The 128042-nt window shown below is 39.8% G+C and overlaps 3 protein-coding genes across 8 annotated transcripts in view; 2 read left to right on the top strand and 1 right to left on the bottom strand.

The window, feature by feature from the left end:
* The first annotated feature begins 7692 nt into the window (after positions 1–7692).
* Positions 7693–56864, top strand: swt1 (SWT1 RNA endoribonuclease homolog). Of its 4 annotated transcripts, none has more exons than XM_088350276.1 (17): positions 7693–7749; positions 8171–8228; positions 13491–13537; positions 13650–14430; positions 14498–14615; positions 14981–15082; positions 15178–15369; positions 17421–17514; positions 20643–20869; positions 25890–26026; positions 26204–26342; positions 35281–35420; positions 35515–35648; positions 36100–36246; positions 40955–41021; positions 41103–41170; positions 56193–56864. In XM_088350276.1, exons 2-17 carry the CDS (start codon positions 8175–8177, stop codon positions 56290–56292), a joined length of 2547 nt encoding a protein of 848 aa, XP_088206402.1. In that variant the 5' UTR covers positions 7693–7749; positions 8171–8174; the 3' UTR covers positions 56293–56864. The 4 variants fall into 4 exon arrangements, with proteins under 4 accessions (XP_088206402.1, XP_088206404.1, XP_088206403.1 ...); XM_088350278.1 differs by having other exon boundaries at positions 7733–7749; positions 13653–14430; XM_088350277.1 differs by having other exon boundaries at positions 7748–7887; positions 13653–14430.
* Positions 56865–59518: 2654 nt separating this feature from the next.
* ivns1abpa (influenza virus NS1A binding protein a) lies at positions 59519–81073 on the bottom strand. Its single transcript, XM_088349556.1, has 16 exons — positions 80910–81073; positions 80578–80770; positions 74181–74478; positions 73910–74044; positions 72777–72946; positions 72606–72681; positions 72348–72521; positions 68070–68195; positions 66598–66708; positions 64516–64657; positions 64220–64444; positions 63229–63350; positions 62982–63108; positions 62778–62909; positions 62529–62702; positions 59519–61043 (listed from the first exon to the last, which is right to left on the bottom strand). Exons 4-16 carry the CDS (start codon positions 74018–74020, stop codon positions 60781–60783), a joined length of 1953 nt encoding a protein of 650 aa, XP_088205682.1. The 5' UTR covers positions 74021–74044; positions 74181–74478; positions 80578–80770; positions 80910–81073; the 3' UTR covers positions 59519–60780.
* Positions 81074–114580: 33507 nt separating this feature from the next.
* The window catches only part of hmcn1 (hemicentin 1), a 151337-nt gene continuing 137875 nt past the window's right edge, over positions 114581–128042 (top strand). For 2 of the 3 annotated variants that reach the window (XM_088349495.1, XM_088349494.1), the window contains exon 1: positions 114581–114710. In XM_088349495.1, coding sequence (XP_088205621.1) covers positions 114596–114710 — 115 coding nt within the window. In that variant the 5' untranslated portion in view covers positions 114581–114595. The remainder of the gene's footprint in view (positions 114711–128042) is intronic. The other variant, XM_088349493.1, reaches the window with a different exon arrangement.

The following is a 128042-nucleotide window of genomic DNA, read 5'->3' as shown; positions in this document are numbered from 1 at the left end:
TCATATTTTGCTTAAACTCAGATGTCTGACAAAACCATTAGTGGCACAAAGACCCTTCCCCACACATACTTACAACATTACTTGCACAGACTTATGGGCTTGTGATCTTTCGCATACACGCAACTAAAGCATTTGCTGTCCATCCAAGTTTGGTCTTTTATTGAAGCCAAATGTTGTTGAATTAACTTGAAAGGGGGCAATGTTTCAACAAGAGTGTCAGACAAGGGTAGCCAGACAGTGGGCCAGGGCCAAAGAGATGGCAAGCTGATTAACAAATTTGAAACATTACTTTCTTTCCTCTCACATGTGTCGATTGAAAAACAGTACATCTGTAAACAAAGACGAAAACATTATTCGCACTGTTTGTATTAGACAAAAATGTTAAGTAAATCGAGATATTGTAATGAATTGAATAAAAAAGGAAATAATCAGATATGCAAACATTTAACTGAACACAAAACTAAAACCTCTGTTTAATTGAAGGATTTTATATTCTAGCTCGGGCAGCACGGCGGCGCGGTGGTGAGCGCGTGTGCGGCACAGTTCTGAGGTCGTGGGAACCTCCTGCGTGGGTTCAAATCCAGCTCCCGGCCTTACTGTGCAGAGTTTGTATGTTCTCCCCGTGCTTGCGTGGGTTTCCTCCGGGCACTCCGGTTTCCTCCCACATTCCAAAGACATGCATTTCAGGTGAATTGGCTGGTCTAAATTGTCCCTAGGTGTGACTGAGCGAGTGAGTTCTCTGTCCCCGTGTGCCCTGCGATTGGCTGGCAACCAGTTTAGGGTGTCCCCTGCCCACTGCCCGATGATTGCTGGGATGGGCTCCAGCACCCCCGCAACCCTACTGAGGATAAGCGGTGCAGCTGATGAGATGAGATATTCTAGCTCTGTTGATTTGGCTTGCTCGAAGCTCACCATTGATTCCATTGTAGACGTTTAAATTCATCACTGCAACATTCATTCATTCATTATCTGCACTGCTTATCCTCAGTAGAGCCGCGGGGGTTCTGGAGCCCATCCCAGCCATCTCTGAGCAGTGGGCAGGGGACACCCTTAAGTGGTTGCCAGCCAGTCGCAGGGCACACATAGACAGACAATTCACTCATACACACCTAGGGACAATTTGAACCAGCCAATTAACCTGACATGCATGTTTTTGGAATTTGGGAGGAAACCGGAGTGCCCGGAGGAAACCCACGCAAGCACGGAGAGAACATGCAAACTCCACACAGGAAGGTTCGATCTCATTACCTCAGAACTATGCCGCACATGTGCTAACCACTGAGCCGCCGTGCTGCCCCCAGGCATGAACAATAAACACAAAAATAACTTAAAATATACGAAAAAATACATAAAGACAAATAAGATATGCTGTCAAATAATAGGTTTTTAGGAATTTACATGAATGAATTCAACTTGTGATAAATTCTGTTATTACCTATATTTAATGCTGATGATGTCTGTGTATTGTCAGTTTATGTTAAACATTAGCACACGGTTCACGGATCCCTTACCCGCCTGGGTCATAGGGGCATTACTTCCCATAAGTAAGGAGTGTTCAAACTTTTTAGAAAGCGGTCCAAATTTGGTAAGTTCAAAATGTGTGAGGGTCGACTATTCAGCATAGTATTCTTAGAACAGTCTTTGATAAATTCACCCTCTGTGAAAGGTCTGCGATGCTTGGCAATCAGCTTTGTAACTTAAAAGCTCGCCCTTGTTGCATTTTTTATTTGACTCCCTTTTGACTCTTGTAAAAAAAGCACTACTGCGCTGTTAAAAAGCCTCCAGTTGCTTCACCTTTTCACAGCATTTGTTTCCAGTTAGCATTTTGTAGTGGGCATGTTTAGTCTGGCAGTGCCTCTTAATGTTATAGTCTTTAAAACCTGCCACAGTCTCATGAAAAATTAAGCAGACGCAGTTGTTTCGGTGAAAAAAATACTCCAATTTCCACTTGTCCTATAAGCGGAAGCCCTCACAGTCAACTTTCCTTTTTTTATATACAGCTGCATTGTCGGAAAGGGGTGGGCTTAAATTATCACAGAAAGCCAAGCGCAAGGTGGCCAAAGGGCTGCTGCCATCATCTGGCTAAATGAAGATTTTTATGTGGAGTATAAATTTATTTTATATTGCGGTCATCATTACTGGCGGGCCACATATGACTATTTTTATGATAGAGGCCGCGGGCCATTAAAAATGTGATCACGGGTCGTGACTGGGCCCCGGGCCGGACTTTGGACATCCCTACTGTAGTGTGTCTTGGGCAAGTATCGCCTGGGGGGCGCATATCTCTCTTCAGGCGTTTTGGTTTTTAAACTGAATGTTACTTCTTTCATTTACTGTTCATGTTATTGGGAGTTGTTTATCAAAGAAAGTGTGTCTTTTGTTGAAAAGATTATTGAATTAGCCGTAATTGCTAATCAAACCTTAATTTGTATTGTAGGCAAAAGTAGAAGTGCGACTTTTTTAATTGATGTTTATTTTTAAAATCTATTTTGAGGGCCTTCAAGTACTCAACTGATAGCACTACTCACACTTGAGATAGCTGGTGTGAAACTGTATTTCCTTAGTATGACACTACAGGGTATTGATTACAATGTTTGCAAACAAAGGTAGTATTTTATACAGGTAAAACACGTAAAGGTTAAAAATAATTCCAAGAACCCTGTTATTTTCCATTGTACTCACTCTGCCAAGTTTCTTTTATCTTAGTATATTTGAAAGTATGCACACCTCTTGCCACGGTCGTACATGTGTTGTATTACTGCAGCAGCAGCTGGATTAGCTGTTATACAGGTGCACAGTCTTTCAAATAAACCCCTCCAAACTTCAAAACCCCTACTTGATGTTTGCTCACACTTTGAACGCTGCACCAGGGTTCTTCTCAAGCGTGGACCCTGGCAAAATATTTCACCAGGTGTGGATTAACGAAATACTACCCGATCTGGACCTGATTTTACAACAAATTAAATTGATGTATTGCTCTCCTTTTAAAGGTCTTGTGTCATACATTTTGATGTTTGTACTTTTAAAGGGCCAAGTCAAGGTTTTAAAAGGTAACCTTGGAATTTGTTTCAGATTAATCAGCCTCATAAATGTTTTTTATCATCACTGACAGCATTATTGTGCAAGTGAGGATAAAATTTCAGAACAAAGAGAAAACAGAATGATTTTATACACCACTTTGATTTGCAATTCGTTGACTGAAAAGTACTTTACATATACATTTTTATTGATTGCTTGATTGATTGATTTGAGACATTTCAGTCGTTTGTTCTTAAATGTCCCCTCAAACTCCATTTTGTGTCAATCTTAATTTGTATGGTTTTTCATGAAGCTATATCTTTAACTTTTCATCAAGTACTATTCTAAAGACATTGTGTTCTTTGGCAATTTATTCATGTGCTTGTGAATCTCAGGTGATGCAGGCCATTAGCAACACACAGTTAGCTTGTATCACGTGCAAACAATATCTCCCAGAACTGATGCAAATAACTAATTCAGTGCTATAACGTATAAATAAGTTTTCAGAAGCCTTGTCCCTGAGTCTCAAAATGTAAGAATACACACACACACATATATATATATATATATATATATATATATATATATATATATATATATATATATATTTTTTATGGGGGGGGGTAATAATAATAAAATGAACTATTGGAGTGTTTGGCACAGCTTATCGGTAAGTCTCAAGTCTCTGGTAATTATTTCAGTATGAAAAATAACCATTAGATGGCAGGAATGACCTTGATCAGATCTTTGCCCACACATCGAGGAAGACCCCACTTCCTAGTGTTGCTTCCTGCATTCATCAATTGAGTGTGTAGGCTGCCCCATATGGCAAGCATAGGCGTATCGAAACAGTGTGGTCAGACTAGCGAATATATGGATAAGTACAGACAGTCAACATTCCAAGATTTTTTCTTTCTCGTCAACGTCGGGGTAGAGATGGATGAGGGCACATCAGCAGGAACGCGATTGCCATGGTGAGTGAAATCATGTGATCATTTCACTGGAATCATATATATATATATATATATATATATATATATATATATATATATATATATATATATATATATATATATATATATATATATATATATATATATATATATATATATATATATATATATATATATATATATATATATTTTTTTTTTTTTTTTTTGCAACCAACACGAACATAAGACATTCTTCTTGTAAAAGCTAACGACTTATAAATACCATCATGGTCATGTCATGTTTATTTGTATAGCCCTTAATCAAAAAGAGTCTCAAAGGGCTGCACAGACCACAGATTATTATTACACCACCCCCTGATCTAAAACCAACATGAGGGCAAGGAAAAAAACTCAAAAACCTTAACATGAGGAAAATGAAGAAACTTTGAGAAGGGACCGCACATGAGAATGACCAAGTTGCAATGGATGTTGCCATAATAAATAATACACAGATATTGTCAACATAAAATATAGGTTATCCATATGCTATAAGATAAAAGTGTGTTTTAAGCTTAGATTTAAACATTTCCACTGAGGTTGCAGATCGGATCTCAGTGGAAGAGCATTCCACCCGAATGGAGAACACTCTCGAACCTGCGGGTCTCTTCTTGGCTCTTGGGATCACTAGTAGACCAGCATTTTCAGTGTGAAGGCTCCGGACAGGAACATAGGGGGAAATTAAATCTAAAAGATATGAGGGAGCAAGTCCATGCAAGGTTCTGTATAATACCAGCCAATATATATAGCTATAGTAATAAATAGAAACACTGGTCTATGTTTATTCCCAAGATCAGGAATAAGACCATCAAACATCACTATGTCACTTTAAAAGTTTGCAATGAGGCTCTTGTCGATAGTACCGTAATTTATGTATTGTGGTGCAAACTGAACATTCTGGTGTCGGGGTGTCAAAACCTTTCAGAAAGCAGGCCAAATTTGGTAAGCTGAAAATGTGTGAAGGGTGACTATTCAACTTGGCATTCTTTCAAAAAGTCTTCACCCTCTATAAAATATTTGCAGTGCTTGGTGATCAGTATCGCAACTTTGTAGCTCACATCGTGGCATTTTCATTTGACTCTCAGGACATTGTGAAAAAGCGCTGCCGTGCCGTTAAAACAGCTTCTGTTTCCTTCACGTTTTCACTCTATTCATTTCCAGTTTGCTTTTTGTAGTGAGCAATTTTCGTATGACAGTGTCTTTAGATATTATATTAGTTGAAAACAGCCACAGTGTCTTGGCAAATTAGGCGGACACAGTTGTTTCAGATTTGGGTGAAAAAAATACCCCAATTTTCTTTTGTCCTGGAAGCGGCGGCCCACACAGTCAACTTTCCTTTTTTTATTTATAGTCTCCATGGAAAATGAGTGGGATAGAATTTTCACAAAGAGCCAAGGGCAAGGTGGCCAAAGGGCTATTGTCATCGTCAGGTTAAATGATATTTTTTGGGGGCACAAATGTATTTAATACTTTGGTCAATATTACTGGCAGTTCACATATTATTAATCTAATGGCAGAGACTGCAGGCTAGTAAAAATTTGATCACAGGCCGTAAATGGCCCCCAAACCAGATTAGGGCATGAAAGTTCTGAAGCGATACTGTAAATTTCAACTGAACTACAGCGACACTATGTGGCACATGATAAGCATTGCAAGAAAGCAATTGTCTTTTCTCGTCCCACTCATTAGAACAACATGACATAATAATAACTACAGAGCAAAAAATAAATGTCTATGTTGCTCAAATGACAATATGACTATTTTTTATGACTAGTCAACCATGCAATTACATTTAAGTTTGGTTTTCAGTTCTGACCTCTATATCAGAAAGGATTGGGCTCAAGTTTCCTCAGATTGTGCAAAGGAAGACTGGCCGATATTAACGATTTATACATTGGTTAACGTAATTTTGCGTCATTCCTTGAACCCTTTTCAACCAGTGACTTGTCAATGGCATCCTTATTGCCATGTTAACTTGTTGAGATCAGGGGTCGGGTGCTCGCCCTAGGACCGGGAGGTCACAGGTTCAAACCTCGGCTGAGTCATACCTAAGACTTACAACATTGGGTTGTTCAAATCCTCACTATGTGTTTGCTGGTAATAACATCATATTGGAACATAATATTGTGAATGTGCTTATTGTTTTTTTTTGTTATTAGTGTCAATAAATTTGTTCAAACCAAAAAAACCAATTGCATTCCTGCTTGGCGATCTGCATTAGGGGTTGGAATTGGGAGCTTGGTCACCTAATAATTAAAAATCGTTAGAAATCCAACAAAGAAAATAAATTGTTGACTTGTCGAATTCGATCTAATCAAGTCAAATCAAGTTTATATAGCCCTTAATCACAAGAAGTCTCAAAGGGCTGCACAGACCACAGACTATTGCAAACTACGGACTATTATTACACAATCCCCTGATCTAAAACCTACACGAGGGAAAGAACAAACTAAAAAACCTTTATCAAATAATTTTTTCAAAATAAATTCCATCTATATATCTATCTAACCTGATCATAACCCTCAAGAGGGGTGACCGGCAGCAAGACAAACACATACAAAAACAAAGGGGAAAAAAAGGGAAAAAGTAGCAAAAAACATACACAAAATTGTTTGGAACATGGCCAACCCAAATGCCCAAACAAGTTAAGCACCTCGGCACCCAAGTTGGTCATGCTTTCGTCCCTCCAGATGAAACAGGACACAAGAAAGCGACCATATCACTCGCGTCAGGGGGACACAACACACTCTTCTGTTCAACAGCAGGGTCCGACAGCTTTCACTGGTTTACCCCTGCCGCATCATACAGGTGCCCTGCCCATCCCTTAGAACACGCCCAAACATCCCACGGTCCTCTCCACTCATTCCTATCACCAACAAGAGTTTGAGCTTCCACTAGATTTCCTGCAGTGCACTCATAACACCATCCATCCACGTCAATCGCGGCCTTCCTCTGATCCAACCGAGTACTCTGTTAGATAATTTTAAATGTATTACATTTTAAACAAAATATATTCGTTGCGTATGCTAACATAGTGATGCTTTGGCACCCAAGCTATTTCGCCAATAGTTGCCCGTTGACATGTTTGTGTCTGCCTTAAGGTAACGCATGGAGATATCACGTATTCTAAGTTTCTGTTTTGACAGAAATCGTGTTTTTTTTTGTACAATACTTTTGTTGGTTCGAAGCTTTTTTCAAAATGTGTTATATTCCATCAAAATTAACATTCATGTATGCTCACATGCTAATATTTAGGCAACCAAGCTAAATCACTAAGGCACTGCCAAAATCAACTCTCACCACATTGGCAGAAAATGTGCTCATATCAAGTAAAATATTTAATCTTGTTCCTCAAGTAGAATGAGAAAATTTATACTTAAAATAAGCAAGATTGTCCCATCGAGCAGCTAACTTTGTTTATTGTTTTCTGTAATTTTGGTAGAAAATATTTCCCGATTTTTCTTATTTAAATTTGGGAAAACGATCAAATATCTTAAAATGAGAATCGTCGCAATAACTGCTGGCTTTAATGGCGTCAAGGGCCAACTGAAACAACACCGACATAAATGAGCACGCTGAAATCTGCAGTACTGTACAGGAAAGGGAAACTGGGCGATGCAACTCAGAAGTCAATTTTTTCACTGATACCTTGTTGCCTTTTACTTGCATTTCTCTACCATAACCGAGGGGCAGCAGTAGAGTGCCCCAAATACCCGTAAAAGAAGACAATCCAGTGGATATGGTACGTCAGTCCCGAAGCAATCAAAACAAATCTGTATTTTAAACCATTAAAGCATACTTTTGCACCTTTTCAAACAATATTTACAATAAAAAAGAAGAAAGAAAATGTATTTTGATCTGTGATATTATAATTTCTTTGGTAAGCATGACAAACGCGTTCACTTCTGAATTTGAGTTCCACTTGATAACAAAAAGACTCCTAGTACATTTTCAAATATTGTGTTTTAAGGAAACCAGCGTATTCATGTTTTACTATAACATGTCGCCGATGAAACATACGTTAACTCCTAGTTAAACTTTGGATACAGCATAAGATTTATTCTTATCATACAGTCCTTGCGCGTTTAATACACTAAATAACTAGTCATTTTGAACTAACTATGACAACTGACTAATTTCCCATTTTGAAACTACACTTGCAGAAGTATGGCTAAAGATTCGAAGAAGAAAAAACGCAAGAAGTCCACCAAAGAAAAGGAGGTAAGCTACAACTTCTAGATTTGATGTATTTTTTTGCATTATGTTTGTGTTAAGTGTAGACTGTAGACAGTCCCAGCATTCAGAGCACAAACAAGTCAAGTCATGTTTATTTGTACAGCGTAGCCCTCTATCACAAAGAGTCTTAAAGGGCTGCACAGATCAAAGACTATTGCAAACTACAGACTATTATGACACCATCCCCTCATCTAAAACCTACATGAGGGCAAATAATACACATATTATCAACATATAATATATATAGGTTATTCATATGCTATAGATAACAACTTTCCTATAAAGTAATAAACTGTAAAATCATGAACAATAGAAGCCTACTTTGCTTTGATTTCAGAGCACAATATGATTTTTTTGCCAGAGTTTTATCAATTTACCTTGAATTGTTTTTCTGGTATGCTTGTTTGTGTTTTTTGTATTTAAGAATAGAGTGTGTGTGTGTGTGTGTGGCTTAAAATATCTGAAACAACACAGTTTTACTTAGGCATCGCAAGTGTCTTTAGCTAGGTTTGATGTCAAGACACCCCCAATAAATACCAATAAAATAAAAAAAATTTTGCTTTCGTGTACAAGCAGCTCTGGAGCTGCATGCGGTCATACTGCTTTTTTGCACTCCCTTTTTGTTCCCGAGGCGGGTTTCAACAAACCACAGCCCCAACAACCTTAATCGAGTAGAATGCCCTGCAATGCCAAACCAATGCTGGGCCATTATGCTTGTAATACATAAACATGTGCCCGAAGGAAGTAAGTAAGCAAGCTGAAGCTTTTAATTGCCTACCCTTATTCCAGTTATTCTTTGCAGGTAAGACATATTCAAAATCATAATAAGAAAACCGAACCATTCCGCACAAAAGGGAAAGTTGAGGAAACACACATTTAATTTCAGACCTGCAAATATACCAATAGCAATTCCTATAGCATATAGTACCCAAATAAAGTTTAGATATACAGTGGCTTGCGAAACATTTTGGCCCCCTTGAACTTTGAACATTTCAGACTTCAAACATAAAGATATAAAACTAATTTCTTGTGAAGCATCAACAATAAGTGTGACACAATCAGGAAGTGGAACACACCTTCTTGGATATTTAAAACTTTTTTTAACAAATAAAAAACGAAAAAGTGGGTGTGCAAAATTATTCAGCAGCAAACTCCAGAAGTTCAGTGAGGATCTCTGAATGATTCAATGTTGTTCTAAATGACTAACGATGATGAATGGAATCCACTTTGTGTGTAATCAAGTCTCTGTCTAAATGCACCTGCACTGTGATAGTCTCAGCTGTCTGTTTAAAGCTCAGAGAGCATCATGAAGAATGAGGAACACACCAGGCAGGTCCGAGATACGGTTGTGGGGAGGTTTAAAGCTGAATTTGGCTACAAACAGATTTCCCAAGCTTTAAACATCCTAAGGAGCACTGTGCAAGCAATGATATGGAAATGGAAGGAGTATCAGAACAGTGCAAATCTACCAAGATCAGGCTGTCCCCTTTCAGCTCATACAAGGAGAAAACTGATCAGAGATGCAGCTAAGAGGCCCATGATCACCCTGGATGAACTGCAGAGGTCTACAGCTGAGGTGGGAGAATCTGTCCATCGGACAACAATCAGTCGTATACTGCACAAATCTGGCCTTTATGAAAGAGTGGCAAGAAGGAAACCATTTCTTAAAGCTATCCATAAAAAGTGTCGTTTAAAGTTTGCCACAGGCCACCTTGGGGACACACCAAACATGTAGAAGAAGGTGCTCTGGTCAGATGAGACCAAAATCAAACTTTGCAACAATGCAAGACGTTATGTTTGGTGTAAAAGCAGCACAGATCATCACTCTCAACACACCATCCCCACAGTCAAACATGGTGGTGGCAGCATCATGGTCTGGGCCTGCTTTTCTTGAGCAGGGACAGGGAAGATGGTTAAAATTGATGGGAAGATGGATGGAGCCAAATACAGAAACCTTTTGGAAGAAAACCTGATGGAGTCCACAAAAGACCTGCGACTGGGACGGAGATTTGTCTTCCAACAGGACAATGAGCCGAAACATAAAGCAAAAGCTACAATGGAATGGTTCACCAAAAAAACATATCAAGCTGTTAGAATGGCCAAGTCAAAGTCCAGACCTCAATCTAATTGAGAATCTGGGGAAAGAACGCTTTCCATCCAACCTCACTGAGCTCGAGCTGTTTTGCAAGGAGGAATGGGCAAAAATATCAGTTTCTCGATGGCAAAACTGATACATACCCCAAGCGACTTGCAGCTGTAATAGCAGCAAAAGGTGGCGCTACAAAGTATTACCTCAATGGGGCTGAATAATTTTGCACACCCACTTTTTCGTTTTTTATTTGTTAAAAAACTTTGAAATATCCAATAAAGTTTGTTCCATTTCATGATTGTGTCCCACTTTTTGTTGCTTCTTCTCAAGAAATTACAGTTTTATATATTTGTTTGAAGTCTGAAATGTGGCCAAAGGTCACAAAGTTCAAGGGGGGCCAAAATGTTTTCCAAGCCACTGTACTAATCCTTTTAGTCATTCATTCATTATCTGCACCGCTTATCCTCAGCTATTTTCGGGCAGTGGGCAGGAGACACCCTGAACTGGTTGCCTGCCAGTCGCAGGACACAGAGACAGACAACTCACTCGCTCATTCACAACAATGGACAATTTCGACTGGCCAATTAACCTGACATGCATGTTTTTGGAATTTGGGATGAAACCGGAGTGCCCGGAGGAAACCCATGCAAGCACGGGGAGAACATGCAAACTCCACACAGGAAGGTTGATCTCATGACCTCAGAACTGTGCCGCACACGCGCTAACCACTGCGCTGCCGTGCTGCCCTCCTTTTAGTCAAGTCATTTTTATTTGTATAGCTCTGAATCATAAAAAGTCTCAAAGGGCTGCACAGACCACCATTGTAACGTCCTCTTTTCTAAAACCTACCTGAGGGCAAGGAAAATTTCAAAATCTCAGGATCAGGCAAATGAAAAAACTTTGAGAAGGGGCTGCAGATTAGGTTATCCTCCTTCCAGGATGACAAATCTGTAATAATTGTCGGGCATCAACAGGCAATACACAGGCATCATCAACATTAAATACAGGTAATGGCAGAATGTCTAGTTAACAGCTTCCTGTCCCAAAATCTTAACCATTGCACCAGTTTTTAGATGACGGCATACAACAGGTTTAAGGGCCCGGTCACACAGCCGTTTGCGTCTGAATCACGGCCAGAAATTTCTGCCTGTGAAGCAGACGCTGTTAGGCGCTTTGAGATCGCCATACAGACGAGATACAGCAGTGCTCTACATGCGGTCGGAAATTCACACGCGGTTGGCAGCGCGAAAAAGTTTAACGCTGCTCAAAACTTTAGGGCCCGGTCACCAAGCTTTTCACGGGCGTATAGAGGCTGAATCACGGCCAGAAATTTCTGCCCGTGAAGCAGACGATGTTGAACGCTTTGAGTTCGCCATATAGACGAGATACAACAGTGCTTTACACGCGGTCGGAAATTCACACGAGGTTGGCCGCGCGAAAAAGTTTTGCGCTGCTCAAAACTTTAGACCACGTGTTAACCGCGGGCGGCACACGAGGTAATGACGCGGAAATGACGCGGAACGACGTGCTCTGGCCGCGGCCAGGGCGTGGTTACACATGGGTAGGACGCGAAATTTCAGCGGGTAATCGTGGGTGGAGCACGGTCATAGCATGTTCTGCGCCTGTATCGCGGTGTTATTACGTGAAATTAGCGTGTTACGCGTGTGACGGTCAAACGCCTTTCTCCACGTATATACAGCGCGATTTGCCGAGCACACGTCAGTTGTGCTCGAGACGTCAAGGGGTGGACATGGATCCCCGTCACCGTAGTGACCTCGTCTTAATCCATTTTTATTTTTTGACATTTCTTTTCATTTCATAACAAGATCATAAAATAAAAATGAAAAACTATTACAATAATAACATATTGGCTTCTTCGGTGCCATAGCTTGAAATCTTGATCTTCACGGGACTGTGTCTTGAGCGGTTATGATTTCTACAGCCCGGTGTTATGCCGAGAAATGCATCCCTGCCGAGATTTGCATCCCCTCGCTACTACAACCACTTTTACCTCGTTTTATCTCACTTTTAGGGAATGTAATGGCGAACATATAACCAAATCCACTTCGTCTTGCATTTGTTGGGAATGTAATACAACATAAACCATTCCGTCTTTGTTTTTGTTGTGAACGTAATCGAACGGTAATGCACACCGTATATAAATCACTTTTGAGAACTGTTATGCACTCTACCGTAAAGCTTATTATGCAGAAATAAGCTTTATGGTAGAGTGCATAACAGTTTCAATACAAGCGATTTGAATAGAAAAAGGCAAAATAAACATGTTACCTGCTCAAAAGTGATTTGTATACGGCGTGCATTACCGTTCGATTACATTCACAAAAAAAAAAAAGACGGAATGGTTTAAATTGTATTACATTCCCAACAAATGCAAGACAAAGTGGTTTTGGTTATATGTTCGCCATTAAATTCCCTAAAAGTGATATAAAAGTGAGATAAAACGAGGTAAAAGTGGTTGTAGTAGCGAGGGGATGCAAATCTCGGCAAGGATGCATTTCTCGGCATAACGCCGGCTCGGCAGCTTTTATACCCGTGGTCCACACGAGAAAATGACGCAGAAATGACGCGATGAGGAAGCGGAACAGTCGCCGGCGTCTGTTTTGCGGGCATACCACCGATGAACAGCGGGTTGGCCAATTTTGCGCATTTGCCATCGCGGGCAACCATGGGCTAAAAAAACCCCCACAAAATTTTACCCGCGATACAGACGCAAACGGCTGTGTGACCGGGCCCTAAGTGCCTGTACGATGGCTCAAAATGCATCTACCATGCAAAAACCAGGCTCATCCTTCTCCCTTATGGAAGGGAGAGCATCATAATTATAATCTAATCTATTCCATCTGTTAATACAGTTTTGGGTGGCACCATGGCTAATCAATGTTTTACAACAATATTGGACCTTGGAGGACTACCCTTAGATGATCAGTGTCTATTCTGTAGAGAAACAACTGCTGGATATTTGTTGGAAGTTTATGCTCGCTCGCTTATTATACTTATAATAGAGCTTCAAGTTTAAACATATTTTCAAGTTTTAACATGTTTGATTTTAAAAGCAGTTTGTATATTCTTTAAATTCAGCATTATGCACGATCCTGATAGTTTTCTTCTGCAGTCTTATATGCATTTTCTCATTTCAGACTTCAAAAGAAAAGGATGACGGATGCAATGAAAAGCAACACTATGGGTGAGATGTAATAGTTGTAGTGGAATGAATCTTTAGTGACATCATCAATACAAAATAAAATGTGATTAATGATTTTAAATTTCTCAACATGTCATTGCATTTCTTCTCACAGTAGAAGCCATTCAACACCACGTCACAAAAGTTCTTCTCGTGTGGAGGTGGAGCACCGCCAAATTAAAAAGGCAACATACAGACTCCATACCAAACAAGAAACGGACAAGAAATGGGCAGCTCATCCAGATAGGGATGATTCAAAAACAAAATGGACCTACAATGATCGCCCCAAAAAGGTGGAGCTTGAGATTGCTGGGAAAGATACGTTTAAAGACAGTAGTAGAAGAAAGGAAAAGAGCCCAAACAGATCCCAGAACATCAGACATTCGAACACAGTTGCTCAGAAATACCAAAAAGAATCAATAACTGATGAAAAGCTAACCCGTATGATCCCACCTACATTAATTAGGAAACGGAAGAGTACCACAGATCTTTCAGAGCCTCAAAAGAAACAATGTCAGGATTTTCCAAAACTTGACAAAGACAAAGATGAAAAAAATGACAAAAGGCAACACGGAAGTGAAACTAATGAGACTAAAGAAATAAAACGGACGTTTCTTGACTACAAGGATTCTATGAAACCGAAGCGAAAACAGCTTTTCAATTTCAAGATTCCCAAGAAGCTTAAACCAAACTTTGAAACGGCCCACAAAAGTGAGACAAGAGATGCGACTTTGAGAGGCAGCGCTGCCTCATTCACAACTGAGCAAATTGTTCCTACTTCCGCCACAAAGACCTGGAATGAACGTGATGTATGTGAAAGCAAAGATAAGAGTCAAACACAGGCCAATAGCCCTGCTACCAAAAGCGATGCCACGACTGAAAAGGCAGTTGAGCAGGTGAGGATTGTTTTAAGAGGGTAATGCGATGTCGTCATTTCGGCTGCCGAAATATGTTTGACTCTAGATGCAAGTAGCAGAAGAGCTTCACCTTGCCAGGTTCGAGAGGAGATTAGATGTGGAAGTAACGCAGAGCTACGGGGAGCTCTCCTGTATGGAAATTGACCCCCCAGACCAAACTACATGTAGGTTAAAGTGTAATTTACTTTTTCTTGTGCTGAATGCATAAAAAGTTATGGCTTGGTGTTATCTCATAAAGACATGCGAGATTTATAACCGCATGTCTTTATAATAGATAAACATAAGCTATATATGATCTTGATAGATTTCCTATAAACAAAAAAAGCAATAATAATTAACATACAATGGGTATTTGTATTCTACAATAGTTTGCAAGCTGCTGCCCACACTAGTGTACACTATCAAATAGTCTAGTGTCTCATAGTCTTAGTAATTTTTGCCCTTCATTAACTTCATTACAATTTATTAAGAGTTGGAAAAATATCCCAAATGAGCTTTATCTGTCTAAACTCCTTATTTACCTTTTTAGGCCAAACACCTGTTCAGCAGACCATAATCCTTATTATGGACACCAATATTCTCCTGAGTCATTTGGACTATGTGAAAAAGATGGACCACAGTGGCCTAGGAGGTGATTTTGAAATTTTAATATTGGCCATGCTTTGTTCTTTGACATCTAATGTTGTCTCTTCACATATGGGTTTTTTATGTTTTGTTTGTTTATAGATTTAGGTTTACCAATTGTGCTAATCCCCTGGGTGGTGCTTCAAGAGTTGGATTATCTGAAAAAGGGGAAAGGATTGAAAAACTCTGTATCATTTCTTGCATGTCCTGCCATTGACTACATTTATAAATCGCTGAAAAGACCAGAAAGCCGCCTTTGGGGGCAATCAATGCAGCAGGCGGCTGAAATTAACAGTGAGTTTGTAATAATTATTAATTACTTGTCTTTTTTTGCTATATTCAATGGTATTTCTGTGTCTGGATAGATATTAGCATGTATTTGTACACAAAAGAATGATGGGCAGCACAGTGACAAGGGTTAGCACATCTGATTCTAGGTTGTAATTTTCAGGATTTTCATTAACCAAACCTACTTTTAAAAGGATGTAAATTATAATAGTATGTGAACCTTAAATTGTACCCCCCATGTCCGCTAGGTGGTAATAGTGCTCAACTGTTATTTTTTTACATCATTCTGTGTACAGGTTCCAGAGGTCTAGTGCAGTGTTTTTCAACCTTTTTTGAGCCAGGGCATGTTTTTTACATTGGTAAAATTTCGCGGCACCCTACTCACCAAAAATGTTATAAAATGACACTGAACAGTATGTTTAATTACAATATAATTTATAGTAGCCCCAGTTTTTACAGCACAGACACTAGATAATGAAATCATATTTGCAGAAAATTATTCATAAATGTTTTATAAAATTCAACATTTTAAAAAGTGACATTGGATAATTTCTCACGGCACACCTGACAATCTCTCATGGCACACTAGTGTGCACAGTGGTTGAAGATCACTGGTCTAGGGCATATTTTCACCATGAATATCTCAGAAACTATTAAGGATCTAAAAACGCATAAGGTAAATTCTGAACGCTTGTTATCTCAATTGTTACCTGTGCTGTTCAAAGATTTTCAATGTAGGCACCATTAGTCACACAACACACTTCAAGCCAAGTCAAATTCTTACCAAATGCATCCCAGCTTTGTGTGATCAATGGCTGCAACCACATTGGTTATTTGTGCCTTGATCACGTCCTCGTCTCTTGGAATAGGGGGCACATAGAACAATCCTTTCACGAATCCCCATAAAAATAAATTACACGGTGCAACATCTATAGATCTAGGTGGCTCAGACATGAGATCGTGACAATTCTGCCCAAACCGTTCAATCCTTCTGGCAGTGTTGTGTTCAGAAACTGTCTAACACTGAGGCTCCAATATGGTGGTGCCCCATCATGTTGTAAAATGAAGTCATCAATTTTCCTAGCATGTAGAGGTACATATCACCATTGACTGTTGGTCTTTTAAAGAAGAATGGTGTATGGACAGCTTTCTTTGACATTACAGAAACCATGATCACATTTGTAAACCTGGCTGATGCTCAAAAAGCTCAATTGGGTTCTCAGTACCCTATATGCAAGTCTTATGCTTGTTAACTTCACCATGTACGTGAAACGCCACCTCATTGCTAAAAAGAAGCCAGTCGTCGAATCTCTTATCTTACCTCTTCTGTTGCACTGCAATGCAAAAGTCACAACGAGCTGGTTTATCAGTGTCCTCCAATTGTTGGACCAACTGTAGCTTGTAAGGTCTCATGGGCAGTAGTCTTTTTAAGAACCGCTAAACGGTTGTTGTACGACACTGAAGTTCTCTACTGGCTCTTCTGATCGATTTACCGGGGATAGAACTTGTTCTATCACATCTTCTGAAATTGAAGGGTGTCCCGTTCTTTTAGCTGAGCATAAGCACCCATCTGTTGTAAATGACCATGCCATCTCGCAATAGAGTTCCACTTTGGTGGCGCCATTCTGTATTTTCTGCAAAAAGCTTGTCCATGGCTCACTTTTTGCACATTCTAGCACACAAAACACCTATTCTGTTTGAGTGAGTGCCATTAATGGGTCTGAAAAGAAAAAAAAACAATCAATAGGCATTCAAATCACTTAATAAATTAGGTTTAAAATGGCACAGCTCTGATCTTACTAACATTCACAGTTAAAGAGTTATAGGGACTTCAAATGTGTCCCCAAGACTTTTGTAACACCCTGTAAACGGACAAAAGGGAATTTCCAAAATCGGTAAAACTTTAAATTGTGTTATTTTAATTTGCTTATCCATTTTAGTGCTTATGCTTTGTTTCAATTGACCTTAGCAGTTACCTTTTGTGTGTTGCTTTCTCCACCAAAATGAAAAGTCTCTTGATCTTCCCTGTCATTCTGTGTCTATTCCATTAACCATAGATAATCTGATGGCTGAAAATAATGATGATAAAGTGCTGCAGTGCTGCCTGCAGTATCAGAGTTTGTATCCAGGCTGTGCTCTCATCCTTTGCACGTGAGTCTCAGTCCCTCCAGCTATTCTGGTTCTGCAGCAAATAATTTAAATGCATGTGACGAGGAGTAGTTTCAGCCAGATTATACCAGTTCGGGTGTGAGAAAGGACCGAAAAATGTCATAACACATCACATGAACATTTAAGACCGTTTTGCTTTTTTTAAAAATGTAGATGGACTATTAGTTTGGAATGTCTTGACACCAAATCTCAAATTACATGAAGTTCAAAGCTTGATCAGCAAATACCGTGGAACAAAATCTATTGTGGAATACTAATCAATTGTTTTATATCAGGGGTGGGCAATTTTTTTCAGTCACTGGCTGCAATGGGGTTGAAAATTTGGCCAAGGGTCCACAGACATATCCAATTTTATTCATTTGCATTTATGAATAGATGCTTTGTTTATTTTTAGATTTGTTTTTCAATATATTAGGTTTCATCATATTGGTTTTGAAACACTATTAAAGCAAAATCATTTATTAAACCCCTGTTTAGAGCACTAAATTTTGTATTTAGTTTTGATACATATTGTTTTAGTATTACTTTAGTATTTTTTTAAGTATTAGTCTAGTACTTTTGTAATATTGACTCAGTGTTATTTCTAAAGTATTCCTGTTTTGGCATTTACTTTGTATTTCTCTAGTAGTATATTTGTAGTATTTCTGTAATAGTATTTCTGCAGTATTACTTGCTGAGTTAGTATTTTCGTAGTACAGTATTATTGTACAGGTAGTACTATTCCGTATTATAGTATTACTGTAGCAGAACTCTTAGTGTTTCTGTAGTATATTTTTCTTTGCAAAATTAAAGCAAAACAATACATTACGTCACTGTTATTAAGAACTTAATTTTTAAATGTAGTTTTGTTTTTAGTATTTCTGTAGTAGTATTTTTCTCGCGAATACACAAAGGGGCAGTTAGGACAAAAGTGGCACCCAAAAAGATTTTTTTTTTAAATGTCAGTACTTTATTTACAATCATATGTATCCTCGTGATATTTTTATCATTTTAATTGGGCAGGCCGGAATAAAAAAGCCTGAAAAGCCGCGTGTGCGTTTTGGGCTGTAGGTTTCCCACTCCTGTTTTATATTAAACAATATCCCAAGTTAGGTAAAAATTGAAAGTATAATACAATAATCTGCATGAACAATGTTTAAAGTACTGTTGTTGTTATATACAATTGTTGGAGTTAAATCCCACCATCAGGGTTGGGAGGGTTACTTTAAAAATGTAATGCGATACAGTTACTAACTGGTTGGCTTAATCTCTTAACCATTAAGGTCGTAGGGGCATCATTTCCTGTGGTGCGTCTTGGGCAAGTACAGCCTGGTGGTACCCATCCCTCTCCTCAGACAGACAGACAGACAGACATGGCGAATGTAAACAAAGCTAATGCGGAGAAGGAGAAGAATAAAGAGTTAAAACTATCGCTTTTAATTAGAATCGCAACCTGCAAAGTAATCCATATTTTTACAAAATATACGTGTAATTTGATTCTTTTTTTTTGTAACTGTGACTGAATACTCTTACATTTTTTGTTATCCTGAAAACATAACGTTGTTACATGTTTTCCGTTATTCACAATGAACAATAAATTGTGTTCTCCAACATAATTGACAACAGGTGACAAATACCCTGACAACTGAGATAAGGAAAATGGAGTGTTAAATGGAGTGTTAGTGCACGTCACTTGACATTTTATATCCTATCTTGGATTATTTTGGATTCGGGGTTGACAAAACACTGGCAGGAAAACAGCCTTCGTCCTCAAGCGTTATGCACAGGCCATTTGTTTGACAATCGGGTCAGGGTTTGCCTTTGAAACTAAAAAAAACAAAAAGCTGTTTGGAAATTCAATTTCATATCTTATGCATTTAAGGTTGATGTTTTATTATCAATTTGGAATCACCCAAAAATATTATACACACTTTGGATTTTTAAAACTTTCTAAAACTCCAATCGCCGTAAATATGCTGTCTTTTGAGATAAACTGGACATTTATCTTTCCTATGTCATTTTAAAATAATTAAAACTTAGTAGGGATCATCTGCTCCTTAAACACTGTCAGAATCCTCATTTTCCATTTAGTCATGCATTACTTTTGCATTTGAATCGGTGCTCTTTCAAATATCTGTACCTACAGATCTCTACTGGTGCTTATCATTGACAATTTTTGGTATTTCTTTCATGTTGTGGCAATCAGTTTATTTACTAATTCCAGGTGCATTGATGTTTCCATATAGGCGTGACATGTAGAAGGCTCATTATAAAATCTCATCCCCAACTAATTTTACATTTGATTTATTTTTCAATAGATAAAATTGGACAAAACCTTGGACAACATTACCAATTGAAAGCAAAATAACCTGAGAAGATGGAGTGAAAAATACTATTAAAATACAGAAAAAAATACTGTTATCAATAATGAGAATAAAAAGTTATGTTTGCTTTGTTTTGAGTTCATTTTGGTTTTGAACATGACTTCTCTACTTAGCCCGATTACTTCAAACTCACTTTGAACTGGAAAATCCAAGCTCATCTTGACAATAAAAATAGATAATTGGCAGTACCTTAAACCTTTGTCAATGAACCTAGCAAGGTACAAAATGCTCATTACATTTTGGTAACAAGTTTTCTGATATTTAAGATTAGACCGAGGAGCGTTTATAAGTGCAATGGAAAATTGCCAATTTCTTTACTTATGCAAAGTAACCTTTAGAAAGACGCGCTTCAGAACAGAAACATTTCAAAAGTGATTCATTTTGTGACACAATGCATGTCAGTGTACATTATTTGGACATGAACTAAAAGGTGTGATAACTCGGCCATTAATGAATATGTTTTGACTATCAACCATTCAAAATGTGGCATCAGACTTCTCCATACGCATATAGTTTAGGTATTTATTCTCGCACAACCTTGGGTAAATTTGAGCTCCCATGTGTCTACTTGTAAATGTTCTCTTTGATTAAACATACTTGTACCTGCATGCCACGAAGGTTAAAGTGAATCAATGATCGAAAGCCATATTCCAATTTTGATGATCCTCTTTGCATAATAGAGTAGTGCTAGGACTAGGACTTTGTAAAATTAACACACCGTATTTCTTTGTCACTTTTTCACTGTAGAAATGATAAAAACTTATGCAGTAAAGCTGTCCTTAGTGGTATTAAGGCCTTGAGCAAGAAAGACTTGGAAGCAGAGGTTGAGAAATCCGAGCAAAACCATAACCCACTCCAAAGCACTGTCGTCCATGATCTTCCGCAAATCAACAAACCAATGCCGGAAAGAAATTGCACAACAGTGTCCTCTTATAATACTCAAGAACCTTCGTCTTCATGTTTCCTAGAGGAAGGTGAGTCAAATAAACTTGTGAAAAAATATAGTTTCACGGTGCGGTGGCAGCATCAAATACCAACAGTGCAAATTCCATCGCCTTATTTTTTTTTGTGCAGTTGAATCGAGTTTACCGTATTTGGGGGTGTAGTATCGGCCTGTTTTGTACCACTTTGATCATTCTGGCGTGTTAAATTGAACCCCCCAGCTCATTTAGCAATTGGCTGATAACGAAAACTACATTATAGAGAAGCTAAACACAAGTCTAAAGGGTGGTGCATACGGTAATTTACTTTGATGGATTTGAATGATTATCTACCGCGGGTACAAAGGTATTCAGACCTGTTGACATTTTTCACTCTGTGTCATAATTCCAAATCCAGGTGTGAAAAATCCTTCCCAAAAAGACTCATTGCTGTACTATCTGTAAAGATTCTCCTAAATATTTAGCAGAGGGTCTGGATACTATTGACAAGTCAAGTCAAGTCAAGTCATTTTTATTTGTATAGCCCTAAATCACGAAGAGTCTCAAAGGGCTTCACAGATTGTTACACTATATTACACAAACTATTTTCAACCGACAAGAGGAGTAGGTTATTCGTATGCAATGGAGTAGAAGTGAGTTTTAAGTTTAGATTTAAACATTTCCACTGAGGTTGCAGATCGAATCTCAGGGGGAAGAGCATTCCACAGCACCGGTGCCCGGATGGAGAACGCTCTCGAACCAGCAGAAGACTTCTTTGCTCTCGGGATCATCAGAAGACCAGCACTCTCAGATCGTAGGCTTCGGCCCGGGACATAGTGGCAGATCAGATCTGAAAGATAAGAGGGAGCAAGTCCATGTATGATTTTGTACAATACTAAGAGAACTTTGAAGTCACATCTTTGGCTAACTGGGAGCCAATGCAGGTTAGCCAAAATCGGTGTTATGTGATCGTACTTTTTTGTCCTGGTTAAGAGCCTCGCTGCGGCATTTTGTACTAGCTGAAGAGACTTGATTCTGGACTTCGGGAGACCGGAGAGTAGTGCATTGCAGTAATCGAGACGGGAGGTAACAAATGCATGAATTATTGTTTCCGCATCAGACTGAGACAGTATTGAACGGATTTTAGCAATGTTGCGAAGATGGAAGAAGGCAGTTCTAGTAATTTGTTTTACATGCATCTCAAAGGATAGTTCAGGGTCAAATATGACACCTAAATTTTTAACTGAGTCACTCTGTGTGATGTGACATTTGTCAATGTTCACAGCAGTTTTTGAGAATAAGTCCCGGCATTTAGAAGGACCAATGACTAACATTTCAGTCTTTTCAGAGTTAAGACGCAAGAAGTTGAGTGACATCCACTCTTTTATCTCAGTGAGACAGGCCTCCAAATTTCCACAGTTTAGTGTGGAAGATTCCTCCAACGGAAGATATAGTTGAGTGTCGTCTGCATAGCAATGGAAGCTGATATTGTACTTGCGAATAATATCACCTAACGGAAGCATGTAAATGTTGAAAAGTAGGGGGCCGAGCACTGAACCCTGCGGAACACCGCAGGTAACATTAAAGGGCTCAGATGTCGTTTCACCATATTTAACACAGTGTGTCCTATCTGAGAGGTAGGATTTGAACCACGAGAGGACAGCTCCTGAGAGACCAATCCATTTTTCCAACCGTTCTAGTAGGATATTGTGGCGCACTGTGTCAAAAGCAGCACTAAGATCCAGCAGCAGCAAAAGTGATGAAGCGCCAGAATCCATTGACATTAGGAGATCATTTGTTACCTTGATCAGAGCTGTCTCAGTAGAGTGGTTAGCCCTGAATCCTGATTGCATGGATTCAAAAAGGTTATTCTCCGATATGAAAGCATTCAGCTGCTGTGCCACTACTCTTTCGAGTACTTTAGAGAGGAAAGGTAGGTTTGACACAGGTCTGTAATTACTTAATATTTCTGGATCAAGGTTGGGTCGTTTCAGTGTGGGTTTAATAACGGCGGACTTAAAAGCTGCTGGAACTACACCTGAGGAGAGTGATGTATTTATAATATTTAGAACTGAAGGCCCAAGGACGCTAAAAAGACTTTTAATAAGTGAACCTGGGAGCGGGTCGAACTGGCAAGTTGTCGGTTTGGCCGCATTCACCACTTGTTTGAGATCATCAAGTGACAGTTCACTAAAACCGGCCATTTTCCCAGGGCAGCCACCCTGTCGTGCATCTGTAAATTTCAGTCCTTTAATACGTGTGGTACTAACAATATCTTTTGCAATTTCTTCCTGTATGCATTGAATCTTCTTAGTGAAGAAGACCATTAAGTCCTGAGCAGAGTGTGTCGAACTGTCTGCGATAGGCTGTTGCCTTGTAAGCGATGCTACAGTGTCAAAAAGGGCTTTGGGGTTGTTCTTTTGAGACGCAATCACCTTCGAAAGGTAGGCCGATTTTGCAGAGGCAAGGGCCGCTTTATACTTTAACAAGCTGTCACACCAGGTTTGATGGAAAACCTCAAGCTTGGTAGCGCGCCATTTTCTCTCCCATTTCCTGCATTCTTTTTTAAGGGTTCTAGTTTCATCAGTAAACCAAGGTGTGCGTCTTTTAGGACGTGATTTTAGTTTTATGGGCGCTATTGAATCCAGCACACTAGTCAGGGTGGTATTGAACTCATTCATGAGTGAGTCAATCGAGCCATTGTATTTAGGAAAGGACGCAACTGCTCCAGGAAGGAGTTCAAAGAGCTCAGAAACTGTGCCAGTGCTTATATTGCGTCCGCTAGATCCCTCAGCTTTATTAACTCTACATTTAGTTAGCACCTCAAATGTCACTAAATAATGATCAGAGATAACAGTAGTACACGGTATCACCATAATGTTTGAGGTTAAAACTCCTCGAGTCAGAATCAAGTCTAGCGTGTTCCCATTTTTATGGGTTGGCAAGTCAACCAGTTGAGTAAAACCAAATGCATCAATTAGAGAACTAAACGCAATAGTAAGTGAACTGTGTGGGGAGTTCATATGAATGTTAAAGTCTCCCATAATTATAATTTTGTCTGCATAGGTTACTAGTTCAGACAAAAGTTCAGCAAATTCGTCTAAGAAAGTTGTGTATGGCCCAGGTGCACGATAGATAGTTATTACATCAATTGACAATTGAGGGGACCGCATCACAAGAGCCTCAAACGTTTTGTAATTATTAGAGGTACGTGTATTAAATTTGAGCGATTTTTCAGAGATTAGCGCAACACCACCACCCCTTTTCAGTGTGCGTGCTATATGACTACTCTCGTAGTCTGGGGGAGAGGCATAATTTAGCGCTAAGTGCTCATCCGGGCGTAACCACGTTTCACAAAGACCCATACAGTTAAGTTTATAATCACGAATAATGTTATCAACAAGTAAAGCTTTTGGAGCAAGCGATCTAATATTTAACAGACCAAATTTCAGCTTTGCTGAATCATTTGACTTAGCTGAACTCTTTGTAGTCTTTGTCGAGATCTTCAAAAGCTCCCGGCGTTGTGGCCGCTCGTGAGCGCTGAGTTCAAAGCGTCGGTTGTCCGGCGAGGAATGAATGGTGGAATTAGTTACATCCTCGCGTCCATCTTGCTGCTTGGACTTCACACGCTTCACACATCTACCTGCACGGCAACCACGTTTCTGTTTCTTTTCTTTACGGGGCCGCCGCCGCCGTTTTTTAAGAGGAATAGCTGTCCACAAGGATGCCGGGTCTCTTTGAAGTTCGCTCGGTATATCATGGGCGGTATAAAAAGTGCCCGAATAATCGAAATTTAGACGCCCACCCAACCGAATAAGTTCGTCCCTACTGTAAGTGTTTTTGGCCACACATGTGTCCAAAAGTGAAAGCAAAAAAGACAAGAGAACGGCAATAAATAGAAGATTAGCTGGAGAGCTCGCCGCAAGCATGTATCCATGCGCAGCCGCCATCTTGATTGAGGACGTGCTATTTCAGTTTTCAGTTTTTCTTATTTAATAAATTAGAAAAAAAATATTACTTTTCTTATTTTCTTTACTCATTATGGGGTGTTGAGTATGCAAAATAAGATGACCTTTTTTATTTTGGCAAATGGATGCGGTAAGAGTGACAAATTTCAGGGCATCTGAATACTTTACATACCCACTGTATTTCTCTAGCCAAAAAAACATAAATTGGAATATATAAATACTTTGCAGAAAAAACACAGACTCTATTTGATGTGTTTTAAATTAAACAATCATCTTTTCTCAAAATTATTATTTTCCAACTTTTTGGAAATGCCCTCAAAAAGGCTCTCTTTTTCTCTAACAAGGTCTTCAAGGCAAATTTGATCAGACTTTGGACAAGACATAAACTGTCCTGATAGTAACCACCATTAAACGCAGATTTGTTTCTACCTTACTGTTCTGAACAGAAAATGCTTAAGTACAGACAGTTCGGGACTTTTCATTTTTTTTTTATACGAGAGTTTTTGAGGCCAATATTTGGTGCCTGCAGAATCGCTATTTGGTTGCAAAGTGTGAAGAACACTTCCTAGTCAATCTGCAAAATGCGAAGAGGGTAACATTTTGATATTTCTTTTGGCACAAATATGATTAATCCAGTGTTGACATTCAAAATACATCCACCATATCAGATGTGGCAATCGAAGAGATTAGTGGCTGAAGCTTCTTCTAAAACATTTCTTCCACGTTATTAGTTTCAAGCAGTGTTGGGCACGTTACTTTAGAAACCTAATTGTTGTAGTTACTCACTACTTCTTGGGCACACCTTCTCTTTCGGCTTGGGCTCTGGCCACAGGCCTGTGTGTACTCACTGTGACGTTCTTGATATTAACCACTCTAAGCCGAGACTTTGGTTTGAGTCTGTTTTACAGGAAAGTGCGGAGTGTTATTTACCTTTCAATCATGAAGGTACCTAATATATTCTTCTGTTTCCTGGGGTTTTTCAATGTATTTAACAGTGTTCAGCTGTTTTTATGTAAATGTATGCAGGTGAAAGATCAGTCTCTCTAAATGTGACTTCATGTACGCCTTGTACCTCGACTCATGGAGACACATGTATACAATTCTAGAGAGCAAAAGTCACAGACTGCAAGAGGAGAAGAAAATAAAAGTATGCTTCTCCGAATTTGAAGAATGCCTGAAGGAGGTACTTTCTAACATACTTGAGATGGAGATGAAAGCTGCTTTTAATGAGTTGTGGCAAGAGGTATGATTTTCATTTACGAAGTATCATTATTTATAATAGAAAATGTTGCGTGACAATGAGCCATATGAAAAAGTGATTTAGTGTCTCAACTTTAATTAACAGGAATTAACTGTCTGCAACAGTCATTATTTATGTCAATGTTTCAAAAACAATCTATGTGGACTCCTTTTTCCACAGATCATCTACATAAAGCCACCCTGGACTCTTCTTCAGGTTTTGCTGTGCATGAAAAAGCACTGGATAGCAGTCTTTGGCCTCATTGTCCCAAGATATTTGAAACAAACTTTGTCAAATCTCATTGACTTCTTTAAACTGGGTAAGACATTTATATAGCAGGTGGAAGAAAACATTGTGTATGCTGAATGTTATTTTTACATTGTCATCCTAAAGGGATTTTATTTTTATTTTTCAAAGTGTTAACACTGCAAAATTGCATATGGTGGGCGGCCAAATCTCTGTTTGAATCTCATTCCATTTTTTTCCTTTCACTAAGATTCCCCAAACATCCCTTATAGTTTCACTGATGATTCCACAGTTTTTTTTTCTATAAATTCAACTGGTTATCTGTGTAATAGAGAGCCATTTCTCAAATTAGTTAATAAAATTCTGTATTTTCCGCACTATAAGGCACACCGGATTATAAGGTCCACCCCCCAAAAATAGCCTTTTGTGATATATCTTTCATCTATTAGGGGCAATGGAATATAACACACATGTCCTTGAAATTACAATAAGAGTTAGGATTGCATACAAAAATAAATTAATTAATTAAATTGAACATTTTTAACGTTATAACATTTGATGAAATTAATTTTAGCAACACAAAATTAAAATGTTAACCACAAGAGGGCACTCTAAGAATACTCTGTTTCTCAAAGGCAGAACAGTTACTGAATGCAGTATCATCTAAAAACAATTGAAACAAGAGCACGCAATTTTTTACAAAACATTATCCTTTATCATTGATTTCCGGCTCTTCCGTGTTATATGTCGAAGTGTCCATGGGCAAGACACTGAATCCCAAATGCCCCCAATAAGCAGGTCGGCGCCTTGCATGGCTGCATGGCCGCTATTGGTGTGTGAGTGTGTGTGTGAATGGGTTAGTGTGAAGCACATTGTAAAGCGCTTTGGGAGGTCTTCATTGACTTGAAAAGCGCTATATAAATGCAGACCATTAAAAACCTTTACGTAATCACAATACGTTTGGCACTTACAGACAATTATTGCTCAAAGCCATGACAAAAAAAGGATTTGTAATGAGCGTTCAAAAGTTGGCGTCTTAACTGCAGACCAAGTTCTGGCTTCTCTTTTGTTACCTTTTAGAAACAAAAATTTTGCAGGTTAACCACAAGAGGTCTTTTGAAGAATACTACGTGGTTTTCAAGATCAGAGGATGGTGTGATTGTAACATGTGCAGTCCTTTGAGACATTTTGTGATTAAGGGCTTTACAAATAAATGTGACTTGACATGGCTCAAAGGCAGAACAGTTTCCGTATGTAGTATCATTGAGTAGGAACTATGCATTTCTAATTTTATCCATCATATTTTGCGATATATAAGGCGCACATGATTATAAGGCCCACTTGAAAAAAACATGAACCGTGATATGTATACAGTAATCCCTCGGTTATCGTGGTTAATGGGGACCAAAACCACCCGCGAAAAGTGAAAATCCGCGAAGTAGCGACGCCCCTTCAAAATTGGTTTAAAAAGAGATTTTTAAAAAAAAATTATTTTATTTTATTATTATTGTTTTTTAGACCCGCGAACGTGTAACCGCGAAATAGCGAGGTCTCACTGTGTATATATATATATATATATATATATATATATATATGTAACCGCGTTGTACGTGTCCCACCAAAGATCCACATTCACGCTGGACTGGATGATGAGGTTTTTATTATTACAGTTTCTGCAAATGGATGAGTCACAACATTAGCTTTTTCTGCTGGGTCTGATCTCTTTGATCTCTTTGTAGTACTCTGGTTAAACTAACAACGAACCCCGCCTCCTGGTCACATGTTAGAAGCCAAAACCAAACCCCACCCCATACCAGCAGATGGCACTGTTGGACTCAGCATTGCAGGACATTTACCAAAAACTATACACATATTTTAGCAGGAATTTCAATAAAATAAAAGTTATTATTACACCCGTTACATACACCCCCCTGAAATTCTGCTAAATATGGGAGTGCTACACTAAACAGAAAAAAAAATCACAGCCAAAACGGCAAATACTGATGAAAAAGACACGAAAACTGGTACAGTATCACAAGGAACAAACTGAAGTGCATGTCAGTTCTAAAACTCTCCCAAAAAAGGAGTGTGAAAAGAAAGGAGGCGATCAAACTCCTAACTAAGCACAGACTCAAAGATGCCTGTTACATCTCTGAAATATCAAACATTGTTCCTGTAGTTGTAAGTGCTCACATAGGCACAATTCTTGTTTCTTACTCAAGCTTTGTTACTTAAACTGAAAGTGTATCTCTACTGAACTTAAATTAGGAACTAGCAGATATCGCAGACAGAGGAGTGTCACCTACCAACTGGTCATTCATCTGACAAATTAGACGACTAGGAGGCCTGATGGACTGGCGGACCCTAAGACCATAACGGTCAGGTTGAGCACAATTAACCTGAGCTTGAAGGTCTGGGACAGTCAAGTCTAAACAGTCAGTATTAGGGGAGTCTGCGTCCGGATAGTCAGTGTTAAATGGGGTCTCGTCTGGGAGGCCCATACCCAAAGGGATCATGTTTTCAGAGCACTGTGATGGGCTTTCCGTATTGTCACTTGAAGTATGGTCAACATCTTGTTCGGGGATGTGCTGACTTCCTCGACTGGATGTATCATCTGTGAGAGAGTCGGACTGGGCATCAGATCTGCTGTCTAGTGAGTTATCCTCCACTTCTGGATGAACTTGCTCTTCACCTGCCTGTATCACCCAGTTTACTGTACGGACATCACTGTCTTCAACCGCGTCAGGTAAATCAGGGCATACATCACTTCCGTGCATAGCAGCGTCACACCCTGAGTGTTCAGATTCGCTGGCCAGATCATCCTCACAGGGCAAGAAGCTAACAGAGAGCAGCAAATTCCTGTGAACTACCTTCTCTTTGCCCGTCAGACAATCCTTGACTCTGTAGACATTGAGATCAGGCTTGACTGATATGACTTCATACGGGGTTGACTCCCACTTATCTGCAACTTTGCGTTTCCCCGGGACACCTCTGTTGGCGATCAACACCCGGTCTCCCACGACGAGAGGTGATCCTTTGGCCCTACGGTTGTACAGCTTGGCATGACGAGTCTGTTCTCTGAGAGTATTCCTCTGTACAATTTGAGCAGCTTCATGTAGATCTTTCTTCAGATGGCGTACAAAGTCAGAGTAGCTGACAACAGCATCATTGGTATTAGCATGTTGAAACATGACATCGACAGGGAGACGAGGGGCCGTTGACTGATCTCCCTTCTGCAGAAGATTGAGGTTGGCATCTGTTCCCATCACTTGACCCACGCCACCAGTGGACTGAGCACTGAAGACAGCAGCAACTTCTTCTGATGTCACAGAACCATTGGAGCCTGATGGAATTGCCCTTTTTACTGACTCGTCTGATGTCCCAGCACTCTCGTCTACAACAGCGTGACAATTGTTGGATACTCTGAACACCTCTTGCACAGTACAGTTGTTCACCCCGTTGACTTGGTCCAAGAGCGAAGTATAGGGCTCGGTAACAAGGCGATGACCCACACATGACCGTACAAATGGCTCACGGCTCAGAGCGTCGGCTACGATGTTCTTTGGGCCGGGAATGTACTTCAGGTCAAAATTGTATGCAGCAAGCTTCGCTACCCACCGCTGTTCACACGCATCAAGTCTTGGTTTGGTCAAAATGTATGTCAGTGGGTTATTGTCGGTCCACGTGGTAAAGTGTCTTCCTTTCAACCAATGGCTGAATTTATCACATACCGCCCATTTCAAGGCAAGAAATTCGAGCCTGTGTGCAGGGTAGTTGAGCTGGGAGCGAGAGAGCGTCTTACTTGCAAAGGCGACTGGTCTGGCTACTTTTCCACCAGGTGGCAGCTGTGACAGGACTGCTCCAATCCCATCAAAGGATGCGTCGACAGCCAGAATAAACGGCGCATCAAAATCTGGGTGGGCCAGAGTGACACCTGTCACAAGGTCGTGCTTCAGTGTTTCAAAGGCGTTCTGGCATGCATCGGACCAATCTGCAGGCGTCAGCTTCACTTGACCTTTCTTGCGGGCTCTCTTGCGCTTATGCTTGTCACCAGATTCAGATGTGAGCCTTCGCAGAACATGCTTCAATGAAGCTTTGGAAATACATCACCATGCCTAGAAAAGATCTTATTTTACTAGGGCATGGCGTCTTGCCATCCGACTCCATTAGATCAGCGACTTGTACGTCATTTATCGCTCTCACTTTCTCGGGGTCAGTCCGAATTCCATCCTCACTGATGACATGCCCAAGAAATTTCACAGTCCGTCTGAGGAAAAAACACTTTTTGGGTGCGAGCTTGAGGTTGTGTTCCTTAAGGCGAGTAAACACCATCTGCAGGCGTTGGAGTGCAACTTCCTCTGTGGGGGCAAACACCATCAGATCGTCGAGGTAACATAATAGGCTCATGAAATTCTGATCACCAAATATTGACATCATCATCCTCATAAATGTTGCTGGGCTGTTGCAAAGTCCCTGAGGGAGCCTGTTGTACTCGTGAAGGCCGAATGGTGGGGAGAATGCCGTGTACTTTTTGTCGTCAGGGTGCAAGGGGACATTGTAGTAGCCTGACGTCAGATCCATTGTGGAGAAAAAGGCATTTCCCCCAAGTGCGGCCAAAGCATCAGCTTGATGCGGTAGTGGGTAGGCATCCTTTATGGTTCTTGCATTAAGCCTTCTGAAATCAGTACATACCCTTAGTTCTCCATTCCGCTTCCATATGAGAACAAGCGCAGATGCATAGTCGCTAGTCGACTTCTGAATAATTCCTTTCTCTTCCATCTCGTTCAAAGTCGTCCTCAGTTTTTCATACTGACTTGGTGGTATACGTCTGTAGGGTAGACGGAATGGCTTATCATCAACAAGGTGGATACGATGTACAAACTCTTTGGCCTCTCCACAGTCCATCTTATGGCGAGAGAAGATTGACTCGAATTGTTCGATGATATGGAGGAGCTTGTCTTTACACTGCAGCGAAACCTCACATGACTTCAGGTCAATGTCTTGCAGTCCCAGAGCTTCCAATGTACGCATCATGTCCTCTTCTGACCTGGGTCGGACCTCTTTGCTCTGTACGCTCTGCACGTTGCACTTGACCTCCTCTGCATTGGGCAGGTCTTCCGCTGCGATACAAGGAGACACATCTGCAATTTTACTGTTTCTCCTCAGCACCACAACTCTGTCCGTGGGATTAAAGACTTTAACAGGCACCCATCCATCTCCCCAGAGTGGAGTAACAACTCTTCCGACAAGGACTTGTCTGGGCCCAGCCTTTGATTGGGTTGGCTCAACGACCACTGTGCTGCCCACAGACGTCCCGGCCAACTCAGGTAACTTGCCCCAAATAACGTACTCGGTCCGTGGATTCAGCGTCACGCAACTCTTGATTTTTACTGTCCCTACTTTGTCTGGAATGCAGTCACCTCTCCATCTCTCTGTGTTAGAAAGCATTGACAGGAATTGACTGTGGTTATCGGACAGACCGTTGTCAGGAGTGGAAACTAATCTCCAGTAGCCATCAGTACTTTTCAATTGAGTCAAAATATATTTGATGGCATTGCTGCCAAGGATCATCTGTTCGGTCTGGCCTGGCACAACCATTACTGGTATTATCATTTGGCACCCGTAAACTGTGACGTGAATGTCGTACATATCTCTGGGAGAAACTTGGTGTCCACCGCAGCCTACAATGACATAATCATCGGCCGTGTAACTCATCATATCAGGGAATTGCTGCAGGAGGGACTTAGCCGTGTCCTCACTTACTGTACAAGCCATCGACCCGCTGTCCAACAGCGCTCTGAAAGTGGGGCCTTCTTGCACAAGTACAGGTGTGTAAAACAGTTCGTCAGTCTCCGCTATTCTCTGAAACCCCTGAAAGATCAGCTTCTTCGATGGAGGTATCTTGTTGCCATACAACTCATAAATTAATTTATTGTCTTGCATGTCAGGCTTCACATTAGTGGTGGGAGGTTTACTCAGTTGATCTGCACTGTTCTCCCCTAAGCGCAGATCAGTTAGTTTCCCTGAGGCAGCGGGACAACTTTCGTCACTGGACAATCACGTCGAGAATGCCCTGGGGCATGGCAGTGAAAGCAAAGGTTTTTGTCTCGGCAATGAGAGAGAGCACTGTGTTCGACTTCTTTGCAAATGATACATGGCTTGGCAGTGAAACCATTTATTCTGGCTCCAGGTCGCCTGGTTGGAGCTCCCCCTCTCTCTTGAAACTGGTTCGAAGTAACACGTATCAGAACTTTCTCCAACATACTAATAACGTCCGTTAGAGAGACATACTGTGGGCTCGAAGTCTGAGGTGGCTCGTGCACGAGGGTTGGACCATGGTTCACCTCAGCTTTGTGTACGGCAATTTCCGCTCTATTCGCAGGTTGTTGTAGGGAATCTGCTTTGTAGCTCTTCTCAGCGTGGTATTCATTCAGCACCTCTAGTACCTCACATGCTGACCACTTTTCGATGGTTTTTGATCTGTAAGTGAGTGCCAGTTCCTTGCATGGGCAGTTCCGAATAAACATGCGAGTAACCTCTATTTCAGGGTTGTCAAATGTTTTGCCCTGCTCACTCAAGCACTCAGAGGCAAGGTCAGCTGCTCTGTTTAGTCTCAGCCAGTAGTCATAGGGGTCTTCCTGGTCTTTGGGCAAAGTTGAATAAAAGTCAGCTAAAGGGACAGCAGAGTACTTGGTACAGCTAAAGTATTTCCTGAGAAGACTATAAATCATGTCAGGGCGGGTATAGACGTCTATATTACTGTTTCTAATGCTAAACCTAACTACATCTTTAGCTTTTCCTCTCAAATGTATAAGGATTTCCTCTGCTTGCTCTTCAAGTCTCACATCACTCCTTTTTATAAATGTCCTCATTAGATCTTCCCACTCATGTATTGTTATTGAGTCTGAGCCATCCCCAATAAATGACGGCGGTTCCTTAACCTTTCTCTGTGTAACCACCTGACTCAATCTGTTTGCTACATCTTGTGTGGCAGCAGCGTTAGGAGCTACTATATTACGTGACTGTATATTTGTGAATATGCTATCAGCCAATTTATGTCCTATCTCCTGAATAATATTTGTCATCTGATCAGCTACACCCTCAGAAACGTCACTTGTGCTCTGAGTAAACATGTTTCAAAGATGTAAATAAGTCAAAATCGCCTGCGTAACACGTCACTGTATAGCAGTTTTAAATACTGTGAGCTGATGGCTTAATGAAATGATGTGGCAGGTAGGACAGTCCTCGGTTCGGAGAGCTTGATAGAAGTCACGGGTCACGGCACCAATGTAACCGCGTTGTACGTGTCCCACCAAAGATCCACATTCACGCTGGACTGGATGATGAGGTTTTTATTATTACAGTTTCTGCAAATGGATGAGTCACAACATTAGCTTTTTCTGCTGGGTCTGATCTCTTTGATCTCTTTGTAGTACTCTGGTTAAACTAACAACGAACCCCGCCTCCTGGTCACATGTTAGAAGCCAAAACCAAACCCCACCCCATACCAGCAGATGGCACTGTTGGACTCAGCATTGCAGGACATTTACCAAAAACTATACACATATTTTAGCAGGAATTTCAATAAAATAAAAGTTATTATTACACCCGTTACATATATATATATATGCACTGGATTTCCTAACTGCACATAAGACGAGAATGCTCTAAAAAAAAGTCCACTGGAAAATGAGGTGGATTTCCTGCACTGCACCACTTCCTGGAACTGCAGATTGAATTAAGTCACCTTCTAAAACAGGGTACTATAATGTGTGTCAGTAAACTGCTTCTGAGTCACCTTTTGCTGCACCGCCTCGTCATCTGGCATTCCTTGAGGTGCAGATAATCATTATCGCTGTGCTATAGTCCCCATGCATTATTGTTGACTTCAAGGCCTTTTGGCTATGTGCCATTTACATTTATAGGAGATTGAAAATACAGAGAAGGCTGAGGAAAGGAGCAGCTCCAGTGAGAGTGGCGCAAGTTGACAGATCTGAATTACCAGGGCCTTTTTTAAGTCCCTAAAGGGGGAGTTTGGGCTTGTTCACTTGAGCATTGGGATTACAATCGTTTGATGTACATTTCCAAAAGTGTGTTATTTTTACTTGGGTTTCTTTTTATAATCGCTTTTCTAGTTTTTGAAAAATGTCCATATGTTTCTTCAGAAATCTTACATTTGCTTAATATTGTTATTGAATCGTGTTCTGAAATTGACAACATGAACAGGAAAATCATATTGAAACATACTTTTTGGCAGGTTCTGTTTGGGAATGTCTCTTCCACGTGTTTGTTGGTTCGGATACCGAGATGGCAGGTGTTCAAAAGAGGCTGAAAATAGCATTTTCAAATGTTTTATTACAGGATAAATTCTGATGTTCCAACACGATGGCTGTAGCAATTCACTTGTGCAAAATCTGACATGTTTTGCAATCATTTTAAAAGCACAGGGCATAAGCATACAGTCAGATGGAGCACTATTCTACTGATGACGGAAAGCTTTACTCAAGGAGAACAAACCTTAATAAGAAAATCAATTGTCTTTGTTAAAATGAATGAAAGCTGGACTTTTTTGGTAGCTGTCTATGATGCTAAGTTTGGGAAAAGATCTTCGAAGCAATGTGCTTGTTAAGACATTTCATGAACTGAAATTGATGTTTTCTGTCTTTTATTGTAAATTTCTACTCAAAGAAGTAAGATGATAAAAATTAAATTCAACTGAAGTTACATCATTACGACTTTATAAATTAAGAAGTTCTAATTAAAGAAAGTACATAATCATGACTGAATATGGGCACTGACATATTTCCACACTTCAACAGTTCAAAATGTATTCCACAATTCCACAAAGCCTCTTTTTGTGTTTTGTGTTTTTTTTTTTTTTAGATTTATCTTCAAAACAAGACAATTGTCTCCTTTTCTACACACAGGATTGTGAAAGAACCGATACCGCCCTAAAATGTTGTTCAAAACAAAAACCTCATAGGCATAATTTTGTTTCTTTGTTCTCCCAGGTCAGTCGAGGGACGCAAGTTCTTTTGTGGTAGCTGTCCATGATGCTAAGAAATTTGTTCATGAATTTGGGAAAAGATCAAGCGATATCCCTAAGGAACTAACTGTATTGGACAACATCATCCATAAACTGCAACATCAGGTCAGGATTTATTTTATTATTATATTTTTGGGATTCGTATGCTATATTGTATCATATTTATAACAAGCTCTTGCATTCAAATGTTTTAATTAAGCCTAAATTAGCTGTCTGTGAGATAGTAATGAAGGAGGATGATGATGAAGCCAAAGAACCTCCCTCATCCCATGTGCCTCACCATGAGGTCTGGGCTATGTTTGACAACATTTGGTGTAAAGTCTGCGGAATAAGGTGAGTGCTATTTCATCCATTGTGTTTGCCTTTTAATATTTATTTTCACCTCAGGTTTTTACAATTCTTCTACAAACTATTATATCCAGTTTATTATATACATATATCCATCCATCCATCCATTATCTTCTGCTTATCCGGGGTCGAACAACACGGCAACAAACACGAACCCACCTGGGAGAAAAAACAATGAGCACGGCAAGCTGGCCAGCTAGCTGTTAATCGGGCAAACCTAGACAAAACAAAACTGGATGCCTTCTTGCTTTTAAGGTTACTTCAAAAAACAAAAACCTTGTGAAAGGCTGGGCAAAAATATTGAGAAGAAAAATGGTGCGGTTTCAACACTTGAGTCTCCATAGTTCGTATTTTCCCTTGAGCTTTGCACTCGTTTTCGGTTGCACTTCATGTATTTAGTGGTTTGAGGTCTGTTATTTTTCTCTCGTTATTACAGCCTGGAAGTGTTTAAAGCTCTGGCTTTTGACCCTCACACCAGACAGAGTTCCCTGCCAGCAGGAGGTCCTCCTCCACCGTGGGACGCCGTAGTCTGTCTCAGACAAATGTCCTCCATCGTCTCACAGCTGCTCATAGCGTTCATCAGGTATTTCTGCCTAAATGTCTCATTCTCCTTATCAGCATTTTGCCTCTAATCATCATGGGGTATATTTCTGTGATCACTGTATTTTCTGGACTTTAACTCACAGTTTTTTTTCATAGTTTGGCGCAATTTGTACTCCATGTGCAATTTATACGTAAAATTATTAACACATTATTATATCATTGAGTTTTACTTTTTTATTACCACTGTGTCAGTGGTCGCCAACCCGGTGCCTGCGGGTACCATATCAATTGCCCACGGGCCTTTTCTAAAAATAGACCTAATCACTAACTATCAATGTCTTAAAGGTGGTTAAATTGTGTTGCATTTTTTAAGTTGCATTGATAGGGATTTGAATTAAAAACAGAAAGTAGAAAATATATATGAATTTTTTTTTAAATAAAATTAGCAGAGTTTGATAATCTGACACTGATCTTGAGTGTCGCGAAGGGGTCCAAATCGTATTCTACACGAATGGCGGGAAAAAGAAAAGCCGTATTTTCACACCTATTGGGCGCACGGTTTTAAAGGGCGAACTTTCCTTGGTTTGAATTATTTATTTGTCAGTTCATTAGACGCAATTCTCAAGCGACCGCCTGTGGTTTATTAAGTATCACAAAGTAAAACACCATTATACAGCAAAATTGTAAAAAAAAGAAGAAAACGAAAAGGCCCAAATAGTTTTTACTCAAAGCACCTGACATGAAAAGCCTTATTTTCATAGTCACTTTCCGTGCTGTGTGGTCCTTCGTGAATTATGCCGTCTTTTGAAAACAATCAAACAAGAGTCTGAGCAGAAACGCCAGCTCATGAATGGAGACCGTGGAAACACTTCTGCCACTTGATCATTGCTCAATGATCCAGTGGTCGAGTTTCTCTTCCAATTCGGGCCACCTCGCCTTACATCCGCGGAAGGTAAGTTGCGTTTACTTTACCAATTGAAGCTCGTTTTTCATTTTCGATTCATTTATCTTGAGTTCCCTCACGGCTCCCCGATTTCCGGGTTCCTCAGTCCAGTCAAAGCTGCCATTTTAAACTGGGCTTCATAAGCGTACTGGGAATCAAAAAAACGTAAGAACATTGTGTTCACAGTACATGCGGTTGTTTATGTACTATAGCGGCGACGGCCACGATTTAAATATCTAACGGCGATGCCCACAATTCAAATTTTCGCAGGGAGTCCCTGTCCTCTGTCACGTCCGCTGTAAAAGGCGCGCTGTGTGATAGGGCAAGACTTTTGTTTGCGCATAATAGGCATGAAAATACGGTAAACAGTATAATAATTGTAGTGAATGGGAGGGATATATATATTTTTTTTTATTAAAGTGAAAGAAAACTGGGGCTGCGGTAAAGCGTCACGACATGGCACGCCACTTCAGCACTTGTCACAAAAGCTCCCATGCTAATTCCCTGACCGGCAGTGCATGACAAACAGAAAAGGCATGCAGGGTAAAGGCAACTTTGGGAAAACAAGTCTTTTTTTTTATATAAGGCCAGTGTAAAACTTTCAAAAAGCAACCAAAGACTCTTAGAGCTAAAAATTGTTTTATAGAGAAGAAGGCATTTTCAAATGGGGAGATTCTTAGAGGAGCAATGATAATTATTTCCAACACCCACTGCATATGTAGTAATTTATAGAAATCTGGTAAGATTTATTTTTAAATGTGTTTATTTTTGTTAATAGTGAAATATGCAGCCTAAAACTTCAATGGAGCAGCTGAAAGAAAGTTTGGAGTTAGCAAGAAGCCATGGTTACGATCAGTCTGACGTAGTGGTAGGAGCAAGCAGCTTCTGGTCTACCTCCCGAGTTGGGCGAGTTGTTTTCCAGTAAAAGTTACACTAAGGAAGATAATTTCATTGGGTTTAATGATTTGGAGTGAAACTGATAGTTTGATAAGCATATTATTAATGCTACAGTTATCTAAATAAATATTATAATTATATAATTACTGACAGTATCAGGCATGTCAATCATGTAAGGTTGGTATACTGTATATTTACTCAGCCTGTTGTTCTCTATTTCATTTTATATATCCATTCAAGATTACATGTATTTTTTTAGTGTTGGATTTTATCAAATACATTTCCCCCCAAAATGCGACTTATACTCCAGGTGCGACGACATACAGTATGTCACAAAAGTCAGTAGACCCCTAAAATTTCTGCATATATTTATCCATTATGTTTGATTGAACAACACTAAAGGAACATCACAGGGAGTCTGTATGAAGCTTATATAGCAGTGTAAGTTTATTTTTCCCCTAAAAAAACTCTAAATATAGCCATCAGTAGCTAAACCCTTGGTAACGAAAGTGAGTACACCCTAAAGTAAAAGTCCCTGAAGTTTAATATTTTGTGTGGCCAATATGATTTTCCAGAACCACCTTTATCCCCGTGGTCATGGATTTTAACAGATCCTCACAAACTGTCATGATAATGCTCTTGCACTCCTTCATGACAACATGACAGCTGGGGATATTTGAGATCTTGTGCTTTTCCAACTTCCACTTGAGGTTGCCCCAATGATGTTCTATTAGATTTAGGATTGGAGACATGCTTGAAATGCCTTGAGCCCATTTAGAAAAGATTTGGTCATCTGAGAAGTGTATTTTGAGGCTTTTTCAGGATGGGACATTGCCCTTCAACCCTGTTTCTGGAGGGAAGGAATCATTCTCCGCTCCAGTTTTTCACAGTAAATGCTTGCGCACATGTTTTCCTCAATGAAATGCAACACCCAATCTTCAGCTGCACTGATGCAGCCCCAAACCATGACATTCCCAACACCATGCTTGACTCAAAGCATGCCACAAACATGTTTGTACTCCTCAGCTGGTTGCCGCCACACGTTTCACACCATCTGAGCCAAATAAAATAATATTTGTCTCATTAGACCAGACGATATCTATCCAGTAAGCCATGGCCTTTGCAGACAGGCTTCTTTTTATTGTGTTGAAGTGATGTTTCTTCAGTGATGTCCCATTAAATACTTCAATGAAATCTCTGCAGAAATGTGAGGGGTGTATTGTCCGGAAAACATGGTAACACCTTTTTCTCCCAAGCCATAAGGGCTAGAACAATAAAACTTTCTGTTCTAAGTTGCATTTCATGCCGTTAAGCTATTTTCATCAGATATTGTTAAAAAGGTTTGAGCTGTTTTTAAAAGTGTGACCTGGCTGCCAAAACAAGTGAAATGAGCTACCCACTAGATGAAAATGCCAAATATAACAATAATATAGAAACACCCATTTTCTTAGGCCATATAATTTGCTGTTTTGAGTTGCATTTCACGTCCTGAATTTTCAGCAGGGATTTTTGTTTTGTTATGAGATGTTGTTTTTAAATATATAGATGTATACATTTTTGTAAAGGTTATTTAATTAAGAAAGAGTTGTTAGACCTCAAAATATTTTCTTCCAGCAGGATATACAGTAATCCCTTGTTTTTAGCGAGGGTTGCGTTCCAAAAAAGTCCCGCTATAGTCAACCTGCAAAGTACAAATGTCTATTTATTTATTAGATATCAGTCACATGTAATATATACAACCGTAACAAAATAAAAAATAATTATCTATAAAAAAAACACAGAACACAGAAATACAGTTGAATGAATGCTCTACATTGTCATTGTAAACAAGAAAGCATGGTAGAGTGCAGATGGCTAGCTACACGCTAGCATCGGGGATCCTCGAAATGAGCCAGGTATTTGTTGATGATTTAAATAGAAGAATTGCGAATGTAGCAGTTTCCCACAAGTTGTAGCTCAGTCTTTTCCCGGAACTGATAAAAATCCACAGAGCACAGGGGGTAATCAGCATTTCTTTGCTCTCTTCTGACTTTCCTCAGAGTTTGATTTAATTGATTAATTAATTTCAAGGTAAAGAGCCACTAAATTGCTAGCTTTAGCTATGTTTCGCAATTTTTTGGGGGGGTATTCACATTGACTTGTGCGCCTGCCCTGATTTTTGAATGACACCATACACCAGTCTATCATAGTCGCACACACATTCCAAATTAAATAAGAACAATGGTTTCAATGCAAGAGATGAGATTGGTTAAATTAGGACATTCCAAACTACGGCCCAGGGCACTTGCAGCTCGATTCACATCTTTTAGCGGCCCTCATGTACAAACAATAATCCGGTATGCAACCTTTTTCTGTAAACGTGTTAGAAAAATGCCTGGTCTTAGATAATGCATCAAGCCTGACAACTACGAACAAGAATGAAAATGACTTTCTATATAAGGGGAAAAAATATTTACAAATAAAACAGTAATATTATGAAAATTATTTTAAGCTTATTGGGACATTATTTAGTGCCTCATGTGTGTTCTTAAAAATATATATAGATTAAAATAATAACCCTAAATAAACATAAACTGTTTTATAAACCTGCATTTTATAAATATTTTTAGGCCAAGAAATTTGAGTTTATTTGAAATAACATGAGCCTCACCTAGAGGGAGCCGGCAAAATTGTCTTCCATTTTGCTGCTAAGGGTACCCGAAAACCAAAAACCTCACGAAAGGTCTGCCCCAGAAAACTAGAAGAAAAATGTTGTGGTTGGTCATTTTGAGTCTCCATAGTTTGTATTCGTCCTTGTGGTTTCAAGCACTTGTGTCAGTTGTACTGCACAATGAAGCAACATCTAGGTTGGTTAAATGATTCACACTGTCATTTTATATTCTTTTTTTGTTTTTGTTGCTCTCTGTAGTGTTTTGTCCCCGGCTGCCGGTTTGCCAGAAGTACAGGCGCTACTTGGCACCATCAGATCCAGTAAAGTCAGTAGTTTTTCTGTCCTTCCTTTTTCTAAATTTGCTACGATTTAGGTTTAGTTTTAATACTTGTGCAATGTGTTTCAGATAATTGATGTCGATTCATCATTCGCTGATACTGATGTACTCAACTGTTTTTCACAGAACGATTACAGGTAAGACACAAATGTGTAAATTGCTCAACTCTTTGAAATTGAAGGTTATTGTATGTCAGTGTGGCGGCGCAGTCGTTAGTTAGTGCGTCTACTGCACAGTTCTAAGGTCATGAGATTGAACCTTCCTGTGTGGAGTTTGCATGTTCTCTACGTGCTTGCGTTGGTTTCCTCCGGGCGCTCCGGTTTCCTCCCACATTCCAAAAACATGCATGTCAGGTTAGATTGGCCAGTCCAATTTGTCCCTAAGTGTGAATGAGGGAGTGAGTTGTCTGTCTCTGTGTGCCCTGCGCCTGGCTGGCAACCAGTTCCGGGTGATCCCTGCCAAATGCCCGAAGATAGCTGGGATGGGCTCCAGCACCCCTGCGACCCTACTGAGGATAAGCGGTGCAGATAATGGATGGGTGTTAGTGAACACTTCAATTAGTATTGGTAATGTAGGTATTGTTTATGTTAATTTTTGTGATTTTAACAAATCAATTTTCTTATGCATGTTTATACCAGGGCTGGGCATTCACTTGAAGTAACAGCCCAGATTGGGTTAAAAAAATGTGGCTAAGGGGCCAGTCCTGGAAACCTATTCATTTTTTTCACTTAAAAATAAATGCTGATATTGACATGTTATATTTACTTAAATGTGTTTTTAAATAGATTAGGTTACGGAAATTGGTTTTGGAATGCTCACAATTAAAGCAAAATGATATAGTAGTTTCCTGTTTTAAGCACTAAATGTGATAAAGTATTTGATTGTAGTATAAATGTAGTTTTATTTATTTTAATTTTTTATGGTAATTCTGTAGTCTTTCTGTACAATTTTTGTAGTATTGCTGTAGTTATTTATTCGTATATTTGTATTATTTCTGCAGTAGTGCTTTTGTATTACTTCCATAATAGTATTTTGTAGTATTTCTGTTATATTTCTGGAGTATATCTGTAGTACTTTTGTAGTATATCTGTGGTTGTATCTTGTGGTATTTCTACCGTAATATTTCTGTCGTAGTATTTTTGTATCATAGTTCTACTGTAGTGGTATGTTTTTAATATTCCTGTAGAAGTATTTTGTAGTATTTCCATAGTAATATTTTTGCAGTATTTCTGTAGTATTTTTGTTATATTTCTGTCATATTTTTGTAATATTACTGTAGTTGTGTTTTTGCTGTATTTCTACCGTAATATTTCCGTAGTTGTTTTTTGTATTAATTTATTGCTTTTGTGGTGTCACTGGAGTAATCCTGATAAAGTATGTTTGAAGTATTCCTATAGTAATATTCTTGTAGTATTTCTTTTGTATTTTTCTAATATTACTATTGTTGCATTTTTGTCATATTTCTGTTTTAATGTTTTTGTGGTAGTATTTTTGTATTTTAGTATTACTGTAGTAGTATTTTTGTAGTATTTCTGCAGCCAGATATTTGTTTTATTATTTAGTCTTGCTGTAATTTTTTTGTAGTACATTTCTACTATTTCTGCAGTGGTATGTTTGTAGTATTTCCGTTGTAGCATTTTTGTAGTATTTCTGTAGTAAGTGTTTAGTATTTCAATGGTAGAGTTTTTGTAGTATATCTGTAGAATCTTTGTAGTGTTTCGGTTAGGGTTTGTATTGTATTGTATTTTTTAAATATTTCTGCTGAAATATTTCTGTAGTAGTATTTTTGTGTTGTAGTATTACTGTAGTATTATTTTTGTAGTATTTCTGCAGCCAGATTTTTGTAGTATTTTTGTAGTATTGCTGGAATTTTCTTTGTAATATATTTGTTAGTATTTCTGCAGTGGTATGTTTGTAGCAGTTCCATAGTAGCATTTTCGTAGTATTTTCGTCATATTCTTGTTGCACGTGTGTAGTATCTCAATAGTAGAGTTTTTGTAGTTTATCTGTTGAATATTTGTCGTGTTAGGATTAGTATTGTATTTTTTAAAAGTTTCTGCAATCTTATTTCTGTAGTAGTATTTATGAATTCGTGTTGTAATTGTTCTGTAGTAGTATTTTTTGTATCATTGTATTACTGCGGTGGTATTGTTGTAGTACTTCTGCTGAAGTACTTTTGAAGTATTTCCACAGTATTATTTCCTTAGTAAATAATGCAGCGGATTATCTTCCTGTAGTGTAGACAGGAGCCTGATTTGTCGGTCCACCATTACAACGCCGTTCATGTTTACTCGCCGGATTAGGTTATATTATGTTTGAATTATTTCAAAAGATCACATAGCCACAGGCAACTTTGGAGTAGAGTTAATGAAAAATTCCAAAGGTGTTACACTTTGGCAAACACAAATACAGTATACCACCACCATCATTTCTGTTGGTAATTCTTATTCAGGGCTTTGGAGGCCCACAACTTTTTTAAGCGTTTGCACAGATGTCAAGTTTATCCGGGCCTGAAGGAATGTTAACTACACATGGAAAGTATTTACAGTGCCATACATTGTCACATTTTTTTGTGTGTTCTTTCATTGTAAAATCAACCGAGGCTTATGTCTAGATGTTAATTATTTCATGTCGTTTTCACACGCATTTTACTGTGGGCATTTGAATTGAATCCTCATTTGTGAGTAGACATCCCTGTATACAGATATTCCTCTATTTTGCGGTTAATCGGAACAAGAACCACCTGCCAAAAGTGAAAGCGTCACACCTTCATAAAATTCCCCCAGAGGCACCCATACCTCGAGATGACGTCTTTGCTGACTGAGAGTGTACAACTGAAACACAATAACAACTATATATCTACAAATAATAACACAGAACACACACATAATTGCAGGTGAATGAATGGTTTTATTGTCATTATACAAAATGAAAACTAAATCGGGAGAACATCCGTCAAAAGCACGCACAGCTTCATGTATGAGTTAAGAGCCCCTGCTTATTTTAAAACCTACGCCCATCTACCCTTGTGGTCAAGGCTTTATTACCACCTACCCCAATGCGGAAATCCAATCTATTGGGCCCTTGACACACACGGACGTTGAACTTCCTTCACCTGTTCTGGTTTGGCTCCGAGGGATTGGCTAGTTGCGCATCGGTTGTTAGCCTAGCCGAGCAGTATGCCGGACCTGCAGCCAGGCTATTGCTTTTCCCTCTGACACCCCCTCAGTCGATTCCCGGACGCGATAACAATCCACAGAGCACGCGCTGGTGATCAGCATTTTTTTTTGCACTCTTCTGATTTTCCTTTGAGTCCGATTAAATTGATGAATTTCTCTGCAATGTAACGAGTGGCTTAAAGGTAGTAGCCGCTATCCTTCTCAGTTTGTTTTGATCCGGAGAGGTTGACTGCGCAAGCCCAAACCGGCTGTTTGACTGACAGCATACACCAGCCTATCACAGTCGCGTGCACAAACAGTCACATATACACAGTGCTCCCCCCTAAACTGTCCCCGGTGGCTGCTGTCAATTAGTAACACAGTGCACGATATATTAATATAAATGACAATAAAGACAATTCAATGAAAAATCCACAAGGGAGTGAACCAGCGATAACCGAAGTGCAAAGTAGCAAGGGGTCTCTGTATATACCAATGGTGTGCCGTAGATTTTACACCAAAGCCTTCCTGTCTGAATTAGTGATGTGTCGCTCGTAAAAATACCGGCTCTATAAGCTGGTTCTAGAAGTGAAATTCCCTATTTTATCTGTGAGAAATCCGGTGGGGTAGATCATATTTTGGGTGACCCCAACCCCTGCTATGTGTCTGGTTCTCTGGGTCCGACGAGCTGGATGTTGCCGGGGCCAAGCATGGTCCTCTCAGGGAACCGACAATAAGGACTGTGCAAGAAAAGGATGAGGACACGAAGGGCCCCAGACGTGTGACACGTAAAGCCTGCCTTTTGCAACAAACTTTTAGTTAAACAAGACTGTACAAACAGAAGAACAATGGCGGGTGGATTATAAAAAAAAAAAAATCAGCAAGAGAGAAGCTCAGCCCAACCCGAACGTACCGACCCAGCCCGAAATTCGGGTTGGGTTGAGCTCAGGATTAAAATATTACCTATAGGCTTAAAGTGACAGATAATACATTTTCCCGTTGCGAAAGGCTCGCTTAGTTTTGAGTTGTCTGACCTTTTGCTAATAAATCACCACAATAATCATATTTCCTTGTAATTCTAGGTCATAACAAGTTTAACAGCTGTTGGTTTGGAATCTCTTTGGCTAAACCTACAGCTTTCTCAAAGACTGATATTATAGTACACGGCCTTCAGATTATTTTTGTGAAGGAGTCCGGGTAAATATCTAAGCCTAGCAACAACTAATGCCTGAATTTTGATTGGTTTAATGCTTAAACATGAACGCACACTTCTGGGAATGGCGCAGCCAGGGAGAAGCAATGAACAGAAGCTGACAACAATTTTGAAATATTTGATAAGTATTGATGGACATCACATCATTCAGATATATTTTAGGCCAGCATAGAAGGCTTTGCAGGATCTCAAGGCCCACCACTGTTCTGTACTGTCCAGCAGTTGACTGCACTCATATACCGCCTGCCCTTTTATTCTACATAAATTGTTTTGGCAAGGCAGACCCCAACAAATATCCGGTTGTATGTTCTGGTACACCACAAATGTAAAATCAAATTTCCCTGCCAATTGCAACATACGCCCTTATCCACTCACGTGTCTTTTCATCAAACCACCTGGAGCATTTTTTTCTGTTTTTGTTTTTGCTGCACGTCCTGAAAGTTTGACAGTACAGTTTGTACTGCTTATGTTTGGGATTAGTGATGGCTCAATGCTATTTTGGGGGGATCGATACCAGTGCTGCAGCCCAAGGACTGGTCGATATGATTCTATGTAGATCCACTGCTCCTCCGCATTGAGAGAAGCCGGTTGAGGTGGCTCAGGCATCTGATAAGGATGCCTCCTGGACGCCTCTCTCGGGAGGTGTTCCGGGCATGTCCCACCGGCAGGAGGCCCCAGGAGCGACCCAGGACACGCTACAGAGACAATGTCTCTAGGCTGGTGTGGGAACGCCTCTGGATCCCGTCGGATGACCTGGAGGAAGTACCTGGGGATAGGGACGTCTGGGCTTCTCTGTTAAAGCTGCTGCCCCCGTGACCCGACCCCAGATAAGCGGAAGACAATGGATGGATGTAATGATGGATGGATGTTTCAGACTGATGGTGATGTTTCTGTGATGAGTATATTTTTTAAGTGATCAGCATATCTTGAATCCCAAGAGTTTCCCAATGATATGCGGCATGACATATTTCAGTGACTGGTGACATCGTACAAACACTGTCTGTACGTGTATGAGACACATATTTGCTTCTCAACAGTTAAGGAGTGTTAAGGGGTTAATAAAGTTTGACTGACCAATCTGACTGTTTTGTTGACATATCTACTGTAGCGCGTTATAGTCCGGTGCGCCTTATGTATGGAAAATATATGACAAAATACTTTTTTTGGGGTGTGCCCCTTATAATCCTCTGCGTCTTATAGTGCAGAAAATACGGTAGATACATTTTAAAAATCCTTCTTCCAGTAAAAGACTTGACAATGACAACAATGCTTGTCAGAGAAGGATTAATTTCTTGGAAGGTTTTTGTTGAATAGAGCAACACGACATTGGTGCATTCAAGGCCATTGCACCGTTTAACTACATCCCATAAACAACATGTTGTTAATGTGCTTGTCACCACCCGTCTTTAATAATAACAACACGCCATGTGCTGTTTGTTTTAGAACAAAGAGCGCTAATATGCAAGGCACAAAAGCAAATCATCCATCACACTCATCCCATGCTTGCGCTCGTGTGACTGCAAATTTAACTTAACAGCTCCCATGGAAACAAGACGGTATTCTATTTAATCTCCAGACCAGGCCAATTTAATTTATTAGTATTAGAATTGTCGCTATAGTTATTGACAACACTGTAGTAATGGAGATTATATGTGGCACTCCAGGATAAACATATAATAATGACTTGAAAAAAAAAAGAATCTGCTTTGATCCTGGTGTTTGACTAGGCCAGTTTTTCAGCCAAGTACAGTGCCTAGCGAAAGTTTTGGACTCCTTAAGAACTTTTTGCCGTATTGCCATATTTCAGGCTTCCAACTTTGTCAAGTCATGTTTATTTGTATAGACTTTGATCACAAATAGTCTCAAAGGGCTGTACAGACTACAAATACACTATGTGAAGAATGAACAGACTTTTACATGAAATATAGATAATAACGGAATGATGGCTTCCTGAGGTCAACATCATTCATAGGCTATCAAATATAAGTGTTTTTTAAGGCTATATATAAGCCCTCCCAATGAGGTTACAAATCGAATCTCATAGGGCAGAGCATTCCACAGCACCAGGGCCAGAATGGAGAATGCGGATTTCTTCTTGGCTCTTGGAATCACTAAAAGACCAGCGTTTCCAGAACCAAGGCTCCGAGAAGAAACACAGGGAGAATATTGTAGTGCGTCTGAATCAATCCAACCCTCCAACCATTCCATGGCTACAAAATATTCATTTCAGCTAAAAAACTGAAAATATATATTTTCCCAAATTTAATTCAACTTTTATATTTGCAACGAAAAATTGAAAATTAGGTTCCCTGTTCTCTCAGCTCAGCCAACCAACTCCAGAACTTTTCTGATGACTTCTGAATTCAATGTTGGCCTAAAAGACTAACAATGACAGTCCATGTGTGTGTCATTAGGTCTCACTTTAAATGCATTTGTTCTCTGATGGGGTCAGAGGTCCATGAAAGGAGACACTGGAGAACAGACAGCGTTATGAAGACCAAATCAAACGCCAGGCAGGTTAGATAAAGTTGTGGAAAAGTTCTAAGCATGAATGGGATAAAATAGGATGTCGCAATATTTTCACATCTCCAGGAGCACTGTGTGAGCAATGACATCAAAATGGAGAGAGCATAAAACCATGGCAAACCAAACAATACCTGGCCGTCCCTCTAATCCAGACCTGGGCACTCCGGTCCTGCATGATTTGGGAGGTTTGTCTGCTTCAGCTCAGGTGATACAATTTACCAGCTCTGCCTGGAGCTTGTTAACTATCCTGGTTATTGGAATTATCTGTATTGGAGCAGAAAAACATCAAAAAGGCTCTCGAGGACGGGCGTGTCCAGGTCTGCTCTAAACTTTCAGCCCAAACAACGAAAAAAACGAATCAAAGAAGCTCCTAAGAGGCCCATTATAACATCGTATGACTATTAGTTGGACTCGGCATAAGTTTTGCTTTCGTAATGGTCGCCTTGGAGATGTTCATTGTGCCTTGTGTGGGGGAAATGGAAGACTAGATCATCTTGTGTCAAATCAGGCCCCCTGTTTTGCTCAATTATGAACAGGCCCTTAGATGGTTTACCCTGCACTCGTTTGTTGTGTAACACGACGCCATGATGCACTTCAGCACGTTCCTATAGACCCTTTTCCATCCATCCATCCATCCATTATCTGCACCGCTTATCCTCGGTAGGGTCGCGGAAGGACTGGAGCCCATCCCAGCCATCCTCGGGCAGCGGGCAGGGGACACCCCGAATTGGTTGCCAGCCAGTCGCGTGGCACACAGGGATCTATCTCTATCCATCTATCTATCTATCTATCTATCTATCTATCTATCTATCTATCTATCTATCTATCTATCTATCTATCTATCTATCTATCTATCTATCTATCTATCTATCTCTCTGTCTCTCTCTCTCTATCTATCTATCTATCTATCTAAATGACGGCCACATCAGCTCCACAAAGAAGACACAATGGTGAACCGGCAACGTATATTCCGCCTCTCCTCAGTTTTGAAAGGCTCCGTTTTCAGAATGAACTTTTTGCTCGGCCTTTGTGAGGGTTTAGCATTCGCGTAATCCACAGCAAAAGAAACGTCGCCCTGCTTTCCTCCCTTTAGCTTTCCGTTACATCGTGATGGATAGAAGTTCTTCCTTGGGCGTTACGTTTTTGCTTCCTGACACTAAAGACTCACTATTAACACACTTGTCGGTCTTGTTTTTCAACCGGCCGACGTGTTGTTTTTCAGTAGATAGTTTCCAAGTGGCTGCGCTCGTCAGGCTACAGCTAACTCGATTGGTGCGGAAACGTTTCTGAGAAGTCTTGCAGCGGCAAGGCAACGGAAGTGCTGCATTATTTGACTTGTAGTTTTAGAGTTAGCTGCTAGATGTTTATAATGTGATTTCACGGGCCGGATATAATTATACGCCGGGCCAGATGTGGCCCGCGGCTCATGAGTTTGACATCTATGATATAGATAGAAAACAACAAAGGATTTATTATTTCGTTATTGTAATTTGCTAATATTTTTCATTCATATTTGTAATTCCCCCTCGATGTCACACCATATAGTGATACCTAGCACCATGACATTCAGGTTCTGTTGCGATGAAGGTGATAGCCCAGTCTTGAGGTCTTCGATGGTAGAGCGATGAGGAATGCCGAGGGCTGGAGATCTGGTCGAAAAAAGGAACAGTGACAGTGTGTTCAAGCCGAGGGTGAGCTGTTAGTGGCTGGAGGCTTCCTTTAAGGGCGCCGGCTCCGCAAGGCTCTCTGGTTGCTCGTTGAGCCAGGACTGGGTCAGAACCTTTTTGGTTGCAAGCGGACCAGGAATTGGTCCTGCTTATTTGGCACGGCCTCTTACCTGCCTCGAAAAGAACTCTCTTGTCTGCTTTTAAGCTCGCTGGCTTTTTAAAGCTGAATTGCAATTTCTTCGGCGTTCCAGATCACGGCTCCGATCTGGCTGGCCCTCTGGGGAAGAGTTGACATGGCGAACTTTGATGTGCACATGTGAGATAATGAATGCCCCACCAACCCACATTCATCCGGGATCTGTTAGATAATTAAATCAATTAAAACACAGTATTCGACTCACATGTTTCAACATTGTTTGATCATTTTCGGACATTGCAACAGGTATATCTGTATAAGTTCTGCTCGTGTGTGGAGTCAGCTAAAATGGAGAAGAAGGGGAAGGGGAGAGTCGAAAGGAAGGGGGGCAGCTCTTGTCCGGCTGAAAGAGCAAGATTGTCCCAAAGTTCAGTCCTTTACAGCATTAATGCGAAAAGATTGGACCGAGGCACTCATCCTAAATGCTCAGGTTTGCAGCGCACGCTTCATATCAGGTGAGAAAAGTTAAACGTTTATGATTGTTGCTATTGAGTCCATATATCTCATTATATCTCATCTGATCTCATCTCATTAGCTGTACCGCTTATCCTCATTAGGGTCGCGGGGGGGCTGGAGCCCATCCCAGCCATCTCCAGGCAGTGGGCAGGGGACACCCTCAACTGGTTGCCAGCCAATCGCAGGATCTCATTATATCAGTAAAATGTATTGTTATTTTCATAGCTTCAGCTAACTGTTAGCTTGTAGCCTAAATTTTTTTTTTTTTTTTTTTGAGTGATTGACTTCCGGGGTGAGAGGACGCTGGCGTGTATGTCGCCGCTTCTCACTCCAAAAACTTTTCCAAACTTTTTCGAAGCTCAGATACTTTTTCTGATTTTTCTTTTGCCCTTCTGTTTTGGACTGTGGGTACTTTGGTTGATGTAACCTGAACCAACATTTCACTTTATCAATCAAACCCTCGTAACTTAGCCCTCGGGCTAACTTAAACATACCAGCTGTCACAGCACCGGCCTCTCTCCCTCGTCATGGCGTGCCAAAACCTCGCCGCTTTTGGATTATTCCTGATACTCCTGACGTTCTGCCACCATCCAGCGACAGGATTGCTCCAGTATTCTATCGCGGATCTTCTCCGGATCCGGTGGATTGCGCGGGGGCCTCCGCCACCGGAGCTGCTCCACCATCCTGACATAACTCGCCTGCCTCGACGCCGCTACATTCACCGCGGATCGCGCAGGCACGTCGAGTATAAAAACCCTGGTTCAATCACCTCGACCTGGTCCACATCTCGACGCCCTCCCATAAACTGCGGCCGTAGGGCTAACTGCCATACATTAGCCCGCCTAGCTAGGTCGGCTAACAGCACTGCCGCCGTCAAACAAGACACCTCCGCCGTCAACTTTGGATTGCTGAACGTCCGCTCACTCAGGAACAAGGGCCACCTCATCCAAGACGTCCTCGCTGAACGAAAACTCGACTTCCTCGTTTTAACAGAAACTTGGCAACAAACAAACGACTTCGCTGCTCTGAATGACTCCACTCCTCCCGGCTTTGTTTACATCTGCCGTCCCCGTGGCAACGGCCGTGGAGGAGGTCTCGCGGTAATTCACCGCGAGAAGTGGAAAGTCTTGCCTGTCTCCGTCACTTCATCGACTTCCTTTGAATGTCTGGTGTTTAAGCTCCCCGGACCCACGCCAACCATTATTGCTTCAATTTATCGCCCCCCAAAGCCACATAGTGATTTTATCAATGAATTCTCCAGCTTAATTACACATTTATCCACTCTCTCGCCAAATTTAATTTTATTAGGAGATTTCAATATTCACATGGACAACCCCAACCTGCCACTCACCAGAGACTTCACATCCTGCCTGGAGAGTCTCGGGATACACAGCCTTATTGACTTCCCCACCCACATTAAAGGCCACACATTGGACTTGGTTTGCTGCTCTGGCCTCTCTACTTCCAAGCCCACTTCCAACGTTTTTCCTGAATCTGATCATGTCCTCCTCACTTTTAACACCGTACTCTGTCTCTCTACTGTCAAAACCTCCCGTCTCATTTCTTTTCGTAATACCAAAAATATCAACATTGACACCCTCTGCTCCATTATTGACCGTTCCCCACCCCCAGAAGCTCTTTCAAGCCCGGATGAGCTTACCACTCACTACAATACCTGCCTCACAAATATTCTAAATTCTCTTGCCCCCCTGAAAACCAGGACTGCCTCATTCTCCACATCTGCCCCCTGGTTTACACCCGCTCTTCGGTCAATGAAATCAAAGAACCGCCAACTTGAGCGACTCTATAAGAAAACCGGCCTCACCATCCATAAGGACATGTACACTACCCATACTGCTAAATACAAGGACCAAATTGCACAAACCAAATCCAACTACTACTCCGGCCACATCCTTTCCAACGAAGGAAATTCAAGAACTCTCTTCTCTGTCATGAACAAAATCCTCCAGCCACCAAATTCTCTCCCCCTCCACCTGTACTCCACAGCAACCTGCAACTCCATAATGGAGTACTTCAATCACAAAATCCTTAAGATTCATCACCAACTCCATCAAAACCTGTCTGCTCCCTCCCCATCCGAATTTCCTTCTCCTTGTCACTTCTTCTCCAGTTTTGCTCCACCCACGACTGCTGAATTATCCAACCTCATACTCAAATCCAAGCCCACCACTTGCCAGCTCGATCCCCTCCCTTCATCCCTTGTTAAATCCTGCCTCCCTTCCCTGCTTCCTCTCATATCCGCCATTATTCACTCCTCACTCTCTTCTGGTATTGTCCCATCACTTTTCAAAACCGCTGCTGTTACTCCTACACTTAAAAAACATGGTGCTGACCCCAACAACTTCGACAACCTCCGCCCCATCTCCAACCTTCCATTTATTTCAAAAATCCTTGAAAAAACTGTTGCTGCTCAACTCCACTCGCACCTGTCCCTCCACTCTCTCTATGAGCCCTTTCAGTCTGGTTTCCGCCCCCGCCACAGCACAGAGACTGCCCTAATCCGTATTGTAAATGATCTCCTCATAGCATCCGACTCCGGTTTAGTCTCCATCCTCATCCTCCTAGACTTGAGCGCCGCCTTCGACACAATCTCTCACCCTATCCTCCTCAATAGACTCTCCTCCATTGGTCTCAACCATACTCCCCTCAGTTGGTTCCATTCCTATCTCACTGGCCGCTCTCAGTTTGTCCAGCTGAAATCCTTCACCTCAAAGCCCTCCCTAGTCACCACAGGTGTACCCCAGGGATCTGTCTTAGGTCCTCTTCTCTTCATCGTCTACCTCTTGCCTCTTGGTCATATCCTCCGCAAATTTAATATCCACTTTCACTGCTTTGCTGATGACACCCAACTCTACCTCTCCTGCAAACCAAACTCCATACTCCCACCTCCCTCCCTCACCTCTTGCCTTTCCGAACTCAAAACATGGTTCACAACAAACTTTCTTAAATTAAATGCCAATAAAACAGAATTCCTCCTTCTTGGCACCAAATCCACTTTATCCAAAGTAAACAACTTCTCTCTCAACATCGACAGCTCCTTAGTGTCCCCCTCCCCCCAGGTCAAGAGTCTGGGTGTCATCCTGGATAGCATGCTTACCTTCCACTCACATATCAACACCATCACCCGCACTGCTTATTTCCACCTCCGCAATATTACCAGACTCCGCCCTTCCCTCACCCCCCGCACTACTGCTATTCTCGTCCACAGTCTTGTCACATCCCGCCTTGACTACTGCAATGCTCTCCTCTTCGGCCTTCCCCAAAAGTCCCTCCATAAAATTCAGCTGGTTCAAAACGCCTCTGCTCGCATCATCACAAAAACATCTTCCCAGCAGCACATCACCCCCGTTCTCCAACAGCTACACTGGCTTCCTGTTCAGCATCGCATCAGCTACAAACTCATCTTATATACATATATGGCCATTCACAACCTGGCTCCTCCTTACCTGTCCGACCTTCTCCAGGTGCACGTCCCCACTCGCTCCCTCAGATCCTCGTCCTCCCTCCGACTGTCAGTGCCCCCTGCCCATCTGAGCACCATGGGAGCCAGAGCCTTCAGTCGCGCTGCTCCCAAGCTTTGGAACAATCTACCTCCGGACCTCCAAAACTGCACACCTCTCTCCACTTTTAAGTCCCGTCTAAAAACACACCTGTTCAGGACTGCCTACAACACATAGCTTCTCCATTTCTTATGTTTTTATGATTTTATGTCTTGTTTTTATTTATTATTTCGTTTACAACTTTTTAAATTGTATTTTTTTCTTTCATTGTTTGTACAGTGTCCTTGGGTGGCCTGAAAGGCGCTTTTAAATAAAATGCATTATTATTATTATTAAATGTCAAGCATAATCAGATATTTCGCTGATTAAATAATAGTATGGGAGTCGAAAGCAACAAGCATACATTTATTTTACCTGATATATGTGCGCTGCCAACCGGAGTATTTTTGATGAGTGCCTCGGTCCAATCATTTCGCTTAAATGCATGAACAACTCTTCTTTTTTTGGTTCATAATTGTCTGCTGGGATCCTGTAAAATTTTCATTACTATTTTTTTTAATATACCTGATTCTGACACACAACACGACATTCTAACACCAAACTAGCAGAAACGAAGGCTTGGTTTCTTCAGTGTGTCGACCAGCCCGGAAAATTCTCTTTCCTCCAGTTTCGACTGTGACATCACGCTATGAAAGGGTCTTTGTCCACCGAGCACCATGCTTTCCCTGAGAATTCTTTTGTTTTGCGTTCCCTCTCAAGTTTGCCGAACCGGATTGCCAAAATTGGTTTGTTTTGTCCAACCGAGATGAGATCACGATTAATCACGTGTTACAAAACGACCCAGTTGTGTTTGATTGACAGGTCAGGGGTGGATATAAAATCCACAATGGAAAGGGTGTAAGTAGCCAACCAGTCAGTCTGTCCTCAGGGTTCCTCCTCCTCTCATTCCTGAAATTATGTAACGTTCGAAAGGAAGGAGGTTCCCAATTGCTGAGTTGAAGCAGAAGCATTTTGCAAGTTACTAGTAGAGTTCATGTTTTGTGCAGGGATTGTAAAAAACATTTTTCTCTTATGCAAAGATTGGGCAAACAAAGAGAACCATACACAGGGTAGGATATCGGGATCATACTAATATTTTGTTCATGCAGTCCAAATCCTTAAAATTGGATGATTTAATAAAAAAAATTACTTCACAACTGTTATTTAAGGTCAAAAAAAACATGGTGCCAGAAAACATCCCAAAATTATTCATTTGGAAAGAGGGAAATTATAACTTGAGGGGCTGTAGTAAATTCAAAATCCCAAAGGTGAGAACAACCAGGAAAAGTATGTGTGTGGAGTCAAACTTTGGAATAATGTACAAGATGAGATCAAACAACGTCCAACTATTCATGTGTTCAAATTTAAATACAAAAAAACAACTGGCGAAATACAGGGATGAAGAAAATGGGATATGAGTGAGATTGGAAATACTGCGTTTAAAACTACACAGAACCAAGTAAAAAATGTCAGAAACATCTCTCTGAGTTAAAAACTTTATGCTAACTCATAATGCTAACAACCGGGGTTATATATACATGCCGGAATCATCTTCCAGATCAATCACAAGTCTTACAATTGCCGCGGGAATTGTCTAGTTGTTGTTATAATTGGTGCCTCAGTGATGTTTGGTAACTAGTGGCATTATGACGTTGAGGGATGGGTATTACGAAGATTAGTGTATAAAATATGTGATTATTGTAATTATTATAATTATTGATATCTGACCTATGTAATAAGTATATCCATGAGATTTTGTTATTTTAGACACAAGAGGAGAAGAGGATTTGTAAAATGTATTTAATAGGGAAGACAAAGGGGTAGGGAAAATAAGCATCTGCTTCTGAACTACCCCTTTTCGAACATCTTATGTGACATTATTTTGTTGTTGACTCATTGTTTTTTTCCTGTTTTTATTTTAATGTTCGAAATAAAGTTTTCATTCATTCACACAACAGTCTAAAAGAGGCGGTTGTACGGGCGGTTAGAATCCTTGAAATGCTGGAATTTTTTTGTGGTGCAAAGTGCTTGTAAATGCTTGAAATTGTTGCCATGTTTCACATCAAGTCTGCTTAAATATGACCCCGACACTGCTCTCTGGTGGCTTTCCTGTATCATTAAATTGCTTCTTCCCTTGTGATTAATAGCAGCTGGCATTAGTTTGTATGACATTGTCCTTTAAAGCGCCATAATATACGCCTACCATGTTTGACTCTTGGAATGGTGTTTTCAGAGTGATGTGTGGTGGTTACTCTTACGGCAATCTGACCATAGCAACCTTGTTCCACGTGATTTGTGCCTCCCATTTGGCCGGGGTGTGGGGGCAATACTTTGGCTTGGCACTGTAGATGCTAACCCTCTTATGTCTTTTATTTCTTGCTAGAGAGAAGCTGAGCGTTGGTGTGAACCAGTTGACAAAGTTAAAGGACGCCTTGGACCACTGCGTTCAGACCACCGGTCAGCTCGTCAATGTCAACATGTAAGCCTCCGCAGGACCTGAGAGTCCAGTTCCAGATCATGACTCTGTCTGGTATCGCTCGTCCTGATACGACACGAAGCTTCGAGTGCTTAGTACGTTTTGGACTGGAAAAGGAAACCAAAACTGAATTCTAAAGTCTGCTGTCTCAGACAACCGGTTTTCTAAACCCTTTTCAACTACTTAAAGACAAAGCAGTTCATGCATCTGAAGAATGTAGCTGTAGTTCCATTTCATATTTGCACTTTTATATTGTCTTGATTTGGCAGATTATAGATGTTATGTAGCAGGGAGCAGGAAAAATGACACTTTTTTTTACATAATACATTGAAGATTTGTTATTGCTACTATTTGTAATATAAAATATGTTTTGGGAGGATTACTGTGAATTTCTTGTTACTAGTATCCCAGTGTTTTAGTTTATTTATTTCCATTGATCCTAGCAAGCTGTGTCTGTCTCCCGTACGTCCATCTGTCTCATCAGCAGGGTTGGGTAGGGTTACTTTAACTTGATTACTTTCAATTACTTTTGGATTACTCCAATACCATATGTGCTAATAAAAGACAAACGAAACTAAACATGAATAAAATGACTAAATTTTGTGCAGGCTTGGGGAGTAACGGAATACATGGTACGGGAAAAATGATGTCGGCAAACTGTTTGGATTTATTTTCATTGTTTCTGTCGCATTTTATGTTAGTTTTGCCGGAGATCAAAGCCAGGGGAGAAAGCTTACCACGTGTTGTGAGTCATCATTTTAAAGTAACCCCACCCAACCCTGCTCATCAGCAATATCAATCCTGTGTCTTCATAGCAGAGGGTCTCCGATGTGGTACCAACTCGCAATGCCAGAATATTCCATCCATCCATCCATCCATTACCTGCATGGCTTATCCTCAGTTGGGTGGCATGGGTGTTGGAGCCCATCCCAGCTATCTTCGGGCCGTGGGCAGGGGACACCCAGAATTGGTTGCCAGCCAGAACAGGGCACACATAGACGATTTACTCGCTCATTCACACCTAGGGACTATCTGGACGGCTGAATTAACCTGACATGCATGTTTTGGGAATGTGGGAGGAAACCCACACAAACATGGGGAGAACATGCAAACTCCACACATTAGGTTCGAGCTCACAACTTCAGAACTGTGCCTCAGTGCTGCCCCCAGAACATTCCATTCATTTATTTAAAAAAAAAAACTCAGTTTACTCCAGGGCTCGTTTTTACTCGTCGCATCTTGCTCAGGAGGTAAAAGTATACCGGCCAATATTAGAATGCCTTTTGGGTCACTTTATTGCAAAATGGCTGACTAAGCTGATTCTAGACAAAAATGTCTTGTTAGGACAGCCAAATGTCACTTTATTTGTATATATTACTCTTAATTTAAAAATGTGTACTTTTGTACATTATTTCTTTTAAAATCTTAGGTCGTTCAAATCTTATACGTGAACCCTATGCAAAGCTAAATTAGTCTGCTCCAATTTTTCAGTTAAAAAACTTGAGTAAATTAAGTATTGTGTTTTTTACAACGTAAACAAAACAGGCCTACTCAAAATTTTGAAACAGAATGGTAAGTCGAAAACAAAACAAAGGGTCTTTCCCAGTGATTTAGGATCTGTAATCAGGATGATCACATGCGTACCAGAAAGCTTTGAGGGCTGCAACAGACATCCTTCGTTTTGTTTTGCCAGGGAGGGCGACTTATACTCTGGTGGGACTTGCACCTTATTTATATCTAAATTCAAGCACTAAATGGCAAGTTTTTTCCAGTACTTCCAAAGGAAATCAAGTTAAATTAAAATAACGTTCTTGTTGACTAAAATTAACTCGCTATCTTGCTGATAGAAACATCTAAAAACAGCTCAAATGATTTTTTTGTGTCAATGGGCTGTAAACTGACATGAATTCTGCTTTAACAATGCACGTGCAGCTAGGCTATGCGACACTTGTTTACAAACACGGAATGGCTCTGTAGATGTTGGGTAATAATTGAGTTCAATACAAAAGACAAAAAAGAAAGTTCTCTATGTATAAAAACAGAAAAATGAGCCAATTTGACCTCGTTTAAATGATAATGATAGCTCTGAAGCGGAGAATATTCGATCTTTCAATCAACTGCTGATATTTTACTTAATTTACTTTATATTTGTTGAGTGGTTTTCAGAGTACCATTCTGAATTTGTTGAAATAGTTAGTAAATAATAAGTTGTGCACTGACAAGCTACTATTTTTAATTCATATTTTATTGCTTTGTGTTTTCAGGGATTTGGTGTTGACTTTCAATTACTTCAGTGTTTTAAAAAACTGCAATTGTTTTGAAGGTCTGAATATTTTGATTTATAGTTTTTTTCAGGGATTCGTGCAAAACATGAAATTAATAATTTGGTGTGTATAGTTTTATTAATATAATCGTTATAATTAAAACAAAAAACTTTCCCACATAAACCAGCCTGTAGAGAGGGATGGGCACCACCAGGCTGTACCTGACAACTTAGATGGTTAAAGGGATCCATGAAGCGTGAAATAAATCGGACATAAAGTGCAATTGAAATGATTTATTAAGAAATATTACAAATGTGAGAACGCTCTTCATAACACTCCTTCCAGAAAATTGCTCGCCAAACATCAGAGCGAACATCGTTTCAGTAACTGCATCCACGTCTGGAGTGAAATCACAAAACTCGGTTAACAGAAGCTCGGTTGTGCATGTGACGCGAGCGCAACAAAACTCTTAAACTGGCACTGGTTGATGACCAAAGTCGGTTTCTACTTTTCTATTTTGAGAAATCTGCAGTGTATAAAAATATAAAAAGGCCTTCAAAGATTTCAAAAACAAACCAATTTTTTTTTTTTTCAAATGAGGGGCTAGTCTTGATAAATGGAACATGGCGAGGCTGCATCATCCACCTTCAAATCAAACGAAAAAAACCTTCACACTTGCACATTCTGAGTGACCGGCAGATTCCTCATCCAAAAACCTTAGAGTTTACAGTCTAAAGGAAAATCACTAGATGTGTAATAACCCCTTAACAATCCAGTCAAATTCGCCTAAAATCCCAATCCGTGATGTACCCTAAGTAAATTGAATGCCGTTTGGAGAATATAAAGGGTAAGACTCTGAAGCTTTGTCCTAAATTGCAATAATCACCGCAAGTGCTACAGAGTCATTTTAATTAGAACACACAGAAATATATTTTTTTTTTTTGCCTGATTTTTTTTTTTTTTTGGGGGGGGTAGCATGGGCATATTAGCTGGAAAACAGCTGGAATCAATAGCATGTCCCGGGTCCAATTTGATCAGTCTGAAAAACGTAACATAGTATTCTCCACATTATTCTAAAGGTATGTCAAAGTGTTTCTAAGAGTGGCTATTCAGAGACGTCTAGTTTACAGTACTAAAACCTTTGCAACAGAGTATTTTAATTTGGCCAATTTTTAGACATTGTAAAAAGGTTGAAAATGTTTGACTTGTCTTACCAGGAATCAATGCAAGATCGTGCACACTTACGGTTTGCATAAAATTATGGTAGGAATTTAGTTGGCTAACCAAAGTAACAATCAACATTTGAATCAGTCATTATTGGCTTGAGATTTTTGAAGCCAAAGTAGGTCATGTCCGTTTTCTCAATACAGGCTTTCATAGGCAATGGCAGGCTAAAGACTGTGGGGAAAAAAAAGCTATCAATTGGCCAAGAGCGGTGTCAATTAAAAGGGCAGAGGCTAAAAGCCATATTGGAAATCACCTTACACGTCTGGTTAAACAGGAATTATGATGCGAAACAGATTACACAAGGAACGTCAAATGATGCAAAAATACTTTTTGGTGGATTTTTTTTTAAATCTGTCGGCATTACTGTGTTGTGTGTATTGTAACTATTTCACACGGTTGGATCCACTGGGGGCGGGGGGTGTTGCGACTGTGACGTGACCCAGATTGTAAAGAATTGTTTCATGGGTGGAATATTACAGCACTTTTTGGGTAATTTGTACCAGCTTTATAGTTTACGGGTATTACTGTTTTAGATAAGTCACTCGCTCATTCACACCTAAGGACAAGTTGGACCGGCCAATGAACCTAACAAGCATGTTTTTTTTTGCCCGGAGGAAACTCACGCGGGTACGGAGAGAACATGCAAACTCTGCATAGGAAGGCTGGTAGCTGCATTTAAACCCATAACCTAAGAACTCAGCTTCCGTACCGCCCTACTGTTGGAACGTTAAGGGGTTAAATGTTTGCATGACCGAAAAAAATGTGCAGGACGTAGAACAATGTGCGCAATTCAAAAAGAAAAGGAAAAAAAAAACTTCATTTGTGGTGCTTTGGACTACGGGTCTAACATAAGCCGATCTTCATTGAAGACCCTCTGTCTAGAATCATACCTCCCAAACCCACGCGCATTCTTTTATCCCCCCCCCACACACATTCACAACGGATATCACGAAACACGATTATGTCACTAAGCCTGTTAGTTTGAAAAGGGTTGCGGTGCTGCATCACTGGGAAAACGTTAAGCGGGCCTTGGTAGAGTGGCTCCACTGGTCCGCCTCCGGGTCATAAACTTCCACGGTGTTCAAGAAGTCGTTGCCGTCGAAGCCGCCCACGGCGTAGATGCTGTCGCCGAGCACCAGCACGCCCGCGTTGCTGCGGGACGAAGTCATGCTGCCCAACATCTTCCACTCGTTTCGGGCCGGGTCGTACATCTCCACGCAGCGGAGCGCGTGGGAGCCGTCGAAGCCGCCCACCACAAAGAGTTTGCCTGGAAAGCAAATGTATGCGTGGAATTTTTAGGGAAATAACTGCTTTCAAAGTAAACAAGTCCTAACTAGAAATGAAATCAGGCCCAGTTAAGAGAGAGAGAGACATTCGCGTTAGTTAACTCATTCACAAATTCAGAAAGGTGCCAGCCCATTTTGAAACATTTTCAAAGGCCTACAGAAAAGTTTGTCTTGTAGCTACAATGGCTTGCGAAAATATTTGGCCCCCTTGAACTTTGTGACCGTTTGCCTCATTTTAGACTTCAAACATAAAGATATAAAACTGTAATTTCTTGTGAAGCATCAACAATAAGTGGGACACAATCATGAAGTGGAACACGCTTTTTTGGGATATTTTAAACTTTTTTAACAAAAAAACGAAAAGGTGGGTGTGCAAAATTCTGAAGGTTCCAACAGTCAACACTAAGGAAGACGTGAACAGACTCTGCTGTCAATGACTTCAGCACATCTGCGGCCAAATGACAGCAGTAGTCTCTCTCACTGCACTGGTGTGATCTGGTCCATGTAAATATTATTAATGTGTTGACATTTTTAAGATTTTCAAAAATTGGATTTAAGACATTTAAATCCAAACGGCCTTATTTTTAGAAAAATACATTTCAATGCCTTTTAAGACTTTCCAATGATCCGCTGGAACGCTGTAGTAGCATGGTAGAAACACAACAAAATGTCCTTAAACTGTTGAGCAGTGAAGATGGCATTTTTCCAGAATTATTTCATTGGTTGTAAATCGTTCTCTAATTTTGATATCCAGTGTATGTGTGCCTTACAACTCGGTAAGCCATTTGGACCACGACGATTGAAGCTCTAATGCCTTTTCGTTCGTCATTTGTACCACTACTGGTCTCGTGGTAAAGTGTCCGTGACCGTAGTTCGATTCCCGTCGCAAACCACGTTCTGCGGTTTTAACCATAAGCCACCTTTTTGAACTAGAAGACCTTGGTCCTGCACTAATACAGGGGTGGCTAACCCGGTCCTTGTTAGCAAGCTTTGTGAGAGCTTGATAACGATCCAGGTATTGGAATCACCTGTATTGGAGCAGAGAAACCTCCAATACATGCAGGACATGCAGCTCTCCAGGACCAGTTAAGCCACCCCTTCACTAATAGCTTGGAGCCCAACGGTTATACAGGACTAAACACGGTAGCTCTTACTGTGGTATCAATTTCATGCAACTTATTGTCCCGTGTGCCTCATGAAAAATTTAGGACAAGACTTTGAGGGTGCACCTTCACATGCAGAAAACACAGTACATCTATAATTCAAATCAGACTTTGAGGAAAGAAGTTTTACTAATCTGGTCCTCTGTGAAACATGAGTTTGACGCTTTTTTAGCCTATCATTGAATTGCACAGCTGTGTTGTGCAAATATTTCATTATTTCTTTTTGTCAATAAAAGTTTGATGTTTGTTTTTTTTTATGTGCTGTGCCTAAATTAAAGACCACAATTTAAAACAAAAGTTTACCGGCATAGACAGCCACGCCAGCCCCCCTGCGGGCCACGTTCATGGGTGCTATAAGGGTCCAGGTGTTGTTGCCAGGATTGTAGCGTTCCACAGTGTTCAGACAGTTCCAGGACTCGGCTCCTCCCATTACGTACATAAAACCGTCCAAATCGCAGACTGCGGCCTGGTGCCGTCCTGAAAGCCGGGCAACAGGTCGTTTAGAATGCCACCATACATCGTCTAACTAGAATGGGTGGCGAAACAACATACTGATATTGAGGTGGGCACAATTAGACCAGATTTTGGTGACAGGGTCAAAGGAGTCACAGTTCTTCAGTCCTTTCTGCCCGCAGGGGTCTGACCCTCCCATAACATAGAGTTTGTTGTTTAAGGAGCAGACACCTGAGAAACAGAAAGCTCATAAGAGGACAAAGCGTGAAGGCCGTGGATGAAATCTAAGAGGGCCCCGCCCACCTGCGTTGCACCGGTTGGTCCTAAGCTCAGGCACCTGAACCCACTCATCGGCGACTGGATCGTAAGTCTCCCCGCAGCTCAGCTCATCGGAATGTCCGTTTGAACCTCCGATGACGTAGAGTTGACCCTGTCAGGTACACGGGTGGAAAAGACAAGCCTTAAGTGCGCCACTTTCAATTTCGGGTTGGAAATATGTTAGTGTTGTATAGTTTGACCTCTGCTGACAAGTGGTACGGTTGCAACTTACCATCAGCACAGCCATTTGGAAGCGGGCCCTTGGAGTTCGCATGGGCGCAATGAAGGTCCAGCGGTCCTCTTTGGGGTCGTAGCACTCGACGGTCCTCAGACATTCCTCTCTGTTGTAACCACCTAAAAAAAGTTTAAAATTGGGGTAAGAAGATTAAATAGAGAAGTGTTTAGCATTTGAGAAGCATCCAAACTACAATTCCCAGGGCAAAAATGAATCATTGCAAAAAAGCCTGGTTTTATCCAGTGTTAATGGTAACATTTATGGTTACCAGCAGTTGGACACAGTGGCATTTTGTGTAAATGTATGCCTTGTTGAGGCCTAGAATTAGCAATAGCACATCCCATCTCCTCCATTTTTAACTGTTGTAAAATCCAAACTTTAAATAGTATTAGCAAACTTTTTGAACCAGAAGACCTTGGTCTTAAACGTTTGTGATGCTTGACATGTTGCAGTGAGTAGACATGTACCTTCATCTTCTTAAGCAAGATGCTAACTGGGTAGTTGCCGATTTAAAAACACCCTTTAAAAATTACAGTTTAAACCATTTTTTTTTGCATTTCATATAAATAGACATCCAAAAATGCCTTAAATATGACTTCACTGATCAGTTGAGGCTTAGAATTAGCATTGGAACATCCTGTCATATCAAATGGATTAACTCTTATTAAATCCAAACTTAACCAGTATTGGACTACTTTTTGAACTGGAGGACCTTGGTCTTGCATTTTTGTGAAGCTTGGCAAGGTTGAGTGAGTAGAAATGCACCTTCTTATGTAAGACACTAACTGGGTAGTATGTATGTGCCCCTTTCTAATGCCTATAGATTTGTTATTTCGTTGAATAGGTTAACTTACATAAGTCATAGGTTTGACACAAGTGAAAACATTTTACTATGTGACTGTTCCAAGTTGGCAAATTCTTTTGGCAAAGCTCATTAGAAATGTAAGGGCCCCAAACCCACAAATGATTAAACAAAGTGTGTGCCAACCTGCTGCGATGAGCCTGGAGTTGAGGGCCGCCGTGCCCAGGCCAGAGCGAGCGTAACGCATGGGTGACAGCTGTTGTTCCTGCAGCTCCTCGGGCTGCGCCTCGAAGCTCAGGCTCTTCAGCAAGCAGGGGGTGGCAGAAGGGGATGTCGAGGGGCTACTGCGGCCGTGCAAGAAAATCACACACAACACCCCGTCCAGCACAGCCAAACACAGGTAGGTGTTTTCTGGTGGAAACACGAGTGACAGATTATGACTGAGCATACACGCTTCATGCTGCGATTTCGACTGGACTCACTTGTGGTCTTTTCAGAGGCGATATACTTCCACTCCCTGCAGATGGTTTGTTTGGGGGCGTTTGCTGTTTGGTTGGAGGGCGAAAGGCTCCCAGAGGAGCTGCAGCTCATCGGTCGCTGGGTACTCTCTCGAACCGGCTTCTTCTGCAAGAGCATAGCGCAGCTACAGAAGCCAGGCCTGCCCTGCACACGTATGCGTGCGACTAAGCAACAACTGTTGGCCAATGCTACTTTGGACTACAGTCATTGACTAAAAACATTTTATCTTTATTTTTGCTTTAACTGTTAAGATTCTCACATTTTAATCTGAGGAAGATAAGTTGAAGGTAATGGATTTTGATCAAGTTTTAACATAAAAATAATGTTAATAGTTTGTTTAAAAAATGGATGCCCATCTGCATCCGCCAAACCACCATAACTATTGTAAATTGTAAACCAATGTTTCTCATTTGGTGGGTTGAGGACCCGTTTTGAATGCGTAGCTGGACTTTGCCAAAGCAAAATAATGCTAATCAAAGAGGGTCATTTAAACTTCTTAACAGTGGATAGCGATAATTTTCTGCACATTTCTGCATCATTTCACCCCACTGAAAAAGACCGCAAAAGTTCGTTTGAACATGTTGACCATGGCCAAACTTACAACTGACAATACAAGAGGTATTGATTGTATTATCTTGAAGACTAAGCCACAGAATGAAACATTTTGGATTTCATTCAAAATGCTGCCAATTACACTTTAAAGGGAAAATAACATGAAGTTGTTTCCTGGTCTTTATTGAAATGTGAATATATTCTTTTATGTATGATTTTAACTGCACAATCCATTCATTCAGTGATTTTGAGATGTGCCATTTTTTCTTGATTTGAGCCCAACTTGCAATTAGGATGGGACAGTGGGTCTTGAATTCAGATTACTGTATATTTGGACTATAAGATGCGACTTTTTCCCCTAAGCTTTCAACCCTGCGGCTTATGCGATGAGGCATATCATGTATACTGCCCGAGCAGTAAAGGTAAGCGTGAGACACGTGGAATATGTGTAGAAAGAAGATGCGGGTTTAAAGCAACGTCGCCCTTTGTTCATGAATAAAACTAGCCTGAACAGACCATCATGAAACAGGTTTCAATCAAAAGGGCAGTGTTTACTCCCATATCGAGAATAATTTTACGAGTCTGTTAATTTGTAAACGTAGACATTTCCAACGAATCACAAATGGCAGATTTCTATTTATCTGTCTGCATTAGCTCGCGTTTTGGAATAAGTATTTTACACGGTTGGATTCTATGGATTTTCCTTGCTATAACAAAGCCATTTTTCAGGACATTAAAAGAAGCTGAAAAAGGCCAGGGGACGCTAATGTTGAGTTACACAGGCTTTACAGTTTTTGGGTATCCTTTTTTTGACTGTTAATATATCATATCTCGGATCCCATTTAAGCTTTCCAATTATGTATTTCAGGAACTGGTGACATAGTACAACCATGTATTTGTTCATCAAAAGACTGGCAACCCACCGGCAGGCTATTATATAAATTATTTGTGTGTACGGTCTTTCTTTGTAAATATTTCAATGTGGGCTAATGTGGCTAATAGTCAGGTGCGGCTTATCTATGTACAAAAAAGGGGTTTTCCTTAAAAATTTACTGGGTGCGGCTTAAAACAGGTGTGCGCTATGGTCTGAATTTTACAGAAGTTAAGAACCACCACCAAATGCAGCATTCTGCCAGTTGTACATCGACCTAATATGCACCAAAACTTAAATTCAAACCCTCAATTTTGCAAATTATGTAATCAATTTTTAAAAGGCTTTTAATGAGTGAATTCAAGTTATTGCCCTGTCCTTGTTTGGGCCCACATATTCTCACACCAGACAACGCTGCTTGACAGTCAAATCCGAACACACCCTTCAGATTACCCGAATCCAAAACAAATCTGTCATGTGAAAAACCCTCTTTGCTGCACTGCCTTGCCTGCCTTCATCCGTAGAAGCAAAATCCTGCTACTTGCACGCCTGGCCTAGTCTAAGCTAAACACTGCAGATCAAACCTGGCTCAATGCAGTGAAGCTGGGCACTTATCGAATACCTGCACAAACTGAAGGTGGTCCTCCTCGCCACCAAACACCTCAGTGTGCCCTTCAACCATCAGCCCTCCATCCACCAGCTTGTGGTCAGTTGAGTAGTACAGGATTTGCACCTGGAAGACAAACATGAACAACACACCCATGTGGCTGTCTCCATGATAAAACTGCACACTGCCGCTATACTGGAGATAACAAGAGAAAAGCGGCAAGGGGATGGGATAAGTCTTGGAAATCCAGTTTCTTGACTCAGGAGATCCCTTAAAAGACACAAAACGCATCCACATCAAATGGGCGTCCATGTTTGTGCTCAAGAAGATGCCAAGAGTCTTGCAAGGGGTCTCTTCCTAACTGGCATCTAAAAATAAAGAGGGAGCAGGTGAAGATGGAAGACTTCCAGGCAGCAAGATCTTCTGTGAAGAACTGCAATTTTCCATTCTGCTGCTTGGAAACCATTAAAGCCCTCCATCCCACAGCTTGATATGCTGCTCATTGAGTTCAAAGCCACAATAGGCAGAAAAATATTGCAATAATAGTGGACAATTGGATTGGCATCCTTCACAATAGCAAAAAAATCCAAATACTTGTCTATATTTCTGGCTGCTACAATTTCAAAACCCAAACGACAAAAGGGAATAGGTGAAAATAAGGGGGAGGGTGTTGGGGAGTGATTAAACAAGAAAATAATGTGTCAAAGATGCTTTGTGTAGCCAATTTGAGTTGTTTTCAAACAGGATGCCTTTGTGTGTGGTGCAATATGTGGCAGCTGCTCGAATGCATTGTAGCAGTGCAACTGAAAGAAGGTGACAGGTCCCCCACTAGTAAAAAAAGCATGTGCCATCAGCATGGGTAGCATTGAGTTTGTTGCTCGTCTGCAAAGAGAGGCTGCCAACAGGCGGAAGTGCTCCCCTCTCCTTTCTTTGACTCATTACCCTGGTGGATCAGGCCCGGTTTCCTCAGTCAGGTCCCCTGCTGCTGCAAATAACCCTACAGGAGAGATAAATCAATGGGGAGGAGTCGCTGTTAGTTCTGGAACACAGACACATGAACCTTTTCAGATAGTCAAGTGGCAGTAAAAACAGATGAATCAAAGGTCAAACCTCCAAGCATCTTTTCTCTGCGTTTCGCAGCAGAAGAGCACTGTAATACTTAGATGGGGTCATAAGAAAATCAACCACAACCCACAAGGAGTGAAAATAAAAAGGGGAAAAATTAAAAGAAAAAAAAAAGAGCAAAAATGGGCTCTTCTGGTCTCACCTCTAATTTGTGGCATGGTTCAGGAATACAGTTTCTTACTGCAAAACCTCAAATCAAAGGGAAAAGAACAATCCTGACATAGCAGCATGACAACAGCATGCTAGCTCTATTTGAGCCCCCTTATGGCCTTCTTAATGTCAAAAACAGGAGGAATCAAAGAGCGGGGAAGGACCGGAGGGAAAGAACACACTCAGTTCAAAGAACATGCACTGTTACTGACCTCCTCCATGAGTTGTTCCAATTGCTCTCCATTCTCCCAAAGGCTGCGCTGCACCCAGTTCTGCACCTTTGTATAAAGCTTTCCATTCCCGGGCAGAATCAGGTTGTCTTCTAGCATTACTTCTAACTGAAAAAAAGAAAAAGAACAGGTAAGTCCATATGCTGTAGTGGAAAAAGGTAATTCCATCTCTAATTGTCCAATGTTCAACATAATACATATTTTTCAAAAGGATTTTTCACACTATACATTTTGGGACAAAGTTCAAATTTGGAAGCGAATGTTTAGTGGCCTAGAGAAAAAAAACCAGGATGTTGGGAGTTTGTCCATAACTTTAAAACCTGAAATCACTAAGGCAACCTCACTACAACACCATTTTTCCATTTTAGGCTCAAACATTTTCTTTACCGTTAATCCCTCATAGCACAAATGCTTCGACAGCAGAGTAAAACATCCAAGGTTGCAAAATAATTGTCTGACAAATAACCGCAAACATGGCCTATGTCATTAACTAGATAGCAAAAAAACAAAACAAAAACAAAAAACAGTTATGGGTCACTTGGAGGCACACTAATATTCAATCAGTGAACACTACTTGATAGAAAGACTCCAAGATGTATGTTCCTCATTATATGTATTTTGGTTTTCTTTGGAAGTGAAGGTACAACTTGCTTGTGGGTCATGTCTACTTCCGATCTGTGCGAATGACGTGTGAAGCACTGATGAAAGGGTTTCAGAAGACTCGATTAGTAGTTTTATTGTGGATCGAATGAATGTGTGAAATTGATTAAAACTGACATTTGTGTTATGTCCTAAAGTTTAGTGTACATACATTGATGGTTGTCAACCCTTTGGCAAGTCATCATCGGCACAAATATTTTTTGCCTCAAGTGTGCCACTTAAATTGGTCAAACTATGTTTGCTCAATGCATCTACAGCTGGATTTATTACAGCTACTAGTGTACACAGCAAATATAATGCCACCGGATAAGAGCATTTGATGTATTTGGCTTTGTCGCATGGAAATATTGAGTTTTGCTCACAGTGTTTGCTTTGTGTACCATTCAATAATGTAGGTGTCATTTCTGTTGATTGAAGAACAATTTGGTACTCATTAAAATCAGAACCATATTTTCTTTCAGCACTATGTCAGTATCATGGTAATCATTATAGTTATTAGTTAATGATAAAGTAAATATTGATTATTTGATCAAATCAAACTTCTAGTCATTCCAACACTACTTTTACACATTTACACCAGATTCCCATGTACTTTTAAACATAAATAAGTCCCGAATATACTCGGTGGGCTTTGACTGAAGAATATGCAACTTATGTGTAGGTAATCTTGTTAAAACTCAAAACGGAAAAGAGTTAATACAAAGCTTATCCCGCCTTAGTCCAGGTCAGACTGCTGCAGGTTTGCAGCAGCACAAGTAGACAAGAATTAAAGTGTCTAAAATAGACATCAGCCACTGAGTGTTTTCTTACTTTAAGACGATGATGGAAGTATTTTGCTTCTCTGTATGGATTGCAAACATTTGCAATGAATTGTTGGTTTTCCTACACGGATCATCCGAGTAAGATCGGCAGTCATCAGATGCAATTAAAGCGATACCTTGGTACTTTAACAACTAAGTATTAGAACACCTTGTATTTGACCGAAAAATTAGTAATTTTTGCTTGGTATTTAAACAAAAATCAGAACCTGAACAAAGCTGAACATGTGACTGAGTGAGATGAGTGGCATTCTTGGCTACTCAAGCCCAGTGTCTGAAAGTACCGTATTTTCCGCACTAGAAGGCGCACCCAAAAGCCTTCATTTTTCAATATTGAGTCACAACAGGTCACGCAACTACGGTAAGCAGCCACTGACTCGATTTTCCTCCAAAGTAGTGCGCGATGCACGCTGGGATATATATACACCAACGTTTCAGTTCCTGACCAATGTGTCAAACATTTGAAATAGTCACTTTTGGCTCAAGTTATTTGGAAGTAAAGGAGGCGGGTCCTTTTTAACATTTTCAGGCTTGTATAGGCTTAAGCTAGGGTAAAACCAAGACTGCAATTAACCGAAAAATTTAGATTGGTGTACGGCGTAGAGTAAATCATTTTTATGGGGCTAAACAGGCTGGCAACAAGCAAACACCAATCGATGCAGAGGTGCTTTTCGGTGAATCTTTTTTTTTTTTTAATTTGTCGGCATTATTGAGTGTTTTGGAGTGTGTATATATTTTACACGGTTGGATTCACTACACTCACGGATGTAAGGGGACCATGGTTGCGTGTCATCAAACTTGATGGCTGCAAGACGCCGTCCTTGGTGAACTACCCTGGCTTTATATTTTTCGGGGATCTTGATTCAGATTGATCATTATGTTTCTGTGTAAATTGTCATGTTTTAAATCCAAACAAGCCTTCCCATGATATGTGGCATTACATATTTCGGTACTGATGACAGTGTACAGACGTATCTGAGTATTTGCTTCGTAAGGGGTTTATAAAGTTAAACTGACCTATCCGACTGTTTTTTGACGTCCCTACTGTAGCTCTGGCGCCTTATACTACTGTGCGCCCTATGTATGGAAAATATATGACAAAATACTATTTTTTGGGGGCGTGCCTGTAAGGGAAATTGTAGTTTGATTACAGATTGAATGTGCCTTTGTATGATTTTATTCTCAAAAGTGCCCTAACGAAGCCAAATATTATATCCGGGTGCTGTTTGTATTCTTGCAACAATTCTGTCTTCTTGGCCCGCTAACAGTTAATCAAGATGGCCTTCGCTTTGGTGCTGGGAAGTGCCTGTGCAAGAGTTTTCCTTCCTACATTCCTTTCTTTTCTTTTCCTTACTTTATGCTTACACGCCATCTAGCAACCAGCATTATTCACTTCATTTAAATATGTGTTTTCTGTGTAAACCAATCAGATTATTTTATTGTATTCATGTGACCTTGCTTAAGCCAAACAGATGTGTTGTTCTATGCGTGTACTTTAAAATGAATGAGTCTTTAGCCATAGGCGGAGCGGAATTCTTTCCTGGGCTGATCTTGGAAACAGACCTAGGAAGCATGCGCCTCCGATGGAAGGGCTATCAAAAACCTAATTTTCGACTAAGAGTGTGTTCTTTTCTTTATCCTAATATCAAGTTTAACCCCGACAGTGGCTTATAATTCGGTACACCTTATGGTGCAGAAAATAATGTAACAATTTTCACAAGACGTGAGGGGGCCCAAGAATGTGCTGGAATTTCCCATAAACGGGTTATTGTAGAAATAAACAAATTTGGCTGTAATTTTAGTGAGGAATATGCATTATGACCAAAAAGACAAAGTTGGTTAAACGTATTATGTCTCATTAACCAAATGTATGTGGTTTTGTGTGATATTCTGAAAAATACATCATTTCTAGAGTGACCATCAGACTGACAACACATGTTCAGAAATTGTTGTGAATTGGTGCGTTTCATTGATTTTTTTTTAATAATGGCTCCCAATAAAGTTCAGTGATAAGGGGACGGAAAAAGAGGAAAACAGTGAGAACAACAATCGGGTTGAAGAAGGAAATTATATGAGAATAGTGCAAGTGTGTCTGACATAGAATGCTGCTCTAATGTACAGTAAATTGTTTAAAATTTGTATCTACACACTTAAATAATTATTGTCTAGGTGCATTGTTTGAGATTTTGAGTATTGTGAAATACTTAGGGAACGAATGAAAATAACATTTTATATGAAATTTAACAGCAGCTCTTTCCTATGCTCCAGTTATCTCATACATACAAAGCACAAGCATTGTGGCTTGCTGTATTTGGTAAATTCAACTTGAGTCTACAATTAAGAATGATTGATGTTTCTTGTAGTTCATTTATCTAAGCACATTGACATAATCTATTATTTGTTTTCAATGTGTTGTTTAGTTTCCACCAGAAACTACATCACACAGAAAATGTGTGAAAGTAGTAGACTGATTGGAGATTATCTTGAAGCCTTCACCACATTTGTCTCAAAGATTCTTTTTTAATTTTCTCAACATATACACCTGCCTTTTGCTTATTAAAATCCATGTTTAGTATTGTGCTCACCATGACAAGTAGAACAATTTTAAGTGTGTGTCACGCTTTAAATAGACTGAGTTATCTCATGTTGGTGATGACAATTCAAGACAGCATGAACTCGACCGTTTCATGAATGCCACATGATTTTATGTTCAAGACAATTTCAAACCATTCAAATAATACTGTGCCAATAAAAAATATATGTCTGACTAAATATATTTTACCTTAAGGCGGGGAAGTTTGAGGAAGTCATCCTGTTCAGACACATCAAGTAGGTGGTCTTGGATGAAAGAATCCACTTTGGCCAAAACTCCAGAATCTCCCATTGAGCTTGCAAAGTTCCGGATAGAAATAACATTCTGGGAATCTATTTTTGATACCAAATAGTCGCCGCAAATCTGAAAAGGATTGCATATGTGCAATTACCAGACAAAGTAATTTTTATGGTATACACGGTTCAATCAAGTTAAAAGAAACTGAACCTGCTTGACTCGCTCCATCTTGAACCTTTTGGCAGCGGAGTATACGTCCTTGACCAGCTCTTTATCTGCCTTGAGTCTGGGATAAAGAATGAAAAACAAGGTCAACATAAATTTAAAACAACCCAATACTCGAGCACTTTGGGAGAAACTCTATTAGTGTAAAGTACTCACTGGGCAGTATAGGCATAGTTGAGTAAGATCTCCACAGCCTCAGGGTCCAGGTCTTCAAAAGTGACATGAGAAACTCCGTGAGGTTCAATGTCACTGTTGAAGATCTCAAACAGGTAAGGACTGCAGCAGGCCAGCACAGCTCGATGGGCCATTAACTCATGGCCACATACCTGTCAAAAAGCCATCGTTAAAGAACAGTTTGCACACGTTATAAATCCATATTTCGAAGAAACTAAACATTTGTCAATCGAGAAAAAAACATTTCGGGGTTGGGATATTTCAAAATATGTATTTTGGAAAACAACTTGATCGGATTTATTGAACTTTAAAAAACTAACTATTTGAAAACAAAAATGACAACAAATTATAAACATTTAATGACTAAATAGACAGGTAAAAAAATGAATATTTAAATGAATAAATACGTTAACTAAGTAAATGAGGAATCTCTCTACATGACCCTAGGTAGCTAATTTTGCTCATCTTAAAGAAGTTTTTCACTTAATGATTTATATAAAGACAAGTAAAAAAAACGCTTTTAGTAAAAGAAATTATCTGCATACCGTTTAGAGTATTTTTGCTCGTTTGAAGCATTTTTCTTTTTTCCAAGGCAAAAGATTAACAGCTTTTTAGTAATTATACAAATAAAACAATACATTTTGGGAGTATAAACATAAGAATAGCTTTTCAAATATAACATTCATTTTACATGCATTTCCTGAAGTAATTTAAAGTATTTTCAAACAATATTAAATAATTAACAAATAAAATCTTGTTCTTAAGATGATTAGGAACACCACATATCCCGGGAGTGCCAACACTCCCACATTTGAAAACAATTGTCCTGCCCAACAAGATGTTAATAAGCAGTGTCGTTAAAAGAATACATTTTGGACAATGTGTCTTATCAGACTGATATTTATTTTAAGATATTTTTTTATTTTACGGGGACGTATCAAATACTTGCACATTAGCTTTAGTAAAAAAAATAAAAGAAAGGAAAAGAATCCAATTGAAAGCAAAACTGTATAAAGAAATGATACCCTTCTTTGTAATGTTTTATTAGGCTTCAATGTTGAACAGACAGAAAGTGGTCTATGTGGAAGAGTGGCGTGTTTGCATTCAGATCATACCTGCAGTCTAACATCGCAGAACTGACCGCTTTTTCTCAGGGCGTTCATTTTGGCCACAGTGGAATCCAGGAAACTTTCATCCTCAAATATCAGGTAACCATTTGGAATCATTTTGGCTGAATTTGTTGGGTTGGTCTGTCAGATGGGAAGTTAATGTAGATAAATGCAAGGCAAACTGCTATATTGTCTTACTTATGATAAATGTCACTGTCAAAGTTAAGAACACAGCTTTGAGTTGTCACATTGCTAGAACCAGGTCATCGATGCTTACCTTATAGAGAATAAATCCAATGTAGGAAATTCAATGCAAAAGTAACTCTAGAGCTGAAGTTAGTTGAATCGGCAAAGCAGATTCAAGAGACTCCAAGGAAACTCCAATCTTCTTTACCCAAGGAGTGAAATGGGAAAGTTGTTGAAGAAATGCCAACAGACAACACAGGTGGCAGCAAAAGGGAGAGGGAGGGCTTCCACCCCAGCAAACTATCAGGCTTGAAGCGACTGTAATCAAGTCCTCGTGAACCCGTTGGCTATAGAGCTGTACTTTTTCTGTGTTGGTCGTGCATTATATCCTGCAGACAAAAGAGAAACGGATGAAAATAACCATCAGGCAAGACATTTCCCAATTCTTGAGAACCCTGAGGCTCCAGCAGGGTGTCGCCCCATTCTTACGCAAATTCTCACCTGAAAAACAAAAAAACAAAATAAAAAAAATCGCATTGTGTGAGGCTTGTCAGTGTCCTTCACCTGTTAGACTAACCAACTTGTAATTACACAATGTTATTAGCTTTAAAATGTCATAACCTTTATCTTACCAACATTCACTAGTTAAGAAGCTATGGGGACTTCAAATGTGCCCAACACTTTTTTAAGACCGTGTATATTTGAGCAGCAAATTTACCCAAAACACCATAATGCAATGTAACAAGATCAAGTCAAGTTTATTTGTATAGCCCTTAATCACAAAGAATCTCAAAGGGCTGCACAGACCACAGATCAGACCAAAAAAAATACCCGAAGAACAAAATAACACCATGTTATGAAAATATAAGGCAAATGAAGAAAAACAGGGAAATTGCTTTGGGTTTGACATACATACAACATGGAAGGGTATTTTTCAAAGTGTCAAATTTTTCATGGGCGAAAATTGTGGCGCACACGACGGCACACATTAGTAAGTCTGTACTCTAGCGAATCACATGCAACCACATTGGCACAGAGAGCTATAATTCTCCCTGTTAGCGAGTGGTTGGCGGGAACACTGACCTACTTTTGGCTGATTACACAACTTTTCTACTGAATGGTCTAAGCTGCACACAGTCTGCTGACTTACTACCGTTGGCCTTCAAGCCATTAGGTAGAGTCCTCTACTCTGCAAGCTTAGCCCCTCCCATAACTTACTGGTGAATTAATTATTGTTCAACATTGGCCTCGCGACCTTATAAAAACTGCAATCACAAACGTCCAATTATTTTACCGGGAAGCACAAAAATATTGTTGGCGGGATGATGTATTCCATAGTGGTGAAATAGTATTAGTAGACGGACTATAAAAAGAAAAATAATTGGGCATGCATAATGCCTTAAGTAAATGGAAAATTTGATTTTACTTGAGATATGAGTAAAACATTCAATCAAAAGTGTCATTTCCTGAGTAGTGCGCTGGACTATGGCAAAATAAAAAGGAGTACAGTATTGTAAAAATAATTTATATCTCTCTCTTTCAATATATATATATATATATATTTTGGGGGGGTTTGGATCCCTTAACCACTGAGGTTAACCCTCACGTGATGCCTAACAGGAAGTTCTTGCTACGCTCCAGAGCTTCCCACTGAGGTTCAACTCTTTGTGGGAATTACCGCTCGTATGGGTGAGGCTTGGTCCGGACGGTCATAGGGGCACCATTTTCTTTGGTGTGTTTTGGGCAAATACAGCCTGGTGGCACCCATCCCTCTCTGGGCCAACATATGTTTCCACCCGGTCTCTAACTGGATATATTTAAACTTTGTTTGCTTGTGTATATTTATACATGTGTGTATATATTTCCGTTAACCACTATGGTCGTAGAGTGGGTGGATCCCTTTACCACTAGGGTTGTAGGGGCACCATTTCCTTTGGTGTGTCTAGGGAAAGTACAACCTGGTGGCGCCCATCCTTCTCCAGGCATACAAATGTTTCCAGCCGGTCGCAAACAGGGGACCTTTCCATGTTAGGCTGCCATCGATATTTTATATTTATATATATACATAAATATATATATGAATAGGCAGCACGGCGGCGCAGTGGTTAGCGCATGTGCGGCACAGTTCATGTCTTGGGAACCTCCTGCGTGGGTTCAAATCCAGCTCCAGACTTCGTGTGCGGAGTTTGTATGTTCTCCCCGTGCTTACGTGGGTTTCCTCCGGGCACTCCGGTTTGCTCCCACGTTCTAAAAACATGCATTTCAGGTGAATTGGACGGTCCAAATTGTCCCTAGGTGTGAATGAGCGAGTGAGTTGTCTGTCCCCGTGTGTCCTGCGATTGGCTGGCAACCAGTTCAGGGTGTCCCCTGCCCACTGCCCGATGATTGCTGTAATGGGTTCCAGCACCCCCGCGACCCTACTGAGAATAAGCGGTGTAGCTAATGAGATGAAATATATATATAAATATATTTCGAAATTAATAGATCTCTCTCATATATATATATCTATATATATATATAGATATATATATATATCTATATATATATACCGTATTTTCCGCACTATAAGGCGCACCTAAAAGCCTTTATTTTTTTCAAAAGCTGACCATGCGCCTTATAATACAGTGCGCCTTATATATGGATCAATATTAAGTCGCAAAGTCTTGCAACTAAAGCAAGCAGCCGCCGACTAGATTTTCCCCCGAGCATTGACTCACATTTAAGCTTATCGTTGGAATCTTGGCTAAAAAAGAGGTGAGACAATAGCTTGAAGCCTTACCCGGTACCTTGTCAAATTTGATCGAATTCTGAAAACTAAATAATGTATAGTACACATTTTTCTAATGGTAGGTCTATGCATTTCTATAACTGGCCATTTGGAAACGACCAGTCCCACGCCTTACAAATTTTGCATTAGTGCGTTTTACCTTGGCCAATTTTTAGAAATTGTTAAATGGTTGTTAATGTTCACTTTCCAGAAGTTAATCACTGATTGTGAACATTGCGTGTAATAATAACATGTAAAAATGTATCCCGAGTTGCATTTACGCACATTTGTTTTCGACTCTGATTTCAATACAGCTCATAAAATTGCATAAAATTACATTGGGATATTCATTGCCTAATATCCCAATCGGTCACTATTGGCTTAAGATTTTTGAAGCCAAAGTAGGTCATGACGTATGTTTTCATAACAGGGCTTCACAGGTTGTAACAGGATAAGGACCGATAAAAAAGCTTGCAATTGGCCGAGAGTGGCACCATTCAAAGGGTCAGAGGCTAACGGCCGTATTGGAAATCCTCAGACAAGTCTGTTTTTTTTCAAAGGGGAATTATGGATCCAAACAAACTAATAACAACAAAGATCGACAAACAATGCAGGAATGCTTTCAGGCAGATTATTTCTTTAACCTGTCGGCATTATCGTGTGTTTTGGAGTAAATATTTAACACGGTTAGACACACTGGACTCTCACGAATGTAACCAAACCATGTTTGTGTATAACCGTTTCATGGATGGATTTTCACAGCACTTTTGGGTGTGTTATAACAGCTTTATTATTTTCATTATCTTGTTTCAAACTGTTTTTTTGTGATGAGGATCTTTTAAAATGATCCAAATATCTTGAATCCCAAGAGTTTGTTATCCAATGATATGTGGCATGATGTATTTTAGTGACTGGTGACATCGCGAAGACACGACTTTGTTTTCATCATTCTTAGGCTGTTGGAATGTTAAGGGTTTATATTTCAAAAAGCTCTAGATTTTTTTGTTTTAGGTGTCTATGACAAAAGTGTTAGTAAGTCGTAAAGCATTAATAGGTATGAGTAATGTAAGCCATTAGGAAATTAAACTGGTGAGGGGGTTCATTTTGAAACATTTGATGGAGTGCCATGAAATGTTTTCGTGAAAAAAGTGTGCCTTGGTTCAAGGTTAAAAATACACTGCTGTAAGGTTAAAGACATGCGAGTGGAGTCAATCGAGTGAAATTCAATATATCTATGTAACTAGCTGATCACTGAAGCACAAAAATAGCATTAAGCTGCCGGTCCGTTTGGAGTATTCCATTTCCAAATGATATCAGTAATTACACATCTTGACATATTTCATGTGAAAAAAAAAACTCAAATTGCATATTGACCTTTTCAATGTCCCTGGACATGTTCTCAATGAAAAAGGTGTGGTTTGGCTCAAAAAGGGCTGAGAAACACTGCGTTAAAACACCCTCCAGTGGAAGAGAGACGATATGTCACACCTAGAATGGAAATGTACTGCACCCATTTAAATCCGTTTGATGTGACCTATGTTTGGATTTAACGTACACCAGATCATACATTTCAATTGATCTAACGTATAGAATATTGCAAACATGAAGGAGCTACATGTTCTTCCTATTAGATTGAAAGAGAAGCACGACTAGACGACATGTTACATCCTGGGGGATGTCCTTCGTGCGACTCTTCGTCCTCTCAAGAACGCAACGGCGGCGAACAAACGCTGTTCCCCCGCAAAAATGAAAAAGTCTCCGACGCCACCGAAATAAGACACAATTGGAACTAACATTCGACCTCCAAAAAGCGCCATTGAATAATCTCACTTAGCAACGCCGGCTAGCTTTCCGGTGGCTACAACCTGCTGAGCTCGGAAGGCAACCACGAGACTCGCCGGCGGGCTAAAAAATTCCATTTTGAAGCGAACAACGACGCATTATTTTATCTTTTGTCCACACGTACACAGAAAATTCGCCACTGACAAGGTCGAATCAACGAACCTTTATTTCGTCCACGACAGTTTCGCGGCGAAGGCCAATTACAAAAAGGCCGGCCATTGCGGCAGCAGCCATTTCTCAACGTTGTGGTGCGGAAGTGAAAGCTAAATAAACATCGCCGGACACCAGTGACATTTAAAATGTATTTTCACAAAATTATTTCGATATTAAAAAACCGGGTGGGTCGATCCAAATATCGATATTGTCGATACTATCGTCATGGGGTCGAGACTCTCCTCATATCTATAACTATAATAATGTTCGAAGGGGCCGTGGAATTATACTATTCATACATTCTAAATTTCAAATTCGATCAAATTGTGGTTACACATTATCTGCACTACTGATTTTATTTTCAAACTATTGTGCAATGAAAGGTACGTTTTTTTCTGGACCACTGTATAAGGCGCACCTGATTATATAATGCACCTTGAAAAATATCCCTTCATCTAAGATTTTCTCATATAAGGAGCATCAAAACTGTAAGGCATATATGTTTCGAACAGAAGATAAAAACATGTATATAATAGAACTTAAACACAAAGGAATATGGTTTAAAGACTAAAATAAATAGAACAATTCATAAATGGTTAGCATATGTAGGAGCATTTAATTCTACTAGTTATCCCAAGATGCAAGAAGAGATCCGCATGTTCGAGAGTGTTCTCCATTCGGGCCCCGGTGCTGTGGAATGCTTTTCCCCCTGAGATTCGATCTGCAACCTCAGTGGGACTGTTTCAATCCAGGCTTAAAACACACTTCTATTCTATAGCATAGGAGTAACATATTTTATGCTGACAATATCTGTATTGTTAGTTATTGCGAAATATGTTGCAGCCTGGTCATCCTGGAAGAGGGATTACCTCATGTGCAGTCCCTTTTTAAGGTTTCTTCACTTTCCTCATGTTGAGGTTTTTGAGTTTTTCCTTGTCCTCATGTAGGTTTTAGATCAGGGGATGGTGTAAATGTAGTCTGTAGTTTGCTAGAATCTGTGGTCTGTGCAGCCCTTTGATTAAGGGCTATACAAATAAACATGACTTTGCATTTGAAAACTTGTTTAACAATTTTCCGGCTCTATAAATGTGCACTGGATAATAATGCGCAGAATGTTGTTTGACGTAAGGTATTCCATTAGCTTTGTTAACATTGTTATCAAATATTTGAGTTTTGGTTACATTGCTGTTTTTTAGGGTTCAACATCATTTATTGTGAACATTTTTGTAGTTTGATTATTTGATTCTATATTGTTAACAGGTTTCTACAATATATTGTTTACAATTTCACTTTATTTTCAATATTTGTCCGATTTGATAATATTGTGCAAAGGAAAGTATTTTATTACAGAGTTCTGCAACATTTGAAAATTTTGTTGGATTGGAGTTTTGATAGATTCCATTAACTATAGATTTATTATAACGCGGTCTTAAAACAAATATTTATATATATTTCTGTAATACTGTTAAAATTTACATTGTAGTTACTTCATAAAATTAAGATTTTTAGTGCTTATTATCTTTAGACTGTGTTTATAGAAATTATAAAGTAACTCAAGAGAGAAGGGATACGATTATGCAATGATCATGACATTTCCACTCAGAAATTACAGATCGGTATCAACCGATGCTATCCTGTATTGACTTGGATCGGACCGCTACCAAAATTCCCGCTATTACACACCACTAACACATACAACAGATACAGTCGGAAAACACATTCTTACCTGAGGTGTTTGACAGCAGACGGTATTAGACATATTGAAATAAAATTGATGTGGTTGTGGGCGAGGAATGGCGGCAAAAAGGGCTGACGAGCTGCCTTTCTTGTCTTCTTTTTCTTGATAGCAGCAGCTGCTCGTCCACCTATGTTCACCAAACGCTCGTGCCCGCGACTGCTAGCAAGGCGCGCTCCCGCGTCTGAAACACGCAGGAGTCATGCACTTTCCGGAAAAAAATTCAACATGTTGCCTAGCGTTTACTATGTTTGTGTACCGTAATGCTAAATGTAATAGTGTCAATAAAATTGTTCAAAACAAAAATGCTAAATGTAATTCACCCTGGTCATCCTGAAAGTGAGGTCCCTTCTCAAGGTTTCGCTTTTACCTCACGCTGAGGTTTTGAGTTGTTCCTTGTCGCACGTTGGTTTAAGATCAGGTAATTGTGTCATTCTAATCCAGCGCAGTCCTTTGAGACATTTTTGTGATTAAGGGCTATATAAATAAATGTGACTTTACTTGAGTCACGCTCCCCGTGACGTCACAGGGGGCGTGTCATTTCCGCTCACCGACTGAGAGATGACGCAATTGGCAATAGTATAACAAGGCTTAGAATCAATGTACGGGTTTACAGATTTACAGATATACGTCTTGCAACGCAAATCGGACCAAAGACGCGTGAAAAGTCTGAGGCAACTCTAATTGTTAAAACGTCATATTGTCAGATATAACGAAATTGTGAATATGCTTAATTGCTGTTAAAATTGTCGAGAAAAATTGTTCAAACTTCACATTGTTTATTGTTATTAGTGTCAATAAATTTGTTCAAACCAAAAAAAAAACATTGTTTATTTGCTGTTAATAGTGTCAATAAAATTGTTCAAACCAAAAAAAGCACGTAAAAGTATCTGTCAATCAAGGTTAGGAAAAAATAATTACAGAAAATAAAATAAGCTTCAGTCTTTTGCACGAACACGATACTATAGCAGTCATTACAAAAATGGATTGTCTTAAATGAAATTGAATACGATAATAAATAGAAAAACGCTAGCTTAGATATAAAAAAGGAAAACCCAACTAAAACGTGGACAACACAGCGTTGGAAATACTCCACTGCCTTGAAATGGTTCAGTCCATTTGATTCCTCTCACCGCTCTCGCCCTCCTACGGGCTCTTCTCTCGCTCAGCTAGTGTCACTTGCGGCATACCGGCACAGTCCGTGGAGGCTGATATGTAATGCGGTGAAAGTATGTTATTGTGGAAGCCCAAGAGTGCCACAATTCAATTTTTAAAAGGAAAATTAAATTGATAAAAAACAACCTTAAAACAAAACATTCAATAATAAAAATGGCCTTAAAACAAAAATTCAATTGATAAAAATGGCATTTTTGAATCAAATGTTATCATTAAGGCAGCACGGCGGCGCAGTGGTTAGCGCTTGTGCGGCACAGTTCATGTCATGGGAACCTGTCGTGGGTTCAAATCCAGCTCCAGACTTCCTGTGCGGAGTTTGTATGTTCTACCCGTGCTTGCGTGGGTTTCCTCCGGGCACTCCGGTTTCCTCCCACGTTCCAAAAACATGCATTTCAGGTGAATTGGCCGGTCCAAATTGTCCATAGGTGTGAATGAGCGAATGAGTTGTCTGTCCCTGTGTGCCCTGCGATTGGCTGGCAACCAATTCAGGGTGTCCCCTGCCCACTGCCGGGAGATGGCTGGGATGGGCTCCAGCCCCCCCGCGACCCTAATGAGGATAAGCGGTACGGCTGATGAGATGAGATGTTATCATTATTGTCTCATCTCATTAGCTACACCACTTATCCTCAGCAGGGTCGCGGGGGTGCTGGAGCCCATCCCAGCAATCATCGTATTACATGTTATATCACGTTAAATTAATTTTTTAAAAAAAAGGTTTTAACCAGCCAGACACTCAGCAGCACTCCTGAAGCGCCAAACCTAAACTTGCCCCTGCTTTTTACTTTTTATTTATTGAATAATTTATTTAGAAATCGGGCAGATTTGGATAAAGAACATTTTGTTTTACTTTTGCTTCAAATGTGCCAAAACTATGATGAAGTTAATGTTTTTCTTCAGCCAATTACCAAGCCTATATTGACCTTGTGGGTGGTAGAAGAAGTGTATGGTTTGTTGCCAAGAGAAACTTCTCACATTTCACTTTTTGTTGTGCCATCTTGTTTGCATTGGTTGCAAATGACCCACTCCGTTACCACTATTGATGTTAATGTCAAGGCAACAGTGTTAAGAATAGTCTAAGCAACAAAACATTAGACTATTGTTCTGATCTTGCTGCACATAGGCAAGTAATTACAACTGCTTAAAGAAATATAAGGCCTTGGCTGCTTAGTTGAATAAAATCCTGTCCCGATTCTTTATTTGCAAATAGCCAATACACATTTTTCTTTTAGGCTTAGGCCAACTTTCAAACGTATAAGCAACTATGTCAAGTTGCTATAAAAGCACTTAATATTGATGCAGTTGATTGAAATTAATTTTACTCATGATATTGTGCACATGTATTTTGTGATTGATCAGTAGGCCTACATTTTTTTTATCTATCTATCTAACCTGGTCATATCCCTCGAGAGGGGTGACTGACAGTAAGATAAACACATACAAAAATAAAGAAAATAAAAAAGGGAAAAAGCAGCAAAAAACGCACACAAAATTGTTTGGAACATGGCCAACCCAAATGCTCAAACACCCAAACAAGTTAAGCACCTCGGCACCCAAGTTGGTCATGCTTTCGTCCCTCCAGATGAAACAGGACACAAGAAAGCGGCCATGTCACTCGGGTCAGGGTGACACAACACACGCTTGAGTTCAACAGCAGGGCCCGACAGCTTTCGCTGGTTTACCCCTGCCGCATCATACAGGTGCCCTGCCCATCCTTTAGAACACGTCTAAACATCCCACTATCCTTTTATAAAACCTCTCTACCCATTCCTATCACCAACAAGAGCTCTAGCTTCCACCTTAATTAGACCTCTTTCCTGCAGTGCACTCATAACACCATCCATCCACGTCAATCACCGCCTTCCTCTTGGTCTCCTTCCATTTACTTCTGCTAGGCCTACTTTTTTGATAACACATAATAGATTTTTAACCTATGCAGTCATTTTGTAGCTGCCACACTTTTGGAAGTAGTTATACAGTCCCAGTTGTTTGAACTAAAACATTCTTTTTTAAACTTTAGTATCTAACTTTAACGAGCTTATTTTTAGGTTCAATTATGTATTTAATTGTAATTTTGGCATTTTCTGATCTCTATGATCTATCGTGATAATAATTCACTTTCTGTTGCTCAAACTAACTTTGGATTTTGCTCATCGCCCTTCTCACTCCAACCCAACCTCCTTTTCGGTCTCCGAATTTGATCAGCGAGGCAGCAGAAAAATGCCCTGACAAGGAAGCTATGAATATTTCAGTTACAGATAAGCCCAACAGTAACACGCGGACAGTAACACGCGGACAGGACCACTGGCGTGCATGCACTACTAAGCACATAAGATATTTGTGGGACCAAATGACATCACATTTAACAGTGAAATAATATCATATTTCAAATAATGAAAATTTGAATTTAATCCAGTGACTTGTAGTGAAGTTCATGTCTGGTGAGGCACAGTCACATTTTATCTATCTATCTACCCTGGTCACATCCCTCGAGAGGGGTGACCGACAGCAAAACAACACACACAAAAACAAAGCAAACAAAAAAGGGAAAAAGTAGCAAAAAACACACAAACATTTTTGGACCATGGCCAACCCAAATGCACAAACACCCAAACAAGTTGAGCACCTCGGCACCCAAGTTGGTCATGCTTTCGTCCCTCCAGATGAAACGGGACACAAGAAAGCGGCCATGTCACTTGGGTCAGGGCCCAGGGGACACAACACACTCTTATGTTCAACAGCTGTTTCCGACAGCTTTCACTGGTTTACCCTTGCCGCATCATACAGGTGCCCTGCCCATCCTTTAGAACACGTCCAAACATCCCACTATCCTTTCACAACACCTCTCCACTCATTCCTATCACCGACAAGAGCTCTAGCTTCCACTATATTTAGACCTCTTTCCTGTAGTGCACTCATAACACCATTCATCCACGTCAATTCCGGCCTTCCTCTTTGTCTCCTTTCTTTTACTTCTGCTCTGTAGATCCTCTTCAACATTCGCTCCTCACCCATCCTCTCCATGTGTCCAAACCAACTGAGTACTCTCTTATCCACACGCTTGCTCAGTTCCACTACTACTCCAGTTCTGTCTCTCACAATTTCATTTCTCAATATATCCAATCTTGTCACTCCTAACATACTTCTCAAACACTTCTTTTCAAAAACATTTGATTTCCTTCCCAAATCTGCATTCAGACTCCATACAACACAGTCGGCACAATCACACTCTCTTACAGTCCTCTCTTAACATCCATATATCAGGAAACCAGAACAGACCAGGAAACCCCAGAGCATTCGTTTTAGTTCTTTATTTAAGGAAGCGTTCAGGGCTTGCGGGAGACGTGATGGCCGCCAGACGTCAGCAGCGGCGCCAGGGAGAACACTTCGGAAAGAGTCCAGAATCGAAGTGCGGAAGTCAGGCAGGTAGTGTTTACCGGGGCTGGAGAGGGGATCGAAGCGTGGGACGGAAACAGGTCGGATCGGAGGCAGGCAGAAACGGGTAAGCAGAGTTCTTAAATAAACGGGATATCAGGAGAAACACACAGAGTTACCAAATGTAGACTCTGACAATGAACTCTGGGCACAGCGCGCTTAACAGAGAAGTGCCAGCCAATCAGAAGGCACCCACATGATTGCTCCAGGTGATCAGAGTTAGTAATCATGACACCATAATCATACTCTTGTTGCTCATCACTCTCCTCAGAGCACCCAAAACCTTGCTTCCCTGATTCACTCTGTGCAGTATCTCGCACTCCATTTCACCAAGTGCAGCCACATCACAACCCAAGTACCTAGAGCTTTCAACTTCTTCCAGCACCTGTCCATTTAACCTTATTTCTAACGCCATGCCCACTCCATCACGTGAACACTTCATCACCTTACTTTTCCCAACATTCACACATAACTTACGCCTATCACACACTCTTCCAAACTTCATTACCAACCTTCTCAACCTTGCTAGTTCTATCACAATTTCGCTTGAGCTGAGGTGTGCACCAAACCAGAATCCTTGGTCTCACTATAGCCACTATCACTCTGTATCTGCAGTCACTCAGCACAGTAATGCGTCACACAGTAATTGCATTGATAAAATTCCTAATATAGTATAAGAATTCTGTGATTTAAAAAGAAAATCAAATAATTGTGAAGTTAAATGAGAGAACTACAGTATAGCACTGAATGAATACAACCATCTGATATATAATTTGTTGTATGTTTACATGATAAAACCCTACGGCTGCACATCACTGGGTTAAACCCATTTGGGGAGCCCTTGGAATACAAACAGTTTAAATAATAAAAAGGAACAAAAGAAGACAAAAATGTACTGAAATGACGTTAAATGACCTGAGCAAGTTCAATTTGAATGTGGCCTCAAAATTCTCTGACACAGATGAACTGAAAATTTAATTTGCTTTACCCCGTGACAGACCTTCTCACTCCTTCAAATGTATTGGAAGACAGTTGCCTTAAGCTCATCTGTCTTTGACTATATACTTCAACATTAACAAATGAATATGCCACAGATTTAAATGTTAGCTTTTTCCACAATTTTGACAAATAGACATTATACACAACGTAAAAGAAATTGAAAATGTCTGTTGTTACCAGTGCATTCTTCATCTGTTGCATCAATAATATATTTGTTAAAACGATTACAATGACTGCAGTGTTAAACATTGTGTTGTGGTGAGTTACAATATTTACCTGAGTTGAAAATCGAGGAATCCACCACAACAGGGATATAATGTACTTCTGTTAGCACATACGCCCCGGTTGCTCTGAATCTTTGTTTTCTTTTTACATATTCGTAGTTTATAGGTCAAATATATTGTCACAACTGTACAAATACTGTAGTATTGTACAAGGTGTCACAGAATTTCCTTGTTACTTCAAATTAAATTAATACAGTACTGATGAGCAAAATCAAATTTATTTTACCAAAACCAAAATATATCACCTTTAGTTCTCTATAAAGTAGATCTGAATCTGAATCTGAATCTGAATCTATTGGGACCTTCCCAGCTATGTTATATTAATTCTGTTTCCTCAACATCTGTTCCTAACTAAGGATGTATCGATAATGACATTATCTTTACATAAAAGCTGCCCACAAAAGATCATTATAATCATGTTACAATTAAAGCGGTAAAAGATCTTAAAAGGGTAGATTCTTGGTGCGTTAGCTGCTTCTAGCGGCTGATTTTTTTTTTTCTCCTTATTTCCATTAAAAAAAAACGTTTTGCCCACAAGCCATGTGATGATCCATGTCAAAGTCACATGCTCCGTCTGATTTTTTGTCAATGCTTCTATGATTATATTTATCTTACAGGGACTTTTCACTAGTCTTCTATGATTATATTTATCTTACAGGGACTTTCCACTAGTCTTGCAACATTGGCCCTATATAATATGACAAAATAATAAAATGTATTTGTTTGTTTTTTAAATCATGGGATTCAAAGACAGACAAACATAAAAGCTTTATTTTGTACGTCATACAAGTTTTTACGGCATATTTTGACTCTTCTTTCAACACCTAATCAGAGATAAGACATTATCTTGAAATCCAAACCCAGAATGGTCAAAGTCAAACAGATGGAAGGCCCAAATAAAACATTAAGCTCTGAGCCAAATTTTCGAATGAACCATGTAGTCTCATGAACCTAGTCAAATCTACGGAAAAGCTAACAAATATAATATGACGTGATCAGATAAATAAAGAAATATTTTGGCTCTGGCAGTAATCTTTATTTTCAACAGCCATACGATTTTTTTTCGGGGATTTAAAAATCCCAATTACATGAACATTATATGAAGAAAGAAAAAACAGTATAATACAAGCACCATCAGAAGCATAGCATCTATATTTTAGTAAAAGTGGGCTAAAATGACTTCAAAGAAAAAAAAATTGGCATTTTTTGAACATTCACCTTCCTACATTAACACTATTTGAAAACCACTGTCATACAATGTGAACCAACCTTTGAACCTGTAAACTTTCAGACTAGCCACAATGTGATGAAAAGCTATAAAAATCCTGACAGATAAATACATTTCCTGTTTCTCTGAGTTGTGTAGGAAATACAAACATGAATAATTTGTTCGATTCAGATCATCGCTGACAATAAAATAAAACGGATTGATTTCTAAAACAAAAGTAATCTGTTTAAACTAAGCAAAAAAACCTTGAGATGTGAAACTAACCTTACATTCAAATAAATGAATTTGACTCGGCACCTTCTGTTGTCGAGTCAGCGTAGTCTCAAGAGTCACGAGAGGGTCACAAGATTTAGTAGAGGTCATGCTGTAACTGTACTGCATGTGATGCAAAAATTGCAAAGCCCTTACATATTTGAGTATATTCTTCTTATTAAGTATTTCTAAAATCACGGTTCAGGGATGCCTTACATGCATGGGTCGTCAAGGAACCACTGAGAACGCAACTCTGGACAGCTTTCTCCACTGCTGACAGTTTCTGCCCTGTTTTTGGGTTGTGGCAAAGTTGGCACCAGTCCATTCCTTGATGTTGCTGGCCCAGGTCTTTTTCGGTCTTCCTCTCCTCCTTCAGCCTTGGACTGTGCCCTGGAGAATAATCTTGGCCAGCTTTGATGATCTTTTGGTGTGACCATGTAACTCGTCAATGCACAGTTACCAACAGTTCTTTCTCAGGTTCAATGTGCCCTCTGATGATGTTGCCCACTGTTTTGTTTTCATCACCACGGCCTGGATTTCCCTTTCTAGCTTAACCTTTGGAGCCACTATTTACATAGATTCCAAAACCTGGTGGGAATCTCTTGTACTGTTTTGAACTGGTTTTATTCTACCTTAGACCAACATTTCTGAGTAAGTATGGGTACATGTACCTCCAGAACCCATGAAGTTAAATGTGGGGTACCCCAAGGTTCAGTTTTAGACCCAGTACTTTTTAATCTGTATATGCTTCCCCCTGGGGATGTCACCAGAAACACAGTTAATTTCTATAGTTACGCTGATGACACTGAGCTATACATTTTCGTGTCCCCTGATGACACAAGCTCTATAGATACCCTTTTAAAATGCATTTTAGTTATTAAGTCATGGATTGTCATGATTACTGATTCGAGGCACCTGCGGCTGCCCCGGTGGCGCCAACAGCCCTGGTCGCTGATTGGCTCCAGCCTCCTTGCCACTTTTTAAACCCCCTAGCTCCCTGATACCGGCATCCAATCGTTGCGAACCTTCAGCTCCAGCTAAGGCAAGCCTTCCGAACCTGACTTCCTGTTTTTGACTCCCGTACGTTTCCCGGCTTCGAACTGTTTCCGTTTGATCACGTCTCTGCCCCTGTGCCCCGGTAACCCGACCTGCTTTTCCCTCTTCGACACCGCTATCGCTCGCCAGAGAAGTGCCACACCCGCGTCCCGAGCGACCTGCTCCCCACAATCAACGATCACTGGATCGTGGGTGCCAGCTTACGTCTCTTTTCAAATAAAACTAAGAAACTAACGCAATTGGGTTCCCGTCTCCGTTCCTGGTTCCTGACATGGATAGCAGAGAACTTTCAACAGCTTAACCAGGACAAAACAGAGGTCTTAGCCATTCGTCCTTAAAGTCAGATTGTCGGATTGTGTTAATTACGTGAGTGTTATTTGTGACTCTGAGCTCAATTTTATTCCACATACCAAAAATATAACTATAACTGTGTTTATATCATGACAAGAATATAACAATTCTCTCTCAAGCAAACACAGAGGTGCTGATGCATGCTTTTATATCCTCTTGTTTAGATTATTGGAACGCACTGCTTTGTGGTCTTCCCAAAAAGACCATTACCAGGTGGGAGGTACTACAAAATTCAGCAGCACATGAATTATTGTATTTTAACCGTTTAGTGTGTCTGTGTATAAGGTGCTATGGGTTGTTAGGTGGGGAGGAGAGAGGGGATTTTATTGTCTTGCTGAATGTTTTCATATGGCACTTTGAATGGCAATTTATTGCCTGAAAAGTGTTTTACAAATATATTGGATTAGATCTAGTAGTACTTTGTTGAAAGACATTCTTTTTCCTTAATTCTAGCATTTTGTTATGGCACCTTGATTAAAAATGATGTGATGAATAGATAAACTCTAATGCCGATTCTCCCCAAAAGAATATTGCCAGCTTGCAGCTACGACAAAATTCAGCAGCACATGTGCTCACAGGAGCCTGGAGGAGGTATCACATTACACCAGCATTAAAATCACTGCATTGGCTCCCATGTGTCTCAGGATTGATTTTAAGATGCTTTTACTAGTTTTTAAATGTCTTCACGGTTTTGGGCAATCCTATCTGTCTGATTTGCTTTTATAAAATCAGCCCTTGAAGCCTCTGAGGTCCTCTGGCAGCGGTTTGTCGAGTGTTCCTAGAGTGAGGAACAAAACCTATGGTGAAGCCGTATTCAGCCACTTTGGTCCTCAGTCCTCACGTATGGAACAGTCTACCGGAGGACATCAGGTGTGTTGGTACCCTTAACATTTTTAACAGGAGGCTCAAGACCCACCTTATGAAGATGGCTTTTAATCCCTGATCTGTTTAACTTCTAACTTTTGACCGAAACATGCCTTACTTTTTACTTCACACTTTCATTTTTTTCTACTGCAGTTTTTTTTTTTTCTTAAAAATCATGTACATTATATTATTTCAGTGTTTCCTCGTTTGGGGGGCACACTGGTGGGCGTGGTTAAATGACAAAATTCCTGTGGTCATCTTTTGCCATCCTATTAGTTCTTAAATCATACTTCTATTCTATACCTTGTGAATGACTTATACCTCCTGTTGACGCTATCTGTGTATTAATTGTTATTACAGCATCCATTGCAGCATGGTCATCCTGGAAGGGAGATTACCTCATGTCTGGTCACTTCTCAAAGTTTCTTCATTTTCCTCATGTTGAGGTTTTTGAGTTTTTCCTGGCCCTCGTGTAGGTTTTAGATCAGGGGATGCTGTAATAATAGTCTGTGGTTTGTAATAATCTGTGGTCTGTGCAACCCTTTGAGATTCCTTGTGTTTAAGGGCTATACAAATAAACATGACTCGGCTTGACTTGGATAAGCCTTTCTCAGGTCCTTTTCCTCACATGATTGGTCTGTGCCTTACCATAATCATATTTAATTTCCATTACTTTTTGTTATGCTTTTATTGTATTCTACTATTGTATGTGTCCGTGTATTAGGTGTTTCAGTTTGTTGGGCTGGGATAAAGGGGGATTTTATTGTCTTATTGTACAATGAATGTTTTACTTTCTTAATAAAAGGTTCTTTGCAAATACCTTTGATTTGATTTTAATTTGACTTGATGTCTTGCAAGCATAGAAGCAGAAAGAGGTAACCAGGTCAGTACCGCACTTTGGCATTGGCATATACTGTAGCTGTTTATTGTTTTCAACCAGTTTTTAGTCTATGTTGAACTTCTGCACGAGGGCCCACAAGGCAGCTTGCCAAACACTATCAAACACCTTCCTGAAATCCACGAAGACGTGGTCATCTCGCATAGGATGTGTCGATTAAAATTGGTTTCTGTTGTGCTCCTTCCCTACCTGAAAACTGCCTGTTGTTGGATTATGATGTTTTCAGCCTGTGGTTACAGTCTGTTCAGTAGAGCATTTAGCACAGCTTTTCTTGGATGGCTGATGAGACTGATGGTAAAAAAGACCTCCCTAAACTTCAGCTGTGGAAATTAATCACGTGAGAATAGAAAATATCTGTATGCGCACAGACACCAGTACACAAATGCAAACCTAATTTGGTTTGGAAATAAACAGTCTGCTTCACACGGAACAACTATAAAGTTTCTGCAAAGTTTTAATCCAAGGTATTTGAGGCCACTCTAAGATTATGACTGTTTGTCTGCCAGACTGGCATTGGAAATCAGACTGGCAGAGCAAAAAACTGTAGCATAGATAAACATTGTATTGTCTTAACTAGGGCAACACGGCAGCGCAGTGGTTAGCGAATGTGCGGCACAGTTCTGAGGTTGTGGTATCAAACCTTCTGTGTGGAGTTTGCATGTTCTCCCCGTGCTTTTATGGGTTTCCTCTGGGCACTTTGGTTTCCTCCCACATTCCAAAAACATGCATGTTGGGTTAAATTGGCCAGTCCAATTTGTCCCTAATGTCACGTCTGGCGCGATTGCCATGGCGCCCAGTTGGTCCCAGCCGGGTGGCGCCGGATTCTGGCGCGGTTGCCTCGGCGCCCAGTTGGCCCCGCCCATGAACACTGGCTGAGACGCATTTGACTGAGTGCTTCTTAGAGTACTTAAATGCGTTCCTTTGAACTGTGCTTTGCTGGAGCGTTTGTTATACTTCTTATACGTCTGTGAGACTTATTTGAGACTTCTGTTAAATCCCGTTAAATCATGTTAAAAGCCTAGTCTGTAAATTTGCCCGCGTTTGATCCTGTTTTGTTTTTGGTCTGATCCGGTTTTTTGACAACTTTTCTTTTGTTTGGATTTCTAATCAACTCCGCGACCATCGATCCCCGGATCGAGTGTGCGCATCCTCCTCATCCTCCCCCAATAAATTGTGAGTATGTCTACGCGAATGGGTCCTTATTTCCTGTTTCCCGCTCCGCTACGTGACACCTAAGTGTGAATGAGGGAGTGAGTTGTCTGTCTCTGTGTGCCCTGCGACCGGCTGGCAACCAGTTCAGGGTGTTCCCTGCCCACTGCCCGAAGATAGCTGGGATGGGCTCCAGCACCCCCGCGACCCTACTGAGGATAAGCGGTATGATTCCTCCTGTTCAGATTATTGGAATGCACTGCTTTGCGGTCTTCCCAAATAGACCATTGCCAGGTGGCATGTTCTACAAAATTCTGCAGCAGATGTACTGTATTATTGTATTTCAACCATTGAGTGTGTATGAGGTGTTACGGGTTGTGAGGTGGGGAGGAGAGAGGGGATTTTATTGTCTTACTGAATGTTTTCATATGACACTATGAATAGCAATTTATTGCCTGAAAAGTGCTTTACAAATAAATTTAATGAGATCTGAAAAATGTTGCGGTTTGATATATATGTGTACGTTAAAGAGATTGTGTAGTACTTTGTTATAAGACGTTTTGTTTCCTCAATTTTAACATTTGTTATGGCACTTTGAGTAAAAAGTTGAGGCTCATGTCATGTACACATTTCTCAACCTACGAGTATTTTAAAGTGGAGTGTGTCGTTTTAAATGTCCTTAAAAAGTTGAAAATAAAATATTTTCTCTATCAAGTGTGTGTTAACAATGATTATTTGTGTTCAAGGACGCGCTATAATTTCTTTTTTCCACCACGCCTATCTGCTTTTATTTTACTTTTATCAGAGCTGCTCGGGACTCGCAACTCAATAAGAAGCAGGAAAGGGGCATGCGTTGTTGAAAGTGTTAGAGTTCAGTAGCCTTACAGCCTGTGGATACAGACTGTTGTCAAGACATGTTTATTTGTATAGCCCTTAATCAAAAAGAGTCTCAAAAGGCTGCACAGACCAAAGATTATTGCAAACCACAGACTATTATTACAGCATCCCCTGATTTAAACCTACCTGAGGGCAAGAGAAAACTCAAAAACCTCAACATGAGTAAAATGAAGAAATCTTGTGATGCAACAAAATGAATTTATATTAAGATCTGTGGTTTTCAAATGGGGGCACGATGACTTTCACGTTAACGATTCATACATTAGAATTTTTCAATAAGACACAAAAGGTGAACTTTTTTTTTTAAACGTTTATTGTGGCACATTTTCTGTATTTCTTTCATCTGCTGTGTTTGTATCAGAGTTTGTTTTAATCTACAGTCGTACCTTGGTTGAGAACTGTTTGAGAACCCCAGCTAACACAGAGGAGAAACAATGTTGATTCGCAACGTTCCACCTTTTAAATTGAATTATAACACTTGATGGTTTGTTGTTTATTTCTGGCAATTATTTATGTCCCCTGGGAGATCCTCTTGTCTCAACTATGTCTCTCCTTACTTGCTCTGGCCATTTACGGTCAAAGAGGGGGTACTTGTATAATACAAGGTCAAAATAACCTTTGCTCCAATTCCAACCAGTTAACAAAGTTTAAAAATGGCTGCTAATGACGATGTTATATAATCCTTTTTTGAAAACATTTTAAATATTAACATCCACACAACAAAAAAATAATGCTTATCTATGTCAACTAGCACATTCGATTCTTTGTGGAAGGAATAACCGCAGTTTGTCACAAAAGATGTTTACAGCACATCTGTGTGGATGAATTATTCATAAGAAAATCGAGAACAGTGCGCTGCATCTTCTCCAGTGCATGAAATGAAGACAGTAGTAAAACAGAGCCACGCAGAGTACGGTCTTCTCTACTTATGTTAAATACTAAGCAGTGTTGGGCCATAAGGGTCTGTAAGGCCGTCTCTGCTGGCCTAAAAATATCTGAATTATGTGATGTTACATTTATTTTGTTCATCAATACTTGTTAAAAAAAGATCCTAATTGTCAGCTCGGAAGCCTTCACAAAATATCCTGAATGCCATGTAACTCATCATCAGTCTTTGAATATGCTGTCTGTTTAGCCAATCAGAGTTGGTGCCTGAGTGCCTGCGTGCCTGCTAGCAGGCCTTGAGAAACATCACTGTTTTCGCTAACTATAATTGGCTAGGACAGAGGTAATATACCAAAACAGCCGTTAAACAAGGAAATGTATTGTGTTGATATAATAGCGAAAGATTGGACAACTCCTAAGCGAGCAAAACTTTTCTAAGCAAGAAACATTTTGCCCGCCATTTTCAACCTAGTGGTAAGATCTTAAGCCTGAGCCCAAATCCGACCCAATCCAAATTTTGGGTCTGGCCAGTACGTTTGGGTCGGGTTGAGCTTCTCTCTTGCTGACTTTTTTTTATTATCCTAACTTTATTGTTCTCTTTTGTCTTGTTTAACTTACATGTTTATGTTAACATGTATTTTGTAACTGTTTTTTGTGCAATAATTGTTTCCTTTTCTTAATTAGTGGTTGATGCTTTTTGTGCTGTGCCTCAATAAACTTCAATAAACTAAAATTCTTAAACTAAAATTTCGTCCTAAAAAGTGTGGCTTTTCGTGTCAGGCCAGTCTGCCGTGCTGGTAGAAGGCTCCGGGGCCCTATTTAGCGAGAGTTGCTCGGCAACTCAGATGACTATTACGCATACGTGTTGTTTATTCGCTAACCATTTCTCCATAGACGCACACATGTGGGATTTAGTTGCTCGATGAGGGATTACTCGCTAATGGAAAAACTGTTCCAGCAAAATAACTCACAATTTCCTGATGCATGACCAAGCACCCGCACATACGTAAAAGCATTTTTCCGTAGAACTGTTTGTACACAGTATGTTAAAAATGTCATGTTCCGGTGTGACTTGAGAAAATGTATAAATGTAGACACCCAATAATTATTAATAATAGTAATAATAATAATAATAATAATAATTATAATAATAATAATAATTATAATAATAATAATAATGAAGAAGAAATTAAAGAAAATTATTTTATAAAATGAATTTTAAAGAACACCAACAATGATTACAAGAAGTTTCACCCATCAAAGTACTGTAATCAAACCTATGTTAGTCCAGGGGTCCCCAACCTCTCCTATCCCACGAACCTTTTTGTTATAAAAGAAGCATTGCCTACTAAATATTTCTGACCGTTTTTACTGTCATTCTTTTGATCTTATTTTTCCCTCACTGAGTCAACAAAACCAGAAATTCTGAGTCAACGTTTTGGGATTTTTTTTCACATTCAGGGTAGCCTATCTGACTGCCTGTGAAAGATGGTGGTTATATCTAAGCTCCTTTCCTTTTTTCTTGGGTGGACAGATACACAAACAAGCAAACGCACAAACAAAAAAAGGTTAAAATGACAAAACCAAAAGGGCTGAGGCATTTTTCACATCCAGGGTAACCTACCTGACCGCCTGTGAAAGATGGTGGTAACATCTAAACTCTTTCTCCCTTCTCTTAGGTGGACAGACACACAAACAAACAGATATATATACTTAGATCCAAAACAAAAACATTATCAACACTGTCACTTTGCTCGCACGTGATAAATTTGCAAAAAATAATGGAACTATTTTTTCCCTTTCTGGTTCTGGTCCGCGGCCGAGGCATTGGTGATCCCTGCCCTAGAGCACTCTTGACAAACCATCCTTGCCCCTAAGTGTTGGTAAACTAACTAGCTCAAACTATAGGCTATTTAAAAAGAAAGCAAAGCAAGACTTTACACATTATATGTGAAAAATATTGACATCCATGTCGATGAGACCTTGAAATATTAATTTTAATAAACACTTTGTTTAGTGCCAGTGAGCAAGCAAGATAATTCAACAAAACAGTGAGTTGGCGGATGACCTTGTATTTATGGATCCCTTCACCAGAAGGGTTTGCGGGGCTCCACTTCCTGTGGTGTGTCTTGGGTAAGTTCTGTATTGCGGCGCCCATCCCTCTCCCTTGTATAATTTGTCAAAAAATATATGTCACATTATATAGTGCAGTCACAGAAAAGCCTTTAAGTATTTTTTAATTGCCAGTTCATAGTTTCTGTAAATCTCTGTATATCCCTTTAAAAGGCTTGGGATGTAATGGAATACTATACATGTAACGGCGTTACATAATTACGATACATAAAAGTAAATGTATTCCGTCAAAGTTACAGAAAAAAAAGATGAAATGAAATTACAGGTATATTTAGTAAAAATGAGAATTACTTTGCACGATAATAATTTTATTTGAAAATATATTTATATTGCACACTTCAGGTAAAAACAATGAAGTCCGGTGTGCGTTGGTTTTAACCCTATATATTCTTTTCTTTGTTCACATTAGGTTTTTTTTCAGTCGCCATGTCCGTTTATGCTTCTGTCTCTCTTCCATCTCATTCATTTCACACACATGCATTGGTGTGCTCACTCTCAGGTCCCCTTGCAGCTGCCTCGGGTGCCTGAGTACAAAACATGACTATATGACCAAATATTTTGCAAAAAAGTGCGATAGGAACAAAAAGCAACTAACAAAATGACGCCATCAAACAAGTATGAACATATAAATGAAATAAAATGAAAGAATTAATGATTTTTAATGCCTGGGGACCTGTGCCCTCTTCAACAGCATACTTTCAAGCATCCATTCATTCACTTCATGCATCCGTCTCACGTTTACATAATTCATAATTTCAATTACTGATACTAGAGAGACAGAGAGAGATGGCAAGACATCCCAGAGTTTTTTGAAAATTTAGAAAGCGAAACACTTTGTGTGTTTAAAACAATATTGGGTTCTTAATGTGCTCTTGATGTGAACTAAGACGTAGTATATTTTGTCTGTAAAAGTGTTCAATACATTATAGTATGTGTTTAGAATCTGAGCACTTATTTTGTCGGACTACAAGAAATCTACTTGACTAACTCTACTTGATCCTGGTTTCTTCTATTCGTATTTCAAGGTTAAATTCTTCATTTATGTTAAACAAAATTAAGTAACTAGTAACTATCGTATTACATGTTTTGAGTAAACTTCCCAACCCTGACCTTTAAGCATGTGCGGAGCATTTTTATGCTTAGGAAGAGAAGTTTTGAGACACCTAAAATGTGTAAATAAGGGCTGAAGTCCAGCTTCCAAGTAAACATCCTCTAAATTGCCACGTTAAGGGCAGTTAATAATTCACACCCAATATTTCCAAAAGACCCGCAGGTAGCAAAAGTTTTAGCTGATGTTGCAAGAACAGACCTCCTGAGTAGGTTATTCCATAGCCCGTATGACCCAGATAGCAAACAAGTCTTTAATCAAGAACAGACTGTAGACCGGCCATGTCAATTACACGGTCCGTGGGCCGGATGCGGCCCGTTAGATGATTTAATCTGGCCTGTTTATGTCAGATGAAATGAAAAAGCTATTCTTTATCTTGTTTCTATCATTTTTTGCAAATAATACAAACCAAATGCTCCCTCCTCCTACTATAGAGCAGGTGTAAAAGAGATGACGTCCAGTCTGGTTTCATGTTAAAGACAATATTGTGCAGTATTTTCTTCATCTTCTGCCTTGTTTTTTGATTTTATGTTTTTGCCTGCTCACTGCTAAAACTTTTATTTTGTATTTCTTTTTTTATGATTTAAAGCAGCATTTACTCAATTATTAAATAAAACAAATTGCAACCACATCAATGACAAAAATAGATGTTTTTTTTAAAAAATTGTTTCTGAACAAATGTGTTGTGCTTAGAAAATATCCCTTTCCATCCAGGATTATAATTTGTAGAAAATGCTACACATGTGGGATGAATGATAAAGCACATTACTAAAAAACAAAGCTAAATATTCAGCATTGATATTTTTTTACTGATCCGGCCCAGATAAAAACAGAAATTCTTAATTCGGCATCTAAACCAAACTGATTTTGGCATGGCTGGTTTAGACACTCTTATTGTCATGATGATGATCCCGACCACGTTTTTGCTCTCCTGCCCCGGCTATCGACCTGTTTTTTCCGTCCTCGACACCGCCATCTCCCGCTCCGGAATATCCACTTCCGTACTTGGATCACGATCCGATCGTGTGAGCGGCTTGCTTCCCGCGTCCAGCGAGCACCGGATCGCGGGCGCTGCCCTTCCTCTTTCTATCAATAAACTTGTGCTTAACTCTACGCATTTGGGTCCTAATTCCGTCCTGATCATGACACTTATAGATGTCCATTAAGTGATAATATATCGGTCACAGCAAAGGCAGGTATTGTTAAGCAGGATTATAATATATATATATATATATATATATATATATATATATATATATATATATATATATATATATATATATATATATATATATATATATATATATATATATATGTATATATATATATATATATATATATATATGTATATATATATATATATATATATATATATATATATATATATATATATATATATATATATATATATATATATATATATATATATATGATTTTATGAAGCAGTTTGTTGTTTCAAATAACTTGTGTGTGTTGTTTTTATGAACTGCCTGCAACCGTTTTCAGGAATATAAATTTGTAGAACCAATCTGCATTGTTTTGTGTTACAAAAAATATATGTTTAGATTTAATGAAATATCTAGATATCTAGCATTGCTCAAAGGTGTATTTCTTACTCCTTCAAGTCATCAATTCTCAAACGTTTTTTTGTTTTGTTTTTTGTCGTTGCTAGGTGACCTTTTCTTACCCGTGAACAATTTTGTTATGGCAACAACAGGATTGTTTAGCTGTTCTTGTTCTATTGTCAAAAAATATAAATACAATGACTCAAAGGTTGTTCTTAGTGGCTGGTCAGATGGATGGATGAAAAAAAATTATACGTAAATATTTTTAATATAAAAAAGTATTACATATGCAACGGTACAATCCTTAATTTTTTTTAGAAGGTTAGGTAAGCTAAATGAAAAATTAATCAAAATGTCTATTCTTTCATTTAATAACTAATTAAGTAGATAAAATAGTTACCAGTTTGTTAATAAATTGACAAATTTGGATATAATCCAGTATTAAACTAATTTAATTTTTGATTTTTTTTTCCCCCTTTTTCGTTCAGCATGGCCTGTAAAAAGATTCATGCAAGAAACTATCATCAATATGATTTATTTGTATATTTCCTGCTATTTTGTTGGTGAGTTTTTTGTTGTTGTTGTTTTTGTTTATTCTACGTTTTTGTTCAATATTTTTTAGTTATAAGATTATTTTTTTTCTTTTTTTTGTGGTTGATATTTTTATGTTTATTTTACTTATTTCTTGGATGGCGTTTTTGATTTATTTTAGTTTAGCTTGGTAAACACGATCAGAATTATAATTAGAATTGTCTTTATTGTCATTGATAACAAGAAAGTGGATACTGTTTACAAATTAAAAACTGAAAAGAAAAGAAAATAAGAGAAAAATAATGTCTGGCTAAATGAGCAAAATATTTAAACGGTCGTGTTTTGAGACTTGCATATGTTACAACAAAAACTCCTGTAATAACACTTTTCAGCAACATCAGTCAAAAATAAGGCTGTAAATGAGATATGAATCCTCATTATTCAATACTAAGGAAAGATACATATTTTTCACAGTCTTATGAGCTTGTTTAGGGTTGTGGTTGCCCTGGGGAATTCTGATCTTTTGGTCTGTTATGGGATTTTTTTCTGAGGAAAATGTATGTGAAATGCAACTACATATGAATAGGAAGGTGGATCTGCATAGTGTGTGGGTTAAAATGAGATGGAGGAATTCCAAGCTGGGAGAAAATGTGTTGTGTAATGCACTCAATTTTGCATGTCCACCCACTCCCCTTCTTCCTTCTTTCACATTACAAGGTATTCTCCAACTCAAATCCCCTCTTAGAATCCGACATCCTAACATCTGTTCCGCAATCCCTCCATAATTTCAGTATTTATTGCACATCCCTTTGTATCACTGCCTTTGCGGGTGAGCCTTTGCAGTATATGCACTTCATCCAGTGCGCTCCTCTCTCTTGGCCTGAATAGAATATTCATTAAATACTTATAAAAGCATTCACATGACACCACAAAAGGACAATATCAGCTACACCAAAGTCAATTAAAGCAGAGGAACAATCTAGTTCACAAAATATTTGGTTGGCAGTGGTTATATGACTGAGGCAAATCTAACTTATGTGTGCGTTCCATTGACAGTCAAGGGAATCTTCATCAACATTGACACAAATAAATAACTAACTAAACTAACTAACTAACTAACTAACTAACTAACTAACTAACTAACTAACTAACTAACTAACTAACTAACTAACTAACTAACTAACTAACTAACTAACTAACTTGCAACAAAACACTCCTGAAATAACCCTACTCCAGAGAGTTTTTCTATGCAAATGATCAAATTGCGTGCTTAAAGCCCCAATGTGTAATATTTGACCACAAAATGGCAAGCGATACAAGGCATAGCGTGCCGGACAAACATGGCGTAAAAGAAATACAAATATCTCGACTACATTTCATGTAGGTGATGTCTGTTTTGCAGCCTGGTCATCCTGGATGGGGGAATACGTCAAGGTTTCTTCATTTTGCGCATGCTGAGGTTTTGAGTTTTTCCTTGCCCTCATTTAGGTTTTAGATCGGGGATGTAATAATGGTCTGTAGCCTGTGCAGCCCTTTGAAACCTCTTGTGATTAAGGGATGTACACAAAAACATGACTTGACCTGTGATTTCTTGAAAAAATAACAATAGTATGCCAGTTCGGGTATTTTTACCTAACTTTTTTTTACTGTCCGTCTAAAAAAAGAGATATTACTTTGTTATTACTCTTAACTAAAGTTTTTGTCTGTAAATGGATATAATGTTATGTGTATTTTGTGTGTTTCAAAACCAATTGGATGAAATGGTCCCTTTATAAACAAACAGATCATGAAACACATTGCAGGTAAATGCAAACAAGAAAAATAGATTGGCTCATGTTATCTATTTTCCTCATGTAATGCCAAGGTAGGTTGGCCTGGAGAGGTTTGGGCGCCACCAGGGTTTGCTTGCCCAAGACACACAACAGGAAATGGTGCCTAGTGGTTAAGGGATCCAACCTACCAACCAACCAATCAACCAACCAACCAACCAACCAATGCCAAGGTATCAGATCTAGGACTCTCGATTGACATATACGAAAAAAAATGAATACAACAATCAATTTTTTGAGTGTTTCGGCCACTGTACAATTTTATTTTAAACCAACTCAAAAAAATTCACTGTCCCCTATTTTATCTCATTATTACAATATTTTTGTCATGGTGCCAGAGATTAATGTTAATTTTGCGTTTGACATGTTTTGAAGACAAAAAATTGTATAATATTCACAATGAGCATGGCAGCGCAGTGGTTACTGCGTGTGCGGCACAGTTTTGAGGTCATGGGATCGAACCTTCCTGTGTCGAGTTTGCATGTTCCGGGCACATCCGTTTTCTCCCACATTCCAAAGACATGCTTGTCAGGATAATTGGCCGGTCCAAATTGTCCCTAGGTGTGAACCAGCAAGTGAGTTGTCTGTCTCTGTGTTCCCTGCAACTGGCTGGCAACCAGTCCAGGGTGTCCCCTGGCCACTGCCCGAAGATAGCTGGGATGGGCTCCAGCACCCCCGCGGCTTTACTGATGATATGCGGTGCAGATAATGGATGGATGGATTCTATTCACAATGACAAATTTACAGCTCAGCGGTCTCACCCATGTGACCCGGGTTCAAATTTTGCTGCAACCAAAAACTTTTAGACCTTTTAGATGAAAAAAAATGCATATCAAAATGCTCTCTGTTATTGTTAATGGGGCCGGAGCAAATATGGAGGCTTAATTAGTTTACGGTTGGCTGTGTTTTGCCCGACCACTGCACCAAACGAACTAAGAACCTCCTAGTGGCCAATTCTACCTGTGCAAGCTCAGGAAAATATAACCGCCAGCAAATTTTCCAACAGTGACAAATTGGATAACAGTGGGTTTAGGAATTTGGTCCAGACAATAAGCTTTAGTGTTTGTAATGATTGAGCCAGACAGAGAACACACAACAGGATCTATTGTGAGAGTTGGGAGTTGGTGATACTTAAAGTTTTGGTATCAATCCAATCCAAACAAATACATGGCAATATCCATCGATACCAGGCCGATATTTTTTGCTTGGAAAAGTCATTAGCACTGAATAATTGAACCCACCCCCCCTGGAGTTGGTTAAGAATTACAATAAACACAGCACGTGTTTTTATTTAATACATAATGTTTCATCATTCATTTAATAACTACATTGCAAACTCTAACAGTCCAAACAAATACATAGAAATAATAATTTTACAATGGGACAAAAGCCAAGATAGTGAAACCAAACTAGCAGCAATTGAATAGAGGTATAAAAACTGTACAACAATGTACACAAGACAACAAAAATACCTTTCATTGCACAATATTTTGAAAACAAAGTCACTAATGCAAATAAAGCGTCAATTGTCTCTCAGTGGCTCTGTTGCCATAGTGACAAATGATTTACAGGTTTTGGTTTAGGAACAAAAACATGTTTACATTTTTGGTTGCATCCAGTTGCTCTTTTTTTCATGTGTTTACGTAAATGTGTGGTGTTGACACAGTAGCAGACAACATTACCACACAAATCGCACCTGGCATTGTCCTATTATGTAGTTGAAAGCTCTCTGTCTTTAACTTCTCATAGGGGTGAATTTGGTCCTCTCTACTACCTGGCAGGCAGGATGGAGCTGCAGGCCAGGTAGGGAGGGCTGCTAAAAGTGTGCCTGTCAGTCATGACTAAGGCATACATTTAGAGAGTGGCTCGGGACGCTGGGTGAGGGAGAGAAGGGAGAAAAGAAGGGAGAAAAGTGACATTTTGAGGAAATTGTTGGGGGAGTGAAGTACTGATCCAGGACAACGGTATTGATCCAATTTAAATACTTACTGTGTATCGATGTTTGGATCGATCTGCCCACCCCTAGTGTAAGTGTGTTTTTGTGTGTGGTTTATATGGTGGTATGTGGAAGGGTCACCTAACATTGTCAATTGTTATTGAGCAAAGCAGGGTGTTGGAGGGGGCAAAAGAAAGCATGTGAAGGGCTAACAAAGGACAGATGATTGGGCAGATGAGTTGTGTTCACAACAAAAGATGGACTTTAGACTGATAGCAGAAATACGATCCGGGGATTAGCAACGTGGAACAACAGCGCTTTAGCCCCTGGCCAAAATGTATGGATGACTGAACTGGAGGGATGGAACATGTCATGTGGTTCTTGTTTGGAAGACAGAGGGACTGCTGTTAGCATGTCACGGACTTGTTTGACCTGTGAAGATGCAGGCTCCACCTTTTATTTTATCCTTCAGAAAATATTGTTCCCGTTTAACCAACCAATCCTCTTGTTGTTTCCTGATGTTTCCTATTCCAACTCACCTGACTTAAAATATACAGATTGCAATCAGGTTTCCAAAGAGCTTGCTCATGAACAATACATTGACTAAGGTGTTGTTGCATCGGGTAAACCTGTGAAACATTACAATTTGTAGCTATAGATAAAGAAATAGATAGCGATACGTAGAAAGAGAGGTATAATGAACCTCAGGGAGTCAAATTTGAGGTGGAATTTACTGTATATATACCGTAAATTACGGACTATAAGCCGCTACTTTTTCCCCAAACTTTCAACCCTGCGACTTATTCAGTGATGCGGCCAATTTATGTAATTTTTCTAATGGCCGCCAGCAGCGCTTGAGTACCAAAGGTAAGATTTAGACCGGTGGAATATATGCGCCGAGGAAAACTGCAACTTCTTGGCTTGACTAGCGGCGAGAAATCTTTCACTAAAACTGGCCGCATGCGAAAGGCAACTTTTTCGCAAGTCTGCCAGTGGATCCTGACAGCGTGGGGCAGCATAAAAAAATCCACCATCACCAACGGGTTCCGAAAAGCCGTGACAGAGAGGAGGGCACGATGTCTATATGACACTGTTTCTTTCCGACACTGAGGAAGACGACTTTGATAGCTTCAGTTGTAAGGAGGAAGATGAGGACTGTTTACCGTGATTTTTACAAGTACGGTATGTTTTTTTAACAGACCCGTTTACTGTGTTGCTAGCGTGTTGCTACCATTAACTGCCCTGTCAGGCACCGTTTGGGATGAAAGTTATATTATTATTATTATTAAAGCTTTGAAAACTCTCTCGGCGTACCGTCTTTCTTTGTAAATATGTGTAACCGATATATAACATGTATTTGCACCTGTATATTTTTGTAATGTATATATTTGAGACACTTATTCTGATATGTTTTGCGAATTAAAAAAGAGGGGCTGAGCAAACATGGGCTGACGGGAAGTGGGGTAAAGGTGAGTGAGACCTGTCGTCACGGCGGACAATAGTGGATATATATTTTTCCCACTCTTAATATAGACTTTTTTTCCTAGGATTAGTTTCAACGGGTACCCGGACTCTGCAGGTCTGCATCAAACCTTAAGTACCGCTATCATTTTCCGTTCATTTTGCCGGCTGTGATTTTTGGACTGTGTAATTCAATGAAGGACATTTAGTTTCATCCGCACGACTTGAAGTCGGGTCTGGATAAACTTAATGCCTGTATTACAATTTTTTAATGTGGGCGCATGCGGCTTATATACAGGTGCGGCTTGTGTATGTACGAAATCGGTTTTCCTCTGAAAATATGGTGAGCGCGGCTTATAATCAGGTGCGCTCTATAGTCCAGAATTTACGGTATATGGGACACAGGCTCTGGCATTATAATTTCATAGATTTGATCAAACATCAAAGTGAAATAAAATGAGCCTAAGAATGAGCCTTAGTCTGGAGTGTGGGTTTGGCAGTTTTGATGAATTTTGTCTTTAAATATATAGTGTGGTTTTCTCAAAAAATAGTTTAATTTAGATTTTTTTATGGCTCTTTGGGTCAATAAGGTTTCCCACCTCTGCTAAAGAGTGTTATCAACACAGCCCAGAAAATCATGGGCTCCTCTCTGCCCAGTCTGGAAGACCTGAAATATCGCAGCAGAGCCAATATAAAGGACTACTCTCATCTGGGTCACCACCTCTTTGACTTGCTGCCATTTGGCAGGGACTACAGATCAAAACAAAGACTAACGCAGAGAGTGTTTCTTCCCCAGGACTTTCACCACTCAAAACAAGCGCACCAATAGAAAAGTATTAAGAGTATTAATATTTTATGATTGACTTTCACTTTTGAAATAAGTTGCTGCTAATCTCATTGCATTATTTTCCGTTGCATTGTTATTCTGATGCACTTACAACTTAGGTCTTCAACAGCGGTCACTGACCATTTTGAAACTGAGCTATTTTTCGTTACTGTTTGACGTGAAGGGCTACCATTTACCTATCAATTTCTGAAAATAACAGCTAATGTTATTACTATGCTGTTACTATGTTATTAGAAGTCAATTTAACCATCAGAACATTTTGTCAGTTTAAAAAAATCTCTTTTACCTGAAAATTACAATAATCCATCACTAGTAAGTTTTTTCAGAACCTGTCCGAGGCTATGCAAGTGTTCTTAGGGGGCTACCTGGTGCATGCACCACCACAACGGATGTAAATATCTACCTATTTATCATAACATTCTTTTTTTATTTTATTTTTTTGCTTCACAGTATTTTAGTTTATGTTTATCCTGGAGTGCCACATTTAATCTGCATCGTTATCAAAGACAATTGTAATTCTCAATCTACAAACATAAACATTTTTTAGTGGTTAGCAAGTTTGCCTAACACGCGGATGGTCCCAGGTTCAAGATATGGTGGAAACATATGTCGGCCTGGAGAGGGATGGGCAAAAACCAGGATGTACTTGCCCAAGACACACCACAGGAAATTGTGCCCCAGTGGCTCCAATCATTAAGGGATCCAATCAACTCTGAATACTGTATGTATTTTTGCATCAGCTTCTATATTGTAAATGTACAGTAATCCCGATTGCCACTTTTTGAGGAAAATGTTTTTTGTTGGTTGACTTAGCTCGTTATAGTCCAATTCCTAATAAAAACAATCCAGAAGGTAATTGCAGAATTGCATATCCAACTGTTCACCCTTTGTGTTTTTGTGTACACAACACAGCACTGAAATTTTGTCTTTCCACTCCGTCCACGCGTACATCTGTGTTATGTCAGCTACTGTCATCAACACAACATCCCGACAAATTGTCGAGACTACCGAGTGCTCCGTGGATCGTTATCGGGTCCGGGTGGCGACAGAGGCGGGAGAGGAAGCAAAAGCTACTGTTGCGACTACGTGACCACTCTGACAACTACAAGCAGAGATAAGCTTGTATCTCTCCAATGCCAGATCCATTACCCAGGAAACGGATGATCTGGAGTTACACCTCGTGGAAAATTCAGTGCTGTAATTTAATCATCGCCTGGCTTAATCAGATGCTAACATTCAGCTAGCCGGCTGCTCTCTACATCGTTTCTTGCACTGAAAGGAGAAGCTCTCCAATTTCAATGTATTATTGTATAATGGCAATAAAGATGATTCATTCATAATTCATTCATTTATACTGTTACCTCGTGGGTGGAGGCCAGAGCGAGAACTTCACTTGCAATGCGCCCTTGGGAGACAGTGGGTGTGCGCGATAAACTCGTTATTGAAAATGTTTTGCCGTTTCTTGGACAAAATGACCTCCAAAGAAAGCGCTGATTGTCCATGAAACCCTGGCCAAAAATAGTACACTGTTATCTGGTGGGTAGAGGGCAGAGATAGGCTCCGAATATCGGCAACGCGACCCGTGGGAACGGTAAACGCGTATTATTTCAATCCTAACGCCTACATCGCTTTTTTGTTTGTACATCAGTTGTTGTTGTAACTTAAATTATGTTTAACGACAACCAAAATAGAGCTTTGATTGCCATATTTCGAATGTTAATCACAATTGAGTAACATACCGGTTTACACCCAACCAGAATGGCCGCCACTGTTTGGGTTGCCTCTATGTTGCTACGTGACAACTTTCTCCTGACATGTTTTTCCCACCCAACAATAATAACTTGGTAAGTGTTTGTATAAGATAAACCTATTTTAAATGTATTTCCCTCTTGGAGTGGTTGACCTCACCCATATTTTTCAGTCAAATCTCAGGAATGATGATTGACATTGAATTTCACAATCCAACGGTACTTGTATAGGAGTCATGTTTGGTTATCATGCGATCAGTTCGGAATGTTCTTGATTAACCATCATATTTCTTGTTTAAGCTTGTTAAGGACAAGATGTACCTCTGGTTTTGGAGAATGTTATGTGACGTATGTTCACTAGCTTATGCAATCACTTCCTGAAGGCTCCATTTAACTATTTAATTCATGTCATTTGCATTCACATTTGTTTGCCATGCAGCTGATTCTGTCTTCCTGCACTGAGTAGTGTTTTTTATCAGGGAAGTTTTTGATTATCATTTGAATGTTTTGATGTAATTTCAATCTTTTTTTCATTTAAGAAACTCAGATTCTGCTGCTGTTGGCTTTCCCCACACAACATAAGAAACTAAAACAAAAACGATTATTTGAACACGTATTAGTTTTAAACTTGTTTTTGTGTATTTTGTAAATCATCAGTTCATTCAATTGTACGCTTCTGACAAATCTATGCTCATCAAGTTCTTAATCAAAACGGTTAGGACTACTCAATTAAAAGATTACAACCGCGTTATCGTCTGATATTTTTTATACAATAGCGTTCTCTAGAGGATTTGACAATATTGCTAGTGCTCTTTGAAGCTTAAACTAAATGTTACTCTTTGGCGTTAGAGGTAAAGGTACCTTTTAGAAGTAGAAATTTGGTTCTTTCAACCACGTCTAGGCAGTTATCTACACATAATAGAGAAAATACAGGAACCCCCAAAAGACAAATACCCTCCAATTTACTGTGTATATATATATATATATATATATATATATATATATATATATATATATATATATATATATATATATATATATATATATATATATATATATATATATACACACACACAATAGCGTTCAAAGGTTTGGGGTCACCCAGAAAATGTGTGCTTTTATTAACAAAACGAGTTTTCCAATGTCTGTTGTCTTTTCATAATTAATATCTCCTGTTTGCCGGGCAGTGTCAGATATGGCTTATTCTTTGCCACCCTGCCTTGCATCCCAAAGTTACTGAATATGTTGACTGGTGTTTTCCAGTTACTATTCAAACAAGCTGTTAGTCAAGGTGTCCATTTTCCAAACTACAGACTCTAATGTACTTGTCTTTTTGCTTGGTTTTGCAGCGAGGCCTCCCACTTCTCTGTCTAATATAGTAAGAGCCTCTTAGTGCTGTTGTTTGAAGGGAGTAGTACACATTGTTGATGGAGATCTTTGGTCTTTTGGCAATTTCTCACACTGAGTAGCCTTCTTTTTTTGGAACATTCATAGACTGTCAAATTTCACATAAAAATGGTCCTTTTCTGACCATTCTGAAAGTCGAATCACCCCCACGAAACTAGGTCAAATGAAGGTCAGTTTTAAAGCTTTTATAAACAGCTAAACTGTTTTCTAATCATCCATTACCCTTCTTACGCAATTCACAAACTCGATTTATTATTAGAACCCTGGAGTGCCGGTTGCTTTAAATTGGCATTTATACACCTATGTAGCATTAAAAAACTGACATATGTTGCTAAAATTGTCATTTACCACATTAACAATGTATGGGGTGTATTTTCGATTAGTTTTAAAATATTTTCATTGAAATAATAAGCAGATTTCTAAGCGATTCCAAACTTTTGAACAGTAAATCTAGGCTTTAAACTAGGCTTAAAACACACTTATATTCTATAACTTACGAATTTTTTGGTTTGAACAAATTTACTGACACTAAAAACAGAAAACAATCATGACAATCTCAACAGCAATTAAGCACATTCACAATATTATATTCCAATATTACGTTTTTAACAGCAAACACAAAGTGAGGTTTGAACAAACCTTCTCGAAAATCAAACATATTCACAATTTCATTATATAACATCTTTGTTAGTGTCAATAGATCCGTCCAGGCCAAAGTCGATTGTCCTCGGTCTGAACAAATCCACCGACACCAACAGCAGCAAAACACAGCCATCAAGCATATTCCTTTATTTCCTGTTGACGTCATCGGTGTATTAATTGCTATTGCAACATCCATTGCAGCCTGGTCATCCTGGAAGGTGGACTACCTCATGTGCGGTCCCTTCTCAAGGTTTCTTCATTTTCATCACGTTGAGCTTTTTGAGTTTTTCCTTTCCCTCATGTAGGTTTTAGATCGGGGGATAGTGTAATAATAGTCAGTAGTTTGCAATAATCTGTGGTCTGTGCAGCCCTTTGAGACCCCATGTGATTAAGGTCTATACAAATAAACATGTCTTGACTTGACTAGTGTGCATTTTCACCAGCTCACTTGCATAAAACAACGAGGAGATCCCCTCAGAAGACATGGCTGTGTTTTTAGTCTCATCCTCTTCAATTTGCAAAGCCATGACAAACAGGAACCAATATGTTTGACATTAATTCAAAAATACCCTTTCCAGTATTTTAAAATATCTTCTGATGCAATTTTACAATTACAAAATTTAAACCAATATCTGATCGTTTTAAGAAAATTATAAAGTCACCTTAGACGAAGGTAATATGGGTTTGGGCTATTGAAACATGCCCCTCACTCTCTGTTTAATTTATTGAATTATGCTGCTGTTGAGATTTTATGGTACTACACTTTTAACCTCTACATAGGGTTATATATTGGTCTAGGGTTATATGGATATTTTTGGGGCATATTTATTCAGCAAACTCTTTCTTTTAATTATGGGATAAATGGATGCTCCGTATCTTGTTATGAAGTTCCATTAGTCTTTGGAAATGACAATTATTATTCTAAATCATTCAAAAGAAGGCAAAATATTGAAGGTGTGTTATGGGTAATGTACTTTTAAAATATTTATTATTATTTTTTTACATTTTGGAAGCAAAAAAAATAAAATCGTCATTATGTGTAGGCATTTTTTTTATTTTGGGTGATTGGTATTATCTTGTTATTATTTTTTTCGTAATCGATTTCCCAACACGGTGTCTCATTTTTACGTGGTTGTTGTCACGAATGACACAAATACCCTTTAGTGAAGGCCTGGTTTTGTGGAAAGGAGAGTTGAGGGTAAATCAAAGACTGCGTTTTCCAGTACCTTGCACTTGCAGTGTTTTTTTACGCCGATAGATGGGAGTCTTGGTTTATATTTTTAAGTAAATCAAAATACAGTGAATTGCATTCCCTGTAAAACTGACAGGATATCGTGCATTATTCAGAGCCCTATTCAGGCGGAAAAAAACTCCTTTCATTACAGAAAAAATACATTAATTTGAAATACTGAATTACTAGAAGTTAATTTATGATAGGATCAGTCAACCACAAAAACATCATACCAATTAGAAATCAAATGTCCTGGATAATCACAACGACCCATAACTGATAAACTCTCTAAACCTGTCTGCGGGCTACTCAATTGTTCTTAGTGGCTTACCACCCACGGGCACCGCATTAGATACCCCTACACTATACAAAAATCTACATCTCGTGGTCAAATATTACAGAGTCCCTTAAAAAAAGTGCATCAACACATGATTCCTATTCCCTTTGAATAAACTGAAACACATGCATTTTTCTTTTCTTTTCTTGCATATCACAAATACGACATAATACATGATTACTTGTCAATTCATTTGTTTTCCCCTGTATTTTGTTTTATGTTGTTTTATGTTGTTTTTTTGTATTATGTTTTTGATCATTTCAAATATTGTACGCCGTGTGACAATTTTTGTAGGGGAAAAAAATATTGTTATTTCTTGCAACTCGTTTTTTGTTAGACCAATCATGTCATGCCCATTTCGTCTCTATTCCGGATCGTCTCGGTCACTGGTAGCAGACGTCAACGTCATCGTAGATTGATAATTGTCACGGTTGCCATGGTGCCCAATTGGCCCCGCCCATGTGGCGCCAGCTGTGGCTGGTTGACAGTTTGGCTTCCCTTCTATTTAAGCTCAGTGCTCTCACTCACCCTTTGTCAGTCCGCCAACGAACCTCTGCCCAGCAAGACATGGGTTTTGACTCTGTCCGGTTCCGTGCCTGTGTTTCCTGTCCGGTATTGTTCCCATCTGTTTTGTCCTGTTCAATATCGATCTCAAGTTTTGTTCCCGTCTAGTTTGTCCTGTTTAATTTATCTAGTTATCCAGTTTTGATATCAATCCTGTCTCTCCTGTCCTGTCCAGTATCGCTCCATCTGTCCGATATCTGCTTGAGCAATTGGCATCGATCTCATCAGCCTCTGGCTTCCTGTCATTCCATGCCAGACTGCTGCCTTACGTCTTTCTCCCAACGATCGCCGAATCACTGGCATTTGGGTTAACGTGCATGACTGCCCCCTTTTCCGTAAAATAAAAGCTTGTGTGAGAAACGTCACACATTTGGGTTCTCCTCCTGTTCCGGTTCATGACAGCTAATATTGTCATGGCACACTAGCAAATGTTATCCTCAACTAAACATGTATTTCTTGGGCATATGGATGAAACAGATTTACAAACTTCTGCTCTGCCTTTCTCAAAATGTCCACAGTCAGATAGTTTTCGGCCATGTGAGGAAAGTACATACAGAGTATAGGAAGACGATGGGAACTGAAATTCTGACACCTTTGATGCAAGTTAAACTAAATTGGTACAGTTTCTGTTACAGAATATTACCATGTCTAGAACAAAGGTAGTCTGTGAAATCTGGCACTGCTACCTATTATAAGCAACACTAAGGACTAAAAATAAACTGGAATAATTGTGGGGTGGATGGGTTGGTTGGATCCTTTAACCACCAGGGTCGTCCGGGCACCATTTCCTATGGTGTGTCTTGGGCAAGTACAGCCTGGTGGAGCCCATCCCTCTCGCGGCCAACATATTTGGTACTGTGATTACATAGGTACAATGTTGTATTTGTGAAGTTTATTATTTCTTAGTGAGGGAAACTGCAATCAATAATAAGGGGAGAAATTGGCTGAGGTTGAGAGGTATGGACAAAAACAAACAATTTAAAAAAAATGCAAATTTGAAATGATCAAAAATTTAAAAAGAAATGCAGGGGAAAACACATACTTAACAGGTACAACAGGTGTCACATGTTGCTTTAAGTTGGGTGTTAGCAACAGAAGGCTCTGGTGCTGCATGCGGCTCTTTAGCGGTCCCTAGTGGCCACATGATGTCTGTTCAGAATTATTTTATAATGGCAAAGGAAATGGCTTCTGCAGAAGGAAAAACACGAAAAACATATATACACCATACGTGTTGCCTTCTTTATTAGGCTTGTATAAAGCTTTTAATTGTTTGCAACTGCATACATGTTTTTTGTGTCTAATATGGCTCTTTCGACATATTGGGTTGCCAACCTCTATTTCAAGTGGTGGACTCAGGGTTTGTACACGTGTTTGAAATCTTTGAACATACTTGAATTTTCAATGTTGTGTTTAATAGGAGTGAAAACTGTTTGAATTTTAGGTTAAGTGCTTATAAATGCTTGTTGCCATGTTTCTTTGCATGCGACCACGCATTAATTATAATTAAATGAAACAATTCTGCCTAAATTGACGCCAACACACTTTCGATGGTGGCTTCACTTTGCCATTGAATTTCTTCTTCCTTTGTGATTAACGGCAGTTGGCGCTATTTTATATCTGGCGTTGTCATGTGAAGCGTCATTGCCCCCTACGGGTCATGCCCAAGAGATTCCATGAGGGGGCTGCCGTTTTAAGAATGATGACTAGAAAACGGAAAATACAAGAAATTGCTAATATGTGGACATACAGCAGACAAACAGAGATCCAACTCTTTACAATAGTAGAGTCCAGTCCCTCCTGTTATATGAAAGATAATTCACGGAAATGACTAGCTTAACTATGATTTTTTTTTTTTGCTGTTTGCTAAAAACTACAACCTACGGAGCACTATGAAATGATTACGTGTGTATTAGTGCAAGGATTATATATCAATAACGGACATTTGTTACTGGCCATGTAAAAAAATGTAGGTAGTGTTTTACACTGGTAAATGGTAAAGGGAAGAACTTCCTGCAACTGAAAATGTAAGCTACATCTCATCTCATCTCATCTCATCAGCTGCACCGCTTGTCCTCAGTAGGGTCGCAGGGTGCTGGAGCCCATCCCAGCAATCATCGGGCAGGGGACACCCTGAACTGGTTGCCAGCCAATCGCAGGGCACACAGGGACAGACAACTCGCTCGCTCATTCACACTTAGGGACAATTTGGACCGGCCAATTAACCTGACATGCATGTTTTTAGAATGTGGGAGGAAACCGGAGTGCCCGGAGGAAACCGGAGTGCCCGGAGGAAACCCACGCAAGCATGGGTAGAACATACAAACTCCGCACAGTAAGTCCGGTAGCTGGATTTGAACCCACACAGGAGGTTCTCAAGACCTTAGAACTGTGCCGCACACGCGCTAACCACTGCGCCGCCGTGCTGCCCTGTGAGCCACATGTTACCGTAATTTTTATCCAACATCTATATGGGGAGAGATTTGTCCCAAAAACAAAAATATTGGCAATTTACTCAATTCTTGATAAATGCACACGCATGATTTAAATTTTGCACATGTAAATCACAGATATATTTGTGGCTCTCCAAAATAAAATATTCACAACTGATTTTTTTTCTTTCAATGCTACTGGAGAAATTGGAAAATTGGCCTTGAAAGTCCTTAAAAAGTGCAAAACGTGAACGATCCCCGAGTGTTCACACTGTGAACCCCCCAAATCCCCCATCCCCAGAAGCAAAAATGCTCGTGCAATCAGAGCACTCGACTTGGTACGCGCCTTTGAGAGTGTGCGCTCAGCTGAGAGGTGGTCTTAAAAGAGTTCAGCAAGGACCACTGACCCTGCAATCTTTGCTCACTACAGAAAAGACGCAGAGCTGTGGTTTGGAGTACAAGAGAAGCAATCGAAGTCAAGAAAGAACTTTGGGGCTCCCTGCGTGAAAAGCGACGCAGGCGCATCAGTGCGCCTTTTTGTTTTGCTAATCTCGTTTAGTTATTTTTATTTCTATTTTTTATTTTTAACGCAATGCTTGTTACCATTTAAGATGACTTTCCCGTCTGAAATTGGCACCCGTTTCGGGTCGCTTATCGTTGTGCTTTTAGTGGCACTCTCATTCGGGCAGGACGCGAGCAAAAAGGCTTCAGAAGAGGAGAGCCCCGAGGGAGCATCCACCCTCGCCTTCGTTTTTGACGTGACCGGCTCTATGTACGACGACCTGGTCCAAGTCATCGAGGGAGCGTCCAAGATTCTGGAAACATCTTTGAGTAGACCCAAACAACCGCTCTACAACTTTGCTTTGGTCCCTTTCCATGACCCAGGTTTGACAAGCTATTTTTTTCCATTCATTCATTCATTCATTCATTCATTCATTCATTCATTGGTGATGTATTTATGGGCTACTGTTTTAATATTCAGAAAAGTGAGAATGTTCACAAGTAGAGGAGTAGTGATTAAGGGGGGAAAGATCAATCCAAATATCGTTAATATTGATACCAAGCGTGTACTTGGATTGGATAGATACTGTCTTAAGTTTGCTACTGGCTTCCCATTTTTACTATCGCTAAACCTACACCTCAACAGAGCACTATGAAATGTGTATTAGCGCAAGGACTGCGTATCAGTTATGGATATTTATTATGTGCCTTGGAAAAAATTAAGGTAGTGTTTCCCAGTGAGTAATTATAATGAGAAGAAGTTCCTGCAACTGAAAATGTAAGATACATATATTTGTCATTTTTACCCAACACCTATATGAGGAAAGATTAGTCTCGAAACCAAATATATTTGCGATTTACTCAAGATATAAAAGAACTATGTTTTGATAAATGCACAAGCAAGATTAAAAATTTGCAAATACATATTGTAAATATATTTGTGGATGAGCCACACCTGATTTCTTCTATATGGTACTGGGGAAATATAAAAATATAGATTTTTATTGATACTGAGCAAGTACTTGGATCAGTTTAGTATTAGTGATCAATACTGGCTTCCCATTTAAACTATTTCTATAATGTTTGTAAATGCCCAAATTTGGAATTCATCATCATTATTATGTCATGAACCGGAACAGGATCAGGACCCAAATGCGTGACGTTTCTTACGCAAGCCTTTTATTTTGCGGGAAATGGGGAATCATGCACGTAGGCACAGTCTGGCGTGGAATGATAGGAAGCCAGAGGCCGACAAGATCGATATCAATTTCCTGAGCAGATATCGGGCAGATGGGGTCAACAGGACGGGACAGACAGGATTGATATCAAAACAGGATATCGAAAATAAACACGACAAACTAGACGGGAACGAAACTGGAAACCGATATTAAACAACAGGACAGACAGGATTGATATCAAGACAGGATATCAAAATTAAACAGGAGAAACTAGACAGGAACAAAACTGGACACCGATATTAAACAGAACAAAATAAACGGGAACAATACCGGACAGGAAATACCAACAGGAAATACCAACAAGAAATACCAACAGGAAACAGGACGGAGTCAAAACCCACGTCTTGCGGGGCGGAGGTTCGTTGACGGACTGATAAAAGAAGAGTGAGAGCACAGAGCTTAAATAGACGGAAAGCCAATCTGTCAATGAGCCGCAGCTGGGGCCACACGGGCGGGGCCGATTGGGGGCCATGGCAACTGTGACGTATTATTGTTATTTGCTTAAACACTGTCTTAATTATATCATTAAGATTACCATGTAATTATGTAAGTACATGTTAAAATTCAATACGTGAGGCGGCACAATTTCTCACGGTGGTTTTAAGTTTTAAGTAACGGATTCCGAATAAACAAACTGAAAAGCATAAGTCAAGACTTGACAATTTATCGGTGGGCACGCTGCAATGTGGTTTGCGTGTCGTAAAATCGTACATACCGTATTACTACGACCATAGGGTGCACCATGTTAATAGGCGTAGTCCCTTTAGCTTGTTCTGTTTCTGTGTTTAACACTACACAGGGTGCACCACCCGATAGGGCGCATGAGCCCTCTGCTGCACCCTCATTACAACAACACAGCCAAGCTTACAAGTGTGTGTATTTAGAAATACAACGGAAGAAAAAAAGTTTTGTTGTGGTTTATATAAGTATTGATTACAACGTAAAACACATGGATAAAACAAAAATTCAAGTAAGCTGTTGCGAAATACAGTTAATATACCGGTAAATCATGTCCAACATAACCGTCAAAATCCTTGTCCTCTTTTTGACCAGGACAGCTTTGCTCAAACTCTATTAAAAGGTTCACTTTCTTCAATTTTTTTGTCACTTTCCTACTCACTTTCCATGCCCTCCTCGGAAATGCTGCCACTTCTTGCGAAAGCTCAAACAACCGTCCCGGAAGACACATTATCCCAAGCGTCGACAACCCATTTTTTTCATTATAATCCACTGGAATTTTTAGCATCACGGCAGTCCTGGTTCGGATTGAAAAATGATACAATTTCATGAAACGAAAGCAGTAACATTCAAACTGCTAGATACGCTATGGTGTTAGCATCCATGAGTACTTCCGCAAATTGCGTGAGACATCACGTGTCCTCCTCTGCATAAGCGGGACACAGGAGACGTATATAAGTCACAGGAAATTGCATACAATACGCATTTTGTTGGAAATATGAACAATCACCCAGCCATCTTCAGGCAGTGGGCAGGGGACACCCTCATCTGGTTGCCAGCCAGTCGCAGGGCACACAGGGACAACTCACTCTCTCATTCACACCCAGGGACAATTTGAACCGGCCAATTAACTTGACATGCATGTTTTTGGGAAGGTGGGGGAGGAAACCGTAGTGCCCGGATTCAACCCACACAGGGAGAACATGCAAACTCCACACTGGGAGGCTGCGATTGCTGGACTTGAACCCTGAACATCCACACTGTGGGGCTGCACTCTAACCACCCAGCCTCTCTCTCTCTCTCTCTCTCTCTCTCTCTCTCTCTCTCTATATATATATATATATATATATATATATATATATATATATATAAATAAAAAAACAGATTTTTGCGACCGGCAGGGAATTATATGTAGTGACGATAATTCAAGTTGCCAATTGTGGTAATCAACGGTCCTAATGCATCCTGGTTTACAAAGAACAGATCACCTCATTTGTCGATTTGGATTAAGTCACTCCCAGTTTAGAGTTAATAAAATTACAGCCGCTTTATTTGAGTTAATCACCTTTCTCTGTCACAAAACATTAAAGCTTTTTGAATAACAGAAAAGCAAATTAGTACCTTATATTTTCCCAAATGTACAACAACATGCTTTCATTCGTTGGGGAATTATTAGCTTGGCGATGTTTGTTGCACTGTGCTTGAAATGAATGATGAATAAAGGTGAGAACAAAAAAAAAATTGCTTTTACCAAGTATGCATCGTTTCTGATGATGCTTGTTGTGGGAATGTCCGGCCCAAGGTTGCCATTTAATATCTGTCCCCTCTCATTTAGGCCTTGTTTACGGTGTGTTTAGTTAGCTGCCTTTTCTGATGTTGTTTAACAACCTGAACAAACTTCTGCTCAAAAACTGTTCATTAACCTAAGACAAGTTAGCTCACAAAACCTTGATGAAAAAAATATGCCCGGTTCAATTTATCCATCCATCCATTATCTGCACCGCTTATCCTCAGTTGGGTTGCGGGGGTGCTGGAGCCCATCCCAGCTATTTTCGGGCAGTGGGCAGGGGACTCCCTGAACTGGTTGCCAGCCAGTCGCAGGGCACACAGGGGACAGACAATTCGCTCGCTCATTCACACTTAGGGACAATTTGGACCGGCCAATTAACTTGACATGCATGTTTTTGGAACGTGGGAGGAAACCGGAGTGCCCGGAGGAAACCTACGCAAGCACGGGGAGAACATGCAAACTCCATACAGAACTGTGCCGCACATGTGCTAACCTCTGTGCCGCCGTGCTGCCGATTAACTATCATATTAATGGTAATTTTTAATAAATATTCATAGGTCGAGAAATTTGTATTTCTTATACACAGCAGGATCCACACTTAATTGTCGCCCCCATGTTTGTCTTTCATCTTGCTGCTACGCTGTGCTCATTTGGCAATGAATTAAATTCGCATTACAGTGCCATTTCGTGGTCAAATAACACACAATGTACCTCCACGTGCATTTTCACCAAAATTAGATTGTAGTTGGACATTTCCAAACCTTAAGTATATTTTCTGCATCACTTGACATTATTTCTACAATGTGGAGCAGGACGTTAGAAGGTGTCCGTAAAATGAAAATATTTAATTAGTGCAGTGGCTCTGGATCTTGAGGTAGCCTAGCGTTGAATTAGAGAATCTTGGCAGAAGACTTTGGTGAGAAAATATGATTGAATAACGATAGAATAGAATAGAATAGAATAGAATAGAATAGAATGGAATAGAACATAACAGTTTTATTGTCATTGGGGCGGTGGTAGCTCAGGAGGTAGAGCGATCGTTTTAGGATTAAGGGATCCCAGTTCGAATCCCGGCTTGTCCGTGTTACATGTCGAAGTGTCCTTGGGTAAGACATTGAACCCCCAATACCCCCAATAAGCAGGTTAGCGCCTTACATGGCTGCACAGATCATGGCCGCTATTGGGAAATGTGAAGCACAATGTAAAGCGCTTTGGGAAGTCATTGACTTGAAAAGCGCTATATAAATGCAGATCATTTCATTTCATTGATAACAACATACTAAACATTATTTGTGACGAGATTAGACATGCTACTCGTTTACTCATAGATATATTCAGAAATTTGAACAAACAATTTTCTTTCTGGGAAATGGTCGGGCAGTTACTGACAGTCATACTTGAATCTATGCATACATTTCCATGTTTTTAAACTTAGGTAACACAGAAAAGTTATTTCACTTGAATTATGGTCAAACAACAGACAAAAACGCAGACAATCTCTAACTTACCCATACTAGGTTTGTTGACTTTCAGGTGTCGTATTACGATTGAGGTTTGAGTATACTCTTGTTGATCTTTAGAGAAGAATAATGCTTCCAAAAGCTGTATTACCATCGACAGTTTTTACATCATGTTTATTAAACTTCAAATGAGTGGGTCAGCAACTCCCTTTTGGTTGCAGAAAAGTAGTTGTATCTCCCTTGCCTCAGTTTCTTTAAAACACTCCCAACCTTCTCACACATGTTTCACTAATTGAACACGGTTCTTCTCAAATGTTCATCGTGATTTAAAATGCAGTTTTGAAGACTTTACCCTTAATGCTTTAAACAGAGAAGAAGGCATCCAAAATAGAGCCGGGAGATGAGTGTAACGCAGTGAACAGTGGAATACGTATTCCAGATGTTTGTGTTCCTCTGTTAAATTTCTGCATGTCACAGATTCTTTTCAAGCTCATTTTTTTGCAAGTATTTATTTAAGTGGGCAGCTGTTTCCTAGAATAATAAATATCTTCCGGGAGAAACTATGCAAAGCGTACACAAATGATGAATTCATTAATTCGTGCCTCAAGGGAAAGGCAAATATCTCAGATCATTAGCAGATAATAAAACATGGCGGCAGTCGTGTACTGTATTAACGTTTAACTCTAAACAACTGTTAAACTTACGAGGAAATCTGTAATTACAGAAAACGTTTTTTTGTCTTTGTATTTAGCCTCTTTAAGGCTGGCATTTCTTTCTTGAAGCTTTTACAAGGATATGTGAATGTGTTCTCAAAATCCTCAAGGGAACTGGATGTTTGACAGCACGGTACTGTGCGAACCAAGCTAGCGGAACAATTCCCCAAATGTTCCTTTCCACTGTATGTATGTTCCTTCCTTTGCCATATATTTACTTTGCTTTCTTGGATAATCTTTTTATTAGTAGAAACTGAAAAGTTAGATTTAGTTTACTTTACTCCGCTGATCTAGCATGATTAAACTGTCCCTCCTGTTTGAGACAGTAGCTCCTAGTCCAGGGATCAGGAACCTTTTTGACCAGAAGAGCCATAAAAGCAGAAAATGTTTGAAAAAAAAAATTGAGAGAGCCACATCATATATTTTCAGACAAAATTGAAAAAACTGCCAAACACTCTCTCTATGGGAAGCTAATTCTTCAGCACATTTTATTTCACTGTGTGTCATTTGATGATTTAATCAAATGAAATAATAATAATGCCAAATCCTGTGTCCTAAATCAATGTAAATATTCCATTTACAATTTGTCTTCCACCCTGAGTTCAGAGTCTTGAGGCAATTTTTTTCCATGAAATTTGTCCTTAATAACGGTTTCAAAACAATGTGCATGCAAAGTTCTTTTGTAAAAATGTCACAAATTACTGCAAACGATAAGCATATCGTCAGATTTACTTTTGGTGTAGACTGCACTGAGCGAGAGAGAGAGAGAGAAGGAAGTGCCTTGCGCTGTGTGCAGGGATCCGCCCACCTGTACTGCTCACCCAATCAAAGTCGTTTGCCAGCGTTTTTATTTATCAGTTTGAATGTTTTCTTATTGAATTTCTGCATTAAGTTGCTTCGGCTTTATATGGACCAAGATCGGGATGAAGTCACTTGACTTTGGAACGCCACAGAGGGATGTGCAATGGTTACATTTTATTTTGGAGCCATAAGTACTCATGAAAAGAGCCATATATGGCTCCCGAGCCATAGGTTTCCTACCCCTGTTCTAGTTAGTAGTTCAGAAGTGTGAGAGCAAACATCCAAGCGTTTGGTTGTGTTTTACTCAACCTTTGTTGTGTTCTTTATAGCGTGTTTCAAGGGTAAGTCAAACATTCTAATTCTAAAAAAAGGACACCTGAATATATGGTTCCTTCCGACTCGTGACTTTTATATCATGTGTAGTGAGGAAGCAAAAAACGATACTTGACAGCTTATTTTTCTAAGCCCCTCGTCTTGTATATTTGTCATTACACCCTCTAATGACTCTGGTTAACTCATTCAATGCCATAACATATAAATACATTTTTAGAAGTATTGTCTTTGAGTGTCAATATGTAAATATACGATTTTCTCGTTTTATTAAAAAAAAAAAAATATATATATATATATTATAAAGTGTTTGGCGCTGCTGATCAGCAAGTATATTTCTGTATGAGAAATCATTATTAGATGGCAAGAGTGGCTTTGATCAGATATTTATACACACATTGATGGAGCCCAACTTCCTGGTGTTGCTTCCTGTACCTGGTGAATGAGTATGTGTAGGCGGCGCTATAAGACAAGTAGGCGTAGTGAAGCAGTGTGGTGAGATGCGCGAGATATAGACAAATAGTAATAGACAGTTAACTCCTCAACAGAGATTATTCCTTTCAAAAAAAGACGACAAAGTCCCGTCGTCATTGTCTGGCCAGAGAGGGATGACGTTCTTGTAAAATTCATGCCTCATTCATACATAGTTCATGCATCAATTCAGTGTTCTTGCGATTAAATGTGATTTTGCAAGCAAAATGACCTTGTGTTTATGAAAAGCATTGTTTAGACATTAGAGGTATCACAGAAAAAAGCACTAAAGAGAAGGTTCTGCTTGAAAGGCATCCTTTCAGAAAAAGCTGTTTTTTTTTTCAATTTTCTGGGATTTTAGTATTTTCCAGAATCTTAGCCATCATCAACTATTGTTTACTGAGTGTGTGTATGAATGGGTAAGTGTGAAGCACATTGTAAAGCGATTTGGGAGGTCTTCATTGACTTGAAAAGCGCTATATAAATGCAGACCATTTACCATTTAAACAATGGTAAATGATAGAAACATCCTTTTTTCAAATGAAATTGAGGGTTCAATGTTTCTTTTGATATTTCCAATTCCTATATAGCTACAAAACTAAAGAAAGCATTATTGATATTGATGCCTTGCTAACTTGTTAGTTTTAAAATCAAAATTCAGATTCCTCAATTTACAGATTTGAGAACCCTTGATTCCAATTATTCTCAAGGCTGTCTGTTTTTCTGTCATTCCCGCGAAACTAAACGTTATTTTTGCTGATCTCTTTGCCAGAAAGCCTTTGATGTAGTATCTGCCTGCTATGAAAAATGTATTTTCATTGTTGTCAAAATATTCACAGGGTCTGTCTTACCTGAGACACTTACTGGTATATTTTTATGCCCAGCACATCTTCAATGCTGTCAACTGGTGGGCGTCATAAAATTTTCTTTTTTCCTTTTTTGTATTTGCTTGACTCGTGGGGAATTGGACGATGCCGACTACAAGGCTATCGTAGCAGCTCCCTAAATTCGCATTAGCGTCTGGTTGGTCAAAATTCAAACGATTTTTGCTAAAGTAAAAAGGAATACAATAATTTTAGTTTTCAAACATGTATAAAAAAGAAAATAAACTAGAAAACATCCATTGTCTAGTCTGTTTTATTTGGTCACATCACAACAACAAATAAAAAACAAATGACACACAGCTATACAGTTAAACATTACTTGACTTGACAGATTTAAATTGCTTCAAATTCTGCAAGTGTCACTTTCAGCATCATTATTTTTTTTGGTTTATTTTTATTAGTAAATCCTAACAAGGAAATACACTTCTTTATTGCATCCTCGTGTCTATTCCATAGATGTCTTCTCTAATCTGACACACATCTGTATTTATCCATATTTGATGTGGGTCCTCAACTGACATGTTGCAGCCTGGTCATCCTGAAGGGGGGGTTACCTTATGTGTGGTCCCTTCTCAAAGTTTCTTCATTTTCCTCATATTGAGGTTTTTAAGTTTTTCCTTGCCCTCATGTAGGTTTTAGATCCGGGGATAGTGTAATAATAGTCAGCAGTTTGCAATAATCTGTGGTCTGTGCAGCCCTTTGAGACTACTTGTGATTAAGGGTTATACAAATAAACATATCTTGACTTGACATGTTACAAATATAAATGAATTCCTTAAATAAAAAGTTGCTTCTATTAATTAAAAAACCTCTATGTTATTAGATATTCACTAACCAAAATGTGGTTTCAGCGTTTTGGAATATCTCATCTCATCTCATCTCATTAGCTGCACCGCTTATCCTCAGTAGAGTCGCGGGGGTGCTGGAGCCCATCCCAGCCATCTCCGGGCAGTGGGCAGGGGACACCCTGAACTGGTTGCCAGCCAATCGCAGGGCACACGGGGACAGACAACTCACTCGCTCGCTCATTCGGACAATTTGGACCGGCCAATTCACCTGAAAGGCATGTTTTTGGAATGTGGGAGGAAACCGGAGTGCCCGGAGGAAACCCACGCAAGCACGGGGAGAACATACAAACTCCGCACGGGAAGTCTGGAGCTGGATTTGAACCCACGCAGGAGGTTCCCAAGACATGAACTGTGCCGCACATGCGCTATCCACTGCACCGCCGTGCTGCCCTCGTTTTGGAATATACCCGTCCATAAAAAAAAAAAAATCCGGATCCTATATATAAGTGGCCGGTGTATTCTCTGTATTCCCGGCCTCATTTATTTTTGTGCTATTTTTGTGATTTCATATTTGGGGTAATATGAGTCTAATTTACACTTCCCCAAATTTCCTTACAATATGACATATGAGGTAATACAGAGATCTAAACAATATTTTAAGGCCTTTCTAGTTGTACTATTTGACCTTATGAAGAACATTGTCCTTATAGATAATTAGACACTCAAAACAAGGAGAAAACCTCAATTTATTTTGTACTTGCAAGGAGAAGAGGAGAAGACTGTACAAAAACCCTTAAGAGGCGAAATTTCTAAATCTGTTTTGAAGTTTTTCCCCTGAGCACCTTCTTTTTCTTAAATCTAGGTTACAAATTGCAGATCCCTCTCAAGGGTGTGGTAATCAAATAACAGTAACATTATTGGGCAATAGTGATCCATGATGAAAACGGTGTGTCAAAATAAGTAACATCAGGGAGGAAAAATAGTCAAAATAAAGAGCTACCCTGGCATCCTGCAATCTCCTTTTCAGGTGTCCAATACTCAAACAGAAACAATAATTGTGGCTTTCAGCACAATTAAGGGTCAGGGATAGATCAACCAATGCATTAACTTTTTCGTTATGGTAAGTGGTACTTTACCTGCAGTACCGTTCAAGAGTTTGGGGTCGTTAGATTTCCTTCTTTCTTAAAGAAAAGAAGTGATTTTTTTTCAATAAAGATATCAGGCAACTAATCAGAAAAACACCCCATACATTGTTAAGGTGGAAAATGCAGTATCTACATGGGTGTATAGATGCCTATTACCAACAACCGGCACACCAATGTTCTAATAGTAAATTAAGTTTGTCAATTGGGTTAGAAGGCTAATGGATGATTAGAAAACCCTTCTGCTAAGATGTTAACACAGCTGAAAACAGTTCATCTGCTTAGAGAAGCTATAAAAGTGACTTTCCTTTAAGCTAGTTGAGTATCTGAAGCACATCACATTTGTGGGTGTAATTTAACTTTTAGAATGCCCAGAAAAAGAAAACTTTCGATTGAAACTCGACGTTCTTTTCTTGTTCTAAGATATTAACGCAATTCCTTCTTGAAACTGCCAAGAAACTAAAGCTGTCCTACAGCGGTGTGTACTACTCCCTTCAGCACAAACAGGGTCCCACTGGAGTAGAAAGACAAATGGGAGGCACAACCAAGCAGGAAGACAAGTTCATTAGAGTCTCTAGTTTGAGAAAGACACACCTTAAAGGTTCCCAAGTAGCACCTTGGTTAAATAATACTCAAAAACACCAGTGTCAACATCTACAGTAAAGAGGTGACTGAAATGCTGGCCTTTAAGGCATAGTGGCAACAAAATAGACTTCTGAGATTGGCTAACAAAAAAACAATACTATTTTGGACAAGAGAAAACAGACATTGGACAACTGATTTGATAAATAAAAGTGTGACTTTTTCACAGAAAACACAAAATCGTCTGGTTGACCCAGAACTTTAGAAATATATTTAGCATGTTTTATTATATACAGTGGGATTCCTAATGTTGTGTTACCGTTTGTTTAAGTGGTACACTGTGGAGAAAGGTTCTGTTAGCTTGGTTAATGAGCTGCCCTGCATGTGTCAGCTGACTTTAGTTACAGGGCTATACAAGCTCGGAGCAATTTTAAATGATGGTTTAGCTGATTAAAGGCACTCATCTCTGTGCTCTCTTTGTTGGTATTCATTGTCCACCATCCCCTTTAACTTTGTGTTCTTCTTAGAGCAGCCGTTTATTTCTAAGGTGCCCCACCTACGATTTAAGATCACAAGGGGCTTGTTTTTGGTTGGACAAAGTTAATAATGACGTTATTAGACAGGAATTTCAAAAGATAGATGAGGCACTTTTGGAGTGCAGAGGAGTGTGAGTAGCTGCCGTCTATGCCTTTCAACTTTGCACGTTATATTCGAATTGGCTTACAATAAAGGCTCTTATCAAAACTGCGCTTCTTCATAGCTGAAAAGGTGGGAGCAGCCTAGCCCATATTGCTGTCAGGCAATTGTTTCCCACTTCATTCAGCATTGTAATTAGTGAGGAGGGGTATCTCCCTATTATTAAGGAAGGAAACACATATCGGAGGCCGCGGGGAATTACTTAAGTTTAAGGCTCAAGTAATGTCATTTAAGTCAAACTTAAAGAGATTAGGCATTCTTTCAATCACTTTGGGTAAAAATGTCTCAAAAATTGTAGGCGTTTCAATAGATCCATCCATCCATCCATTATCTGCACCGCTTATCCTCATTAGGGTTGCGGGGGTGCTGGAGCCCATCCCAGCTATCTTCAGGCAGTGGGCAGGGGAAAACCTAAACTGGTCAGCCAGCCAGTCGCAGGGCACACAGGGACAGACAATTCGCTCGCTAATTCACACCTAGGGACAATTTAGACCTGCCAATTAACCTATTATGCATGTTTTGAGAACGTGAGAGGAAACCGTAGTGGTCGGAGGAAACAAGCATGGGGAGAACATGCAAATTCCACACAGGAGGTTCGATCTCATGACCTCAGAACTGTGCCGCACACGGGGTTACCACTGCACCGCAATCCTGCCCCGTTTCATTAGATTATTTGAGTTAATTTTTTACTTCTGATATGGTGTCAAAAATTAAGTAGAGCTGACCTTACTTTTTCAATAATTTTTCTGGTCACCTATACTGCAGATACAATGAAATCATAGTTATTTCTTAGTTTATTTCTTTAACAAGTCCTGCACTAAGTAGTACTCACAGCTTATTCCGAATATTTACCCTTTTGTTTTAAAATACACAGAGACCCTTTGCTACTTTGGGGTTGGGTGATCGCTTGTTCTTGTCAGATTTTGAATAGAATTGTCTTTATTCTCATTTGTATCGAGGTATCGTGCGTTGTATTCAGAGCAGACAGCAAATGCTATCACAGGGGTAAGTTAGGAGGGGATCTCCGTGTTGGGTCAACATTAATGTCTGTGTGCCCGACTGTAATAGGCTGGTGTATGCTGTCAGTCAAACAGCGGTGTGGGCGCACAAGTCAATGTGTCCCCCTCGAAAAGAAAATGCAGAGCACGGCTATTACAGATGAGCTAGTATTTCAGTGGCTTGTTTCGTCGGCAGTAGCTCAGGAGGTAGAGCGCTCGTCTTGGGATCAAGAGATCGCTGTTCGAATCACGGCTCCTCCTCGTTACTTGTCGAAGTGTCCTTGGGTAAGACACTGAACCCCTAATTGTCATGATTACCCAAGTGGAGCCACCTGGGGTAATCATGTGGCGCGCTGGAATGTGCTTCCTGATTGGTTAATGCTCCCTTTTTAAACGCGTTACGCGGAGAACTCTTGGTCGGAGGATTACTTTTTACCCCGTTTGACTCGCCTGATTTTCCTGTGTCTTTTTGACTTGTTTACCTGATTCTGCCTGCCTCCGATCCGACCTGCCTCCATTCCACGCTACGATCTTCTCTCCAGTCCCGGTAAACTCGACCTGCTTCCGTCCCACGCTACGATTGGCTATGTGTCCCGAAGTTGTCTTCACGACGTTGCTGCTGACGTTCGACGGTCATCGCGTCTCCCGCTAACCCTGTACGCTTCCCCAAATAAAAGACTTGTAACGAACGCTCTGGGGTCTACTGCTCTGTTCTGGTCCTTCCTGACAGAATCCTCCGACCAAGATGGACCCCGCGTTCGTACATTTGCCCCCTGACCACTATGAAAGCCTGAATCAGCAGCGCAATTCCCCTTCAGAATGTGCAGTTCGGCAAGTCCTTTCCGACGTGGCAAAATTGGCTAAGGCACCTCCGGCCGTATGACTGCGCAATGACTCCCATGCCTGCCTGTTCAACTCCCATGCCTGCCTGTTCGACTCCCATGCCTGCCTGTTAGACTCCCATGCCTGCCTGTTCGACTCCCATGCCTGCCTGTTCGACTCCGACTCCGCTGCCTGCCCGCCCTGAGTCCGACTCTTCTGAATCTGCCCGCCCTGAGTCCGACTCTTCTGAATCTGCCCGCCCTGAGTCCGACTCTTCTGAACCTGTCCGCCCTGAGTCCGACTCTTCTGAACCTGTCCGCCCTGAGTCCGACTCTTCTGAACCTGTCCGCCCTGAGTCCGACTCTTCTGAACCTGTCCGCCCTGAGTCCGACTCTTCTGAACCTGTCCGCCCTAAATCCGAGTCTTCTGAACATGTCCGCCCTGAGTACGAGTCTTCTGAACATGCCCGCCCTGAGTCCGACTCTTCTGAATCCGACCCCCCTGAGTCCGACTCTTCTGAATCCGACCCCCCTGAGTCCGACT

Source organism: Urocampus carinirostris, chromosome 12, assembly GCF_059441175.1.
Source record: "Urocampus carinirostris isolate Australia breed hairy pipefish chromosome 12, RoL_Ucar_1.0, whole genome shotgun sequence".
NCBI lineage: Eukaryota > Metazoa > Chordata > Actinopteri > Syngnathiformes > Syngnathidae > Urocampus > Urocampus carinirostris.
The sequence above is the reverse complement of the archived record's forward strand: the minus strand, read 5'-3'. Positions and strand labels throughout refer to the sequence as shown.

What these genes read in the sequence shown, in the direction of transcription:
- swt1 (XM_088350276.1), top strand. Translation starts at nt 8,175, where the DNA reads ATGGCTAAAGATTCGAAGAAGAAAAAACGCAAGAAGTCCACCAAAGAA. An exon ending in CTGAAAAGGCAGTTGAGCAG is followed by an intron (nt 14,431 to 14,497) that starts GTGAGGATTGTT and finishes GTTTGACTCTAG; the next exon opens with ATGCAAGTAGCAGAAGAGCT. An exon ending in CCCCCCAGACCAAACTACAT is followed by an intron (nt 14,616 to 14,980) that starts GTAGGTTAAAGT and finishes TTACCTTTTTAG; the next exon opens with GCCAAACACCTGTTCAGCAG.
- ivns1abpa (XM_088349556.1), bottom strand. Translation starts at nt 74,020, where the DNA reads ATGATTCCAAATGGTTACCTGATATTTGAGGATGAAAGTTTCCTGGAT. An exon ending in TCTGCGATGTTAGACTGCAG is followed by an intron (nt 72,947 to 73,909) that starts GTATGATCTGAA and finishes GCTTTTTGACAG; the next exon opens with GTATGTGGCCATGAGTTAAT. An exon ending in TGGCGTGGCTGTCTATGCCG is followed by an intron (nt 61,044 to 62,528) that starts GTAAACTTTTGT and finishes TTTGCTTTCCAG; the next exon opens with GCAAACTCTTTGTGGTGGGC.